The following is a 137,916-nucleotide window of genomic DNA, read 5'->3' as shown; positions in this document are numbered from 1 at the left end:
GGAGAGGAGGGAGATCAGAGAGAGGTAAGGAGGTCAGAAAAGGCCGAAAGCAACCAACCAATAGCTAGTCTGTGAACAAGAGGTGAGGGTCCTTGTGCCCACCCTACTGGAAATCCTGGGTAGAAGGGGCTGGCTAGCTTTGAGACACCATTTGGGAAGACATGAAGGCCCAAGACATGTAGTTTAATACCCTCACCATTCCCATTGCTCCAGGATACATAGATTTTTCAACATTTTACAAGAAGCAAAACCCAATACTGAAAGGTCATTGTTACTGACAGAGACAGAGGTCAAGAAATCAGGTATCTGAAAATCAGAGGGAGTTAGAGACCTACTGTTTGGTAGCAACACTTTGAGATGCCAAGGTCTAAGAGGAAATGCGTCCTCAGTCCAGGGAGAAAGTGTTCCCAGCTCACCAAACTTCGCCATGGCCCGAGTGTGGGATGGACACGAACTACTGCACCATTCAGGCTGGAATAGTTGATGTCTCACTAGTAATAAGTGTAGAAAGATGACAAATGACTAGAGGGGGCTTCTTTTCTTAAAAATTTAAATTAAAAAAAATTTTTTTAATATAATTTATTGTCAAATTGGTTAGCATACAGTGTGTACTGTGTGCTCTTGATTTTGGGGGTACATTCCCATGGTTCATCACTTACATACAACACCTAGTGCTCATCCCAACGTGTTAGAGGGGACTTCTTAATATTTGGGTCATGAACCCGTGAATGACCCGAGGGTAAACCAATAGCCAGTAGATTTCCTATCAACAAGGTAGCAGGGATCTAGTTAATTGGTGTTCTTTTAAGTGCTACAGAGGGGACAAGATATAGCCTGTGTGGGAAAATTTTCCTGGGTACACAATTCCCAAAAGGGAAACAGTAAAATCAAGGGGTGACGTCATCTAGTTCACCAATCAGTGAAGTTACCACGTAGCAAGATTGCAGAAAGTCTGACAATGAGAGGGGAATGATGGAAGATTAAACACAACTTTATAATAACTTACATACTTTTCCCCTCAACAAAACATATAACATTTATAGGTTGTTTCTAAGCAGGACTACCTTTTATGGTTGTTTGCATTCCTCATCCAGAAGAAGCAAACCATAGATTCAGCTGTTCATGTCTGAGCCAAGAAATCATGCAACTGGGACAAGCTATTTTTATTTCCCTTACACTAGCCAGGACAGCAGAGGTAGTCCTCGATTTGAAGTCAGAGAGCCTAGGTTTGAAACCCAGATTCAATAGTAACTAGTTACTGAACCTTGGATAAATTGTTCACCTTGGGTAAATTGATCCATGGTTTTCTGGTCTATAAAATACCACTTCTACTTTACCTTAGGAGGATGATTAAGAGGACATATGGAAAAACACATAGCATGGGAGCACCTGGGTGGCTTAGTTGGTTAAGCATATGACTTTGGCTCAGGCCATGATCGTACAGGTTGAGGGTTCAGGTCCCACATCAGGCTCCATACCAACAGTGTGCAGCCTGCTTGGGAGTCTCTTTTCCTTTCTCTCTGCCCCTACCCCATTTGTGCTTTCTCAAAACTAAATAAATAAACTTAAAAAAAAATAGCATGAATTTAATGTTAGTTTCTTTCTCCAAACTCTTAATTGAATGCCATTATCTCTTAAACACAATATTTAAAAATTTATGAACTGCCTTAATACAGTAGTTGATATGCTTCAGTTAGAATGTTAGTTATCATGATATTTGGGAAGTTTCTGTTACCTAAGACCTGAGTTCATAGCAGCATTATTTGTAATAGCAAAAAACTTGGAAACAACAATGAACATCAAAAAGGGAGGAAGTAAATCAACACACACACACACACACACACACAATACAGCCACTAAAAATGCATAAGATTTATATTTACTGAACAAAGATGTCCACCATAAGTTAAAAAAAGTAGTGACAGGTATGTATAATATGATCTTGTTTTTCTTAAAACAACTGAACAGGACATACCCATGACACACATGTATACAACATGCGTATAGACACACATGATATACATATATTGTAACTATAGCAAAATATCTGCAGGAATACCTAATAAACTGTTAACAGTGATAATCTCTGGAAGGTGGGTTGAGGAGGGACTTTAAATCTCTTACAGTTTTTTTTTTTAATTCTACAAATGTATTACTGTACAAAAAAAAAAAAAAATCCTTTGCCCCAGTTTAGGGTTATGGTAACTTTCGTCTCCACAACAGCATCTCAGACAAGAAAATGTTTCTGATGATGTAAAAATGAGGTGAAATGCTAGAGTGGCATGAGTGGGAGTGACACCACAATACGAGTTCACTTTGCTACTAATGACATTAGTAAAATATGAGGTAGTCAAAAGCTTTCTTAGATAAGTGGATGGATTATTTTCTCCTCAAGAACAATTTATCATCAATTTATCATAATAGAAAGGATTTTCTCTGGTTCTTCAACTGCATTTGCATTTTGCCATAGAGATTGAAGCGATGTAAAAGAATGAGGTTTTAAAAAAAATTTATTTAAGAAGGGTGCCTGCATGACCCAGTTGGTTAAGCATCTGACTCTTGGTTTTGACTCAGGTCATGATCTTAGGGTTCTTGAGTTTGAGCCCCATGTTGGGGTCCACGCTGACAGTGTGGAGCCTGTTTGGGATTCTCTCTCTCTTCCCTTCTCTCTGCCCCTCCCCCAGTCTCTCTTTCTCTCAAAATAAATAAACTTAAAATTTTTTATTTAATACTTGAATTGTCTAAGGGAGGTAAATTAAATATTTAAACAACATGAAAATAGTGCCAGACTGCATTTATTTTAGTGACTTGCCTTGACAGATAATAGAGATTGATTTAATGATGACCAAATACAATGGCAGTATTTACTAAAAGGCCATAAAATGGCCAGTTGGGGACAACTACATTTAAAGTGAGATCAAATCCTTGAGTCTATTCCTTTTAGCAGAAATAATTAAAACCATCTTGGCAGAACCAAGTCTTTGTGAAACATACCAAATCTGTGGCTTCTAGATAGCTGAGACCCAAAAGCTTGAAAGAAGCCTCCAGAGAGTTATCTCAGGATCAACAGGGTGCTTGCATCATCCTGGTCCTTTTTGCATTAGTGTCCACATGAGAGCACTGTGAATTCAGTAGTAAAGGGTCTTGAGTCCACAAAGGGTCTTGAGTAGTAATGGTCTTAGGTCTTACATCCTAAAGAAACTGGCGTATTACACGGTCAAATACTTACCAATAAAATAACCACACTTACTTATGAAAGGCTGATCTAGGAAAGCCTCTGCTTTTACGAAGGATTTCACTGAAATGATCCTGGCAGACAGGAGATTAAGTCTTTCAAATACAGTTTCATAATTTTTCTTTGTAACCTAGCCCCAAATTTAATTATGATAATTCAGTTCACATGTAAATCACTGTGCCAGGTCTCTAAGGAAAATGAGAAAGCCACATTCCTTGCATTCAAGAGTTTGTAATCCAGTGATCAAGTATTTATAAATAAGAATAGCAGCAATTAACATTTGAACGCTTACTATGTGCCCGGTGCTCTCCTTGTTTTCTCATTTGAACCGACAGTAACCCTACGACATTAGCCCCATTCTATAGGTGAAAAAAACCAAGGCTCACAGAGGCTAAGTGATTTATCAAGGGTCACACAGCTAGAATTTTGGAAGCAGGATTTGAATCCAGGCACTCTACTTGCCCCAAATAAGTTCTTTTACAGAGGTATAAACAAAGAGAGAAAGCACAAAAAACTTAAATATGTTGCAAATATGAGAGGTATTAGGGAAAACTGTGAGAAGGAGGTAGTGCAGCCACAACTAAGACAAAGAGCAGGTGTAGTGAAAGAATGGAGAATAGCTGGCTTGTCTGCGTAGGATAAAAAGATACAGTGGTAAGACTGTCTCCTCCTAGAACCACAAAGCCACTGTGGAAAGAGCAGCCCAACTGTCCATTAGAGTCACCAATCCTAATGCCAGGCTGCGCCAGCGAAGAAAATGAATGGACAAGCAGCTTATGTGCACATTGTATTTGTGTTAATAAAACAATAAAACTACAAAAAAAAAAAAAAAAGATACAGTGGTGGGGAAGAAACAAAACCGAAAGCCAGATCATGAAGCTATGTTAACAAAGATGGGACTGCATTCTGCAGATTAGGAATGACAGGAACTCAAAAGAAATGATATGCTTTCGTGTTAAGATTATTTTGGCAGAAGTTATTCGGGTGGATCGAAGTAGATCGAAGTTGAAGGAAGACTGGTTCAGACGGCTGTAGACCAGAACAGCTGTCCTAGGTCAACTGCCCAATGACTATTTGTCAAAGGCATTTTCTCCTGGGTTGAGGGCTCTGCTGGTTGTGTGATTTTGGGAAAGTCGGTATACTTTTCTGAGGCCTTGACCTTCATTTTCATCTCGAACAAGTTAACACTGGATATGCTCTATTAGATTTCATCCAGCTCTACAATCTTATGAGTCTCATGAGAAATCTCTTCTTGAAATTTAATCTTGGGTGGTCATAAGTCTGTGAGTGGAACTGGGACTGAATTGTAGAAAACTTGAATGTGCTTGAAAATGCCATCCCATTGTTTTCTCCTCCTGGGAAAAGAACCAAAACTCTAAAAAAAAGTAATACAGCATTATGCTTTCTATCTTTGATTCCATTTATAAATACCTACTTTTACTTTGTTGCTGGGTAACTGTGACCCAGAAGAGTTGACTTTGCATAAGAGGAACCCAGTCCTTTAGTCTTGGTATTTTTCCTAAAATCTTCTCATACGGTGGTTAGAACAAAGTTAGTGCAAGACTAAGTCAAAATGTGTTTTTGGACTCATGTTATTATGGTTTTTGTTGCTGTGTTTTTTAAGGAGGCTCTATGCCCAACATGGGGCTTGAACTCACAACCTTGAGATCAAGAATTGTATGCTTTACCGACTTAGCCAGTCAGGTGCCTTCATGTTACTGTTTTTAAAGCCAGTCTGTTTTTTTCCTAAATTATTACCAAAAAGAAGGAAAAGTGTTTTCTCCCACTATCTTATAAGTTCAGTGGAAGTCTACTATTACAATTTCCAATTGATCTATTGATTAATATTTACGGAACTCTTCAAATACCTCTCATGTGTTATACATCAGGATAGATTTGGATGGTATAAAGATAGGGTGATCAGCTCATCCCTTTTGCATGGAACTTTCCCAGTTATAGGCCTGAAAGTCTCATGTCCCAGGGAACCCCTCAGTCTCAGGCAAATGGGGATGACTGGCCACCCTAAGAAGATAAGATGCCTTCATGATCCAGAACTCAAGGATGTCCAAATCCTATCTTGTCTTTATCTTCATACTCCCCATGAGTCTCCTGTAAAGGCCATATAAAGGAGAAACAGCAGCAAAGAGTAAATGCAGTGCTTTATTTGATTATTAGCTATTACTCAGCTGGGCTAATCCCAAGACCCCTCGAGAAAGGTGCAGTAAAGCTGTGATGGAGCACATGGTTGAGTCTAGAGACTCTGTACTCTCCTTCAACCCCAATCTAAAAATCTTAGAAGTTAAGATCCTTTGGCCTGCAGTGAAGTAGAAACAGAAGCAAAGATGAATGGCTTAGGTCTATGTGTGAGGAAGAAACACAAGATGGCTGGCTTTGAGGGCCTTGGCTCAGTAGATCTCTCCCAGTCCATAAAAATATGATGCAGAAGAGAAAGCCACATACATGTGTATATGTGGTTTTTTTTTTTTTTTTTTTTTTTTTTTTTTTTACTGCTGAGTGACTCTTCTTATTGGTAAATATGGCTTCATCTACACTCTAGAATAATGGCATCTCTTGCCAAGGAAGGAGCTGGGAGCAGGAGTGTAAAAAGAGATGGAGACCTTCCCTCTGCCCGATGCTAAAACAAAACAAAGAGGCACGGCACTGTCACTGTGTGAATAGGTAAAACCTCTGTAAGAATTCAACTTCTGAAGTAAAATCTTAAAATCAAAGCTTATTTCAAAGCAATAGAAGCCTTTTTAGTTTCTTTAGTAGACAATTTATTTTGATAAACTTGCTCAATAACAAAAATACAAGTGAAGAAAATTATGTTCATTTTATACAGTTTGTATTAACAATTTGTTTTGAAATTATTAATTGAAAAATGTTATAACCAATTAGAAAACAATTCTTAATAAAATTTGGGGTAATATACAGACCTTGATCACAAACTCTAAAATCTCTTGAGGTGATACAACTAGTTAAGTCCTGTGTAGGGAATGCAACCTACACAGGCCATGTTTTTCCTTCATATATTTTTATCCTTCAAAAATTAGTTCTGAAAGACAGCTTACTGTTTTGAACTGTGAATGTAAATTTAATTTTTAAAAGAAGATCAAAGCAGGTTGATAAAACAGTTACTATAATCAGAGTAACTTGTGGCTAGTAGTCTTTTAATAAAGACAAAATAAATGCAACATGTTCTTCCCATGAAGCCCACGATGCGAAATGATAGCTAAGAGTATATCTAAAGTTAGTTTCCAATACTTTTTCAGGGCCTTTCCTCTAAATCAATAGATTGTATGTCACCAGGACTGTTTATTATTTTACTTAAGAGATTAAACAGTGAATTCACAGAACATCAAGCAGGGATATCAAAGCTTTAGGCAGAAGGGTAAAAACCAATGAAGTGTTTTGGTCATTTAGAACATTAAAAAAAAAAAAAAAAAAAAAAAAAGAGGAGCTATTCTTCAAAAACAAAACAAATGGAAGAGAAAATAGGATAAGAAGTATAAGAGTCAGAAAAGTTACGTACACACATTAACAACATAGAACATGGATTACCTTTGGGAAAAATCATACTGAAATGTTTGCTTTTAATGAATCCAAGATTTTTCATGTTTACAGATGTTTAGGCATGTTCAATAGGAGCTTCCAAAAATTTCAAACTAATTAAGTCTTGTGCAAATAAAACCTATAAACAGTTTTCAGCAGATTTTACAGTGATGTTCTTAGGTCTGAGAAGAATGCGCACACTCTAAAAACAATGTAACAGACAAAAGTTTGACAAATGATTGCACCATAAAACAGTGTTTTATATACAGTTTACAAGATATGATTTCCTGCTATAAATTAATATCGTACTATGTAGTACTTATTATAGTGATCTTTTTAAAAAGCAACTGCTGACAGTTGTCTATCTTTTCACTTACAGAATTTATAGAATTTTAAATGAATGAATCCATTTCATTGTTTGGTCTGGAAGAGTACAAAGATTTGACTTCACATACTACTTGATGGGACAATCTCAATCCTGGGTTAGAGTGCTGACTGGTTAGAGGGAGGGTTCCCCTATCAGCCCTTTGTGCACTGGACCTCCAAGACAATGAGGAAATTAAAGACATTTAATGGTTTGGGTAATAGATACAAATAAAACCTTACATTTTGTAATCTTATATGCAATACCACTGTAAGTGAAAGAAGTAAACAGTGGGGAAATTCTTAGCAGCTGAGAAACTTTCTCTCCCCATGCTTGTGATCCAGTTAAAAATATTTTGAGAAACTATTTACAATAAAATTCATCTTTTGGAAGAGAAAAGCTCTTGATCATATCATAAATTAATTTGAACCATACTTTGCTAACACTTTATCTCAGTGGTATTAATGGTGACAACCAAAACTTCCCTTCAAAGTGATCCATTTGACTGAGGACCAATCAAATCACAATGGGAAGTGCAATCCCAAATGTCCATAGAACACACCCAGTGGTTTTCTCAGAATTAACTAGACATGATAATACTTGGGGAAGAACGGTCTCCTTCAGTCATTTCCCAAGACGTTTCTTTAACCCTGGGAAGGAAAGGTGTGACATTCCCCCAGAATACTCAAGGAATGCACCAGAGTGGTGGTTCACCTCTTCTGACTCCTGAGTGAGCAGGGACACTGGGGTTTTCTTTCACAATAAAATACTGCTGAGTTAACAGTAAGATATATGAATGTCAAACAAGCCAGTGTGAAACACGTCAGGCTCCTCCATTTTCTTCTTTGAATATCTGAAGAGGCAGCCACATCTCGGAAGTAATCATCTTATAATTTATAATTGAGCTCTTTTGAAAAAACAGTGCATTCATTTCTGTTTGTGTGAAGCATGGACTACACGGGACTCTAACTCTACTGGATAGGGACATCTGGGTTGCTGTTTCACTAAAAAGAAGAAAAACTCAGCTCCATTGCCAAGAAAGAACCTCCTGCCCCACATCTCAAACAGGAGATCGTCATAGTGTTCACCTGGAATAACAACTAAGCACTGATATGAAAGCATGGAAACGTGGAGAAGAGAAATACTGTATTTTAAAACTATTATGGATTCAAGGGTTAGTGGCAATGCTTCTAGGAGAAAACGTAAAGCTGTGGGTTTAGTACAGCCCTTTAAAGTAAATACAAAAATGTTAGCTTCTAGCAAACAAAGGCATATAGCATATAAAGAAAACATTGTATTGCTCAGGTTTTTGGTAAAGGAGATGTGTTAATAATGCATACAGATGAACACAAATTTCACTTTTATAGCAGAGCGAAGTTAGTGTTGTAGATAGCCAAAATATTATGAACTGACATTAGCAGTGAACTTTGTATTTATGTAAAGTTGTGTGCTTGAACACAGAAAATGCATTATTCGTGTAACAGACTAAGCCAGTAGAAAAAGAGAGCCTTTGTACAACAGACAACAGTTGCCAATAATTTAAATAGTGTCAAGATTCCCCAAATTATAACATTTTACATGATCTTACCTTCTACAATCATATACAAATAAATTAATCCTACAAAGAATTTTAGCTTAACTTAAAATTGGACCTAGAAAGGTATGGGATTATTTGTACCTATTACAAAAACCTGTTAAAATCAAGGGCTGCTACAAAGAATGAGGTAAACTGAAGACTCTCTCCACTACGCAGCCTTCAGATAAATGGCTTTTTTTTCTATTGAGTTCTAGGTTTGCACACCACAGTGTTTTGCTAGCAAAGCATTCAGAGTTCTCTTCCAGGAACGGTTTGCATGTGTGTGTATATAAATTTACACACACACACACACACACACACACACACATATATACACACTGTATACTGCATCAGCAAAATATATATATTATATATATATTTATATAAATATAAGGAATATTTTCCCCACCCACCCACCCCCAACATGTTTCTTAGTGTTTGATTTTTTTTTGTTTTGTTTTGTACACAGAGAATAGGGAATTTCAGGAATTTTACATACATTTTAGCAAACAAGTTTTGATCTATTGGCTTCTTGGTGTAGTAATGCAACAGCAAATCATTCTGGCACCAAAGGCTCATACCATTACAAGGAAGCTGTGAATACTAATTTCTTAGGAGGTGAGGCCAGCCCCACGTGAACTTCTCTTGCAAGCCTCTGGTCCACCATGACTCATAAATACTTAGAGTTTGTTTTTTTTCCTCAATTAATCGTTAGACATTAAAAACGGAACAACAGAGTCACAAAGGGCCACATGCTTTTCATTATAAAGCATTCTCCTTCACTAGGTTGCTATCACAGTGCAGACCTGACTGCCTGAATATGCTCAGGAGATTTAGTCAATATTGTCTGTATTTGGTTATGGAAAAGGCTCTCCTTATTTGTTTGTTTGTTTGTTTGTTTGTTTTTTAAATCCAAAGTGCATAGTGAGAACAAATCAAAGCATTTTTTTTTTTCCTTTTCGGCATCAGTTTCATCTAAGCATCTTCCTATGAGAGGACTGCTCAGATGCCTTGCCTTTGTCCTCTCCCCTCCAAAAATAAAAAAATAAAATAAAATTAAAAATAATAAAAGAGTTGAGCAAATTAGACATTCATCAGCCTGGTAAACAAACTTTGCCAGCAAATAGAAGTCCTACTATAGTAAAGAAAATTGATAAGACAAAAAGTACGTATGATGACCCAACTACTGTGTTGTTGGGTAATTTATAAGGTTGACCTCCGACTTCATTGATGTAAAATCCTATTGGAAATATTAGGGCAGCCATACAGAAAAGGATCACTGTAAAACAAACCAAAACACAACATTAGTAACACGGTTTGGTGATGAAGAAAACAATGAAAATTTGGCACAAAGGAAGTTTAAAAGAAGAAGGGTTATGGGTTGATAACGTGGTCAAACCTGTTAAAACACGGCGCACTTGTCAAAGATTTACATATGCTATATATCACATAATATCCACAAAGCCTAACAATTAAATACAGTAAAAGCCTTTTATATAAGTGTTAGGACGATTTTGAATATCAGCATTAAGAAAGGCCTCCAAACCTACTAAGTGCTTACGTAGACTATTCTTTTTTTTAACTTTAATTTAAAAATATCTTAATTTCAGTATATTTAACATACAGTGTTACATTAGTTTCAGGTGTTTACATAAAGTATACTTGACCGTTTAATGTAGTGATTAAGGGCTCTGACTAGAATCAGATAGGGGCTATGTTCTGGCTCCACTATTTATAGCTTAGCAATCTTAGGCTTCTGGTTTCCTTTTAAAAATGGGGTAAATACCAGAAGGATAAACAAAACAATGTCAAGTCCCTGGCATGGTGCCAGGTTGACAGTATGTGATGAATAAATGTTGCATATGATGATCATCATAGTTATTATCCTGTTAATTCTCAGCTCCTCTCGGTATTAGAAATGGAGAAAAGGTACACACAAATATAGTACCATTTATCTTAATGATTTAAAATCATCTAGTGGAAAGAATCTCAGCCTTCTGAGATGATTAGCAAACTCTCTCATTATCTCTCATTATGGACAATATTAGAAAAAAATAAAATCTCTCTCAGGTTTCTGAGTACACAGGGGTTAAAGTGGGACAGGAGGACACTCTTTTGAGTTTTGTATACAAACACCATGAAATACTGTATATTAGTTGCTAAAATGTTTCTAGAAAGGTATCAGAAAACCCAGTATCTGGGTAGAGTTCCACAGCCCTCTATTTTAGCAAACAGCTTGCTCCCCTGGGCTACCAAAGAAACACTCTTCTTAGCGAACACAAATTACCTACTGATAGGCTAGCTTTTTCAAGGAAATATTTTATGCTTTTTGAAAGCACATTAGTCAAATATTCACAGTCATTCAAATTTCTTTGGAGGCAGAAACATTTTTTTCAGTGTAATGTGAACATAGGTTACTATACTCACTGCATGTGAAGGGTTTGAAGCTCTCCATCATTAACCAAATGAGAAACTTTTTCCAAGTTAAACACAACTTTTTTCTGTATCAGGAATACAGAGTCCTGGATAAACATACCAGCCAACACTTGTCCTAAATTATTTCTGTGTTAAGCAATCAACAAGTTTAATAGGTGAGTCCTTAAAAAACCAATTAGGAATCTTTTCCTGGAAGAAATACCTCTAAGGCAATATCCAAGGTATTAAGAAGTAACATTTTCTTAATTAATACACTAGTTTAAGGAACACCTCAGCATTCTGTTTGCTTTGCACCACTTAGGTGGATTATTTTATATTATATAGACAGACATAGAGACTATTTCTTTTTGGGCCAATGAACCACACCAAATAATGTTACATAAGTGAATTTGTATTCTTTCAGATGCCTACTACAGGACAAGTGAAAGAGTCAAGTATTAGGTTTTCTGGCCTTTCTGTTGTATAGTCAGCAGGAAAGACTATTAGTACTGTCAATGTCCAGTTATCAGTGTCATCTGTCACAAATTTCTAATGGTTCTTCTGCCTTAATATGGCTTGGTAAGTAAAATGAAATCACAATCTACATGTGTATACACAAACTAATAGAATAACAATGGGATAAAGTTATTGTTTTAAAAACAACTTGTTTCTTAATGTTGACTAATCTAATCTCAAGAAACAAATAATTTAGAAGTGCTTTAGAGATACACAGATATTACAATTGTTCATTCTGTTAATGTGCCAACTTCATTCTTATCCTTTTCTATTTTCTACTATAAAATAAAATCTATCTTTTACAATGGAGTAATCATTTAATGACTATATTTAAAGTAGAGTTTAATATTTTACAATAGTTAAATATTTTCCAAGTTAGTTACAAAAAGCTTAATGAGATGTTAAGGAAGCAATAAACTCCTATTCGATCTAATCTTGGTTTTTAATCCAGAGAATTAGGTTCTCTATACTTCTGGGAAGATTTAATGTAAGTGGATGAGTTTTCTTTTCTTTTCTTTTTCTTTTAACTTTTAACATTTATTTATATTTGAGAGAGAGACAGAACATGAGCAGGGGAGGGGCTGAGAGAGAGGGAGACACAGAATCCGAAGCAGGCTCCAGGCTGTGAGCTGTCAGCACAGAGCCCGATGTGGGGCTTGAACCCACGAACTGTGAGATCATGACCTGAGCCAAAGTCGGATGCTCAACTGACTGAGCCACCCAGGTGCTCCAGGATGAGTTTTCTTTTAAGCTATTGGGACCTGTGAAGTTACTTTAGATCTTAAAATATTATTAATGTAGGGGTGCCTGGGTGGCTCAGCTGGTTAAGTGTTTGGCTCTTGATTTTGGCTCAGGTCACGATCTCAGTTTCATGAGTTCAAGCCCTGCGTCAGGCTTTGAGTTGACAGCATGGGGCCTGCTTGGGATTCTCCCTCCATCTTTGCCTCTCTCTCTCAATCTCTCCCCCAAAATAAATAAACTTAAAAAAAATTATTAATGGGGCGCCTGGGTGGCTCAGTCGGTTGAGCGTCCGACTTCGGCTCAGGTCACGATCTCATGGTCCATGAGTTCGAGTCCCACATCGGGCTCTGGGCTGATGGCTCAGAGCCTGGAGCCTGCTTCCGATTCTGTGTCTCCCTCTCTCTCTGCCCCTCCCCATTCATGCTCTGTCTCTCTCTGTCTCAAAAATAAATAAAAACGTTAAAAAAATTAAAAAAAAATATTAATGCTGATAATACCTATCAACTTTTGACAATTAAATTTTGGGTTCTAAATAAGCCTGTAAAGACAATAGCTTCAAATCTTCCATGGCACAGATTTCTTGGTGGTGAGAGCTGGATATTGGGTGTATTGGGAGATGAGAATGTAAATTACAGTGGCAGAGGAAAGGATAAGGGGTCAGACTTGAAGAAAAAAACACACCTTTGTTACCCTTGCTCTCAGAGGCAAGCTGCATCACATGCGGCTCTCCTCTGACAGTTCCCCACTGTGTAAACCTGTCAGAAAATGTTACCCTGACATTCTGACCAAAACTGTAATTTAAGTGGAATAGAAATATATAAAATAGAGATAAAGTACGTTTTCAAAGGCTGAGTGGAAACACCAGGGGGAGCTCAATCTCTCTGAAGACTGCCACCCCAGCAGACTAGCTCTGTTAACAAAAACAACCTATTGAAGGAAGCACACAAGAGTAATGCAGCTCTGTGCTGGATTAGATGACGTTAACTAGGAGATATTGTTGAGCTGAAAAACCAAGGTACAGAACAGTATAAACAGAATATTATTTATAGAACATTCACACATATACGTTTCTATCCACAGGGCACCTCTGGTAGGCAATCCCAGAAACTGGTAACAATGGTTGCTTCCAGCAAAGAGGTATTGAGTAGCTAGGTGATGGAGCCACAAGTAAGACTTACTTTTCACCTAGTGACCCTTTCTTAGGCTTTGAATTATGTACCATATGCACATATTCTTTTTAAAAGTTAAAAATCCATAAACTAAATACTCCTTCTTTGATTTTATTTTACTTCTTAAAGAATGAATTCTACCTGATAAGTAATTGTATCTGTGAGTAACAATTCTCTTTAAATTCTTCATCAATACCCTTTAATTTAGCAGCACTGTCTCTACAGCTGCCTGTGGACCCTACTATACAGAAAAGAATGGTCTCAGGAGGTCTGTTTGACCTCAAACAGGTCTTCAACTTGTTTCACATTTCTTAACAAAAATGAAGACTTTTTTAGTCAAAGGCAACTTGATCTAAGTTTTAAAACTAAGGGAGATATGTAGACAAAAATAAAACAGAGCCAGAAACATACACATTAAAGCGCTTCACAGAGAGATGGGAAGAAATGGAGACTCATGAACTAATGTTCCTATCTTAGGGTCTTTAAGGATAAAATGAGTTCTAATCTAACACTAATGGGGAGACATGGGATTATGTTTTACTCCTACGATACAAGTTCTAAATGAAAATATCAAGTGAAAGTAAGCTGTATTATAATATTCATTTTTTAAAGCTTATGCAAACCTGAGATAATTATAAGGCATTGAATTAGATGTCAAACCCCATGGTATTTGGCATAAGTACCGTTAGTTATTCTGTTCTTTATATAACTTTAACTTTTATTAAAGTTAAAAAGCCTAAGAATATTACAATATAAGTACATTTCCATTGCCATTTTGGGCCAGATAAGTCTTTGTTGTGGGGAGTGTCCCTCACATTTGTAGGATGTTTTACCCTATCCCTGGCCTCTTATCAAGATATCAGTAGGATCCCCTTCACTGTGACAATCAAAAATGTTTCCAGACATTGACAAATGTCCTCTCCCTCTGGGGGAAGGGGAGCAAAATTACTTTACAGAGAAAGAAACAAGAAGGCAAAATTACAGAGATATCTTTCCTTTGTGCATTTTTGCTGCTTTTAATTTGGGAAAAGCCAGTGATGTGTTGGGAAATTAAACCAATCTTGCAAAGTACAAGAGAATGTATAATATATATCATACCATGGGGCATAGCTTAATGGAGTAAGAAATGTTGATGAATAATTATCAAACAACCATATGTGCTGATTTTTCAATGGTCCCACAACAACTCATAGCAGAAACTCAAATTAATGATACTGAAAAGTAAATCACCACCTTAATCTAATTTATACTTCTGTATATTCTCTTCTAGATTTATCTTTATTTGGTAGAGGATGCCAATACCTTTAAGAAGAGTAAAAGACTTGGGTTAGGGGTAGCTCTGAGCCACAGACCTGGAACACTTATGTTACAATGTGAGCAAAAATAAAATTCATTAAGATAGCATTTTATACAAAGCAATTAAGGTCTCGGACGTCTTGGTCTTGTGGTGAGAATCCTGAAGAACTGACGGGGCTGCGCAGAGTCTATGTGATGGCCAGAGTGGGGGTGCTCTTTGATGATTACGGAGTCCTTATTACTGATTCTGGATTATCTTCATTAAACTACCAGAGTGCGCGCCTTCTAGACAAATTTGGTGAGCACAGGTTACTTACTTCCAGTGAAGGCTATCCATCGAGCATATTTTGTAGCTTCTCTTCGCCAGTGGGAAGCCACCAGCAAACCACATGTGACAGTCAATGAAATGATTCCCATGATGATAAAAAACAGTGTGGTGACCCACTCTGGGGGAAGCCGAGGTGGGATGCACGTCCGGTCTCGTCCATGGATTGTCTGACACTGTCGCACAAGGCCCACAGTGAGTGCTCCTGGGGAGATGCAAAAAGGTGGGAACACTTGAGTGGGTTTGTCATTCCAGGGAATATTCCCCACCAACACCCCCTGAGTCATCTTATTTCTGTGTGGATCGCTCAGGCATTTATTTCACCGAGTCTTATTATTCAGCATTCTGCAATTCACAACGTAGTCATACTTAACATACAAAATGAACTTAAAAAAAAAAAATCACAAAACCACAAGAGGCAGTTCTTTCAGTCACTCATTGAACAAGTACTTTTCGGAGTACTTGTGTCAGGCAATGTTCTGGGCTCTAGCGAAATAACAAACAAGACAGATGAGGTTCCTGCTCTTGTGGAACTTACATACTAGCAGAAAGAAGTGGAACTTTTCTATTCTCAGATCCAAGACCCAATGTACATTATCTGATTTTGGATGAGGAGAAAAACACTTTTCAGGAAAATGAAGGCAAACTTGAAATATCTAATCATAATATAGAGATAAAATTAAATAATGGATTAAATATTAGAACATATTTTATTAAAGTTAAAAAGCCTAAGAATATTATAATATAAATACCTTTCCATTAAGTTCAAGGAAAAGTTGGGAAAACTGGTAGGTCTTCCCCCATTTGGTAAGTTCAACAATTTGTACAACGTACAACTGTTCAGATTGCTAAACCATTACCAGCATGCTTCAGCAGAGGAGCAAAGGCATTAGTGGAAACTTTTCAAAGGCCCCCTCTCTCATTTAAATAACATGAAAGTGATTTTTGTAAAACATCAGGTGCTATTTTTACATAAACATGTTCTTATGTCAAACCCAAGGAACCCCTCTATCAAATTTAGGGTGAACTGATTTATAGAAACCTAGATATGGAAGGCAAAAGTATTTATTTTATTCTCTTCCTCATTAAGAAGAACAATTAAAATGTTACTTTTGAGTGAAAACTGCTTGTTTCTCCCTTTAAGAGCATCTACAAATGGGAAAACTGTTGTCTAAAACACAAGAAAAGAAATTCCTGTAACTACTGAAAACATAATAGATTTCTGCATCTTTTTTTGGTCTTAATTACTTTCTCAATTTGAGCAAAAACATTAACACCACCACCACCAAAAACACATTAACCTCAAAATCACAGCACTTGCCACAAACAAGTGCCTTTTTTGAGGACAGTCAGTAAAATTCCTAGAGACATTATGGGAACCTGCCTTAGTGGGAAAGGTAGACCAGAGCTGGACATGAGGATATAGATGCACGTGTAGGTGGATGGGGCTACTGGAGGGGGGGCAAGGGGGAGATGGGGGGGGGAGGGAGGCGGGGAGGGAGGGAGGGGGGGAGAGAGAGAGGGGGAGAGAGGGAGAGAGGGAGAGAGAGAGAAGGACAGAGGGAGAGAGAGAGAAAGAGGGAGAGAGAGAGAGGCAGGCTATTAAGCAGGCTGCATGCTCAGTGTGGAGTCTGACTCGGGCTCAATCCCACGACCCTGGGTCACAACCTGAGCCAACTGGAGACGAAATCAAGAGTCAGACACTCAACTGACTGAGCCACCCGGCGCCCCTGCAACCTGTGTTTTGCCATTGATATATTTTTAGAAATAAACCAAGTGTTCAAAGAAAATGAAGTGAAAAATCAGTTTTCTGAAAACTGAGTTGTAGTCCCCCGTACCCTCAATGCTAATTCTGACTATAACTCTTTTGGTAGAGTGGAAGAAGAGCACTCAAAGAAGCTGTACCCTTTTCTGTCAAATCATCCAATAATTAGGCCCATCTTGTGATCTCCACATAGGTAAACAGCATTATAATTTGGGATTGTCTCTGGCAGAATGGAGACGTATGGGGGTTGGGAGGGGAATAGAAAGTGAGCAAACCTTTATAATAATTCCACACACTATCCTTTCTAGGTGCTGCTTGGAGCTCAGTGACTTAGTAGGTCTAAGAGAAGTAAATCAGTTAAAAGTTTTTGACACTTAATTGCTAACCTTGAAATTGCCTGAACCAGAAAAAGGGAGAGCATAGGGTGAGTAGGTACCAGGAAGTTGCGTAATTGTTTTTAAATTGAAACCGTAAAAAGTTTCGTTGAAAAGAAAACTTGGGGGATAGAGCTTGTCTTATGATAAAGCATTTTATTATAATTTTGGAAATAAAGAAGGGATTCACAGAATGCTCAAGAATGAACAGGAAACTACTCTTGATCATTCAGCAAAAGACTTCTAACAAATTACCCTTTATAGTCACTATCCCATTTATAAAACTGTAATTGCTCTAAGAATAGACAACAGGCAATGAAAAATCCTCTGACAAAATCCAATACTGTGGATTCTGATTACAGCAGTAACTTTCTTCACAACTTCATTTAAAATGCAAAGAAAGTTTTATTGGTAACACTATATAACTAATGAACTTAGATTTACATTTGATAATTACTTGTTGCTGACAAATATTTAAAATTGTAGGTCCAGTAACTAAACTGTCTTTCCTTCAAAATATTTCTGAGTATTCTTATGCTACCTCTTACCTCCCGTTTATAGATATGGCAAAGAGCGTTAGGGCTCAAATTCAATGTAACTTCCTGTGCCTGTAGATTGTTAAGCTTGCTAAGGGGGACTGCTCTTGCTGCTTCTACTGACTGGCATACCACATCAAATGACTACAAACAGAACAAGTAAGACAATGAAAATGAGAGCTGTCCCTGCTACAAACCAAATGGAAATAATCTGACACATGTTCAGTTTTAAAAGCAGAGTTATACTCCTATATTTACAAAGGTCCTTACTACCACACATCAAGACCAAATACTCAGCAGCTACATTCTGGAAGAAAAGAATGCTAAAGCTAGCTGAGATATGCTGTACGTAAGTACATCAATTCACAAAAATTTTATTGAATGTCTATGTGCCCAGCATTGCTGTATGGTCAGAGATTCTAAAAACCAATACTCTGTCACACTTTTAGTGAAAACAGACTTTCCTTAAATAAATTATAGGAGGGCTAGTACAAAGAGTCGACATTGCTGCTATAATTCTTTCTCTTGAGTAAGACTCTAGGTCAACATAACTTCTATCATAGTCACATATTTTCCATAAGCTGTCTGGGGAGAGGGATATGCAAAGGTTAACTGTGCTGCTGCTATTACATCTTGTAAATTCAGGTACTGTTGTGCCCAAACTCACACCAGGTCTTTAAATTTCATCTTTTACCTCAAAGAATTATCTCCTGTTTGTAGATTCAAATCCATCTCTCATGTTGACTAGCCAAGACCTTTTACATCCTCCAAATTCTCTGGGCACATTTAGTCTGTGTCACACAATCATGCACTTGATTTTAAGGTAGCTTCTTTTTTACCTCAAACAGAAAATGGGCCTTTCAGGAGAGAACTGAACCTTCTACTTCATTGGAAACCCCCTGGAATGGCCTGTAGCAGTGGGCACAAAGCAGGACTTAATAAGCATTTGGTGAGCTTGAAAGAATTAAAAACAAGCTAAAGTTAAAATCATGCAGGATTAAATAGGTTCTTCTGTAGACCTTGTCTTGCTCAATGTGACTTCCTAAGGCACACTAATTAATAATTAACCACAAGCTCAGCCATTCACTAATTTTTGTTTTATCCAATAGGTCCTTTGCTTCTTTAAGGGGCCTGTGATTCTATTTCCCAAACAGCCAATCCATCTTTACCCTGCAGCTGTTTCCTAGGTAACCAACCCAGCCAAATAAAAGACTTGCACACAATAGGAAAAAGGAAACCACATAAGAACTACAGCATCTCACATGCAGTTCAGTAGCTCACGTGTGTATCACTACATGCAAAAGGAAGTCATAATGAGTTTTACCCTGCTGCGTGGGGTATCTTAACTCAAGAGGCTTTTGACTCTCCAATATCTATAGATCCAGACACTGTTGAAATGATTTAGCACAGCCAGTCTGAGCATGTCTGTTGTCACAAAGAGGGTCATTATAAGGCATGTCATCCCTACAAGGAAAAGCTGTGTCACAGAAAACTGGACACACAGGCCTTGAAAAGCAGAGAGGCACACAAACCCAACAGAGTCTGTCAGAGCTAATCATGTCCAGCAAATGCTTGCCAACCTGGCCACAGAGAGCAGTGAGATGACATGGTTTCGGAGAGAAGTCAGGTGTTAATAGTATTGAGGATCCCTTGTATATGAAGATTCACTTTTCCCCTGCTGTTTTCATGATGTCTTTGGGTTTTGACTATGATGTGTCAGGGTTTGGATTACTTAGAGTCTATCCTACTTGGAATTCGCTGAGATTCTTCAACGTGCAGATTTAAATTTTTCATCAAATTTAGAGAGATGTCAGCCATTATTTCTTCACATATTCTTTCCGCCTGCTCCTTTCTTCTCCTTCTGGGACTCCCATTACGTGTATGCTGGAAGACCTGATAATGTCCCATTAGTCTCTCAATTGCTCAGTTCATTTTTTATTTTTTCCTTCTGCTTCTCGGATTAAATCATTTCAATTGACCCATCTTCAAATTTGCTGATGCAAATTTGCCAGTTTTTCATTTCAGTTATTGTACTTTTCAACTCCAGAATTTCTATTTTTTTTTATAATTTCCATCTTTTTGTTAGATATTCTCTATGAGACTTTTTTTTTTAGTTTTTTAAAAATCTTTATTTATTTTTGAGAGAGAGAGACAGAGTGTGAGCAGGGGAGGAGCAGAGAGAGGGAGACACATAATATGTATGAAGCAGGCTCCAGGCCCTGAGCTGTCAGCACAGAGCCCGATATGGGGCTCGAACTCATGAACTGTGAGATCGTGACCTGAGCCAAAGTCAGACGCTCAACTGACTGAGCCACCCAGGCGCCCGGAGACATTGTTTTCTTACTTTAAGTCTTTATACATGGGTTCCTTTATTTTTTGGAATATACTTAAAACAGCTGATTTAAACTTTTTGTCTAGTGAGCTTCCTCAGGGACAGGGTCCAATTCTTTGCTTTTATTTTTCTTGTGTATAGGCCATACCTCCCTGTTTGTGTGTCTTGTAATTTTTAGTTGAAAACTGAAAATTAAAAATATTACAATATGACAACTATAGAAATCAAATCCTCCCTCCCCTAGGGTTTGCTGTTGGTACTATTTGTTTACCAACTTTCCTGGAATAGTTCTGTAAAGTTTGGGTTCATTGTTGTGTGTGGCCTCTGAAGTCTTTTCCATTAGCTTAGTAGTCAACTAATGGTTGGAATTAGATTTCTTTAAATGCCTCAAATCAATGTATCTTTCAGCTTCAACTGTGTCTGTTGTGGAACATTTTCAAAGCTCCAACAGGCAATTTACAACTCTGCCTTAGTATTCCTTTCATGCTAGCATGGAGCCTCAAGATTAGCTAGAGGCAAGAGATTAATTAAGGTCTTCATAGGTCTTTCCTGTATATGTGAGAAGCTCTAAATATGTATATAGTCCAGATTCCTAGGAGTTTCTCAAAGACTTCTCTGGACATCCTGTTCCCTGGTTTTTCCTTCATGTTGTTCATTAGCCTTTAGTTAGTGTCAAAGATAATATCACCTCAGCTACCTGCAACTTTAAACAACTGCTGTTGATTGTTTTCAAGAAGTGCCCTGAGGGTAGGGCAGTGAGCTCTGAATCTGGTCAAATAAAGGCAAGCCCTGAGGAGATTCTCCTAGAGCTGGCAGTACATAGTATCAATTTCTGAGGATGGGGCTTTAAGGAGCACCAGACCCTCTGGCCATTTCAAGTGGTTGCTGAGCAGCTGGTTTATAGGCTACCAAACTTGCATGGCTATTGACTTTCCAGGGTACTGCATAGCAGGGAGAGGGGGGTGTGATTACCACAATTTAAACTGCCACAAAGCTTGCTCTTCTTACCAAGATTCAGGGGATTCTCTTAAATCAATTCTCCTTGGATTGTTGTAAGCCTATAGTTAAATTCTAGAGTTCTGAAAAAGTTGACCTGAGAATTTTTGCCAGTGTTTTCACTGCATTTATCGAGGAGCAGATTTTCTGAAGTCCCTACTCCACTATCACAGAAGTTAAAGCCACAGGTCATAATCTGAATCTCTGCTTTGACAAACTTGGGTAAATCCCTTAACTTTCCTAAGCTTGTTTCAGCAGCAAATTAATATGACTTAACATTTAGATTTCTGTCAGAAATAAATAAGATGATGAAATAATACTTGTAAAACAACTGGAACTGTAAACACTGAATAGCGATTGTTTTTCAGGGAAGTAAATTAGATATTTTTGTTTTAGTTAAAACATACACACACAGGGCGGTAGACACAATAATTTAACACAAGAGTACACTCATGAAACTCATATTCCAAAATAAAAGGGCTGACATCTGATGGTTGCTATGGCTGCTAGTCATAAAAAGTACTCAGGACAACACTCTCTAGTATATCATTCAGGTTGAAGATTAAGCACAAGGCAAGTTCAGACCTGCTGAATAAAAACTCTGGGGGCAGATTTTATAGGAGTAGCAAGCTGGGAACATTGGGATTGAGAAAGTGTTGCTAACAGAATGAAATTACAATATGTTGTGTTGGGTAGCAAATAAATAAAAAACAGTCATTAATCTTCCTTTTTAGTTTGACTTTCTTTTCTCTTAAACTCCACTGGCTATTCTATCTCTACTTAAATATATATGTTACCAGCTGTTTGTAAGTAGGACTGTGGTTCAGAGGTCATATCTCATTTTGAAATCGACTAAATCGGGGCACTGGGGTGGCTCATTCGGTTAAGCATCCAACTTCGGCCCAGGTCATGATCCCGTGCTTCGTGGGTTCGAGCCCTGCATTGGGCTCTGTGCTGACAGCCCAGAGATTGGTGCCTGCTTCAGATTCTATGTCTCCCTCTCTCTCTGCTTGTACTCTGTCTCCCAAAAACAAACATTAAAAAAATTTTTTAGATCAACTATATCATACCCTATGCCATTCTCTCATTGTAACTTATTCTATCAGCTCTTGCTCCATAAACTCGGCCTTGAGTCTAATCCTATAAATACATTAAACATAAACTAGCAGTTAAACTCTATTTTAAAATCTGCCTTACTGACAAGTACAATATGGTACCAGAATCTGTCCTATTACAATCTCAATCACTGAAGCTCTTAACATAATATGAAGTCATTAAAGAAAAGCCCACCACAATGTTTAAATTGTCTATACAATGTATAAAAAATACGTGGACTGGTATCTGTCACATGGCTAAGAGTGGCCTACTCTGAGTAGGATTAGAGGGTGGAGTAGGGTTGAGAACCGTCATACTTTTCACTCTTATCTGAGTGTACATTGATACAATTCTGTCCTTTAAAAAATATGCATTCATTTTATATTTTAAAATTCTAAAATGTGTAGAGTGTTACATATTAAATGTAAATAAAATGTACTAACTGCACATATACTGCACACTGTGAAATCTTTCAATCACTTATGATTTTAAGCACATGCTCTGGATCTAAAAGAAATTAGAGAATGCCAAAGAAATGAAAGTAAATCAGGTAGAGAACTAAAATGGGATTTAAATAACCGCATTTACATTTTCTCTTCCATTTCAACTAGACTATCATGACAAACTGCCATGGAGGAATGCAACAGATCATATTGTTTCCTTCCTGACTGATGTGGCAGAACAAACCCAAAACAAGTTTAACATTCATTTCACTTAATGAATAGTCTCCATGTTTTACATGTAGAAATGAACTGCTTTAAGGGAGATTATACTGGTAAAGGGAATACAATCAAACAAATTTGGTAGGCCAAATAGTTTTTGTGGGCAAAAAACTGCTGCAGAATTATTTACAAAAGCTTTTTTTAAAATGTTTTATTTATTTATTTATTTATTTATTTATTTATTTATTTATTTATTTATTTATTTTGAGAGAGGGACAGAGAGGATCCAAGAGGGCTCTGCGCTGGTAGCAGAAAGCCCGAGGCAGGGTTCCAACCTACGAACCATGAGATCATGACCTAAGCCGAAGTTGGATATATAACTCCACCCGGGCACCCCATATTTACAAAAGTATTTTAATCAAAGGGCTGAACGTTAAAAACTCTACAGCCTTCAATCACAGAAAGGTTAGTCTGTGGACAATGATCAAGAAGTAAACAAGCAATACAGCAGACAAGAATGGCTCTCAATCATGCAAGATTCCTGGCCAAAAAGAGCCATAAAATTAGGGAATTTAGAACTAGAAGGGCTCTCAGAGATCATGAATCCTAATCTCCCGAAGTTAGAGTTTGATGGATACGGAGGCCCAGAGGAATGAAGTGATAAGTCCAAGGGACACAAAGTGACTAGCAGTGCCAAAACTGAAACTCAGGTTTTCGTTTTTTTTTTTTTTTTAATGTTTATTTATTTTTGACAGAGAGAGAGAGCATGAGCGGGAGAGGGGCAGAGAGAGAGGGAGACAGAATCAGAACCAGGCTCCAGGCTCCAAGCTGTCAGCCCAGAGCCCGACGCGGGGCTCGAACTCACAAACTGCAAGATCATGACCTGAGCCAAAGTCGGACGCTCAACCGACTGAGCCACCCAGGCGCCCCTGAAACTCAGGTTTTTAATTAACCACTCCTCAACTATTCCTACCATGTGATGCTGACTTCCTGAACACTATTCACTAAGAAAAGAATGAATAGTATTCCTAAAAATACCATCAGAAACCTTTAGATTTATATCAGAGCAGACTTAATTACAACTTTGTAAGCACAATGACAGTGAGTCTAAGAGGAACCTTCACAGGAGGTCAATACAAAGCGGGAGACGATATTTTTGTCGGTTCATAGGAGTAACTCCCACACCCACATTTCTCATAAATGTTCAAGGAATATGCCAGTCCCAGCTCATCCTTAAAGATATACCCCAATTTCTTTGTCTCAACAAAAAGATTCCCTGCTTTAGGCCCTTATCCTATCGCCAAGGAAAGTTTTGGTTATTTAAAAAAGTTTTTTTAATGTTTAATTTGTGTGTGTGTGTGTGTGTGTGTGAGAGAGAGAGAGAGAGAGAGAGAGAGTGCGCGTGAGCGTGTGCAAGCGGGGGAGGGGTAGACAGAGAGGGAGACAGAGAATCTGATACAGGCTCCATGTGACAGCCGGACATGGGGCTTGAACCCATGAACCGTGAGATTATGACTGAGCCGAAGTCGGATGCTCAATCAATTGAGCCACCCAGGTGACCCAAACTTTTTGGTTAAATTCTACTCTCAAATATTACAATAAACACTGATATCACTGATATTTGTCTTATTTATTTGCATAATACAGAAAATGTGCACCACCATCTTCTTAGAAAGGAATTTGTAGGGTGCGTCACAATAAATAAATTTGTTGAGGGTATAGCAAAGGTTCCATTGTATGACTTCCAGGTCTGTCAAAATAACTTCTTTTTCCAACTAGTTGATATCTCAATATTAAATAATTCAGCATCATTTATTTAATAAATTATACTCCCTCAATTTACATAAGTAAAATAATTCTGATATTAAATCAAGTTCTAAACTATTTAATCATATTGTCCACTGACCTAACTAGGAGACGTCATATCACAGTGATTGGAATTCAGGCTCTGGATTGAGATTCCAGGCCCATCCCTTACTGGTCGTGAGATTTTAGCCAAGTTATTTAATCTCTGTGTGCCTCAGTTTCCTCAACTATTAATGAGGAAAACAACAAAATGACTTCATAGTGCTGTATCGCTTACAAGGGGGAATATGTGTAAAGCACTCAGAACAAATGCCTGATACAGAGTAAGAAGTTGGTAAATGTTAAATATTATTGATATATTGCTATTTCACTATAAGTATATACTTTAAGAAATGAAACAATCTGTGGGATTCCACATTCCTTCTAAATTTATTGTTCTCTCACAGTACCTTTCAGTTCCTTGCTTTCTTGGGTGTAAGATGAAGACATCATAAATAAGTGTTCAATTTATGTAGATCTATTGATCTACATAATTATTAAAAACAAATCACAGCTGAAAAAGTTTAGAGTCCTGAAAATGCAAAGAAAGTGAGTTTAACACAGAGATGATTTTTCTGTGTTTATTCTGTGCTGTTAGCATGGTCCCTCAATTATAAAAGAGGATGGATTTAAGAGTGGAGAGCTTTAGAAAAAGACAAAAGTTCCAATTCTGACGGCTGCTCTTCTATTTAATCTTTAAGAGGAGTTTGTGTTCTCACTGTAGTTATATTTGGCTTCAGATTGAAAATGTAAAATAGTATCTCCCTCAGTTTCACTACCTAAGCTTTCACAGAAATACATAAATAAAACATCAATCCCCCATTAATTAGCTTTGTGGTAGCTGTAAACTCCTAAGCAAAGACATGGTGGTCTACGGAAACCATACATTAGAGAAAGTCTCAGCTGAATTTGTGAGGCTTGGAACTACGCCATGAGATATTCCTGACTTTTCTGTCCAAGTCTGGGAGGCATGGTGCACTAGGCCAAGCTTTCATTAATTCAGCAAATAGTGAGCACATGCTCTGTGCAATACAATGTGGGAAGTATGAAGAGAAACACAGATATGAACCTTGTATTTCCAGAGGTTATAATATATACAGAGTTAAGACGAACACTTAAAGAAAATGAAAAAGCACAATTATGAGGTCATTGAACATATATATATTGGTCTCTACCTCTGAGCCCCTAAAATCCTTATAATTTCCAAAGTGATAAGAACACTAGGACCATCTCCCGTTTTTATATTGGCCTTTGTTCCTGACACAGGTCTCCTGAAACCTTTGTAATTTCCTGGGTGATGGGAGTGTCTTTTTTCTAATGAGGCAACTGGGGAGGGGGGGAGTGGGGTGCACTCCTGGAAGAGGCCTGGTCAAGGGAAACACAAAGCAGTGACTAGAAGATTGTAAATTTCAGTCCCGCCCCCCCATTCTCCTGAGAAAAGAGATGAAAATGGAGTTAGTGATCAATCATGTCTACAAGATGAAGCCTCCAAAAATCTCAGAGGTACAGGGTATGGAGAGCTTCCGGGTTGGTACTGGGAGACGAGCATTCCCAGAGAGATCATGGAAGCTCCGCAGCCCTTCCCACATTCCTTGCCCTATGCATCTCTACCATCTTATGTTCATCTATATCCTTCATCATATCTTTTTACCATAAACTGGTAAGTGAAAGTGTTTCCCTAAGTTCTGTGAGCCGCTCTAGCAAACTAACTGAGCCCAAGGAGGGGGTCATTGGAACCTCCAATTTATAGCCAAGCACAGGTGAGAAGCACAGGTGATAGCCGAGTTGGCAACTGGCATTTGAAGTGCGTGTCTTGGAGGCAGGTTGGGAGGGGCAGTCTTGCGGGAGTGAGCCCTTAACCTGTGGGGTCCAACACTGTCTTTGGATAGTGTCAGAACTGAGTACAATTGTAGGACACCCAGCTGGTGTCACAGAGAACTAGTTGCGTGTTTTGTGTGTGGGGGAACCTCCACACATTTGGTGACCAGAAGTGTCCGAGGTGAAGTGTGCTGTGTGAGTAGTAAAGGAGACTCACAGGAAAGAAAAACATGGTAGGGAAAAACTGGGTTTTTGCCTACACAGGAAGGAAAAACCTGAGTTTTACCTTTATAACAATAGATAGCAGGATGTGATCTAATGCCAAGAGAATTGTGCAGCCTAGAGAGATTAGGAATCTGAAGATATGTACTCTAACCACAGACACACTATTCATGGAATTTTGAGCAAGAAACTTCACTTTTTTAGATCTATGCCTGAATTTACAAATGAATTATTTCTTAAGGGGTTCCTGATAACTCTTCACAATTGTTTAAATTGAGGTTTATTGAGGTATACTTCATTTTTTTTTTTTTAACGTTTATTTATTTTTGAGACAGAGAGAGACAGAGCATGAACGGGGGGAGGGGCAGAGAGAGAGGGAGACACAGAATCAGAAACAGGCTCCAGGCTCTGAGCCATCAGCCCAGAGCCCGACGCGGGGCTCGAACCCACGGACCGCGAGATCGTGACCTGGCTGAAGTCGGACGCTTAACCAACTGCGCCACCCAGGCGCCCCTATTGAGGTATACTTCAGATACAATAAAATCCGCCACTTTTATGTGTACAATTCAGTGAGTTTCGGCAACTGTGCACAGCCATCTCAGTTATGACGTAGAAGATCACCACAAAAAACTCCCTCATATTTTGGGATGAGCACTGGGTGTTGTATGGAAACCAATTTGACAATAAATTTCATATATTAAAAAAAATAAATAAACCTTTACACACACACACACACACACACACACACACACACACACACACACACCTAAGCTAAGCTTAGGTCCCTCATAATCCTTTGCAGATGATCCCCTCCCCTAAGCCATCAGCCCAGAGCCTGATGCGGGGCTCGAACTCACGGACTGCTAGATTGTGACCTGAGCTGAAGTCAGACGCTCAACCGACTGAGCCACCCAGGCGCCCCTAAATATTTTAATGTTCACTCTTTCTAGTAATCAAAGAAATGCAGATCAAAATAATATTTTTATTTTTGACTACTAACTTGGCAAAAACTAAAAATACAAAAACTAAACAAAAAAATAGGTTGAGGGAGTGCAGTAAAGCATTCTCCAATAAGACAAAATTCTAAATGTATTTCTCAGGGGAATCTGGCAACATATACTAAAACCTTTAAAAATGTCTGTATCTTCCCATCTAATACATATAAGAATTTAGAATATGGTCAAAGTGCCATTTCAAAGCATCAGGACAAAAAAATGTGCTAGTCAATGAATAGTACTGGAGCAACTGTCTATAGCTGGGAAGAAAATAAAGCTAATTATTTTAAAGTATGGGTAAAAATAAATTCAAGATGCTTCACAAAGCAAAATATAGAAAACAAAAACAAAAACTACATTTGGAGTAGGAAAGTCCTTTCAAAGTAAGAACCCCAAACTCTAAACCCGTAAATTGATATACAAAATTCTAAACTTTTTCCTTTATGACAAAAGAAACAATAAACAATATTGGAAAATAAACTTGAAAAATAATATGAGATTGGGAGAAAATATTTACAACTATTTAACAGTTTAATATCTGGAATATTTGAATAGGTACTAGAAATCAATAAGAAAAAATTAAAAACTTCATGTATACAAACAGAAGATGAAATATAAGTGACCAATAATATGAAAAGATGTTCAATCTTATAATAAAGAAATGCAAATGAAGACAAAAATACCATTTTTTGCTCATCAAATTGGCAACAATTAGAAAGACTTATACCATCCAGTACTGGAAAAGGTACGGAGAAATGAATACCATGTCATACAATTTTGGGATGGTGGGAAAAAACTGGTATAGCCTCTAGGGAAAGCAATTTGGAATAATAATAATAATAATAATAGCAGTAGCAACACCCGTTAATGCTTATAGAGTACAAACAGGTCCCAAGTACTATTCTAAGTGCTTAAGATATGCTAGTTCGTTTTATCTCTTTACAATAAATGTGACGTAGCTATTATTATTTCTCCATATTGTAAATGAAGAAGCTGATGTCGAGTAACACCTTACACAAAGATGCTGAAGCTAGGGAGTTTGGCTCTAGCCACTGCTACTATCCACTAGGCTATACTATACCATAACTGCAGTGGAGGCCATGTTGGTAAACTGCTAAGATCTCCCTTGCAGACACCCTGCAGTTTAGCTCCAAAGGGTGCACTTAGCCTCCAGCTGTTAGTGCTTTTAGTCACCTCAGTTTTCGAGATCAGGCCACTTTCTTCCCAGGAATGCCTAGTTAATAACTGTGCATGAGGGAGTTCTAGGGCCTAGCTAATTCTTCCCATCAGCATACTACTCCTCTAAGAGGCAATCTTACTTGAGGGCCCCAGTGAGTTGGCAGAGACTCAGATCTGTGTTGGGACCTGACCACTTCCCTGTCCTTTAGCTTCCGCCCCCTTGTTCTTGACAAGCACTAATCCTCGAGCACTGTTTGCAGTTCTAACTCCATCTCCATGTCAACTTCCCAGAGGATCCAACAGACACAACTGCCTTTCTAACAAAATTTAAAGTGTATATACCCTTCTGCTCAGCAATTTCATTTTCACATATATAATCCAGAGAAAACCCTACATGTATGGACAAAGAAACAGGTGCAAAGACGTTCATTGCACATTATTTATTTTTAAAAAAAAATTTTTTTTTCTCTTTTTTTTTTTAATTTTTTTTTTTTAAATTTTTTTTTTCAACGTTTATTTATTTTTGGGACAGAGAGAGACAGAGCATGAACGGGGGAGGGGCAGAGAGAGAGGGAGACACAGAATCGGAAACAGGCTCCAGGCTCTGAGCCATCAGCCCAGAGCCTGACGCGGGGCTCGAACTCCCGGACCGCGAGATCGTGACCTGGCTGAAGTCGGACGCTTAACCGACTGCGCCACCCAGGCGCCCCCAAAATTTTTTTTTTTCAACGTTTATTTATTTTTGGGACAGAGAGAGACAGAGCATGAACGGGGGAGGGGCAGAGAGAGAGGGAGACACAGAATCGGAAACAGGCTCCAGGCTCTGAGCCATCAGCCCAGAGCCTGACGCGGGGCTCGAACTCACGGACCGCGAGATCGTGACCTGGCTGAAGTCGGACGCTTAACCGACTGCGCCACCCAGGCGCCCCATTGCACATTATTTATAATAGTAAAAAATATATATTTTTATGAATGGAGGAATGTTTAAATAAATTATGGTACATACACATCATAGAATGTTAAAGAAGAATGAGATAATTCTGTGTTTACTGATGGGGAAAGATCTCCAAGACATCCTGAAGAAAAAAAAAAAAATCAAACTATAGAACAGTATGTAACATGAGATCCATTTATTAAAAAATACATATTAATTCTGTAGGTGCACATATATGTAAATGCATAGGAAACTGGTTACTTCTGGAAAGAAGAAGTGGAGGTGGAAATGGTAAAGACGGGCAAGAAAGTCCTAGATCTTTACTTTTTGTTTTAAAGTTTAGAATGCATTCACAGACACTCAATCCTCACATTATTTGCAGATTCCATACTTCAAAGATGCCCACTCACTAAAATTTATTTGTAAACCCTAAATAAATATCTGTGGCACTTTTGTGGTCATTCATGGACATAATATGCATGTGCAGAATGGCAAAAATTTTGACACCCAACACACAGTTCTATCTGAAGTCAAACTAGGTAATTTTCTGCCTTATTTCAGCTCTCATACAGTAAAAAAGGATCCTTTCTGTGCCCTCTTAATGCCACATTTTTGTATTCTTGTGCTTTTTCTTGGTGACTTAGCTGTTTAAAATGACCCAGGTATATGGCTGACATGCTGTCTAGTGTTCCTAAGAGCAAGAATTCATTAACATTGAATCAACAATATATAGTAAATAAGGTGTCTTTAAATAGAAACACACATAAAAGAAGGTAATGTAGTGACTGGTTGACAAAATGTGACCAGAGACTCCTAGGAACCTAACCCTGTATTTCCTCTGGGGGCAATGACCCAGTATTTACTTACCCAGCATTCACTCTGACTTTTATAGAACATAACTACCACAAGAAAATATGTCTTAAGATTTATGTCAGCCAGAGTTCTTTAAAAATAGAGCAATAAAGTCATCAATAGGGGTTAAAGTGTCCTTTTAGCTCTCTCGTGTATTCTAATCCCACATCCCTCAGCTGCCTTTCATGGTGATGATGCAGCTGTTTCAACTTAACTCAACTTTTCTTCACAAGGGCCCCCAAAGGAATTAAATAAATCAAAATGAGTTACTACTGACACCCAGGTTCACCCAAGAACACTTAAAATTTTACTCCATGAATAAATGATCCTTTGGGCAGCTTGGACCTGCACTAATATGACAGCCACTAGTATTGAGTACTTGAAATATACCTATTGCAAAAAAAAGTTTTAAGCACTAATTAAAGTCTTTATATTTACTGCCACCCTTTTAACTTAGGAAATCTTTTTAAGAAATGTAAAAAACAGACACATTTTCAGGATCCAGTGACTAATCATTTTTATCAGTTTCCAAATATTTTTACTATGCACCAAGGCCCACAGCCAACATTAGAGAACTCAACATATTTTATTTATAAGGACTGCCCTTCTTATGCCTTTTTCACTCTGGTAAGGTGACAACAGAAAACATATTCATTTTTCTAAAATACTCAGACTTAACACTCTGAATTAACTATGAAACATGTCAGAATCTCGATTGTACATAAGAGACTACAGAGAAGAGCGGGTTCTTTCCCTTCGCTTAGTTATAACTAAGTATTACTATTAAACATAAGCTCATCAAGATAATGCAAAACAACTTGCCAAGCTGTCCTTAACACAAGGGCTGTGAAAAGTGGCACAGACCAGTGGTTAGGAGTATAGTAAGATACAGAACAAGTCGGCCTGGGGCTGTGCTACTCATACCTCTGTAACCTCATGCAAGTTACTGATCTCTGTGACTCACTTTCTTCCTACCTCACAGGATCTGGGGAAGTTATTAAATGAATTTATTCTTGCAAGAAGGTTACAACAATGCCTGGCACACAGATGTGCTTAATAAATTAGTTACTGTTCTAGCAACTTTTAAGTTGTAAGTCAGGTAAATTTTAGATACTTTATACCTTGTATAGTAAACATAGGAAGTTCATTATTCCATGAAGTGAGGCTAAAAGCATCAAAAAAGGCATAAATTTGCAGATAATGGCATCATGAGAAATACCCAAGAGAAGAAACATATTTTCAGGACGATTTCTCAATTTGAAAAATGTCAGGTAACTGCTGACTGGATCCACCAGTCATGCCACCTAGCTTGACAGCAGCCAGACAGTGCTCAGTACTGCTCATGTTCCTGCTTTGTCCACTCCGCTGCATCCCCTACGGCGGCTGTTTCCGACCTTACCACACTCCTCAAATTCTTTAATGCCTGCCGTGAGTAGATAACCTTTCATCCCACTTACAGGAAAAAATCAAGGTCATGCAAATGAAGCTACCTCATTTGCCTTCCTCGAAGCTCAGTGCATCATCCCAAAACTTCCCTGTACCATCTCTTCCTGTTTATTTTAAAATATTTTTTCAATTTTATTGAGATATAATTGACATAGCCACACCTAAAAAAAAAGGAAAACTAAAAAAAATTTTTTTTATGTTTATTTATTTTTGAGAGAAAGGGAGACAGAGCGTGAGCGGGTGAGGGGCAGAGAGAGAGGGAGGGAGACACAGATTCCGAAGCAGGCTCCAGGCTCCGAGCTGTCAGCACAGAACCCACCGCGGGGCCTGAACTCACAAACCGTGAGATTATGAACTGAGTCGAAATCAAGAGTGGGACACTTAACTTACTGAGCCACCCAGGTGCCTCTAAGATGTAACCTTCTGATTTCCTCTATTTTCTCTCATTCATTTTTGAAGGAATAAATAAATGAGTAAATATTTGATTTACTGCTCATCACTATATGCTAGGCACCGTTCTGAGTAACGGGTATAAAAGGTTTTTATAAAAGGAGATGAAAAACTTTCAATGATACTGCTTCAATCACCCAGTTTGGAAATCTTGGAATCTAGTTGCTTGCCTCCTTTTGTCCCTTCTACTGTGTAAGACAAATCACATATATTTTTTTATTTGTTCCTTCCTTCATTTGTTATCACCCCTGTCCAGATTTTCATATTCTAATATCAAAATTATTGTTCTAATTTCTTCAGCAGTTGCTCTCCTTCCAGTCCCTCCTTATATTTTATTTATTTGCTCTACATGAATTTACTGAACGAATGCTTTTTGTGTGCTAAGCCACTGTTCTGGGCACTGAAATACAGCAGTAAGAAACATCCTTTTTCACATAGAACATATATTTTAGTAGTAGGAGAAAGGGGAAAAAAAGTAAATCAATAAGGTAATTGAAGATAGTCACAAACGTCATGAGGAAAAAGATACAGGGTAAGGTGTTGGGGAAGCACTATCCTAGATTCTCACGGTGGTTAGGGTAGGCCTCTCTAAAGAGGTGGTAACTAGCTGAGACCATAAATCCTATCGTACTACTGATAAATTAATATTCCCAAAACACCACTTTTATGTTATCCCTCTGTTCTCATGAACTTTTAAAGCTATCTACTAATTATAAGGCAAAGGTCAAAATTTCCACCTAACTTTCCAATTTAATTTTCTAAAAATCTCCTACAGATTCTGCTTCAACTAACATAAGTGGTAAAAAGGATGTGCCAGGCAGAATGCTTAGTATTTTTTACCTCCAAAAGATAACCAACTGATACTCCCAATAAGTATTATAATTTTTTTTTACATATAAAAAGGAAAGAAACTTGCTTGAAGGTCATTCAGCTAACCTGTGACAGGACTGGGCCACAAGTAATAATAAAAGCTGCTATTTATTAACATTTATTATGCACCAAACTATATTTTAAGGGACTTATCTGTCTCATTTAATCCTCTTCACTGAAAGAACCAGGTATGATTATGATTAGGTCACTGATGTGATTACGTATGATTATTATCAGAGAGCTGAAGCTTAGAGATAGTTCAAGTGATCTGCCCAAGTTACTAAGGGCTCAAGATAGGATGAAAACAGACCTGTTCGACTTCAAAGTCTATATATTAGACCGCTCAGCTTAGTTCATTTGATGGCTCCTTCTATGTCATCTGGACAAATTTGAACCCTAGATCAACACAATGGTTCCCCTCTTCCCACATCTCCACCCAGGCTGGTGAACTCTGCTGGAAAAAAATATAGAACCATAAGACTGGGATTGTTAAAAAAAAAAAAAAAAAAAAAAAAAAGCCCTAAAGGCCCAACTAGGCCCTCATTATGACCTAGAAATCTTTGTTTTTTATCTAAAAATGACCCACCCTGGATCCCACATTCTTCTCTAGTTAATTAACCTCCCTCTCCCTTTCACAGGCAATCTTCCACCTCCATTGCTATCTTATTTCAACTACTAGTCACTTCTCAAGCCACTGTGAATAAGGCTCCTATCATATCACTTCACTAAAACTTCTCTCACCAGGGTTATTAACAAACTCTTTAAAACCAAAGTATTTTTCAATTTCATATTAATTGTTCTTTGGTAACACCACTGATTACATCTTTCTTCTTCTCCCCACAGCTTCTACAATGTCAAGTTTTTCATTTGGCTTTCCTCAAGTCAGGCTCTTCCTTAGTCTCCTGAAAATGTTGGTGATCTTCAGGGTTATGTCCAAGGTTCTATTCTCCACTCCTTGTGCTCCTGTTAGGAAACATCACCCCCACCCGCAGCTTCTACAATCAATCATACACTGCTAACTACTCTGCAGCTTCAGTCCATGTCTGATTTATGAGTTTCATATTCATACACTTACCTGCTCATTAAATGTATTCTCTGGTTTGACAATCAAGTTCAAATTCTTACTATATCTTAAAAGGTTAAAAAATACTTTGGCATTTTTTTAAGTTTATTTATTTATTTTGAGAGAGACAGCACGGAAGAGTTGGGGAGGCACAGAGAGAGTGGGAGAGAGAATCCCAAGCAGGCTCCACATTGTCAGTGAGGAGCCCAACACGGGGCTCGAACCCACAAACCATGAGATCGTGACCTGAGCCAAAATCAGGAGTCGGACGCTTAATGGATGGAGCTACCCAGGTGGCCCCATTTTGGCTGTTTCTTAAAACACTTAACAAGCAACTACTATATGACCCAGCAATTACACCTTGGGTATTTATCCCAGAGAAATGAAAATTTAGGTTCATACAGAAACCTGCACATGGATGTTCACAGCAGCTTATCTGAAACAGCCAAAAACTGGAATCAGCCCAGATGTACTTCAGCAGGTGAATGGTTAAAAATATTCTGGTATATTTATAGCACAGAATATTACTCAGCCATAAAAAGAAATGAACTATTGACATGCACAATTTGGGTGTGTGAACCTGACTGTGGCAGTGAACAAACAAAACTACACAGGTGATAAAAATGCATAGAAGTTATTAACACATAAATACAAGTGAGTACAAGTAAAAACAGGGAAATCTAAGATCTGCAGTCAATGTTAATACTCTAGTTGTGACATTATACTACAGTTTGGCAAAAATGTTACCATCGTGACTAGGAATGGAAGTGACCTTCCTCAACTGGGTAAATAATATATGCAAAAACTTCACAGCCACCATACTTAATGGAGAAAAATGGACAATGCTTTGCCCCTGCTAAGATCAGGAATAAGAAAAGGATGTCTGCTTTTGTCATTTGTATTCAACACTGTTCCAAAAGTTCTACCAAGGCAATTAGGCAGGAAAAATAAACCCACTAAAACACTACTAGAATAAATGACCTTTAAAAGGTTGCAGGATATCAATATATAAAATTAAGCATATTTCTACACACTAGTGATGAACAGTCTGAAAACTAAGATGGTAATACATTTACAATCATAGCAAAAAGAATAAAATATCCAAGCATAAATCTAACAAAATAAGTGGGAACTTCTAGTTTCTGATCCAGCAACGTAAGGAGCTAAGAAGTTGTTATTCTTGCCCACGAAACAAGAAAAATGCTGAACTGAATATCAACAACTCTTCCTAGATCCATCAAAGAGCTGAGGACACAGGGCAAACCACTGTCTCCAAAGTTGGAGGGACAAATGGGCAAATAGAGAGAATCACAACTTATTGGGGCAGAAACCAAGAAACCTCCATGGGAGGAACAAGTACCAGGGTGGGAAAACCTAAACTGTAAACAGATGAGTTCTTCAAGGCTCAGCGTGGTCAAGTTTGAGAGTTAAAAATTCCAAGGAGGGGAGGAGCAGTCTTAGGGGACCTCCCACACTTTGGTGAATTTTACGTATAGAAACCCTAGCAGGCACTCACAGTGAAGATAGGAGAAAAATTTCCTCGTGCTTCTCGCAGGAAAAATGGGAAAACAGTTATTTTGAAATAAGCCAAGAGCATCCTGTTCTCAATGAGGCTTGGTCTCAAAAGAAACTATTTCACCAGAGCCTGACTGGGGTTTTACCAGAGCCTAATAGAGCTGGAGAAAGAGAAATAGCCAATTCCAGCCTTTCTTAGCCTTCATGTCTCAACCAACAGCGGGGAGGAGGGGTGCTGAGAAACACTTGTGAAGGTCACAGCACAGGGGCACAGGTTCACTAAAGGACTGAGACCTAATCACAAAAGTATAGAATGCTTTCCCTCCCACAGACATATAGATAGATCAAGGGAACAGAATTGAGAATCCAAAAATAAACCCTCACATTTATGGTCAACTGATTTTCAGCCAGGGTGTCAAGACTATTTAATGGGGAAAGACGTGTCTTTTCAACAAGTAGTGGTGGGACAACTGGATATTCACATGTAAAATAATGAATTTGGACCTTTATTTCATACCATATACAAAAATTACCTCAAAATAGGCAAGAGATTTAAATGAAGAGCTAAAACTCCTAGAAGAAAATTTCTGAAAAAATCTTCATTGCATTGGATTAGGGAATCATTTCCTAGATACAATACCAAAAGCACAAACAAAAAAGGAAATAATAAATTGGACATCAGATTTTTAAAATTTTGTACATCAAATGATACCATAAAGAAAGTGAAAAGACTGTATGGGAGAAAATATTTGCAAATCATGTCTGAAAATGATTTCTCTTACAACTTAATAATAGAAAGACAAATAATTCAATTTAAAAATGGGCAGAGGATCAGCCAGACATTTCTCCAAAGAAGATATCAAAATGGCCAAAAACATAGGAAAGATACTCAACATTATTAGTCATCAGGGAAATGTAAACCAAAGCCACAATGAGAAATGACTTCATGTCCATTAGGATGGCTATTATGAAAAATAGATATAATGAGTGTTGGTGGGGATGCAGATAAACTGGAATCCTCATACACTGCTGGTGGGAATGTAAAATGGTGCAACCACGTTAGAAGACAGCCTGGCAATTCCGCAAAAAGTTGAAGATATGATCCAGCAATTTCACTCCTAGAAATGCAAGAGAAATGAAAACATATGTCCACACAAAAATGTGTACACGAATGTTCACAGTATTATTCATGAGTTACAAAAGGTAGAAACAACCCAAATGTCCATTAATTGATGAACAAAATAAAGTTTATCTACACAATGGATTATTTATCAATAAAAATAAATGAAGTATTGATATGTTGCTATAGCATGAACCTTGAAAACATTAAGCTAAGTGAAAGAGGCCAGTCACAAAAGACTACATATTATATGATTCCATTTATATGAAACCTGTAGAATAGATAAGTATACAGAGAAAGTAGATTATTAGTTCCTTAGTGCTGGGCAGTTCGGGGGTGATAGCTAAGGGGTACAGGGTTACTTTCTGAAGTGATGAAAATGTTCTAAAATTGACCATGGTGATGGCTGTTGAACAACATTAGGAATACACTATAAGCAAGTGAATTGTACACTTTAGGGATAAACTGTATAGCATGTGAATTATATACCAATAAATCTGTTAAAAAACAGGGGCGGGCTATTTTTTTGGGGGGAGGAGATGGAAAAATAAGCTCTTCATGATCTAGTCTGTTTGTTTCCCCATCCAGAGGCATCTAATGCCACTCTTACCTTCAAACTACTGTGATCAGGCACTATCAGGTTTCAGGTTCTTTTTTTCTTTTCTCTTCTTTCTCTCTCTCTCTCTCTCTTTTTAATATCTGAGGCTTTACACTTGCTTTTCCTTCTACCTGAACCATTTTTACAACCTTCCCTTCTTTGGCCAATTCCTATTTGTTCTTTATTTTTATTAATTAAAAAAAAAATTTTTTTTTATGTTTATTTACTTACTTTTGAGAGAGAAAGAGAACACAAGTTGGGGAGGGACACAGAAAGAGAGAGAGAGAGAGAGAGACAGAGAATCCAAAGCAGGCTCCAGGCTCTGAACTGTCCGCGCAGAGCCTGCGGCAGGGCTCAAACTCACAAACTGTGAGATCATGACCTGAGCTGAAGTCGGACTTAGCCGACTGAGCCACACAGGCACACCCCTATTTGTTCTTTAGATCTCAGCTTAGATGTCATTCCTCCCTGTGGTCCTTTCTAACCTTCCAAGCCTGAATTAAAGGCATTCCACCTGTGCTCACACAGCAACATGTGCTTATTACTATTTTAGGGTTCTTCTTACTGAATTCCAATGAACTGTTTAATTATCTGTAGCTCTGACTAAAACGAGGTTTTGTTTATGGCATCTTGCTTCAGAGTAGGTAAAAGATAAATGCTTTTCTTTTTTTAAGTTTATTTATTTGGAGCTAGAGAGCAGAAGACAGGCAGAGAGAGAGGGAGAGAGAATTCCAGGCAGGCTCCGTGCTATCAGCGTGGAGCTCAATGTGGGGCTCGAACTCACAACTGTGAGATCATAACCTGAGCTGAAACCAAGAGTCTGACACTTAACTGAGCAAGCCACCCAGGCGCCCCAAGATAAACGCTTTTCAAAGGGTGGGCTAAACTAACTTTAAGTCAGAATCACTTCTGTGATCATCTGTAGCTCAAAAGAAAACTTAAGAAAAAAAGCCCTAAGCTACTGGAAATGTTAATTGTAAAGAGAAAAGCATTGGTGCATAATTTGCCTAGAAATAAGCATGAAGCACTTAATGTTCAGGCACTCTAAACAGGTTTCAAATAGAAAAATAGTGACCTGCCTTATCTGGTTAAGCTTTGTGCTTAACCATAAAATATAGTTTTGATTTTTCAAATACTTTGTATTTGAAACCTTTCCTGCAGCAATGCATTACAGGTTCTGAATCCCAGTGAAAACATTTCTACAGGCAAGTCTGGAAAATAAGACCCAAGAGAGTACTAAGGCTCAGTGTATTCTTATCAGTTCTGAATCAAGATGAAGGTAGAATACATAGTATAAATTCTATCAAGAGTAGGAAATAACATGGTGATGCCCCTTGTTTAGATTACTTCTGACTTACAAATGAACTTCATAAGCAATTTTGCTAAAAACTTTTCAGAATCTGGGGGTAGGGTGAAGAAACATAGCTTTACAGGGAGAGGAATCCAAGAAAAGTGTTTTTAGACTATCATTAATTTTTGTCTGAAGTTGTTCAACAATCCGGTAATTTAGAAATGTTTCCTTTTTTAAGCAATTTCGACAAGAGGGGTGCCTGGGTGGCTGAGTCAGTGAAGCTTCTTGACTCTTGGTCTTGCCTCAAGGTCATGATCTCACGATTCATGAGTTTGAGCCCCGCATCCGGCTCTGCACCCAGTGCAGAGCCTGCTTGGGATTTTCTATCTGTCCCTACCCTGCATGCAAGCTCTCTCTCAAAATAAATAAACAAACTTAAAAAAAAAAAATTTCTGCAAGAGATCCAAATAGCTGCTGAAAAGCCGTTAAGAACGCAACAGCATTTTCTGTTCAGAAAATGTAACCGTCTGAAGTTCCAAGTCAACTGATTGCCAAACCATATTTTAGTGACACAATGAAAGGAGCTTTAAAAAGGAAAGGAGAATGAATAAAAGAGAATTTTCTCAAACCATAATAAGATCTATGATAATGTATATGACATTAGAGTATGTTAGATTTTCTCCCTAGAAAGATAAGGCCAGAAGACTATAAATGTCAACTCAATTAAGAAAGAACAAGAGGCAACCCTGTTTCATGTTATGAATCATACTATCTAACAGCTTAGAGAAAGAGTACTTTCGAACTTGAAATGTACTTTCGAATTTAAAATGCTAGGAATATACATTAAACAATCTGCCTTTTAGGACTTAAAAACATGAACACTGCAGAAATGGTAAAGGAAACAATGCTCTGATCATATGCACTCATTCACATATAGAGCAGTGAGGGAATGCTAAGTGGAGTATAAATGTAGAACATGAAATATGTAATTTACATCACCTTTAGGAAAATACATATTTAGAAAGAGAAAACTAAAGGAAATATGACTCAGTAGATTTTACATAATTCCTAAAAGAAAGAGGTTAAATATAGTAAAAGGTAAATTAAGAAAAGAAATGGCTATTTTAGTATGAGCAGGGGAGGGGCAACAAGAGAGGGAGACACAGAATCCCAAGCAGGCTCCAGGCTCCGAGCTGTCAGCACAGAGCCCGACATGGGGTTCGAACCCACAAATTGTGAGATCATGACTTGAGCTGAAGTTGGACACTAAACGGACTGAGCCACCCAGGTGCCCCAAGAAACGGCTATTTTAGAAATAAGTTTAAAACATCCTTAAAATATTCAGAGAGCACTAATTAATGTGCTTCTGATGTTACAATCCTCTCTTTTAATTCCAGGGTCCAGCAGCCTATCCATGATATTGCTGAAATGATTATAATCAAACAAATATCGTAACTCCTATTACTTTATACAACTGAGTAGTCACATAAAGGAAAATTTCACTTGTATGTATGGGTATATATGTACATGCATGGATATGTTTGGTAGAATAATTATATTCTGTGAACTTGAAAGTAAGGAAAACTGCAGTAGTTTAACTGATGATGATGATTTTTTTATTGATGTCAACTACATACTTTATACTTTCTGGATGAAAGACATACAGCTCTTAAAATGGACAGGCACGACGTAGGAAAAGAAATGAAACCAATAATTTAGAACTATAGGTACTTAATGACCTAAAAAATCATAGACCTTAAAGATTGAAACTGCATCCAGATGCTCTTCCAAAGGGCTATAGTCAACTAGCTGTAATAAAACTCCTGGAGATAGTTCACTGTTGTTTGAGTCTGGCAAGAATCTCCAAATACAGAAGTTTTCATACTGAGGCAGAGGAACTTAAGGCAAGGGCTAGGGGCAGGAAACAAATTAGAAATGCAACCTTCTCGCCACTGCAGAGTAGGTATTTGGCAGCTTTCTTTCTCACTTCCCAAACAGAATCGCAAGTGTTTGGGTCCAGAAAAATCTAGTTTTATCTTAAATTCTACTTCAAAACCTTGACATTAAAATGAAAGGCGCTTACAATAAATTTTCTTTCCCCATCACTCATAATTCTGGAGGTGATAAGATAAATAATAGTTGTGCTCACTTAGTATCCATCACGGTCTTAAGTGCTTTACATATGCTCATTTAATTGTCAAGACAATCCAATGAGGAAACTGAGTAACAGGTTTAATGACTAGGAGCCAGCTAGAAAAAGCTGCAGTTGGAACACGAACCAGGTCTGATTCGACAGGTGTGCTCAAAGTTTACTACTTAGGAATATTTCTGTAGAACAGTTTGATTTTTCTTAAGTGTTTGTCCAGAGAAATAAAACCTTAGAAACATCAATGGAGAGGTCTCAAAAACGTTGACACAAAGTGGCACATTTCCTCACAAATAGCTATTTTGGACAGAAAATACTAAAATAATTTGCTCCAGGTGTTAAGAAACTCAGTTAATCTAATAAAAGATTGTAACACTATTTTACATTCTTAATTCTGCTTAAAAAGCATGTTTTCAAATTAATCTGTCAACCATACTTTTAAAAAAAGTTATATTAAAATTCTGGTCCTTGATCTTCTGGACAATTTCACTGGTGTATTATATAAAATTACATTTTTAAAGTCACACACTAAAGAGAGTTCAGGAGCGATTTAAAAAAGAGAATTCCAGGGTCACCTGGGTGGCTCAGTTGGTTAAGCACCTGACTTCAGCTCAGGTCACGATCTCATGGTTTGTGAGTTTGAGCCCCACATCAGGCTCTCTGCCAACAGTGTGGGCCTGCTTCGGATCCCCTGTCCCCCTCTCTGTGCCCCTTGCTGCTTATGCTCACTCTTTCACAAAAATAAGTATTTAAAAAAATAATTAAAAAGATAATTCCATTTTGATTTTGCTAATTCAAGAAGAGGTTCTCCAAATGCTGCAATTTAAAAAATAAGTTTGGAGATTTACTATACAAAGTACTTTAAGGGAGATTCAACTAAATCTTTGTACAGTTTGATTCCTCTCATCATTTCCACTCAGCAAAATCTCAAATAGCAGCTTGTGTACTCAAGACATCTACATATTTTCCCCCTTAATCATGCCCTTTTCAAAGGACAGAGAGTTCATTTAACAGCCAGTTATGATGTCCTTGTTTCACTGCTATTTGTATTTGCCTTTCTTAATGAATGGATCATTACAAAACCATAATACTTGTTCTACTATCTCTCATGTAAACAATGCGGGTCCAACAATGGCATTCTTTACCACTCTCCTATTACATGTTTCACCACCAAATCACCATGTGATATCTTAAATTACAAACAGATTAATGTTTTTAGGAGTACAGCTCTCTCATGTACAACTTCCAGGCTTGGTTATCAATACAGACAGTATTTGTAAAGAATCATGACTTTGACACTACTATAATTCAAGAAACTAGTTACTGGTGAAGAGGAATGAGAATCAAAAGGGAAATCCATTATGTCATCTTAGAATTCATAAACAAAGGGTGGGAATATCACATACCCTTTAATTTAGGAAGGCAGATTTCAGAAAGGTAGGCATGATTGCATAGAATGGTTTTTTTAAAATTTGTTTATTTTGAGAGATAGTGTGAATGGGGGAGGGGGAGGGAAGGAGGGAGAGAGGGGGAGAGAGAGAGAGAGGGAGAGAGGGGGAGAGAGAGAGAGAGGGAGAGAGAATCCCAAGCAGGCTCTGCACTGACAGTGGGGCTCAAACTCAGGAACTGTGAGATCATGACTTGAGCTGAGACCAAGATGTGGGACACTCAACTGAGCCACCTGGGCACCTCTCATGGAACAAAATTCTTGAAAGAAAGGAGATTCAAGAGGCTAGGGAACTCTTCAAAATGTGGTTCTGACTAATAATTACAGATGAAGCCAATAAAAGAAAGTAAGGTAGGTACTGATGAAAGCAGGATGGGAGCACAGGAACTCATTTGAACAGCAAATTATAAACATAAAAAAAGCAGTGTGTTATAATGAATAGAGCACAGGCTTTTGAATCCAGCTCTACCACCTAATTAGACGATGCCAGGCAAATCATTTCCCTCTTTGAATATGCTTCTTCATCAGTAACATGGGAATACTAAATTCAGTATTTCTTTGTTCTTTTTGTCCTTAGGCTATATCCCATTAAGGGAGCACAGTCAGAATTCTAAGTTCAAAGGTTATTTCTTTCTTCGGGGGTGAGTTACATTATTAATTTGATATAGCAGGGCTCATTGGTTTCAATCTGTATTTGATATTAGGATTTGTTTTCTTTCCATCATTCTTAATTTTTTGAATACGTAAAACATAAGCATGGTTCAAACAGAGTACTCTTCCCACTTCATTACAGTAGCGGTACTATTCATTATCTGAGGTAGAAATTTTGGCCATTTGTCCATGGGCTAGACTGTATACTGCAGTATGGTAACATTTACATCTACAAGCTAAAACAACATAGCATTTATAATCAAGTTTAAGATAGCTGCCTATGGCTACTGCAACGATTACAGTGAAGACTCTTCAAAAGTTAGTTCCGTTAGGGCGCCTGGGTGGCTCAGTGGATTAAGCATCCAACTTTTGATTTTGGCTCAGGTCATGATATCACAGTTTGTTGGATCGAGCCCTGCCTCAGGTTCCGTGCTGACAGCAGGGAGCCTACTTGGGATTCCCTCTGTTTCTCTCTCTCTGCCCCTTCCCAGCTCACATTCTTTCTCTCAAAATATATAAATAAATTTTTAAAAAAGTCCCACTAATTTTAGTTGATGCTTACATTACTATGTGCCAAGCACTTTAAGTGTTTTATGTACATGATTACTTTAATCTTCAACAGACCTCTGAATCTTCAAACAGACTTCTGAAGCATGTTACCAAGATCATGCTGCTAGGAAGTGGCATAAATAGAACGTGAACCCGGACTCCAGAGTCTGTGCTGTTAGCCACTTAACTATGATGCCTCCTGCATTCTAACTGATCACACCTATGTTTCTACCATACAGGGACTACAGAATTTTAACCTTTTGCGGCTTACATAAAATATGTGACCTTAGAAAAATTACTGTATCATAATTTTCCCATTACTAATAAAAATTTAAAAGATAATAAGCCAATATGGACTAAATCTCTTATAAATATAAACATTTAGACCAATTCAACTGCACTAGCCATCCAGTGGTTTCTCTCATTCAATGAACACTTATTAAACACTGTTGAGAGGTAAAATGAGTCAATTTACTCTCCTTTCTCCTCCAAATCCCACTGAAAAGACAAGGTACTATATATATTTTTAAAAATTATCTAACAGCATGGGAAAAATGACAAATATATCAACAACGAAGCAGAATTACTAAAGAATTTCTGGAATTGGGGCAACTGGGTGGCTCAGTTAAGCGTCTGACTTCGGCTCCAGCTGTGATCTCACCGTTTGTGGGTTTGAGGTTTGAGCCCCGTGCAGGACTCTCTGCTGTCAGGCACAGCACACTTCAGATCCTCTGTCCTGCTCTCTGTCTGCCCCTCCCCACTGGTGCACACACTCTCTCTCTCAAAAATAAACATTAAAAAAAAGAATTTCTGGGATGTATAAAAGAACAGGTTCACAGAAAAGGAGTAAATGCCTCTATAGCCTATAACAATATAGTCAAAAGATAGACCTCTAAAAAGTGCTCCTAAAAAAATTCAAGAAAACCATATGCTCAGAGAAACAGGAGCTGAGCACAGTAATTGGGCTGTGTGGTATGTAAGTGGGATATTAAGAAAAGCAGTGGGAACTGCACCAGTTCCCTGACCATCTGGAAGAGCTGATGACATCTGCACCCCAGACTTTTTCATCTGGGTATGGACTGCTTGAATGGTCAAGTTGGGGATTTGCCACAACAAGCTCCTGAAGAGGGAGGGCAGAGGGCAACAGGAGGGAATATATAAGGGATACAACACTTTAGTTGACTCTAGGCTAATACAGAGAACAAAAGCACTGGCCAAAACCTTATAGAGGCAAAAAGCAAAATAAAAAAAAAAAAAAATAGCACAATAGGAAACCCCATAATGTATCCAACCTCCCTAATAACCATAAAGATATTCACAATAAAGGATAATCACATCTTAAATAGAGGGTGGTTTATTTAAAAATTTTTTAATGTTTGTTTTTGGGAGAGAGAGAGAGAGTGCCAGGGGGGTAAGGGGCAAAGAGAGATGGAGACACAGACTCTGAAGCAGGCTCCAGGCTGTGAGCTGTCAGCACAAAGCCCCATACAGGGCTCAAACTCATGAACTGCAAGATCATGACCTGAGCCGAAGTTGGATGCTTAACTGACTGAGCCACCCAGGTGCCCCCATTTATTTGTTTTTTAAAGTTTATTTATTTATTTTGAGAGAGAGGTAGAGAGTGAGTGGAGAAGGGACAGAGAGAGAGGGAGAGAGAGAATCCGAAGTAGGCTCTGTACTATCAGTGCAGAGCCCGTTGAGGGGCTAGATTCCAGGAACAGAGAGATCATGACCCGAGCCACCCAGAAGCCCTGAGGGTGGTCTATTTAGAGCAGACATCTTACTAGCTATTGTGGGATTCTAAATGGTTACTGGATGATAGTTACCTATTGGGTGGTACGTAGGTAGATACAGGCAATAGTCCTCTAAAGCCAGGAGCTATTCCCAGATCAGCGACACTTCAACATACAAGAGTTTGTCTTCTGATCCTAACCCACTAAATCTTAGAGCGGGAGTCCTACAGGTTATCTAAAATGCTGATATATGACTGTATACATCTGTTTAAAATATGATTTATTGCTATGGTTTTTAAGTGATTCATGAATGATTTTTTAAATTTTAAATTAAACTCTGAAAGTAATTATTTTATCTTCAGGATAATAAAATATAGTTTATGTTATATATATATTTTATATTTCATAATAAGCAAATGAACAGAACTTTAACAAATGACCTTATAGGCTACCCATGACATCAATCATGCTTTACTTTTAGAACTTTTTATCTAAACTTGGTTGCTGACTTCAACTAATGAGGTCAGGGTCATGCTTTATATACTTAGCCAGTGGGGAGAAATCTACTCTAGGACCCAGACTACAATCCATAACCCGCCCAGCAAATGTTAGCTAGAGTAAAAGGTTGGCGGAATGTTAATGGCTTAGTATAATCTGTCATCATTACTGGGAAATCTCCAAAAACATGTTACCTTTGATATGTAGAACAGCACTTTCATATACACATTTGGATAGGTTGCCTGGTACTCTTTTCTCTTAGTGGAAGAAGGTAGCAATCCAAATAAGTATCAGGGGCACAGTACAGTGTGTATGTTAAAAACAAATTGGGAACCAGGTCTAACACAGTCATATATCCTAAATTTTTAAAAAAATGAGACTACTTTTGGTGACTATATGATAGGTAAATAATGAATTGCATTATATTCTATGTATCCAATGTAATAAAAAATTAATCCATTTAGTTGCTTAACAATAACAATAGCTACTATAAATGCCTCTGCTGTGGTAGATGTTTCAGCTACATTAACTTTAATTCTTACAGCCACCTTGCAAAGTAAGAGGTATTATGCCCATTTATAGATGAGGCAACTAAAGCTTAAAGAGGCCAAGTAATAACAGAAAAAAAAAAAAAAAAAAAAAGAGGCCAGTGTGTCCAAAGCCACACAGCTGGTAAATGGCAGAGCCAGACCTTGAACTGAGTTCTGACTTCAATCCCTATTCCTTTTTTTTTTTTTTTTTTAATGTTTATTTATTTTGGGCCACCTGAGTGGCTCAGTCAGGCGACTGACTTCAGCTCAGGTTATGATCTCATGGTCGGTGAGTTTTGAGCCCCGCGTCGGGCTCTGTGCTGACAGCTGAGAGCCTGGAGCCTGCTTCATTCAGATTCTATGTCTCCCCCTCTCTCTGCCCCTCCCCTGCTAGCACTCTGTCTCTCTCTTTCTCAAAAATAAACATTTAAAAAGCAATTTTAATGTTTATTTATTTTGAGAGAGCAAGAGAGAGCACAAGTGAAAGTGCCCACGTGAGCAGGAGAGGGGCAGAGAGAGGAGGAGAGAATCCCAAGCAGGGCTTGATCCCATGAACTGAGATCATGACCAGCCAAAAGAGCCCAAATCAAGAGCAGATGCTCAACTGACTGAGTCACCCAGGCGCTCCTCAATCCCTACTCTATTTTCACTATGATTTTCTTAATAAAATAACTTTTAAAAAAATGTTTATTCATTTTTGAGAGACAGAGTGCAAGGGGAGGAGGGGCAGAAAGAGAGAGGGAGACACAGAATCCAAAGCAGGCTCCAGGCTCTGAGCTGTCAGCACAGAGCCTGACGTGGGGCCCGAACCTACAAACTATGAGATCATGACCTGAGTCAAAGTCGGACACTTAACTGACTGAACCACTTACAGGTGCCCCAGTAAAATAATCTTCTAAGAATGTATCATACATACCCAGATTTATTTTAAATCAAGAGATAGGATTCATGAGGATGAAGGGGGAACACAAACTAGTTTTCAATTGGTGAAAATAAAGAATAAGCATTTTATTTATTTGTTTGTTTAAATGTTTATTTAATTTTGAGAGAGAGTCACAGAGCAGGAGTTGGGGAGGAGCAGAGAGAGAGTCGGACACAGAATCTGAAGTAGGCTTTAGGCTCTGAGCTGTCAGCACAGAGCCCGATGTGGGGCTTGAACCCATGAAGGGCGAGTCATGACCTGAGCTGAAGTCGGACACTTAATCGACTGAGTCACCCAGGTGCCCCAAAGAATAAGCATTTAGGTAATTTTTCTTTTCTTTAAAAAAAAAACAAAACAAACAAACAAACAAAAATACACACACACACACACACACACAGTATTTAAAAACTTTTTTTAAATGTTTAAAATGTTTTTGAGAGAGAGAGAGAAAGAGCGCAAGTATGAGTAGGGAGGGGCAAAGAGAGAGGGAGGCAGAATTCGAAGCAGGCTCCAGGCTCTGAGCTGTCAGCACAGATCCCGACCTGGGGCTTGAACTCGTGAACTGTGAGTTCATGACCTGAGCCGAAGTCAGACACAACAACCAACTGAGCCACCCAGGCACCCCAATACATTTTTTATTTTAGAGAGAGACAGAGCACGAGCAGCGGAGAGGAGCACAGAAAGAGACAGAGAGAGAGACAGAGACAGAGAATCTTAAGCAGGCTCCACACTAAGTGTGGAGCCTGACATGGGGCTTGATCCCATGACCGTGGGATCATGACCTGAGCCAAAATCAAGAGGTGGATGCTCAGCCCACTGAGCCACCCCGGCACCCCACATTAGATAACTTTTCAAGCACAAGTAAAACATCTACAGCAAATCCTAAATTAGAAGCCAAGTTTCAACAGAGGTACTCAAGTTAAAAGCACTTATTTTGGAGGGGCGCCTGGGGCTCAGACGGTTAAGTGGCCGACTTCAGCTCAGGTCATGATCTTGCTGTTCCCAAGTTCAAGCCCTGTGTCAGGCTCTGTGCTGATGCTCAGAGCCTGGAGCCTGTTTACGATTCTGTCTCTCCCCCCGCTCCCCCCCCCATGCCCCTCTCCTGCTTGCTGTCTCTTTCTCTCTCTCAAAAATAATAAACATTAAAAAAATTTTTTTTAAAATACTTATTTTGGGGCACTTGGGTGGCTCAGTAGGTTAAGCATCTGACTTTTGATTTCGGCTCAGGTCATGATCTCACAGTTGGTGAGTTTGAGCCCTGAGTCGGGCTCTACACTGACAGTGTGGGGCCTGCTTGGGATTCTTTCTCTCCCCCTCTCTCTCTCTCTGCCCCTCCCGTGCTTGCACTCTCTCTCTCAAGATAAACAAAGTTTAAAAAAAAAAAAGACTTATTTTGTACCATCTGATACCCTAAATGGCATACAAAATATTGTTTTTCTCCTTTATCTATTATAGGTCCCCCTAAACAACCGGTAATCACACTAGGCCACACTAACAGCCCCTTCCATGGGCTTGAATGAGGAACACGGGATCCAATCTCTTCTGTAGCACCTTGTTTCCCCATGGCAGAGATCACTTACCCGTTACAAACTCATCTCCCCCATGTCCACTCACCACCATAACACACCCCACATATCACATGTACTTTCATGTACTCATACACACCTTCCTTATCTCCACTGATTTAACTCTATCTCAGGTTATTGCACCCGAGGGAATCCCTTAAACATACATTTCCTGCAAATTCTCTTGTCTTCCTCTGGTAGTCAAAAAATGACATAAAATATTGTTGACACATGTAAAAAGAATCTCCGTGAAACACCCACATCACATAGAAGGAATGTCATAAGCTTTTTTTTGTTTTTAACTGAAGTACAGTTGGCACAAAATGTTACAGTAGTTTCAGGTGCACAACACTGATTCAGCAAGCCTATATAGTATGCTGTGCTCACCACAAGTGCAGCTACCATCTGTCATCACACAACGCTATGACAATACCACTGACTATAGGAATGTCATAAGCTTTAAAGTCAAACTGGCAAATTAAAGGATCAGAGAAATAAACTTCCTTTTCTCAGCCCTTTTTATCTCTTTAAAAATGCTATTCACAATGCAACTGTACTGCTTTATACAATTTTGTTGTGGTTGCAGAAGTAAATATTTTAGGTACAATATGGTCTTATGGGCTAACCTAGGAATCTAACTCCTGTATAGATCCAGGGAACCACCCAGTCAACCTAAAAATTAACTTTCATCTTATAATATATTTTGTCAAAGTTGGGAATGACTATATGGTAGCTGGGCCTTACTTCCAAAATGAAAACCAACTGATAAATGGTAAAAAGAAAAAGAAAAAAAAAAAGAAAAAAACAAGCCTGCATTCTGAGGATATTCAGCTACTATACAATAATGTGATCTATGTAACAATGTAAGTATCATACTTGTAAAAATGAGGTAAGATTAGGAATGCCAAATATTACTTTCTCTTGAGTTCTAGTCCCTTTGTGCTTGGATATTCTACTCTCACTTCAAACATAACATGTCTAAACCAAACTCATCACCTTTACCCATAAATCAGCACACTCTCCAAAATTCCCAATTCTAGTCCCTACTCTAGGTTCAAAACCTTAGTGTCAACTGTAACACCTCCTCTTTCTTGCCACATGCAAGTTTGGACTGATTGCTACTTAAGGTACAGAGATCAATAAATCATACTCTGTTAGTAGGGAACTTTCAGGCTGAGAATAGATAACACAAGCAAAGATTTAGAGATGAGAATACAGATTATATTTAGGAAATAGAAAGTAATACAGAGGAGCTAGAATGTAGATCCGTGCAGGAAAAAAAAAAAAGTATGATCTAAGGTTGGAAACATAAACTACAGTCATATTGTGAAGATACTTGAATGCCTTTGTGCTGTGGAAGATGAAAAGTCACTGAAAGTTTTCTGGTACGAGCACATGAAGTGGTTAATAGCCAGGGTTCTGCAGCTAGACTTCCTGGGTTCAAATCTCAGCTCTTCCACCTATCAGTTTTGTGACCCTGGGCAAGTTACATGACTTTTCTGTATCTCTGTGGGGCTAATAACAGCATCTATATAAGGATGTTGTGAGGACTCAATTAGTAAATACATATAAAGTGCCTAGAAAAGTATCTGTCATAAAGTAAATGCTATGTAAGTATTTGTGATTCTTCTTACATTTATCCTTTAGGAAGATGAATTTAGCAGCAATGTATAGAAATGGACTAGAACAAAAATTTCCCTGCCTTTACTCACGCTATTTCACCCTCAAGGACAAGCACTGCCCAAGTTTTCGTAATTATTTAAATATTCATTAAGGGGCGCCTGGGTGGCGCAGTCGGTTAAGCGTCCGACTTCAGCCAGGTCACGATCTCGCGGTCCGTGAGTTCGAGCCCCGCGTCGGGCTCTGGGCGGATGGCTCGGAGCCTGGAGCCTGTTTCCGGTTCTGTGTCTCCCTCTCTCTCTGCCCCTCCCCCGTTCATGCTCTGTCTCTCTCTGTCCCAAAAATAAATAAACGTTGAAAAAAAAAATTAAAAAAAAAATTAATAAATATTCATTAAGTGTATCATCTATTAACCTCAAATGCCATCTCCTCCTCGACCACCTGGACAGAAAGTAGCTACATCATATATTTGACACTTATTTCTTATGTATATAAATTTATTTCTCCAAAGAGAGCACAGGTTTCTTGAGAATAAAATATTTTTTCATTTACTTAAATGCAATCTCTCAAAATATTTAGTACAGTTCCTTACAGACCATACATACTTCAATAAGCATTTGTTGCGAGACTGTGTGGAATAAAGTCCAGTGGTATAAGAAATATTTATGGGAAGATCTAAGGACTACTTAGAGTAAATTAAAGATTTATTTTATTAAAATGAATGGTACTTTTAAAATGAAATAGTCATAAATGAAATAGCCTTAGAAATCTGTGGGCTGGTCAGCAAAACTAATCTGAAGATGGTCTGTTTTTGAAAAAAACCTGTTTTATTACAGCTGAAAGTAGACCCAATGATGTTCCTGGGGGAATAACTTAATGTGAATACACCACTAAAGGGGAGACCTAGTGAAATTTTGCTCTCCCATTTTCTTACTTGACCCAACCAACTGCATTTATCTTTACCCCTGTTTAATCTCTAATGATAGTATACAGTCCCTAGTTGAACAGATCTATATTAAAAGTCAACAGCTGCCTTTTTGCTCAATATATACAACAGCCAAGTGTCAAAATGCCAAATGTGACCTTTTATTTATAGCAAAGCTAGTATAAAGAGACACACAAAAAAAGTGCAGCCTTTTCCTCCCAATTAAGAAAAAAAATACAGTTCAAACAAATGTCTCTTTGCTTTAAAACTGGAATCATACACTGTAATGTCATATAAGTAAATTACACGATTTTGGTATACACTCATAAATACACGTATCATTGATCGTAACACCCAAATCCATATGCTTCTCTATTTTGTCAACTCTAAAGCAATAAATCTCAAAGGAACATCACATTTTGCTTGCTCATGCCATATCTGGTAAGGATTCTCCTCCCTGTAATTTACAGCTAATGAGAGAATACATAGTAATGTTCGCATAGGTGTGTTTTTGAAGAGTGACTTTGATCCAGATACTTATTTTTAGGCACCTGATATTCAAAGATCCTTAGGTTCCTTCATGGCTCTTATTTAACCTCTCTTGTTGAAATGCAATAGCTTTGCTAAATATTACTTTTTCATCAGTCTGTAGCCAACAAAGAATGAAACAATGCAGCCATGATATCCAATCAGTTGTTATCAACTGGATCAGGTGTTGCATGTAATCAACTTTTTAGCAGCCAGCTGCTAGTTGGCCAAAGAACTAAAGAAAACTCGGGAAAAATTGTGTAGCTCCAGAGCTTGAAAATAAAACATTCTGACAACCAAAAAGATATGAATGTCATGTTTGCATAAATCATCATAGACAGGTAAGGCTGTAACTATGAAATTTATACCTATATATTGTCACCGCTGTCACTGTACAACCTAATCTCCTGGGTTATGTAGGGTGTATAAAATAAACTCACTATGTAAATCATTATCCATTCAAGTTGCGTGATTAAGCTCTTATTTACAATTCAACAATAACAATTTCATAAACAGCAATATTTCATTATGTGACTAAATTTCCCCTATAAGATTATGTAATATGGTCCACTGCTTACATACACATTAAAATGAAGTATGGGGGCGCCTGGGTAGCTCAGTCAGTTGAGCGACCCACTCTCTGATTTCGGCTTGCGTCATAACCCCAGGGTCGTAGGATGGAGCCCCACGTCAGGTTCTGCACTGAGTGTGGAGCCTGCATAAGATTCTCTTGCTCCCTCGGCCCCTCTCCCCAGCTTGTGCATGCTCTCAAATTTAAAAAAAAAAAAAAAAATGCAGTATGGAAAAAACACAAAAACTCACAGTTGCATTACAGAAACTAATAACAACTAGAAGAAATTTTATTCTATAAACAAAAACTAAATCCTCAGTTATACTACTTGTCAGGTTTCTATAAAGAAACAACTATCTCATATATTTCAAACATATTTCCAGCCTTTCAGGTGAAGCTAACTGACTCTATACTCAACTGTAAAGTTTACACACCACTAGGTCTTAGATATATTCCTTTAAAAATAACTTCCGAGGGCACCTGGGTGGCGTCCGACTTTGGCTCAGGTCATGATCTCACGGTTCGTGGGTTCGAGCCCCACATCAGGCTCTGTGCTGGCAGTCTGGAGCCTGGAGCCTGCTTCAGATTCTGTGTCTCTCTCTCTCTGCCCAACCGCTGCTCACTCTGTCTCTCTCTCTCTCTCTCTCTCAAAAATAAAATAAAACAAAAAAAAAAAGTTAAGAAAACAACTTCTGAACTAAATGATTTTCACAGTACACTGCAGTTGTTACCCTTTAACCTACAGGAGAACATAAAGTTGGAGTCTGAATGTGCATAGCAATTAGAAGGGATGAAAAAAAGCATTAATCAAATCTGAATGATATAATTTTTATTAATAAAAAACTCTAAAACTACAACTTGTCTAAAATTACATAGCTAGTAAATAGCAGGACTGGGATTTGACTATGTCAGTTTTGGTTTGACCCCAAAATCTGTGTGCCCTTTCTACGATGCTAGGCTGCCTTTCATTTAGAAATCTGTTTTCTTCTTCAGTCTGTTCCAGAAACCTATGAACCCAATGCAGGCCTTGCTTTTTGTACTTGTATGTGTGGCTTACATTACCACTACCACGGACTTCAGAGTCTCTCTTCCTAGATTGGGTTCGGCTGGGTTTCAGTTATATTCAAATTCAGACACAACATGTTGCCTTAAGTTTCTGTTTAGAACAAGGCAAGCTCTAAGTAAATAAGATAGGTAATAAAAAGGGAAATGTTAAAAAATTCAAATGTTATGACTTTTTATATAATAATTATGATTAATACTTGAGCATTTTGCTATGTACTAGACCATGTGCTGATTCCTTATATGCCATATTATATTTCCTCATAACCTTCATTTGAAATAAATATACAGTCCCTATTTTATAGCTGAGAAATCAAATTACATGCCCCAGATCATAAAACTCATAAAAAGGGAATCCAAGAATCAAATGTAGATATGGCTGACTCGAAATCCCACAGGACCATTTTAAGTTTATTGTGTTGCAACTCCAGTATAAACCTAGTATTTGTCAAGAAAGGGGTTAAACAACCCCTGTTCCAGGTCAGACTCTGCTGAACAGTGGAGGATTGCTATACTGACTACACTGTGCCAGCTCTGAAAGCCTTGGCTCTAGCAGCCAAATGACAGAATTTAAGAAGTCTGGTCAGTCTAATAAAGGCAACAGCATCATCACTCTGTAATTTCTTTATCACAATTTCCTTCCTTTTAGTGATCTCCATTTACTTATGGCTTCTGTCCATGTTCTTGGTCCCAAACTTCCCTTCTCCACAACTTTTAGGCCTACTGGCCTATATCCTTCATCCCAAAGGGCCTATATCCCTGTTGGTAATGGTAAAAAGAGAGGACTTCTGGAACCAAGGTTGTAAACGAAATAAATGCTTTGTTCAGGAAATTTAATCTTCTATTGGAAAACTGGCCTACACTGTAAAATTTACAGCAACATAAGTGATTTCAAGCTTCAAGTACATCCTGTGAACACTATAAAAAAGACTGGTCTCAGAATTTTTATTCAAAGTTATTATTTGCTAAGTATTATTTATACTGATAATGTCACTTAAAGAATTTTAATGGTTATTATTTTTGAGAGATGGAACACACGTGGGGGAGGGGCAGAGAGAGAGACAGACAGACAGACAGACACAGAATCCGAAGAGGGGTCCAGGCTCTGAGCTGTTAGCACAGAGCCCCATATGGGGCTTGAACACATGAACTGTGAGATCATGACCTGAGCTGAAGTTGGATGCTTAACTGACTGAGCCACTAAGATGCCCTTAATGTCGCTTCTTAAAAATGTTCATTTATTTTTGAGACAGAGTGAGCACAAGCAGGGGAGGGGCAGGGACAGGACAGAAGATCTGAAACAGGCTCTGTGCTGACAGCAATGAGCCTGATGCAGGGCTTGAACTCATGAACTGCGAGATCATGACCTGAGACCAAGTCAGATGCTCAGCCGACTGAGCCACCCAGGTGCCCCAATAATGTCACTTTTTAAAAAACAAAATAGGGATGCCTGGGTGGCTCAGGTGCTTAAGTGTTCCACTCTTGATTTCAGCTCAGGTCATGATCTCACAGTTTGTGAAATCGAGCCCTATGTCAGGCTCTGCGCTGACAGTGCAGAGCCTGCTTGTGATTCTCTTCCTCCCAATCTCTGTCTCTCTCTGCTCTTCCCTTGTTCACATGCATGCACTCTCTCTTTCTCAAAATAAATAAACTTTAAAAATAAAATAAAAAGCCAAAAAAATGTTTGTACCACTTTACCATTTTGAAGTATTATTGTTTGAAGTAAAAGAAATTTACTGGCCCAAATATTTAACTGATGAATAGATAATGGATAAATATATCTGGCAATAAAAAGACTAATTACTAAAGTACTAATATTTACTATAATATGGATGAACCTTGAAAACATTACACTAAGTGAAATAAGCCAGTCATAAAAGACCACATGTTGTATGATTCCACTTACATGAAATGTCCAGAACAGGCAAATCCTTAGAGACAGAAAGTAGATTGGTCCCCTTGCCTAAGAACAGGATGTTGGGGGGTGATGGCTAAGGGATGGGAGTTTCTCTCTGGGGTACTGAAAATGTTGTAAAATTTTCAAAAAAAAAAAAATTAAATAAAAAAAAATTTTTTTAAAGCAGTGTACTGGCAAAAGACTCAAAAGACCATTGAAGAAATTGTTAGTGCTTTTTAAATTAAAGGAGAACATAATTTCAAGATCTTTGCCCTTAGGTAGAACCAAATTCTGTCCTTCACTATGTCAGGTCCAAAGTGATTGCCAAAATGAAGTTCTAGACAGACTGCTTTGTTCAAACTGATGTTACAAAGCTCCTTCATGCGAAAGTACCTCTGTAATGACTTAAATTGTTACCATTCAGGGGAGAGGGCTTATTGTTTAATAATTTTTTATTATTTAATAAATGGTGTTTAATAAATATCTGCTTGGGCAGCTTATAATTTTAATGTTTTAAACCAACGACCCCAATCTGTAGGCCAGGATTTACTTGTGATGTTGAACTCTAACATGAGAGATGTCAAGCACCACAGTCCCTTATCTGAGGTTTCCAGGATTTCCTGTGGAGAGGGTAGTGGGTAGCAGAATGGGAAATGATACTCTTTCAAAGTCTTTCACTTCCCCAAGCACCTGCCAGTTTTTATACTTGAGCGAAAAGAAATCTCTTCCTCACAAAACGTCAGCCGTCTCCTAGGTGTCAAGTGGTTTTCTCCCCCCATGAGGGATAGGGGTGTGTGTGTGGGGGGGAGGCTATTAGAATAATGTTCTTAGCTTATCTGTGTCCCCTCACTTATTCCTTCCCAGGTCAGAGGAATGACTTCGACTGGCAGTTATGAAAAAATTGGGTATATGTGGTCCAACTTTTTGTCCTTGGGAGCAAGTCGCCCATAAGGAGCCCTCATTTCCTCTGTTCTTTCATGCTGGAAGTCTTATAGGGCAGGTGCCTCAGTCCTGTTTGGGACTGGATGGTTAAGTTTGTTCAATCGTGAGATCCAGTAAGAAGAGGAAGTTGCTTGCCCACAGATAAAAGCCATGTTCTCCAATATTCTCTTTAGCAGCAATAAAATAATATCATGGATCCTAATTATTCTTTCTTTCCCTCAGTTCAGAATAACAAGCAGGAAAGAGTGTGTCGGTTATTGTGACTCCTTACACACTCTAAACAATTTTAAAAAGAATGAAAATCTTAGGAATAAATACACTCTGACAGACTACAAAGTGAATGTGATAACCAACTGTATAAAAGGAAATTTTGATTAGACATAAAGGAGGAATTCCTCTATGTACTGGAAGAGACTTTTGGAAAACATTTGGAAATCTTCGTTAAGAACACTAAGAAAATTCATCTAGGATGATTTAGGATGGTATAACCCTAAATGGTCACTACAATCTTTGCTGCAAAGGATGCCTCAAAAAAGGAATCTCTAGATCATTTTTTTCTAGATCTTTTTTAGTTTATTTGAGAGCGAGAGCGAGAGCGAGAGCGAGAGAGAGAGAGAGAGAGAGAGCGCGCGAGCGCGTACACATGAGAGGGGGAGGGGCAGAGAGACAGGAGAGAGAGAATCCCAAGCAGGCGCAGCACTGGCAGTGCAGAGACCTATGTGGGGCTTCAACCCGTGAACTGTGAGATCATGACCTGAGCCGAAATCAAGAATCAGACGCTTAACCAGCTGAGCCACCCAGGAGCACCGAGATCATTTTATTCATCAGAAGCAGCTTTGCTTAATTGTTGACCTTGTTAGAATTAACTCAATAATAAAACTCCCCCCACCCCTCCCAAAAAATTTGTCTCTTTAGAGATGAGAAAACAGTGACAGTGAAGTTAAGGGACTTGTACAAAGCAAAGGACATCACTTTAAGACTAAAACCCAAATCTCCCTCTTCTGTAATCTGGCAAGAACTTCAGCCACTTAAGAATTTTAATCTTGGGGCGCCTGGGTGGCGCAGTCGGTTAAGCGTCCGACTTCAGCCAGGTCACGATCTCGCGGTCCGGGAGTTCGAGCCCCGCGTCAGGCTCTGGGCTGATGGCTCGGAGCCTGGAGCCTGTTTCCGATTCTGTGTCTCCCTCTCTCTCTGCCCCTCCCCCGTTCACGCTCTGTCTCTCTCTGTCTTAAAAAAAAAAATAAACGTTGGAAAAAAATTAAAAAAAAAAAAAGAATTTTAATCTTGTTGGGGCACCTGGGTGGCTCAGTCAGTTGAACATCCAACTTCAGCTCAGGTCATGATCTTGCATTTTGTGAGTTCGAGCCCTGTGTTGGGCTCTGTGCTGACAGCTCAGAGCCTGGAGCCTGCTTCAGATTTTGTGTCTTCCTCTCTCTCTCTGCCCCTCTCCTTCTCATGCTAACTCTCAAGAATAACATTAAAAAAAAAAGAATTTTAATCTTGTTAAGTAAAAAAAGGTATGCATAAGTAAGATATAGGTAATACTTCAATGAAGGGTTTTCTTCAAGGGAATATGCAACACTGAAACTCAAATCTCATGTGCAAAGCATTGACATGTGGGAAAAGATGTAGAAATGGCTATTCTGCATTGGCTAAATATAAAAAGCCTAAGAAATCAAACCAAGTCATGGATGTTAAGTTGCTTCAAAACCTATAAAGCACTATATAAAATGAAAGATACTGCTATGAGTTCCAGTAACGAGAAGAAATTTGATCGTGGCACAGCAGAATTATGCAATTTTGCCATGATATTCAACTGCCATTCAGTATTTTTTATTAACAGAAAACACTAAGGGTCCTTACTGAAGTGCCCCCCCCACCCCCATGTACTTCCTTCATACCTATCTCATTAGGTCTTCAAAAGTTTGTGCAGAACCTACAGGATATCAGAACAAGCTCAGGACATGTTACCACATACAGACGAGAAAAGAAGGAATGTACTTTCTCTGTATTTGCACCAATACAATAAAAACAAACTAACAATTCTGCCAGTATGAAGCATGGCCCATAAACTTATGAGAGTACAGTTTATTAGTCAAGATTTTAGGAAATTATCCTATTCAGTTATTTATTGTTTTTGGATTATTTCATTTCCTTCTGTGGTACTTCAAGCAGAAACTGAGGAGTAGAGAAACTAGAATATGGTGATGAAAGACTAAATGAAGAAGAACAGTATAGGAGTAATGCAGAAATGCCAAGAGAGAAGACGAATTTCACTTGTGATAAGCCTGGCCATATTTTTTTTAACGTTTATTATAAAAAAAATTTTTTTTAATGTTTATTTTTGAGAGAGAGAGAGAGGCAGACAGACAGGCAGAGAGAGACGGAGACACAGAATCCAAAGCAGGCTCCAGGCGCTGAGCTGTCAGCACAGAGCGCAATGCGGGGCTTGAACCCACCAACTGTGAGATCATGACATGAGCTGAAGTCGGACACTTAACGGACTGAACCACCCAGGTGCCCCTGGCCATTTTATTCTTGATACTGCCTTATACCCAAGAACACCCAATAAAGAAAATGTGTCAGTTCTCACAGTAACAAGTTCTGAGCTTTAATTTCAAAAAATCAACATGTTATTATAAATGAGAACAGCAATACAACAATATCTAACCTTTAATGAGCACTTATTGTGTGTTAGGCACTTTCTAAATGTTTTACATGGATTAAATCAATCATCATAATAATCCAATGAGGCAGGTACTACTAATATCCCTATTTTACAGAGGAAGAACTGTAAAGAGAGGCTAAGTAACTTGCCCCAAATCAAACAGCTAGTAAATGATGAAGTCTGGATTTGAATCCTGAAACTTTCTGTACTAGTTCATGGCAGTGGTTTTCAAATTATATCTGCAGAACCTTTCGGCTCTAGGATTCAACTTTCAAAATATATTTTGTTCACTTAAAAAACTGCAGTAAAAACATCACAGTCAAAATATGCTGTATTTAATGCACTGAGGGAATCAACACAATAACCTTTTGCTGCTAGGCTGTCACTTCTGTACAGATCTTAGAATAAAGCTGGTCCTGTCACCTCTGCGATCTTATTCGAACTTCCTGTAAATGTTTCATTGATTTGGAAGGTGGAATTCTGTCCAGATTAAAAAAAAAAAAATTTCGAGTAGATCTGTCTGCTCAAATAAAAGTGTACATTGAGTGTACAAACTCTCTATCAAACTTCAAGTGTATCTTACCACAACGCAAGAGCTCAAGAGTCAACAAAGGAACATCACATTTAAGTTCTGGGGGGCTTACCGTCTGATATATTTAAGGTGATAAACAGGGGTTAGATATGATTTTGAAAAAATTTCCTACCGTTCCTACTATCTCCTGTTCCAAGCTACAAAGTTTTTAATTGAAGGGTGAGATGGCGAGGGAAACTGTTAGGAGAAAGATCACCTCTCCCACCTGTTTTAGCCACACATCCCCACTGACACTCCGGACCTCGTGCCCACAATTTCCTGCCCTTCCACTTTGCCGTATCAATCACTCCCAGCCAGTCCTTCAATTCTGTTGGGTTCGCGATGCCACTGACCATATACCATCAACTGTTTCCTTTATTAACTTTTACTTTTTATCCAGCTAAGAATCCATGAACCAGCATTACAGGGACATTTTGGCTAATAGTTAAACACCTTTGTTCCTTTGTGATTTTGTTGCATTTCACTGGCAAACTCCAATCACGAAGGAAACGTTCTATTGGTTTTCACCACTGACTGGTATCAAAGCAGCCGAGCACTACCAGAGGTCAACAAGGCAGTTGGCTGATCGCACTGTATGTTCTTCACCACTGACTTCAGTGAGGCTTCCACAATGCTAGACAATCCTACTATGCCACTGGTTGGCATGCTTTCTCTGCAATTATTTACCTAGTTCACACATTTTCTACTTCCTTCGATCAGCGGACTTCTGTCCCTCCCATCTCTGCAGCAACTCACAGCTGAAGACTTTGTCTACTGTTATGAAGGAGTTATTCCCATCCTGCACAGTTGAAAATCCATGCATAATTTTTTACTCCCCCAAAACTTAACTACTAATAGCCTGTCGACTGGAAGCCTTGCCAATAGCATAAATAGCTGATCAACACATGTTTTGTAGGTTATATGCATTATATACTGTATTCTTAGAATGAAGGAGGCTAGGGAAAAGAAAATGTTAAGATAATCATAAGACAAAATATTTGCAGTACTGTATTTATTTAAAAAAAAAAAAAAAAAAGTCCACGTATAAGTGGACCAGAGCAGCTCAAACCCATGTTGTTCAATGGCCAACTGTGTATCTTTCCCACGGACATTTAGTCTATTTTTTACATTGGGATTCACCTAAAAGCACGTTGCAGAAAGCATCTTCTCTGCTAGAACAGTGAAACCTCTTTGCCCCTAAGTATAAAAAGCCCCAAAGCCTCATAAACGGAGTCACTGCACATATAATTAGGATTAAAAAAACAGGTCATGAAGTGGATGTCACACATATAACTGTACAAACTGACACTAACATTTTCAGAAACAGGATATGTAGTTTCATCAAATTCCAAACCATCCTATCCTTTCTTACACACCTCACAAGTTTAAAAAAACTGAGATATAATCGATGTATAACATCTTGTACATAAGGAGTAGAACGTGCTGCTTTGATACATTTATATATTGCGAATTTAGCACAGTAGCATTAGCTAACAGCTCAGTCACATCATAATCATCATGCATGTTGTACCATTAAGAGCTCTGCTAGAACTGTAGAGGCAAGAAAAGGAGAATTTTTTAGTGTGTTATTTTAATAACCCGTAAATCTGACAGCATGATTTTGTGTTACTAGATCTAGATGGAGGAGAGGAGGCAGGGAGGAGGGAGCAACAAATGTCCCAGCTACAGCTTTCTTTTTTTTTAAGAGCTAAATATACTGCAGGATAAATACAGACCCGTAAGTAATACTTAAGAAGTAACTTTGACAGCACAGTGATACATTTTTATAACAAATTATTCACGGAGGGAGTCTGACAGTCCCAACCCCCCTATATTCCCTTCACCTGCACTGAACGAGCAGTTAGAAAACAGGCTCATTTCTTCATTCCAGTCAGCTCTCCTGACAGCTGTTACGTTAATTACAGGGCTGGTCTCACAGGTCTGGGTGAGTGTGAGTGTGTACAGGTACGTATGTGCGATGAGGGCCCAAGCTGAGAAAAATCCTGCACCCGGGATCCCCTTCAGAAAGATGCCTACTTCTCTCCGGAGGGCACCACCTTGTCGCTGCTGCCTCCAGCTCGGTGGTTTTCCAGCGGGCACCGCTGCTGCTGCTGGGCTGCCTGCAACTCTAATGTGTTATTTAATTTTGTAACTACTATTAAGATCTCTAAAGCGTTTTTGTGATGCGCTGGAATGAAAGATGCTCCATAAAATGAAGTTTATTATTAGTATTATTATAGCTCCCGGGCCTAAAATAAAGCAAAATTATAACCACACAGACTTCAAAGGGAAAATCGGAAGCCACATGCGTCTTAAACACAGCCGAGCGGGCAGGGGATGGGCGAGGGCGCGGGGAGGGGGACCCGCACGCAGCACACCAGCTCCTCCAGCACATTAACCCTGCCTGGTCGGGCCACCGGGCACCCGGCCGCAGCTCCCTCCCTCGGGGGACCGGGGCCGGACTTGACTCCCGTCGCAGCTCTCTGGTGGTCCTCGCACTGCCCCACGGGCTACCTCGCTCCCAGCCCCGGCTCCCCGCCTCGTTTCTAATTCCTGCCCAGGCGCCTCAGTTTTCTCCAGAGCGGTTTCTTCCCGTCTCGCACCTGGACTCCCCTACCCCCGCCCCCAATCCAGAACGAAGCTCGTTCCTCCTTGGTCCCTCAGGTCCGGCGACCGTCTCCCCGCCACCCCCCTTCTCCGTCCGGGACCCGCCAGCCCAGCCCAGGTCTCCTCGCCCTTCGGCCACTTTTCGCTCAGCCCGGGGCGCCGCTCCCCTCAGCCCCGGGGTCCCGCTCGCGCCCGCGCGTCCTCCTCTCCATTCCCTCTCCCCTCCGGCCCCCGGGGCGCTCGGCCCCGCCGCCCCGGACGCCTCTCCGCCCCCTCCCTCCTCAGGCCGCCCCCCTCCTCGCAGCCGCCGGCCCCGTCTTCCCCCCGGCCGGGTCTCCCCTCCCCGCCCTCAGCCCTCAGCCAATCCCCCGCCCGGCCCCGCGCCCGCCGCTCACCCGCGGACTCCCCGGTGTTGATCCAGTCCGGGTTGGCGATGCTGGCGATGGCGAAGATATCGGCGGCCAGAAAGAGACATCCTGAGATGATGGTCAGTTTATCCATCTCCCCGCCCCGCTCCCCCCACCCCCCGAGCCCCGGGCAGGCCGCGGCCTCACGCCTCCCGCCCCATGGGCCGCCGCCGGGGCCCGGAGTCCCCGCGCCGCCGCCTCGCGCCCCCTCGGCCCCCGCGCGCCACTCGCGCCCTCCGCGCGCCCGGGACCAGCAGCCGCGGCGCGGCCCGCACAGCCGGAACCGCCGCCCGCCCCGGAACTGCTCGGCTCGCCCGCCCCTCACCCGGAAGCGAAGCCTCGGCGCTGTTGAGGCCAGACCGGGTCCCGGGCTGTGGCGTCCCTGCTCTGTTCTCCCGGCTGTGCCGCCCGCCTCGCAGCCCCGGCCCGCGGCCCCCGACCCTCCCCACCGTCCCGGGCTCGGCTGCCCCGGCCTCTAGTGGGCCTCACGTCTCGCTGCCCTGGAGCCGGACCTGGCACCGGCCCAGCCCCATTGCCCCGCGCCTACCGGCAGGCTACCCCGCCTTTGAGCTTTCTTGCCAATAATAATGTTATCGTTGTTAATGACTGGTGACAAAATGCCCCTCAGTCTTTAGCCTTTCAAAACGGGCACTGGATTGATGGGTGGGAGACTCTGCCAAGTGACCCGGGGCCCCGTACAGCTCTTGTCACCTTGTGTTAGCATTGCCCCTTCCGCGTCGTTCAGCTCCGGGCATTTAGGAAATAACTGTCGACACCTAGTGGGGTTACTGGGCTGGACTTGCGAGACAAGGTTCCCAATCTCCGGAAGCTTACATACTTGTGGGGAAGAGGCAAACATGTTAAAAATTTATCTTTAAAAATGGGTCATTTCAGGTGTTGCTTTATGAACTAAATGGGGGTCGGTCTGATGGCGGGGGAGGAGGAGGGCTGTGGTGATGCTTAGGATGGTCAGGGAAGGTTCACTGAGACCACCACTATCGTAAACGCCTAACGTGTGAAGATTTGGGCAGGACTACTCCAGACGGACGGAGAAGCAAGTGCAAAGAGGATTAGGGGAAGGGACAAGGAAGAGGTTGGCTTGTTCAAGGAACTGTGGAATAGCCTGTTTGGCTGGACGGTAGTATGAAAAGACAGAGAGGTAGGCGGAGACCAGATGTAGGGTTTGGGGAGCCATGGTAAAGGGTCTGGATTTTGTTCTAAGTGCAAGCGAAAGGCACAGGAGATTTTCAGCAGGAGACTGACAAGGTCTTATTTAATCTGTAAAGATAGTGTAGTTGGGGAAGGGGGTGGGGGGACAGGAATGAAAGGGATACCAGTTAACAGGCAAAGTACTCCAGGAGAGAAAGAAATGTAGCTTTAGCTAGGATGCGAACAGTGAAGATGGAAAAAATGGCTAGCTTTGGGTGTTTTATAGGCAAGGAAAACGACTGACCATGGGGGAGGAGTTGAAACAAAGAAAGGCCTCAGGAATGACTCTTAAGGTTTTGGCCTGAGTAACCAGGTGTTTGGAGATAGTATTTACTGAGTTGAGGCCTGAGGAGAAGCTTAGTTTGGATGGATAAACAGAAACAAGACATTGGCGTAGTTTGTTGGCAATACAGATGATTTCTCCATCTATAATTTTACTATCTAGTGGAGGTTGCTTTTTCTTTTGTGACTGACTCTTGGACCAAGTCACCATTAACCTTAACTTTGGATCCAGCTCTTTCTTTCCTGGATAGTCCCCCACGCAGCAAACAAGAGATGGGACAGTCATCTTCTCCTTAAATGCCACATAGGTCATCTCAAGAAAGACCTAGAAGGTTGACATCTGTCTCTATTTTGGGAATGCCTACATGTTCCCAAAACTCAGCAAGTTTCAAATTCCATCAAATCCAACAGCCTTGCAGAAACTTGCAGAGTTATCAGTGTCACCACATAGATTGGGTAAGGAGGGATTTAATTGCTAGTCTATAGACTTTCCTGTCCAAACATTGGTCTCCTGGGGGGAAGGATTTTTTTTTTAAATTATTATGACACCGTTTAGTTTTCCTCTGCCACAGAAATAGGCACAAGCTGATTGATATATTCCAGGGACTCAGATATGCATATCACATTACTGCAGCAGGGTTTCACTTTTTTTTTTTTTTTTTTTTTTAAAGTACTGGAGAAGTTTGATGGAGTCATATTCTTGGCTTCTCGTCCAGAGTTTCTATTGCCCGGGCATAGAAGAAACTCCCAGCTTTATAGTTCTGAATTCTCAAATAATGTCCGCCAATGTTCACTACTAGGCATTGATGAGAATCCTGAGGTGAACTGTTGGGACAGTTTGCCTGTGAGTGGTATGGTGATCACTTGATCATTGCGTTTAAAAAATACGAGTGTAAATTCCCCCTTCTACCTGGGCAGCACTTCCCAGTCCCTCCTACCTCTGCCCCTCTACAAAAGGTTCTGGATCTAAGATTAAAGGATAAAAACAAGCTGTATAATGGGAACTAGACTTATTGTAGTGATCATTTCATGACATCTATGAATGTCGAATAGCTATGTTGTACACCCAAAACTAATATGTCAACTATATTTAAATTTAAAGAAAAAAAACCAATTTGGAGTTAAAAAAAAAAAAAAACATTGAGAAAATTTTCACCAGATTAATGGCCACAAGTCACTTCAGAAAGTCACCTTCCCATTCCTTCTTTACCACCCAGCATGGGGGTGGGAGGGGTAGGCAGGGACTAAATACTCTGATTACATATTTTCCATTAATCCTGATTTTAGTCCCATATCTCATTCTCTACTTCCAACATACCCGGTATTGCAGAGTCCTGGATCTGTCCGAGATCTACAGGACAGATCAGTTCCCTTCTCCTCTATATCCCAGTCTACATTTTATTTTTTATTAAATGTTTTTATTTGTTTTTAGGAGAGAGAGAGAGTGAGCACATGCATACATGAGTGTGGTAGGGGCAGAGAGAGAGGGAGGCTGAGGATCCGAAGTGGGCTCTGTGCTGACAGCAGAGAGCCCACTGCAGGGCTCAAATTCACAAACCATGAGATCATGACCTGAGCCAAAGTCAGATGCTTAACTGACTGAGCCCCCACCCCCACCCCCAGTCTAGATTTTAGTAGAGGCAAACCCTAGGGTTCATGAGAGGTGGTGTGGTGGAGCAAAAAGGATACAGAACTATATTCTAGTCCCCTCCCTTCTACTGACTTGAACTTGGGAAAGTCAGACATTCTGCTTCAGTGGGAGAAGCTCCCCATCTCCTCACTCTCCCTTAAGCAAAGCAGCTGGGGCTATTTCATTCAGAGAGATGAGCCACAGGGATCCTTAAGGCAGAAAATCCTTGGGGACCCAGAAGGCCCCCCGAAGGGATCTATGCTGGCAGCCTAAAGTCATAAATAGCCATTCTGGGGCTGTTAAGGGGCTGTGAACACAGTGTGCTTTATCATGATGGATGGTAGGCCTTGGCCCAACAGAGGCTGAATCCAGATGGGACCTTGGTGAAAGCTGTGGAGGGGACTATATAATCACTCTTCTCTTTAAGGAGTATCTTTGGCCTGACAGGATAAAGAACACACTGCTTCCCCAGGGGGTCAAGTTCACCATGAAGGCCAAGAGTTTGGTGGCTGCACCATATACATGCACCTGGGGGTTCTGGAATTAGATAAGACCAAAGAGCTAAATCCAGAGGTTAACAGTTTGTGCCTTGGGCTCAAATCTCCTTTTGTCTCATGGATTGGGTTCCACTGGAGCTGACTCCAACCAGAGATTATGGATTAGCGTGCGGTCTTTATTAGGGAGTGCACTAAGGAGCAACTCCTTTGGGGGGAGGGAAGGCAGAGGGAGCAGTTTGGCTGTGATTCGGTTATTGGAGGCTTTGGCAGACCCCGTGAGCAACTCTGAAGTTGGGGTGGCCACTCAGAGTTGGGGAAAAGGGGCCAAGCCTTTATATCCCCACATGGACCAGTCATTGGAGTTGAGCTACCTCAGGAATGACCTTGGGTGTGGCTGCTCTTCAGCCAAAGACAATTCCTTGAGAGGGCCGACAGCTGAGATCCATGAACCTACAACCTTCCCAGGAGCTGGGGACTAAGTCCTTCAGTCTTCAGGAGGACTGGGTAGCACGGGGCAACATTTGTCACAGTGCACCCATTGCACGCTTCTTTTCAGTTCTGAGAGCAGGACCCGGTGAGCATCTTTTCCTGTGGGAATCTTATGAAAGGAAGGTTAGCAGGACAAACCCCAGCTCCCCGTGTTGCTGCAGCTCATCTCCAGGCATAAGCGACATGCTCATCACCCCCCTCCTCTCCTGCCCATCCTAGATTCCTCTCACCTTTTGCTAGCACCTCTGGTGGTCTAGGTGGCTTATGTGGTGGGGTGGTTCGGACCTCCATCCCTGAGGAGTCTGAGCCACTTGTTGCCATGTATTTCTCGGGCTGTGGCTGCTTTTTTTGTCTGTTCACTGTCAAAATAGGGCAAGGGAGCACTAAGAGATACTCAGGTGGATCATGTGGGTGACAAACTGTTTCAATTTTCTCTGGTGAAAAATGGAACAATCTTAGTGCTTCCTTGTGCCCAAGGTGATGTATACACCTCCTCTACTGGGTATGGGGTCCTCATTATCACCTGAACAGCGGGGTCACCCAGCTCCGAAATTCCATCTTGGCATCTACTCTTGCAGACCATCCCTGGTGCTAGCTGCTGCAGGTTGGGTGGGCTTTCCAGGAAACACTCTTGAGCTGCAAGGAGTTTATTGGGGAGTGCTCTTGGAAGCCACACCCATGAGGGGAGGAAGGGGAAGCAGCATTAGGCAAAGGGAGAAGTCAGGTGGCAGTGCAGCCACAGAAGGACCTCAGTAGACCCCACAGGAGCTCTGGAGCTGGGATTGCCCTCCAGGGTTGCTCGAGCTGGACTGAGGGAGCCAGATTTTTACCCCACAGTGACCAGTCACTGGATGTTAGCTGCCCTGGGAAGGTGTAATCTTGGGCAGGGAGCTCAGCTGGAAGCAGGGGTGGGGTGGAGGAGCAGGAATAAATCCTTCAGTCCTGAAGCGGGATCTGGGCAGCACAGGATGGCATCCACAACCGTTTGTATCCTGCAGTTCCACCCATTGGTGTGATCTTGGCATCTGCCCTGAAGAGAGTTTTCAGCCTGGAATGGAGGGAAGGCAGATGGACACCCTATGTGCCAGGCGCCGATAGGCTCCCCTCCCTGAACCTCCGATGCTGACATGCTTTAGTTCCACAAACTCTCACTGTCCCCCTACTAATAGGAAAACAGAGGAAAAGGATGCATTTTATGACGGTTAATTTGGTGTCTGCATAGACACCTTGCCAGACTGTTTGGAGGAGGAAACTGGTGATCGATCACAAGAAGCCACCTGCTGGAGACTCCTTGAGGTTGAGAGTAAGAAAATGGATGACTGTTCTTTCCCTTTGTCCCAGCCTCTGCAAGGTGGGATTTATTGAATGAAAATCTGCCCTGGTTTACTGTCTGGGTAGAGCCACAGAAACAGCCCGGTAAACTGGGTTTACCATGGAAATCTTTGCACAGTGTCTGACATCTAATAAGTGCTTGATAACTATTGAAGGCATGAATGTAAGGTGCATAGCTTCTCTGTTTTATCGGAGTGGGAATGAGGACAGGACCTACCTACCTCATCACATTGCTTTCTGTTTCTTCTAGAATATATTTTTGATAATTTACAGTTTTCTTAAATCATCCACTTGATCTGCTCGTTAAATCTAAGTTCCAAAAGGATAGGGCCCTTGTTTGTCTTGCCGACTGTTGTGTCCCCAGCATCAGCACAAACCACAGAGCGGGCTTCCAGTAAATATTTGTCCTATGAGCGAATGTGTGTGTGGGAGGAAAGAATTATTTTGGAAAAAAGAAGGAAGAATTAATTTCTCTCCTAATCGTGACTCATTTTTTTTTTTCCCCGAGCCACCCTTGGCCCCTCTTCTCGTGCAAAACATTGATGAAAACAGTGCAGTTCCAAAACAGTTGGGACTATTGATGCAGCAATATTTAAAAACATCATTACTGGGAGTGCAGCAGGGGATTGTGTGATCTTATATGGGCTTCTAGTTAGGGTCTGCCTGGGTCCCACAATTTCACAGCTTTGCCACACCCGCCTCTGTGCTTCCTCCATCCTCCCCACTTCGGTTGTTTTCCAAGAATGGATGATGAACCCACTGTGAGCCAGACACTGTGCTGCTCCCTGAACGAGTTTGTTCTCCGCCAAAACTTTCACTCACTCCTTTTTCCAAGTCCGCTGAGGCCTTGTGACCCCACGGATGCCCCACGTCTGCCCCCTGGCGGCCATCCCGAGGGGCAGCGCCGGAAATCTCCTTGCCGCCTGGGGTCCCCCGGTCGCCAGTGGCCAGCCCGCTGTGCACCCCCTCCTCGCGGGTTCGAAACAGTTGGGAGTTGGACCCACTCCAGCTTCGGCTCCAGGAGCGGTCTGCCCTCCTGGGGCCATGGAGAAGGCCGCCCATAAAAGCAAAAAAGGTAACTGGGGAGTGGGGAGAGGGAGACGCCCTGGAGACAAAGCCTTCATTACTTTGCCTCCCCTGTAAAATGGGAACGTCACCCTCTTGGCCTGGGAGGTAGACCCTCGCCATCATTTGTTTACCAAACTATAATTTACATACAGTAAGAGCCTGCCCCTCCCCCCCCCCGCCCATTTTTAGTGTATAGCTCTGAGTTTTGACCAATGAATACCCGCATATAACCACCACCACCATCAAGATGTGGAAGTTTCCCTCCCACACACGCTCCCTCCCCCGTCCCCAAATTACTTTGCTCCTCTTTGCCACCAGCCTGCACTTCAGTGCCTGACACTCCTGATCTGTTTCTATAGTTTTGCCCTTTCCACGGAGAGTGTCATAAAAGTGGAATCGTGTGGTATGGAGTCTTTTGAGTCTGCCTTCTTTCCCTTAACCCTGCTGTCTTTTGAGACTGGGTCTCCTATAGATTATTTTATCCTAAGCACAATGAAGTAGCAAGCTGAGGTTGGAACTCAGACCTTGTCTGAGATGCCACTTCTCTGTATGCTCAGGAGCTAGAGGCTGAAGGAGGGTCTGAGCTGCTCCAAATGGCTCCCAGAATCCTGAAAAATCTCCGAATGTGGTACCTTCTTTATACTGGGTTACTTTACTTTCTATAGAGTCTCTGCGGTTTGGGGGAAGGTGAGGTTGGAGACAGCAAGGACACTTGCTTACAGGGAAGGGTCATGAACCTGGGGGTGGGGGGACAGGGGGCACCCCTCCCTCAGCAGGCCTCTTGGGCCCCCCCCAAAACACCACAGTCACATGGATTTTGCAAAGGCCTATCACTTGTCCTTCAGGAAGAGCTGCTGAAAACAAATGTCCCCAGAAACTTCCTGTGTACTGAAAATGAGTCTTCTGAGAAGCTTCCTCTTAGGAAAGTAACTTGTTTTAAATCACTCCATAGTCTTTGAAACTTTTCTTGTGAGAATCAGTTCTGGAGAAAACATACTTCGGCACCCTTCCACCACCACCCATTTTCCCGGATTTTCCTCCCAAATGATCTTTCGCTATCATTTCTACTGACATCGCCATGGCATGCTTGGGTGACGCCAGTAACACTTTGATTTCCCACATCCACTCTGGATCCGGCAGTCTGTGCCCCGCACAGCAGCCAGCCGGGTTCATTTGTTTGTTTTGTTTAAGAAAATACAAATGTTACAGGGTCCCGCTTAAATTGCTCCTAAGCTTTTCTAGTGAGGTAAGCCTGTGAGGCCGCGCCAGTCGGCTGTGACTTTGCTCCTCACGAGTGCTCCAGTGCATCTCTGTTCCTTCCTCACAGCCTCAATCCAGTTTGCTCCCTCCCACCCTCCTTTGTCTCAAGATTTCCTGTTGGTCTTTTTGACCTCGATTCAAATTTTGCCTCCTGTATGAAGCCTGAACTGCCTTCCCCGCAGGATACCTTGGCCTCCTGGCAGTCCTCCTCAGAGCTCTCTGTATTTTTCCTTCATAGCATGTGTTACAGTTTGTTATTCAACATCTATTTATGTGACTGATTAGTATCTGTCTCTTCCACTAAGCTGGAGGATCCATAAGGGCAAGAAACTGCTATTTCTTAGCACACTGCCTGCATCAAGAAACATTTGTCAAGTGAATACATAATAACTGACATTAATTAAGCACTCAGCAGGTGCCAGGCACTGTGCAAAGCCCTGTCTCATTTATTCTCGTAACAAGTCTCCAAGCTAGACACGTACTGTCCTCACTTTACTGATGAGGAAACTGAGAAATAAATAGGTTGAGGAACTGCCCCAGGGATCTGGCTTTAGAACCCCAGTGATACTGTCATGCTGCTGTCCAGGTGAAGGACTAAAAAATCTCCCCTCTTTATATTAGGCAAAAACGTTGGCTTCAATGTCAAGTCATCCATACACAACTTGAGCAAAACTCAGCAGACCAAACTCACTGTGGGCAACCTGGGCTTAGGCCTGATCATCATCCAGAATGGGCCCTACCTCCAGATCACCCACCTCATCAGGACGGGGGCTGCAGCCACGGATGGAAAACTCCAGCCAGGTGACTGTGGTTCCCCGCCCCCCCCTCCCTCCCATCTGCCTTCGGGGAGACCCTGGTTAATAGGTTTTAGTGTAACCATAATAATGATGATGACATTGTTTGAGAGCTTTTTGTGGGCCAGCCAGTTGCTAGCACTTTAATAACCCTCGCTGTTTTATTTTTTCACTGAATTCTTACAGTAAGTCTCTAGGTAGGAACTATTGTCATCCCCCTTTCACAGGGGAGGAAACTGAGGCACAGAGATTGAGTTCCTTGTCTAGGTTCACCCGCTCTGGCAAGTGGGATGGTGTCATTCCAGAGTTTATGCCTCTCTGTGGACAAACTTTTCTTCTTCTAGGTAGGCAGTATTAATCATTGTTAATGTTTAGAAGCATGATCTCATTTCATCCTCCTGACAATCCCTGAGGTAGATTCTGCATTAAACCACCGTATAGATAAGGAGTCAGATATTTAGTAAATTGCCCATTGTCACACCAGGGATCAGGGATTTGAACCCTCTCTGTTAGACTTCAGAGCCCAAGGCCTTTGATCAACACTGCCCTGCTTCTCTTGTCTTTGGGAGAATGAATTTTCCATCCAGTTCAAGATGTGTTTTCCAGTGTCTGCTCCAGTTCTAGGGCTGTGCTCAGGAGTCAGGGAGGCACAATGGGATGGTAAGGTGGTGAGAAACAAGAATCATCCGGTTTTAGCTGGGCCTGAATTCAGTCAGGCCCAGGCTCTGTCACTTTCTAGTTCTGTGACCTTGGGCAGTCATTTAACCTTCTAGGCCTCAGTCACCTCATCTCTAAATTGGGATAAGAGCTACCTTCCTCAGAGGTTGCTAGGATTTGGAGAGATAAATTTTATGAAAGTGCTTTGAAAACGACAGTTCTATGGAAATACTGGCAATCATTTCTCTTAGGCTGTTCTTAGAGAGTTTCCTGACTTGTGGCTTTTCTTTCTTTTTTTCTTTAAATAAAAAATGATTGTGGTACAGGAGCCCCAGTGGATTAAATTACTGATTTATAATGCTACTTCCTAGAATCACCTTGGGAGCTTTTAAAACTGAGATGCTTAGGCCCCATCTCCTCAGAGGTTCTGATTCAATTGATAGGGGGCTGGGGACAGGGCAGTTCATGATTTAAAAGCTCCTCAGGGGGCGCCTGGGTGGCGCAGTCGGTTAAGCGTCCGACTTCAGCCAGGTCACGATCTTGCGGTCCGTGAGTTCGAGCCCCGCGTCAGGCTCTGGGCTGATGGCTCAGAGCCTGGAGCCTGTTTCCGATTCTGTGTCTCTCTCTCTCTCTGCCCCTCCCCCATTCATGCTCTGTCTCTCTCTGTCCCAAAAATAAATGAACGTTGAAAAAAAAAAAATTAAAAAAAAAAAAAAAAAAAGCTCCTCAGGTGATTCTAACTGCAGCTTGTGTTAGAAGCAGGGGATTAAAGAAGAAAATAGATAAATGATGCCATTATGAAAGTTTGCCCCCACCTTATAATCCAAAACATTCTCTCCAAATGTCAGTGCTTGGTGCTGGGGAAAAAAAGCACCAGGGAGACAGTTCCAGACCAAAAGAAGTCCAGCACAGGTTCCCATGAGCTTTTCCTCAGTTTCTCTGGGGTCAGGCAACAGAAGCTGATTCATAACCAGAGCACACACTCGCTGGAGTGGGACAGGAGTGTGCTTTTATGCACAGGAAACAGAACCTCATGGTGTGGCTATGGTTAGTGGGCTCCTGGAGGTCAGAGGCAGTCTTGAATTAATCTTTTGCTTAATCTTTGAATTAATATGCTGGCACATATTATGTCTGTGCATTAGTAAATGAATAATAAACGTTTGTCACTGGCATTGTGCAAGGTGTTTCCACATCTATTATCTAATTTAGTCTTTACAAACTCCTGGAAGGTCGATAACACAATGTAGAGGGTTGAAGATGTAGTAACTTGGTCAATACACGGAGCTAAGTGGGGGGGGGCAGAGCTGGGACTTGAACCCATGTCTAGAGAGCCCACACTTTTGACCGGAAGTGGGATTTCAGTACCGGAGAGAGTCCAGAGTCCCAAATCTCTTCATGATGGGTCAGTCACTTCTCTTCAGGCTCTTGGTTTCAAAGACCAGAATTCAGTCCTTTTAACAATGAATGAGATTTTCAGAGGTGATAGACCCACAGACCTGCTATTTCTTCGACCCTGTTACCTCCCAGCCCCATTATTTCTCATCCACGTGTTTTACATTTTTCTCTTCTGGTGTTTCAAATTGGGTTTCATTTCCTATTGAGTTTGCTAGTTTAGTTTAGTGTTTGTTTATTCTGGCTGAATTAAAATTCCTTTTGGCCAATATGGCTTTAAATAGACTGATATCTAGAGTCTTAAGAAACAGTATAGCTTTGAAGGTAAATACAAGTCATATACTGGTCACATTCATTCAATAAGCGTTTCCTGAATGCCTACTGTGTGCAGGTGTCCTGCTAGGCATGAGGGCATAATGGTAAGCCAAACAGATGTGGTCTCTAGCCACCTGGAGCTTGTGGAACTCAGAGCCTTGTCGGGAGAGATGGAGAAAAATAAATAAAAATCTATTTTTCAGTAGTGGCTTGGCTGCTGCAAAGTTGATTTAATATAGGTAATCGAGACAAGGTTAATAATAATGTGGTTCCTACAGCCCATTAAAACAGAAAAAAAAAAGTGTAATGGGGTTGGTATTCATACATACCAGATTGATGTTTCTTTATGAAGGGCAATGTTAATATCTATTGCCAGAGTAATCACACTCATACAATGACACCTTTGGTTTACAGTCAGGATGGTCAGGGAATTAAGCTGTTTATTTTCTGCCCTCTTGATAAAAAAACATCCTTCAACAACGTAATTAAGCAGAATGCCAAGCCATAGCTTTCAGCTATAAACGTTCCTTTTAACATCAGGCACGTAAACTCATCCAGTGAGGTGTTTGGTTTTGTTTTGCCATTGTAATTAACCTCTGTACGATGAACAGCTGTTTCAGATGGCACACTCTGCAGGTGGCTGGGAGAAGCTTGTTTCATTCTGAAGTTAGCTGCAGATCCTAGGCTGGTTTTATCATCAGCTACTTTGTAAGACCAAAGCAGATTTTTCTTCACCCTTCCAAGTATTCATTTTCTTCAGTACTTTTAAACTTAAGTTCTTTTTAAACTGAAGTTTCTGATAGGATCTAGCACCATGAAAGTTTGTCCTTGGAGCCTTCCTTTGAGATCAGCATTAATTCCCAACTACAGCACAGTGGGGTGTAGTATCACAGAAGGTACTGCATCCTCTCTCCTCCTTGGAGGTTAGGCTTCTGCTGTCTGGGAATGAAGGTAACTGAGGGGTCCCTAGCTTCTCACGCACAGAGAAATGAACACATCCTTTGGGACTTGATTGGAGTCCCTTTATCCAGTGTTAGTGATAAAGTCTCCATTACCATTTGGCAGGCTGTTAGTTCTAGTAAGATCTGAAGACTAAGATTTTACCTGATGTGAGCCCTTAAGAAGTAATTTCTTTGTATTCCTTCCTCTCTTGCTGAATATCCTTGCAGTAGTCAGGATTCTTCACTGCAAGCAATCAAAAACAGTGCCTGTGAAGGCACTGAACTTAGAACCTTGAGTCTGACAGAACTGCCAGAAAGGCTGGAGAACCAGGCTTGGAAAATGATGACAGAACGCGGGGCCATATAGAACTACCCCTGGAAACCGGGTGCTTCCATCACCCAGCTGCATCTCCTGCCCAGGTTCAGTGACCCAGGTGGGAGTGCCCAGTGGCTGGATCTAGTTTACATGTCCATGCCCTAGGTGCTGGCGGCAGGGAGGTGGGCAAAGATATGCACTTAGGGGGTCCAGGGACTTGCTGTCAAGATGTGGTTTTCTTCCCACTTGCCAGGAGATCAGAAGCTCTATGGTTGACCATCACACTTCCCTTCCTGTCCAGCAATGCCCTAAAGTAGGAAGTCTAGCTTTCAAATCCTTTATCCAACATACTCTCTATATACACATCTTAAGCTTAAAGCATGCTAAATGTCCATTGTTTCATGCAGAATTACTTGCTCAACTAATACCGCACAAGGCAGAAAATTAAAATGAAGGGCTTTATGTTTTTTTTTTTTTTAACGTTTATTTATTTTTGAGACAGAGGGAGACAGAGCATGAACGGGGGAGGGTCAGAGGGAGAGGGAGACACAGAATCTGAAACAGGCTCCAGGCTCTGAGCCATCAGCACAGAGCCTGACGTGGGGCTTGAACTCACGAACTGCAAGATCATGACCTGAGCCGAAGTTGGACACTTAACCGACTGAGCCACCCAGGCGCCCCAGAAGGGCTTTATGTTAATAGAGTGGAGGGCACTGGAAACTGCCAGGCAGGTACAATAGCAAGTAGGTCATTTACTCACTTAGTGTAAGTGGTTTTTTTTTAATAATAATGACTATTCATTTTACTCGAAACAAACATTTTTAGAATCCTAAAGGATGGTTCAGATTATAAACGATTTTTAGCCTCTTTCACACCAAGGACTAAAGAAATACCATAAAAACATGATATAATATCTTCTACACCGCTATTAAGAAACATCTTGCATGCATTCATTATGTGAAGGACACTCATGTCACCTAGTTGGTCACTTTTATTAAATAAAGGCTGGAGTCTGGTTGAACTCGTAAAATGGAATACCTCACAGTGCAGCCAGAAGTGGTATGAGCCCAATGACCCATTATCTTAATTTTACTGATAATTTCTTTCCTTCTTCAGGTGATGTTCTGATTAGTGTTGGCCATGCCAATGTGTTAGGATATACTCTTCGAGAATTTTTAAAACTTTTGCAACACATCACCATAGGAACAGTGCTACAAATCAAGATTTACCGAGATTTTATTGACATACCCCAAGAATGGCAAGAAATATATGATTTAATCCCTGAGACCAAATTCCCGGTAACACGGTAAGTCGTTTATTTTAGGAAAACTTTGTTGTGCTACTGTTCCCCAGAGCCTGTGAAGCACGTGGTCTTGGTGAAACCGCTGCAGTAATTTAGTGGGTTTTTAAATCCTTCTGGAGAAGTACAATCTGCAGGACCTAATGTGAGGCAGATTGATAGAGGCAAGAGCCTTGAATCTGGAGCTAAAAAAAAAAAAAAAAAAGAAAGAGAGAGAGAGAGAGAGAGAGAGAGAGAGAGAGAGAGAAAGAGAGAGAACCATCTAATGGGAGCTCGGCCTCCAAATCTACCTGCAGTGTGTCCCTTTGTCCAGAGTCAGCCTCAAACGTGCTGTGGATCCCACGCCCTCATTTGTCTGCTGCACATTCAGCTTTTCTGTGGATCCTTCTCAATAACATGTAAGGCTTTTGGGGCCTCTGCCTCTTTACAAACCCCACCTTGACTCGGCTGCCCTCTCCCTGCCCCCGGCCACAGTCCTATCCCTTTGGCTCCAAACGTGCGTGAAGAGCTGTATCAGATGTGGCCATTTCCCCAGATGATTTCCCAGGCGCTCTCCCCCAATCTCAGTCCAGGCTTTGCTGTCTTCACTTGTCCAAGAGGCCTCTTTGCAGGGCCACTCACAGCCCTCAGGTTGATTCCAGCAGACTCTTCTCAAGTCGTCACTGTGTGTGGCTCCTGAGCAACATTCGACACTGTACAATTCCCACCCTCTCTTCTGCTGAAACGTCTTCCCCAGGCTTCAGCCTTGGAGTTCCCCAGCGCTCAATCTTTGGCTTCCTTCTCTCAATTTCCTGGGCACCCTCACTGATGCCTGTGGTTTCCGTCCCTCTCCCTACAGGACTGATTTTCAAATTGTACGACCTTCAAACTTGTATATTTAAACCCTTTCTCTCTCCCACTTGGTGGCTTCATTTGGATGTATCACAAACCCCTCACACTCGTTATGCCTAAAGATCAAGAGCCAGCTAACTGCTTATCTCCTTGGGGTGGTCCTATCTTACTGGGGGAGCATTTGCCTAGTTGAACAAGTCAGAAATTTAGAGGCTATGCTAGATTTCTCCATCTCCCTTGTTTCCACCCCATATAATCACAAAACTTGTCATTTTATCTTCCGACTCTCTCTCACATTTGTCCATCTCTCTCTCTGGCCACTATCATCACCCCAGTCAGAACCACCGTCTACTCTCTTCCCCTATTCATTTGCTACACAGAACAATCCTTTTACAGTGCAAATCTGAATGTGGCGTGTTCCCTGCTGAAAATCCTTTTAGACCTCCTGTTCTCAGGATAAATGCCCAAACCCTTACACTGGTCTATGCTACTGCAATGTGGCTGGGGTCTGTATCCCGCAGCCTCACCACATACTGCTGTCCTCTTCCCTCTCTAGTCCACTTTGCCTCTCAGCTTCTTTGTCTTACGTTTCTTTGCCTCGGACTTTACACTTGCCCTTCTCTGTGTACAACATGCCTAGGACTCTGTCATTACTCACCGTTGAAGGCTCATGGTGCAAAATTTTTCCAAGGGGCCTTCAAGTTAGGAACTGTTAAAACACTGTCTGGTCCATCTGTCATATGCTTTCAGAGAAACCTGTGTATCTCCTTCACAGCATTTATCCTAATTTCAATGAAGTAATCTGTACAATCTATTGTTTACTATGTTGCCCTGGGAGAACGTAAACTGAAGGCAAGGACTAAGTCTGCGTTGTTAGGCTAAATCTACCACAGGACTTTCACATGGCTGAGGGCTCATTTATTCAGAGTGAATGAAAATTAAAATCCAGCTTTGAAGCTCAGGCAAATCGCTTAATCTCTGAGAGCTTGTTTATCTGTAACACAGGAGTACCAGAGACTCCTCTGAGGATCAGATATGTGAGGAAGTTCTGTAGAACATGAAGACATGTAGAACATGAGATCCTTCTCCTTCAGTGACAAGTTCAGTGCTCTGATGCAAGAGTGGTCCTTATTAATTTGACAGATTTCTGAGCACTAGTTGTTACAGCTGTGTATCTTTGGTTATTGGGATGGGCTCAGGGAAAGCTGGCTAGGAACTTTACTAAGGACTAAAAAATGGTCCACACTGGATAGACATTACTTCAGATATTCCAACTTTTGGTCCAAGGGACTGATATGGCCAACAGATGTGCTTTGCTAGTCTCCCACAGCATTTTAAAAAGCCGGAATAGCAGTGACTGTAGAGAGAAGGAAGGATACGGAGGGGCTTTTCCAAGGGCTAGCAAAGTGTTTGTAAGTTTTTTCATTTAACTAGGTTTCTTTTTTTCATTTTTCTGTATATTTCAAAATTTTTAAATAAAAAATATTTGCATTAGTTGCCAAATTTACATATCTAAGATTCCATGGAAATTATCTGCATCTCTGGTTTCTCCTAAGAAATTAGAAGATGGGCTTGTGTCCTCACATGGTGACAGTGGACCAGAGCTGGTACCAGCTGTCCCCTTAGATCAGACACAAATTAGGGACAAGTTTTTCCCCCAATAACCAAACCAATCATGACAGTTAAAAATCATTAATGATAACAGTGAACACTTATTCATTGCTTACTATGTGGTGGACACTGCTTTACAAGTATTTTGCCATTTAATCCTCAGGTTAATTCTTTTTATTATCATGGTTACATAAGAAAACTGAGGCCAAGAAAGGTGTGTGTAAACTTGCCAGTGGTCACAGGACTAAGTGTGACTAGATCTGTCTCTAGAGCAACAATATCCAAGAACTTACTGCAATGGTGTAAATGTTCTTGATCTGTTCTGATGTGGTGGCCACGGGCTACATGTGGCTATTAAGAGCCTCAAATGTGAGGATTTGCAACTGAAGAATTTTAGGTTTTATTCAAGTTTAATCAATTCAAATTTAGCTGCCATACCTAGCTGGTGGGCCCTGTACTGGGGAGTGCAGCTCTCAAGGCTGAGTTCTTAATTACTTATTTATAGAACGACTATGTTGTTCACATTTTAATTGTTCAGAGTTTGAGATACAGAATTTTAAAATCTAAGAATGACAGACCGACCATTCAAAAGTAAGGAGGAAACACAGAAATAGCACAACTCAAGTATGAGACTAAAGCCCACAGGACTTAAGAACAATACCAACCACTTTCTAAATCCCTTTCTTAATTTGAAACAAAGTGCTTATATCTAAGGCACTTTAGTAATTTATGTGGAAAGGACAGAGAAGGAGCACAAAGGGAAAGAAAAGGCATCTTACACAAAGCTGGTATGATCTTTTTCAGGAGTAAATGGTACTGTGTGCCCATTGGAGAATATTCCACATAATGCTCTGGGCAGGTCCAGTGATAGAAAACTGTTTGTAATTAACTCTGACTTCTGCTCGTTTGTGGCTTTATAATCTTACTTCAGTTTAATAAGAATCTGACCCTACTACCTGTCCTTTATAGTTACCTAATACAGAGTTACAAAAGATATTCTTTGCAGTCTGAAAAAAAAAAAAAAAAAAGTAACCTGGATTTTGTTTTCATTCACATGCTGTTCAGGAAGTCCTAGGCATGTCTGAAGGCAACCTGTTCTAGTCCTGAGGTCTTCTGAATCTCCTTGCACAGCACTAAATCAAGGATGAAGGAAAATCACACACTAAGACTAGTGGCTCAGTTACTGCTGTTCGAAGTTTTGGGAGCAAGTACAACGGTCACACCTGCAAGAATATTAGTGATCATGCAAGCCAAGTCTAAAAGATTGGGGGGTGGCGAAGAAAACAATTTCATATTTCCTATTAGCAGGACAGATGTACCAAAGGTCTATAATCACAAAGATCTTTGTTAAATGAATGTTAAAATCTAAGAACGAATCTGCTGGGCAACAGCACCAGGATGAGGGGGAGCAGGTAACAGCATTTGTTCAGGAAAGTAATGGCAGGCTCAGGTATGCAGACATTAGAAAGGTTCAAGAGAACTGTAGATGATAGCAGGCAAGCATTGGGCAAGTTTCAACAACCAAGAAAGCTAATAGTCGGGGATGTGAGGGTGATCTGGCTGCAACATCTGTCACTCCATTGATCACCAGGTGTCCCCTTCCTCCCTCACCCCTCCACATGCATCCCTTCTGAAGCCGCATGCTCAGTTGAAGACGACCGGTTCTTCAGTCAAGGGTATATGAGTAGCTGCTTTCCTCTGCTAAAAACCTCCATACAACCTCTCAAGAAAGCCAATAGTTGGGGCAGGTAACAAAAAAAATCTTTAAAAGCTTTTGGACAGCAACAGGGAAGTGGAATAGTGAATGAGACACATCTGGATGTAGAGGGTGTTGTATAAATACACATTTGTAAACCCAAAAGAGAGGCAAATGATGGTTCTCAGGAGAACAAAAGAAGGCTCAAAAATTTCCCGATGACTAGTGTACTTAGAGGTCCACTAGTTCCTGAATACCTTGGAAATCGGTAAGACACTGTTATTACTGACCCCATTTGACCCATGAGAAGAGTTCTGTGGAGGAGATGGCCAAGTTGACCTGTCATTCTGGAATGAAATTAACCCACACCTTAAAACCTGCTAATATTCTGGTCAGTAGTCTGACTTAAGTTATTTTCAAACTTTTGAAAGTGATGTGAAATAACTTAAGGCAGAATCTGATTTACATTTAGGAGTGGAAACAAATTTAAAGACAGTTTTGGAGAGAAAAACTTCAATGACACAGAAAGTGCTAAAGCTAAATTATATCCTTTCTTTGATGAACCAAAGCAGGTTACAAGACATCTTGTTAGGGGACAATGAATATGCAGACATGAAGAATACATGTCTTTCACTAATTTTTTTTTTTTTTTCATTTCAGCACAACAAAGAAAACTGAGCAGGCAAAAGACCCTTTGGCAAGCAGTGATGACAGTGAAGATGTAGTTTCAGATAAAAAACTTAAGTATTATAAATATTCAAGGTCCAGTGGGCATCACTCTGCAAGGAGACCAATGTCTATCTCCAGAGAATGGCATGGCTACAAAAAGAAGAACCGTACTATTAGTGTAGGAAAAGGCATTAATGCTGATGTGGTGATTCACAGAGATCCCAAGAGAGAAGTGAGGCCCCCTTCTCCATACTGGACAATGGTGAAGCGAGACAACCAAAGCTCTTCCTCATCCACAGCCTCCTCTACCTCAGATGCATTTTGGCTAGAAGACTTTGCCCAAGTTGAAAAGGGCAGGGGTCAACCTGTATCAAAAGTTGCTTAGGCAGCAGTATGCAAACTGGTGATCACATGAGCATCTAATTTTTGTGCATTGCTATGCACAGGTTTGCTATACTTACAGGAGGAGTATGTGCAGACTTACCCATTCTTTCACAAGTGCATTCTGATGCCGTCAGAGACATTCTTCAATGTGATAATCCAAAGACTTCCCTGGGGTCAGACAGGCCTCACCACCTTATTCTCAAAATAGCAACATCATTAACACACTCCCTTCTGAGAAGAACATCTCATCTTTTACAAAATGCGGCAGAGGAACCCAGGACCAGAATGTATGAACATAGAGAGAATTTCAATTTTTAAGGTAAGTGCCACATTTTTATTCAGACAGTTAGCTTCTCTTGTTTTGCAAACTTCAAATGCCCTACTTAAAATAAGTAAGAGATATATTTTCTGGCTAGTTGTGCACATAAAGTTCCACCCCCCTCCCCCGCTTCAGCCCTAAGAAACAGAATGGGAACAGATGAGGAAGAGGGAAAAGATGAGAAACAAAACTCTGTCACACAGTGAAGATAAATCAGACATAAAATGATGCAGTGGGAATATAAGATATGACTAACAGGGAATTTAGATTTTTCAGAAATAACTATACTGCAAGAAAGGCAGTAAAGAAAGGGGATAAAACTCAGACCATTTAATTGTTTTGACCCAAAAGGACAGATTTTTAAACTGGTTTTATCTTTAAAAGCCATCGAGAAAAGGAGTGCCTGAGTGGCTCAGCTGGTTAGGCGTCCGACTTCAGCTCAGGTTATGATCTCATGGTTCGTGAGTTCAAGCCCCGAATCGGGCTCTGGGCTGACAGCTCAGAGCCTGGAGCCCGCTTCGGATTCTGTGTCTCCCTCTGTCTGCCCCTCCGCTGCTTGCACTTGGTCTCTTGCATTGTCTCAAAAATAAACACTAAAAAAAAAATTTTTAAAGCCATCGATAATAATCTTACTAGTTTCTGAGCTTCTGTACTTTTAGATTCCTGTTCTCCTTTGCAGCATCTAAAACAAAGACCTCAGCATATAATAAATACTTGATTAACTGATGGCCAAGACATGAGAAAAACATTTCAACAGAATGTTTTATTGACTTTAAGTCAGCTGGGAACAATTTATGTATTTATGCTTTAAGACATTTCACCTTATTGGGGAAAAAAAAAAAAGATATATGTTTTATTAGAGATTTTTGACTTTCACGTGTTTGCTGCTCTGGGCTGAGAAAATGTTCAGCTCTTTCCTGTTTCAGAATTTACAACTCATCAACGAAAGGTGTGTGCCCCAGATTTCCACTTGCTGCCATTGACTTCCGGCCAGAAACAAACTTCTTTGCAGCCTTGAAGTAAACAAACAAACAAATGACAGAAAAAATTAACAGAAATAAGAAAATGTATTATGCAGTAGATAAACTTATCTATTTTGTTATTTCAAGAGTTTATGGACAGGGCATCCTGAGCCAGCAATTCTGTACTAGCCTGTTGTGAGATTAACTACAGGAGAGGGCTGGTATGTTATTTTAATTTGTGACAATGTAGGAAGCAAAGCTCCGCTGTCCCTTTGAATGTTCCCTCATTACACGTGACTGAGCAAGTGTGGTGCTCCAGACATGAGGGTAGCTGGTAAAAAGGGGGATAGGGAAAACCTCACTGACATTGCAAAATAGGGCAGAGTCGGCCTCAGGCAGGGCAGTACTTTACTGTTTCTGTATTGCGATGGCAAATAGTCTGAGTCGATAAAAATACACCAACTGTCAACATAAAAGTCAAACTTTTATCTGTTTCCTTTATGCCACTATTTGAAGCAAAAAGGCTGGCCGATGAGGTCAGATGTACTACCGTGAGTAGCAGTCCCCCATGCTGTCTCAGGCACAGAGAGATCATGAAGAGGCAGCTGGGCTGGGACTCCCACAACAACAGTATTGTAAAGGAGAGCCATTTGGAAGGGTATGGAATGATGAACTTCGGGGCGAAGTGAAATCAAGTCAAAGTTACGACCTTAAAATACCCTGTTTCTTTTTTTTCTATCCTCATTGTCCCTACATTAAGGTGGAGCTGTTGGGGAGAAGATGGTGGAGACCTCTACAATGCAAGAGGAGTTGACATTTTTCATGTGGAAAAAACTGGGAAAACCCACTGATTGTGGATTTGTTCTGTAGTTCATATATTTGTTAGGCATAGTAGAGAGTACAAAAAGGTATAAGATATGGTCCTGGCCCTTAAAACAATTCAGTCTCACAATAATATATGTGAAAAAAAAAAAAAAAAAGCAATAGCAGAATGTCTCCTGCTGAGAAGATGAACAAAAATCCTGAGATCCTGGATCGTGCGGGATTGGCACGACAGTTTATTTCTCAGGAGGAGAACAAACACCGAACTCAACTATTAGGTTGAATCACATGAAATTACCAATAATTCAACTCTTCTTGACCTCTAAGAATTTAAAATGGTTTAACCTATTGGTAATTTAGTTGAATGAGGAAGATACATACACCCCAAGTTGATGAGCCATTTACAGACGTGATGGTAATGAGCCCTCCTACCTCCACACCAGGTGGACAGGCACCAAACAGCAGGACAGTGACATATATAGCCCAAGGGAACTTATGCATTCCTTCTGAAATTGGGTCGAGGTCAAATTGTTTGATGTTAAATCATAAGTTTTCATTTGCTTACATTTACAACATCTGTGTCTGCTACGGAGTCAATCTGCTGAAGGACTGTGGCTGGTGGTGTGTATGAACCAGCAACCAGAGCCTGGGACCCGACTTCATCCAGGAACTCCTCAGAAGACTCCACTGACATTAGGTAGCCAGCTTTCAGCTTGTTCCTGTCCAGTAAAAAATATGTAACTATGCAGAAGCCAGTCTTATAAGAGCGAGACAATTTTAAACTCAAACATGTTTTGGTAAGTACACAAATTAAAAGCTTTGAAATCTTACAGTGCTAAACAGCTGCATTCTATTTCTTTAGTTCATCAATTATGTTATTATTTACATTACTATTTAGAAAGCTGTCAATACAAGATTATACTGAAAACCTAACAGACTGCCTTTTGAGACTAGAGCTTGTATCTCATTAAGACTATTTTATTTCTTAAAGTAGACTCCATGCCCCATGTAGGGCTGAAACTCATGACCCTGAGATCTGGAGTCGCAGGCTCCACCGAGTGAGCCAGCCAGGCACCCCTCATTAAGACTACTTTATTAAGACTACTTTATTTATTTTTTAAAAGTTTATTTTGAGAGAGAAAGGAGTGCAAGTGGGGGAGGAGCAGAGAGAGAGGGAGACAGAATCCCAAGCAGACTCCGCATGGTCAGTGCAGAGCTCAATGCAGGGTTCAAACTCACCAACCACGAGATCATGACTTGCTGAAGTCAGACACTTAACTGACTGAGCCACCCGGGGGGCCCCAAGACTAATTTTAATGTGAAGTTTTGATTAGTGAAGTAACTCTTGCCTCCTAATACTTTTCTGGTGATGATTTTAGGCACTTCTATTAAGGGAGAATATCTATGTGAGGTCTTAAGACACTGTTCACTTAGCAGAATACTGTGTGCTGATTCTCTATCTTCCCCCCGCCCCCCAGGACCATTTCTACACTGAGATTTGTCTCAGTGAGGGTAGGGCATAATTGAGAAGGCAGGTGGGAAAGGTCATTATAGGTCCTACAGTCCTTGCAGCTTAAATATGGGCACAAAGTGTCAATACAAAATAAAACAAAATCCAATTCATAATTCTCTCAAAGAAACTGGTGTTCAATTAAGACACTTAATTTAACTCTCAAACTATCCTCCTTTGGCACTCAGTACACGACTACCATTTAAACATAATTACAATTTAATTCAGCAGTTTTACCACAATGTCAGCTTAATTAAAGATTTTAACAGGGGTGCCTGGATGGCTCAGTTGGTTAAATAAGTGTCCAACATGCAGCTCAGGTCATGATCTCACGGTTCATGGGTTCGAGCTCCACGTTGGGCTCTGTGCTGACAGCTCAGAGCCTGGAGCCTGCTTCAGAGTCTGTGTCTCCCTCTCTCTCTCCCCCACTCACACTCTGTCTCTCAAAAATAAACATTAAAAAAAATAAAAAAAAAATTAACAAACTGATGGTTACTGAATGGGCAGGGGGATGGGTGAAACAGTTGATGGGGATTAAGGAGGGCACCTGTTGAATCACTAAATTATACTCCTGAAACTAACATTATACTGCATGTTAACTGGAGTTTAAATAAAAACTTTAAAAAAAATTAGCTACAATAAACTTTACCAAGAGATTATCAGTTTGTCCCTTCAGCAATGCCTTACTTTCTCTCTTTCACTACAGAAAGACTAAGAACCTTACAAGAAAAATATCAACTCTATCAAAATGGCAGAAAACAAACACATTGACATTAAAAACTGAAATTCCCTTTTCTACATGTTGCTGTACCTTATAAAAACTGTGGGGCACTTAAGGAAATACATTTTCTGAAATAAATAAGATTTGAAAACAATTTTTCTTCTGTAAATCCAGTGTTTCAGTTTATTCTCCTCATGTTTTGTTTCTAGTACAATCATGTAGAATTGCATCCTATCAATCAATCCCTGGTTCCATGTTTGTAATATTTAATAAACTGTACTTATTCAAGAGATGCAATTTTTTAGTGTTCTCAGTGTAACAGAAATACTACTACTAATGGGAACAGAAATGACCGAGAAGTTGTTCCCTCCTGGGTTGTAATTTGCCCTGTCATACTTCCTTGGTGGGTCATATTAAATGACCATGAAGACAGTTTGAGTTTTACGAGTCCCATTTTGAACTGTCCTAAATGGGTGGAATCAAATAAATGTTTTAAACTGCTGTATGAAAACACAAGCTGATTTGTTCGAGACTCTCCCTGAAGATATTGAGGGGTGTTGCTGGCACTTTCAATAGGAATTTAAAAATCACCAAATAGGAGACAGGTATTTCCATCTTTTAATCAGATCCTCCTTTATCCGTGGGGCATTACCTTCCAAGACCCCCAGTGGATGCCTAAAACCACAGTACCAAACCCTACATATCCTATGCTTTTCTTATACTTACACATGTATATTTTTTTAGAAGGTGTTTTTTTAAAGTTTGTTTATTTTGAGAGAGTGCGAGTAGAGGAGGGGCAGAGAGAGAAGACAATCCCAAGTAGACTCTGTGCTATTAGTGTGGAGCCTGATGTGAGGCTCGAACTCATGAACTGTGAGATCATGACCTGAGCCAAAACCAAGAGTCATACACTTAACCAAATGAGCCACTCAGGTGCCCCTTAATTTATAAATCAGGCACACTGAGGGATTAACAGTAACTACTAATAAAAGAGAACAATTATAAAATATGCTATAATAAAAGTTATGTGAATATGGTCCGTCCCTCTCATTTAAAAATATTTTATTGTCCTGTACTCTCCTTTCTTCTTGTGATGATGTGAGATGACAAAATGCCTGTGTGATGGGATGAAGTGAGGTGAGTGCCGTAGGTGTTGTGACATAATGTTCAACTACTTGTGATTTTCTGACAATAAGTCAGGAGGGGGATTATCTGGTTCTAGATGGTGGCTGACTGCAGGTAACTGGAAAGCTAAACCACGGATAAGGGGGCACTATTGTATTTTCTGGTCTATCAAATCAGTAAAGAGGTAAAAAAAAAAAAAAAAAAAAAAAAAGAAATTGCTAATGGTTATGGTAGAATAGGCACTCTAATATACTGATAGTGTAATTATAAACGGGTATGACCTCTTTACATTGTGACTTTGAAATATACAAATAAAAATACTTAAACACACATGTACTTTAACACAGACTTCGGTTATAGTATTTTTAGCTCTCGACCCAGTTGGGAATCCATACCAAGAAAGTAATATGAAATAAAAATGTTTCAAACCCAAAGATATCTTTTATAGTTTATAATTTCCAACTGTAGGAAATGTCCAACAAGTATATTTTGATGCCCCAGTTAATACTTTTTGTAACACATTTTTAGTAATCTGAATGGAAACATTATAATGTTAAGAAAAGGAGGGGGGGGCCTGGGTGGTTCAGTGGGTTAAGCGTCCGACTTCGGCTCAGTCGATCTCGCAGTTTGTGAGCTAGAGCCCTGCATCGGGCTCTGTGCTGACAGCTCAGAGCCTGAAGCCTGCTTCGGATTCTGTGTCTCCTCCTCTCTCTACCTCTGCCATGCTCATGCTCTGTCTCTCTCTGTCTCTCAATAATAAATAAACATTAAAAAAAATTAAAAAAAAAAAAAGGAGGAATCACTGGTAAAGAATTGAGAGATTGTTTTCAATGTTTTTGTTTCTTATTTTAAAATTTCTACAATAAACATGCTATTATATAAGTATATATACAACAATAACAATTATGTTTAAAAATGTATAAAAATGGGCAAGAAAATAAGCAAAACGTTAATAATTACATCTTTGGGTGGTAGATGTGGGTTGTTTCCCTTTCCTTTTAAATACTTTACCTTTCATTTCTTTTGTGCATGTCACAATATTGTTATAACTCAAAAAAATACAACTTTCAAATAACTGAAACACAAAACACACATTTAATATTGAAACTTACTTGGCAGCTAGGACATCTGTATTGGAAAGGCTTCCTTGAGCAATCATTTTTACTTGGTTATAGGCAGCCTTGATAACCTAGGACAGACAAGAAAAAGCTGGTCATTTTTGATCAGTGCCAAAGTGTCTTGAGCAGTCAAATGTTCCTCTACTGAGGCAGAAACACAAGATGAAACGTTAGTTCCAGGGAACTAGCACAGTGTCTATTTGGAATTCTTGTCACCATGTGATCCTCATTCTTCTAGTGTTCCATAAAGCAGCTGTTTGTATAATTTATAGTATAGCCAAGTAGCCAAGCTTCTTAAAAAAGTGGCAGAGTGCAGAGGATGCCAGTGTGGTTCAGGAAAAGCAAACACAGAGATTTATAATTGCCTGTAGAGAATAAACACCTTTCAAATTTCCCTAGACTCTTATTAAAGTGTCATGCAATTAATACTGCTATTCCTTACTATTCACTAAGAAGAAAGTAGTAATCCATGTACAGCTGATCTGTAAAGCCTGTCCATGCCTGGGATGCTGGAGTCAAGAAGGAATCAAGTTCCAGTGATGTGAGTGCATGTTCGGCAAATATTTGTTGGGTAAGTTCATAAACCTGGCCCATGATTTTCTCCATCCTAACCTTGGCACCATTCTGGGTTACTGACCTATCCCTAATCACCTACACTAGGACCTTCATTTCCCCTGTGTTTTAGCTATCCATTTCTACAGCCACACCCAGCATTTGGACATGACCTAAATTTGCTCTGTGAAATCCCCAGTTACAAGTCCCATGGCCTAAGCCTTTAATCACACTATCCCTTTCTTTCACTTTATCAAGATCTTTAGTTCCCTGATTTGTCCACTTTCAATCTATGAGGTCCTTTTGCTTCACTTCTCTGTCACAGTTACTCTTGCCTGTGTGCCCCACTCTCTTGCCATCTGCCCAGACTTCTAACCTGCCTCCTTTGCAGGCTCCCAATCTTGGATCACCCCTACTACCTGCCTCCTCCATTTCTCCATTAGGAATACTACTGAAGAAAGATTATGAAGTGACTGTAATATGCAACATATGTGTAATAAGGGAAATGCGTGACTACAGTATGAATTTGTGGTCTCCTATCTCAAGGAGCCATCTACACGACCAGTGAGGCCCATTCCATGCATCTAGCCATTCATTTGTCCCAAATCTCATTCTTTTCTCTTTAAACTCTCCTCCCTTATTCTTTTTAATTTTTTTTTTAATGTATGTTTATCTTTGAGAGCGAGCGAGCGAGCAGAAAAGGGGCCAGAGGATCCAAAGTGGGCTCTGTGTGGGGTGTCTGGGTGGCTCAGTCAGTTAAGCGGCCAACTTCAGCTCAGGTCATGATCTCATGGTTCATGGGTTTCAGCCCTGCATGAGGCTCTGTCCTGACAGCTCAGAGCCTGGAGCCTGCTTCAGATTCTGTGTCTCCCTCTCTCTCTGCCCCTCTCCTGCCTGTGTGTGCGCTCTCACGCTCTCTCAAAAATAAACAAACATTAAAAAAAATTTTTTTTTTTTTTTTAAAAACAAAGTGGGCTGTGTGCTGAGAGACGTGGGGCTCGAACTCATGAGCCATGAGATCATGACCTGAGCCAAAGTTGGACGCTTAAGTGACTGAGTGCCCAGGCGCCCTCTCCGTTCTTGTAAGACATGATGTCGCCTCCTACCTCATCAGGAATGAACTTCTGCATTTTCTTGATATCCTCTTCTCCCAACATCAGTCTTTGTGTCCAAGGCTAAAATGTCCACTTGTACTCTACATCCCATCTGCTCCTGCTTTTTCAGATCCGATCCATTTATAATTTCCTATCTCCTATATACCTATATATGCTCCAATCTTTCTTTGCTTTCAGTTGTAAACTCTTCCAAAACTACAACCTACTTCCCTGCAAGTCTGAGCTCCACTTGCCTATGCCTCTCATTTATTCTCATTTATTCTTTAACACTATAAATTTTAGCTCACTTCCAACACTCTGGTGAAAACTGATAATATTGCCAAATGATGTCCTAGTTTGCTATAACTACTAGAGCTCCCTGTGGCAACTAAATGGATGTTAACCCACAGTGGATCAAAATTATATTAATCATTCTCTCTTTTCTGGCCTCCAAAAATACCAGGTTCTCTTCTTTTTCTTCCTGTTTTCTTGGCCATTTTCCTTAGGTACTTGGTGGCACTTCCCTGAACTTGAGCTTCAGCTTTCTTTTCCTACAGTCTTTTACACACAACCCTCACTTCAATACAATCTCTATACTGAGGACTCCCAAATGTACATCTTGGCCTTGACCTCACCTGAGTTCTCAATACAGATGTCCAAGAGACAACTCAATGTCATTTGTCCAAACAGAGCCAAGAAAGAGGCACTTCTTCCCACTTTCCTGCTAGCACGAGTATACATTTTTAAGTTCCTTCCACTGCAGACACACTTCAAGGGTACTACACTATATGGAGCTCTGATAAGTCATGGCATTCACTCACTCACTATTTTTACTAAAAACATGTTAATGGAGGAGAAAAAAACTTGAGAGTTAGTGAGTCTGCAACTTACATCTCCAGCTGCAGCAGCCTGTGAAATGGTATAAATCCCAAAGAGTCCAGAATCCGAGTAACTGGCATTAAAAGCGGAAACCTGAAATATAATGAAATTTTACTGTATGTCCTTTTACCAGATAATCAGGGCAAAATTTCCCAAATAGACAAAAACTTGGACCTTCACAGTATAAGCAAAATATATTAATATTTCATGTAACCAGGTCTGTTTTGTATACAGGTTACTTCTTTCAAAACTATAATGGTTTTAACTTTTTTCACTTAAATCTAAAATGGATTATTCCTTTACTTTTTACTGGGTACTTTCTAACCTTCTTTTGATGATTAAAGGTTAAACATTCATGTGTGAACATTATTATTACAGATGCGGTATGGCTGAGGGGTACAGACTGTAGGCTCTGGCATTAGACAAACTTGCTTTCTTCCTTCTGCTATTGTGACTTCTTTTTCATCAATTCACTTACACTTCTCCTACAGACTAAAGTCAAAGGACTGGGGGAAAATGTTTGCTTAGTGGATGTTATTTAGCTGTCCAAGGTAGCCAAAAGTTGAGCCTCTAGATAACAGGGGTATTGCTATCTGCACTCTGAGCAGAGGAGTAAGCTCCTTAAGGTGAACAAGAGTGCTCAGTATAGTGTTTCCCAGTGTTTATGCAGACAAATTACGTAAGGATCACCTGAGCTGTTATTAAAAATACAGACTTTGAGGATAGAGGAAGACGGCGGCATAGGAGGACACTGGGCTCACCTCGTCCTGCTGATCGCTTAGATTCCACCCACATCTGCCTAAATAACCCAGAAAACCGCCGGAAGACTAGCAGAAGGGACTCTCCGGAGCTAAGTGTAGACAAGTGGCTCACAGAAGAGGGTAGGAAGGGTGGAGAGGCGGTGTGTGCTACACGGACTAGTGGGAGGGAGCTGGGGCGGTGGAGGGGCAGCCCATTGGGCAAGGCAGAGCCCCTGAAGTCTGGCTTGCAAAAGCAGAGGGGCAGGACTCCGTGAGTTCTGACAGCCAGTGAGACTTAACATTTGGAACGTTAAAAGTCAACAGCTCTGCTCTCAGAGAACGGGAATGGCGAGAAGACACTGGGAGGGAGAGTTGTTGAGCCCCGGAAGGACAGAGCTTGGGGGGGAACAAAGGCTCTGGCAAGCGCCATTTCCCTGTCCCATCCCCCAGCCAAAATTCCAAAGGGAACCAGTTCCCATCACCAAACTTGCTTGCACCACGCAAATGCCCAACGCTGTGCTTCTGTGTATCCATCCCTCTGATGGGCCTGCCTCCCTCCTGGTGCTGCAGGGCCCCTCCCGCAGGGGGCCACAGACAGCAGAGCTAAGTCTGCCCCTCCCGCCCCTGTACACCTTGCGGATCCACCCTAATACATCCTTGGCCAGATCCCATCAAAGCAGCACCAGAAGCCTGGCAGTGTGCAAGCAGCCCAGACAGGGACCACACCACTCCACAGAGAGGCCTGCCCCTGGAAGAGGGGAAGATAAGGTACACGCTGATCTGACTGTGGCCCCAGTGGTGGAATGGGGGCAGACATCTGGTCTGACTATGGCCCCACCACCAACACAAGTTACTCCGGACAGCACAGGGGAAGTGCCCTGCAGTTTGAAGCCACCGCAGGGACTACCCAAAATGACAAAACAGAAGAATTCTCCTCAAAAGAAACTCCAGGAAGTAGTGACAGCTAACGAATTGATCAAAAACGATTTAAGCAATATAACGGAACAAGAATTTAGAATAATGGTCATAAAATTAATCGCTGTGCTTGAAAAAAAAGCATACAGGACAGCAGAGAACCTATTGCTACAGAGACCAAGGGACTAAAAAAGAGTTATGAGGAACTAAAAAATGCTATATATGAGGTGCAAAATAAAACAGAGGCAGCCATAGCACGGACTGAGGAGGCAAAGGAGAGAATAGGTGAATTAGAAGATAAAATTATGGAAAAAGAGGAAGCTGAGAAAAAGAGATAAAAAAATCCAGGACTGTGAGGGGAGAATTAGAGAACTAAGTGATGCAATTAAACAGAACAATTATCTGTACCATAGGAATTCCAGAAGAAGAAAAGAGAAAGGGGCTGAAGGTGTACTTGAACAAATCATAGCTGAGAACTTCCCTGATCTGGGGAAGGAAACAGACATTGAAATCCAAGAGGCACAGAGAACTCCCTTCAGACGTAACTTGAATTGATCTTCTGCATGACATAGCATAGTGAAACTGGCAAAATACAAGGATAAATAGAGAATTCTGAAAGCAGCTAGGGATACAAAAGCCCTAACTTACAAAGGCAGACACGTAAGGGTAGTATCAGACCTATCTACTGAAACTCGGCAGGTCAGAAAGGAATGGCAGGAAATCTTCAATGTGATGAACAGAAAAAAATATGCAGCCAAGAATCCTTTATCCAGCAAGTCTGTCATTCAGAATAGAAGGAGAGATAAAGATTTTCCCAAACAAACAAAAACTGAAGGAATTCATCACCACTAAACCAGCCCTACAAGAGATCCTAAGGGGGATTCTGTGAGTGAAATGTTGCAAGGACCACAAAGTACCAGAGACCTCACTACAAGCATGAAACCTACAGACATCACAATGACTCTAAACCCATATCTTTCAATAATAACACTGAATGTAAATGTACTAAATGTGCCAACCAAAAGACACAGGGTATCAGAATGGATAAAAAAACAAGACCCATCTATTTGCTGTCTACAAGAGACTCATTTTAGACTTGAGGACACCTTCAGATTGAAAGTGAGGGGATGGAGAACTATCTGTCATGCTACTGGAAGTCAAAAGAAAGCTGGAGTAGACATACTTATATCAAACAAACTAGATTTTAAATTTAAGGCTGTAACAAGAGATGAAGAAGGGCATTATATAATAATTACTGGGTCTTTCCATCAGGAAGAGCTAACAATTAGAAATGTCTATGCACTGAATACAGGAGCCCCCAAATATATAAAACAATTAATCACAAACATAAGCAACCTTATTGATAAGAATGTGGTAATTGCAGGGGACTTTAATACCCCACTTACAACAATGGATAGATCATCTAGACACAGGATCAATAAAGAAACAAGGACCCTAAATGATACATTGGATCAGATGAACTTGACAGATATATTTAGAACTCTGCATCCCAAAGCAACAGAATATACTTTCTTCTTGAGTGCACATGGAACACTCTCCAAGATAGATCACATACTGGGTCATAAAACAGCCTTTAAGTATAAAAGACTTGACATCATACCATGCACACTTTCAGACCACAATGCTATGAAACTTGAAGTCAACCACAGGAAAAAGTCTGGAAAACTTCCAAAAGCATGGAGATTAAAGAACACCCTACTAAAGAATCAATGGGTCAACCAGGCAATTAGAGAAGACATCAAAAAATATATGGAAACAAATGAAAATGAAAATACAACAATCCAAACGCTTTGGGATGCAGCGAAGGCAGTCCTGAGAGGAAAATACATTGCAATCCAGGCCTATCTCAAGAAACAAGAAAAATCCCAAATACAAAATCTAATAGCACACCTAAAGGAAATAAAAGCAGAACAGCAAAGATACCCCAAACCCAGCACAAGAAGAGAAATAATAAAGATCAGAGCAGAAATAGATAATACAGAATCTAAAAAAAACTGTAGAGCAGATCAATGAAACCAAGAGTTGGTTTTTTGAAAAAATAAACACAATTGATAAACCTCTAGCCAGGCTTCTCAAAAAGAAAAGGGAGATGACCCAAATAGATAAAATCATGAATGAAAAAGGAATTATTACAACCAATCCCTCATAGATACAAGCAATTATCAGGGAATACTAGGAAAAATTATATGCCAACAAATTGGACAACCTGGAAGAAATGGACAAATTCCTAAGCACCCACACACTTCCAAAACTCAAACAGGAAGAAATAGAAAACTTGAACAGATCCACAACCAGCAAAGAAATTGAATCAGTTATCAAAAATCTCCCAACAAATAAGAGTCCTGGACCAGATGGCTTCCCTGTGGAATTCTACCAGACATTTAAAGCAGAGAGAATACCTATCCTTCTCAAGCTGTTCCAAAAAATAGAAAGGGAAGGAAAACTTCCAGACTCATTCTATGAAGCCAGCAGTACTTTGATTCCCAAACCAGACAGAGACCCAGCAAAAAAAGAGAACTATAGACCAATATCCCTAATGAATATGGATGCAAAGATTCTCAATAAGCTACTAGCAAATCTAATTCAACAGCACATAAAAAGAATTATTCACCATGATCAACTGGGATTCATTCCTGGGATGCAGGGCTGGTTCAACATTGGCAAATCAATGTGATACATCACATTAATAAAAGAAAAGGACCATATGATCCTGTCAATCGATGCAGAAAAAGCATTTGACAAAATTCAGCATCCGTTCTTAATAAAACCCCTTGAGAAAGTTGGGATAGAAGGAACATACTTAAAGATCATAAAAACCATTTATGAAAAGCCCACAGCTAATATCTTCCTCAATGGGGAAAAACTGAGAGCTTTCCCCCTGAGATGAGGAACACGACAGGGATGTCCACTGTCACCATGGTGTTTAACATAGTGTTGGAAGTTCTAGCATCAGCAATCAGATGACAAAAGGAAATCAAAGGCATCAAAATTGGCAAAGATAAAGAAGTCAAGCTTTCACTTTTTGCAGATGACATGATATTATACATGGAAAACCCGATAGACTCCACCAAAAGTCTGCTAGAACTGACACATGAATTCAGCAAAGTCGCAGGGTACAAAATTAATGTAAAGAAATCAGTTGCATTCTTGTACACTAATAATGGAGCAACAGAAACACAAATAAAGAACCTGATCCCATTCACAATTGCACCAAGCAGCATAAAATACCTAGGAATAAACCTAACCAAAGATGTAAAAGATCTGTATGCTGAAAAATATAGAAAGCTTATGAAGGAAACTGAAGAAGATACAAAGAAATGGAAAAACATTCCATGCTCATGGATTGGAAGAATAAATATTGTTAAAATGTCAATACTACCCAAAGCAATCTACACATTCAATGCAATCCCAATAAAAAATGCACCAGCATTCTTCTCGAAGCTAGAACAAGCAATCCTAAAATTTGTATGGAACCACAAAAGACCCCGAATAGCCAAAGTAATACTGAAGAAGACCAAAGCTGGAGGCATCACAATTCCAGACTTTAGCCTCCACTATAAAGCTGTAATCATCAAATCAGCACGGTATTGGCACAAAAACAGACACATAGACCAATGGAATAGAGACTCCAGAATTGGACCCACAAAAGTATGGCCAACTCATCTTTGACAAAGCAGGAAAGAATATCCAATGGAAAAAAGACAGTCTCTTTAACAAATGGTGCTGGGAGAATTGGACAGCCACATGCAGAAGAATGAAACCAGACCACTTTCTTACACCATTCACAAAAATAAACTCAAAATGGATGAAGGACCTGAATATGAGACAGGAAACCATCAAAACCCTAGAGGAGAAAGCAGGAAAAAACCTTTCTGATCTCAGCTGTAGCAATTTCTTACTTGACACATCCCCAAAGGCAAGGGATTAAAAGGAAAAATGAACTATTGGGACCTCATGAAGATAAAAAGCTTCTGCACAGCAAAGGAAACAATCAACAAAATTAAAAGGCAACCAACACAATGGGAAAAGATATTTGCAAATGACATACTGGACAAAGGGCTAGTAAAATCTGTAAAGAACTCACCAAACTCTACACCCGAAAAACAAATAATCCAGTGAAGAAATGGGCAGAAAACATGAATAGACACTTCTCTAAAGAAGACCTCCAGATGGCCAACAGGCACATGAAAAGATGCTCAACGTCGCTCCTCATCAGGGAAATACAAATCAAAACAACACTGAGATATCACCTCATGCAGTCAGAGTGGCTAAAATGAACAAATCAGGGGACTACAGTTGCTGGTGAGGATGTGGAGAAACAGGAACCCTCTTGCACTGTTGGTGGGAATGCAAACTAGTGCAGCCGCTCTGGAAAATAGTGTGGAGGTTCCTAAAAATAGATCTACCCTATGACCCAGCAATAGCACTGCTAGGAATTTACCCAAGGGATACAGGAGTGCTGATGCATAGGGGCACTTGTACCCCAATGTTTATAGCAGCACTTTCAACAATAGCCAAATTATGGAAAGAGCCTAAATGTCCATCAACTGATGAATGGATAAAGAAGTTGTGGCTTATAAATACAATGGAATACTACCTGGCAATGAGAAAGAATAAAATATGGCCTTTTGTAGCAATGTGGATGGAATTGGACAGTGTTATGCTAAGTGAAATAAGTCATACAGAGAAAGACAGATACCATATGGTTTCACTCGTATGTGGATCCTGAGAAACTTAACAGAAGACCATGGGGGAGGGGAAGGGGAAAAAAAAAGTTAGGGAGGGAGCCAAACCATAAGAGACTCTTAAAAACTGAGAATAAACTGAGGGTTGATGGGGGGTAGGAGGGAGGGGAAAGTGGGTGATGGGCATTGAGGAGGGCATCTGTTGGGATGAGCACTGGGTGTTATAAGGAAGCCAATTTGACAATAAATTTCATATTAAAAAAAAAAAAAGACTTTCAGGTTTCTACAACAGATTCACTCACCCAGATCCCTGTAGATGCAATCTGGAAAGCCACATTTTAAAAATAATTCCAGATGACTCTTATGTATGTTAAAATTTGAGAACCACTGACTTGGCCAATATAAAGCATAAGAAGAGATGATTTTTTTTTGTAATTTAAAGTTTATTTTTGAAAGAGAGAGAGCATGGGTGCAAGTGGGGGAAAGGCAGACAGAGAGGTGGGCAGAGAAAATCCCAAGCAGGCTTCACACAAATGGCACAGGCTCAAACACTGGGTTCAAACCCACAAACTGTGAGATCATGACCTGAGCCAAAATCAAGAGTCGGACACCCAAGTACTAAGTCACCCAGGCACCACAAGAAGAAATGCTCTTTAATTACCTGAAGTTTAATTACAATTTTGAGATTATCTTATTCATACCCCAAATTTCTGGCCAAATGCTGAAGTAGGAATTTCTGTTAAATTATGTCACTGGATTAGAATTAAACTCCAGCCACCCAAAAGCATCATTAACATTCAATGGTGAAGAGTAAGTATGAAGAAAAAAACCCAGAATAGACCATGAATGAGGAGAGATGACATGTAGAAGAAATTTAAAAAGTAGCAGCTATAATTTAATTTAGAACTAATTTAAGATAATGGTTTTCAAACTGTGCTCCAGGGAACACCAACGGCTTTGTACAGAAGATTCCAAGGCTTTCAATGTCAAGTGGGCATTCAAAAATTTTTTTAAAAGTGAAAATTTTTGTGTTGGGCATTGCAGTTGGGGAACTATATGGGATTAAAAAAAAAAAGGTTTAAAAACTATCACTTAAGAGAGAAAAACGCTCTGAAGGCCTGATATACAGGGAAATCATTTTAGATTTCTTTCTGAGTCAACAGGACTGCATATCATAAACTTTGTTCAAATCAAAAGCGTGGTTTATGGCCCACCACACACGCACTTTATATCTGCTTTGTGAATGAGTAGCCTAAAGGAAAACCATGTTGTCCAGGAGATAACAATCAGTGCTCAGATTCCTGCGTTTCTTTACAGTAAAATTGTGATTCCTGCCTGAATGAGAATCTATAATCTTTAGACCTTTCACAGGACGTAAAAAGTATATAACCCTGTAAAAACTGTTCATTCTCTGGAGCACTTTCTTCCCTGTGAAGAGCATGTTTCCTGGGCAGCTGTCCTAACTTGGAGCTCCAATAAAACTCTTTCTTACTTTTGGACTCTAAAAGGTTGGTTCATTTCGTGTTGACACCACTGATTTTAATTCCACTCTTAAGTGTCATATGGCCAAAGATTATCTACTTGTGCCATATACTGTTGTAAAATCACGACCAATATTTAGTCCTAAAATTCAATACATTTTCTGCTTTTGTTGAAGGTCATGTGGGGTATTGCACCGGGCAAACAAGGGGTGCTCATTACATAACAGTTTGTTGGCCGACATTTTACATTCTCTTGATTTGAAGTATCATTATTTTGAAAGCTTTAGCACTTTCCTCACTGTTATAAAAGGTGTGTTTGAGAGGAACATGGCTTTTCGTTAAAATTAAATGTCATAATTTTTCTATTTTAACTTAATCTCAATCTGGAGCGGTGGGTCCATGAACTGTTTCTTAGTGTTTATGTTGTACCTTTGGTTGGAAAGTGCAGTGAAATTCACAAAGTAGCCATAAGAACACAAGCGGACAGAAGAAAATCTAGAAAAAAGACTAATTAGAATCTAGGAAAATGTTTAATATCTAGAACTTCAAAGAACTGGGGCACCGGGGTGGCTCAGTCGGTTAAGCATCAGACTTCATTCAGCTCAGGTCATGAACTCATGGTCTGTGAGTTTGAGTCCCCCATTGGGCTCTGTGCTGACTGCTCAGAGCCTGCAGCCTGCTTCGGATTCTGTGTCTCCCTCTGTCTCTGCCCCTCCCCTGTGCGCTCGCGCGCTCTCTCTCTCTCTCTCTCTCTCTCAAAAAATAAACATTAAAAAAAAATAAAGGAAAAAAAAAAAAAAAAAAAAAAAAAAAAATAAAAAAAAAAAAAAAAAAAATAAAAAAAAAAAAAAAAAAAAATAAAAAAAAAAAAAAAAAAAAAAAAATAAAGGGAACTGAAGTGTGAATCTCTCACTTTTTAAGCATTTACTTCTTTCTACACTAGAATATAATTGAAAAGACAGTAAGTTTTTAGTTAGATCCTCTAAGGAACTAAACTCAAGCCTGGCTATCTCTTCAACTTTACAAAGATTTTATTTGAAGAGCAGATTAACAGGACTACATCATACACACTGACCCTTTAAAAACAAAAGGAGAGATACTGACTATTCAGACTCACATCAAATGGCTGGTGAACTCCCTTGGCAACGGCCTGGTACAGAGAGCTGGTAGCATTGCTGCCCCTCTTGACGTGTGGTCCAGCACCAAGGACATACTGGAGAACACTAAATGCATTTGCTTCTGCACTTCCTATTGTAGCACTTTCTGCTACAAGGGCAGCATGGACGAGGCTGTCTCCGCTCTGCTCTCGGATTTCACCTGGTGCCATGTAAGGAGAGAGTGACGAAGAAAGGGGCTTGTTTCCCACAGGTTTTACTCTGTATTCTCTACAACACAGTATTAACTCACTGAAATTAAACTTTCCTGTGGCCTGGTGCTCTTAGCATGTCATTCTGCTCTCCCCACAGCGCGCACGCACACATACACAACACGTTTAATACACAACTCCCAACCAATCTATTCTCTTCCTTCCACACGGAGTCTGTTTGGTGGTAAGTAATCAGGCCTATCCCACACCAATATGCTATTCTGATGTAGAACATCCTTCTGATAAATTAGTCCTAACAGAACAAAATGCTTACTTACCTCCACGATATCTGGCCTTTGTACTAGGTAAACCAAGCCCACCCCTCATGTTGAGAAACTGTTCAGCAACTTGCTTTAGAACAGGATGACTCACACCTATTTCAACAGAAACAAAACCAAGATAGAACCATCATTTCTAAAACACAATTGTAAAATACCTCTTTTAAATACATGATTGTACAATTCAAGTTTTTATAGAAAAAAACAGTAAAGAAAACAAGAGTACGCTCCCAAAATGCTACCCTCCCTGAGATGCCACTTATACTTTACTATATACTCATCTAGAACTTTTTACTACACATATATGAATATTATCATTTTCCTTTTTTTTAAAATGGTGTTACTCTATTTATATTATTTCTAACTTGTCTTTTGTAATTTAGATCTCAGTGAGTGGTTTACAGCAAACATTTAATGGTTATAAAGAATTCCATTTTATGGATGTACCACCATTTATTTAATCAATCCCTTTTTGATGGACTGTTTCCAATAGTTGGCTATTAAAACAATATTGCAGGGGCGCCTGTGTGGCTCAGTCGGTTGGGCGTCCAACTTCAGCTCAGGTCATGATCTCCTGGCTTGTGAGTTCGAGCCCCGTGTTGGGCTCTGTGCTGACAGCTCAGAGCCTGGAGCCTACTTCTGATTCTGTCTCCCTCTCTCTCTGCTCCTCCCCTGTTCACTTTCTCCCTCTCTCAAAAATGAATAAACATTAAAAAAAAACTTTTTAAAAACAATATTGCATTGTGCATCAAAGAACACTTTCAAGAGAGTGAAAAGAACCCACAGAATGGGGAAGAATGTTTGCAAATCACATATCTGATAAGGATTTAGTATCCAGAATATACAAAGACTCTTACAACTCAACGATAAAAAAACCAAACAGCCCAACTAAAAAATGGGCAGAGGACCTGAATATGTATTTCCCCAAAGAAGATATGCAAATGGCCCAAAAGCACAAAAACAGATGTTCAATGTGCTTGGTCATTAGGGAGATGCAAACCAAAACCACAATGAGACACCACTTCACACGCACAAGTATGGTCATAATCAAAAAGACAGATAATAATAAGTGTTGGTGAGCAAGTGTAGTTATTGGAACCCTTGTGCACTTGTTGGTGGAAACACTAAAATGGTTCAACTGCCACAGAAAACAGTCTGGCAGTTCCTCAGACGGTTAAACACTTACCATATGTCTTGGCAATTTTACTTCTAATAATATACCCCAAAGAATTAAAAACAGGCATATAACAAAAACTTATACATGAATATTTATATTTACAATAGCCAAAAGGTGAAAACAACTCAATGTCCAAGTGATGAATGGATGAACAAAAAGTGATAATAGAATATTTTTTAGCTAGAAGAGGGAATGGAACATTGGTACATTACAATAGGGATGGACTTTGAGAACACTATGTTAACTGAAAAAAAGCCAGCTACAAAAGGCTACATATTATGAGATTTTATTTATATGAAATGTCCAGACAAGTCAATTCTACAGAGACAGGAAGTAGATTAGCAGTTGTCAAAGGCAAGGAAGTAGAACAGGGGAGTGACTGCTAATAAATATAGCCTCTCTTGGGGATAATGACAGTGTTCTGAAATTATGCAGTGTTAATAGTCATAGTACTCTCTGAATATAATAAACCCCATGGAATCATACGCTTTAAAAAGGTGGATTTTATGGTATGTGAATGATACCTCTATTAAAGTGTTATTTATAAAACAAATGAACAAAAAACCCAATATTGCAAATAATATCCTTGTGCAACTGTTTTGTAAACTTGACCAACTGTTTTTGTATGATAAATGCTTAAAAATAAAATTGTTGGGTCTAAAGCTGTCAACATTTAGAATTTTAATATATTTAAAGAGACCTCCAAAAATGGACCAGTTTATGCTTCCACCAACAGTTTTTAAGAGTGCCTATTTCTCCATACCTTGGTTAATACTGGGTGGTGTCAATCTTTTAATTTTTGCCAATGTCACGGGTTAGAAGCTTTTAACTACTAGTGAGGCTATTTTTTTTTTTTTACAATAATTGGCCATATACACATATATACAAACATTTTCCCCATGACTTGTTTGTTCGTGCCCTTTGCCTATTTTCAATTATATTATACATCTTTAAAAACAAAAACAAAAATACTTTTATTTTTTATTTTTTTAATTTTTTTTTTTTCAACGTTTATTTATTTTTGGGACAGAGAGAGACAGAGCATGAACGGGGGAGGGGCAGAGAGAGAGGGAGACACAGAATCGGAAACAGGCTCCAGGCTCTGAGCAGTCAGCACAGAGCCCGACGCGGGGCTCGAACTCACGGACCGCGAGATCGTGACCTGGCTGAAGTCGGACGCTTAACCGACTGCGCCACCCAGGCGCCCCACAAAAATACTTTTAAAGCTCTTTGCTCAGAGACATTTGTCCTTTGTCAAAGATTTTTCAAATACTGTAATTTTTTTTACATAAATGTTGAATTCTGCTTTCTAAAACAAAACAACCTGAGAATTAAAATCCCATCACATAGTGCCTGAGGACTGTAAACATAAACAGAGGACTGAGTTATCAAATTTCATTCAATCATGTGCTCACATAATTACTGTTCTTTTAAAAAAAATTTTGTTTTAATATTTATTTATTTTTGAGAAAGAGAGACAGAGTGCGAGTGGGGGAGAAATAGAAAGAGAGACACAGAATCTGAAGCAGGCTCCAGGGTCCGAGCTATGAGCACAAAGCCCGATGCGGGGCTGGAACTCACGAACCACGAGATCATGACCTGAACTGAAGTCAGACGCTCAACCGACTGAGCCACCCAGGCGCCCCAATTAGTTACTGTTCTTAAGGAAACAAACTGACCTGCAAGCAATTCCCAACTTACCAAGTCCGATCAAAGCCATTCTCGCACTTGTAAAATGGTTCTGCACATAGTTATGTAACTGAGGAAGTTAAAAACATTTATGAGGTTATATAGGTAGAAATACAAAACACTAACAATTAAAACTGCAGCGCAAGAGAAAATAAAAACTCAGGCTTAAAGGCTGCTGTAGTGAACTAGACTACCTAGTGCTGAATTATACAGATTTAATTTTTTTTTAATACGGATTTAATTTTTAAAACTATTGCTGAAATTCAGAACTAGAACTTAATGTGATGATGGTTACAGAACTATGAACATAATGAAAACCACTGAACTGTGCACTTTAAGTAGGTGAACTATACAGTACATGAATTATATCTCAATAAATCTGTACTGAAAAAAAGGAATTAAAAAAGGCCTGAAAAAAATCAGAGCACACACTGGCTTGAACTTGAAAAAAAATGAGACTAAGTTTATGATTTTTATTATAAGATGATTTTAGCAGATGTGCATCAGATTTCTTTTGTCTCTTTATAGACATTAATAAGGTACCACTAACATTCTACCGTAGGGCTAACAGTTATGTCACCATATCCCTCCTATATCCTTCACACTCATCTTTGAAGGGTTCCTTGTCAGGAGATTACAGTGTATATCAGGGTTTCCAACCTGGATAACAAAATTAGCTGGAGCTTAAAAAACAAAAACAAACACTGTCACTGTCTCTGACCCCCACCCCATTCCTAGGCCCACTCTACAAACTGATATACTAGATTCAATGTGGAATCAGAATCTTGATTTAAAACCAACCAACCATCTGCCCATCCAATGAATCCCCAGGTGATCTGAGATCAGTGAGATTTGCGAATCACTGGTTTATATTATTTAGACCTAACATACAAAAGTAGGGCTAAAACATACTCTCAACAGGCCCACTATTTCTCCCAAGGGACTGAAAATTGGCTCCTGGGGGCAAGAAAAACATTTTACTCCTTTCATATATAGAATACAAATATATATATGTATACATATATAAACACAGAGTGTATCTATGATATTAAAAATTCTGGGTATAAGAAATTGGCTAAAAAAAGTTCCCTGGGAATGGGTCATAATGTTAAAAATCACTAGGCTAAGGTAATGAGACTGAATCAAGTTACCACAATTTATGCCCTAAAGCCAATGGTGCTTAAATCTCTGGAATCACCCTGGAAAGTCATATTTTTATATTTTTTCTACTGAATGCTGCCATTGCTCAAGGTAGTCTACCACCAATTTCTTTAGGATTTCCTTTAAGGACACAATTAAAAATGCTAATAATTTTGAGATAACCATGGTTAACATCTTGCCCAGGAGACAGACAGACAGACAGACACAGACACACACACACACACACACACACACAAACACACACATACTTTATTTTCTAAAATTGGGACCCTATGGTATATCCTATTTGTAAATTGTGTTTTCTTCACTTGATAATATGCTATGGAACTTTTCCATATCAATATTTTTGGATGACTGAATAAGTCCATTCTACAGATAACTAAGTGAGTTATTCAGTCCCAGAAAGTTGGGTATTTAACTTGTGTCTCATTTTTCACAATTATAAGCAATCTTACAGTTGACATTCTTGTAGATGTTTTGCTCTATATATTCTTTTAGTTATCTTAATAATATATTTTCACATGGGTGAAATTGATTTCTGAAAAATTTCAAAACTCACTGACGGCCAGTCTTATGAAAAATGCTTAGCATTTAAGTTGGATCATATCAGTTATAATTTTTTTTTAAAGTGCCATATGAATGGGAGGCATTAAACTGTTGATTGATAAGTGGATGGTTTTCTAACCAGGAAATAAAAGAGTAAAGGGATAGAATATACAATTCAGTTTGCTCTAGTGGCTAACCAGAAATGAAAGAATAAAACCTTAATTTCCAAGTTATATATACTTTGCGAGTATTAATAGTTCCCAATTCTTCTCTTTCTTTTGCAAATTTTTCTCTTAATATCTTTTGATAAAAAAAATTTGGGGGGGGGATGGAATAGGAAATTAAGATTATATATGCATATCTACACTTGCAGGTTTGATACTCAAGGTTTCAGTTTCACATTTTAGAAGTGAAGTTTTAGGTTATACATACGGCTGTGACATGTGGCAAGTCTGTACTGCCAGTAAAGTGAGGCCAGTGTGCTGGAGGAGACGAATGAGCTAGTAAGCAGGCTAACGAGGGATGGGAAGTGATTCGGGTTCATTCCTATCTGCCTATTCAGAGGAGTTAAAGAAGACTTTTGGTCACAAGATTACTAAATTTAACATTTAAATACTGCTTTAAAAAGACACATATAAACAGAGAAAGGTCTAGAGGAAAATATATCTAGGCAGTAACATTCAGTGACTTTAGGTATGTGAAATGTTTTCTTTTTTACTTGTTCTGGATTTTTCTGAAATTCATATATTCCTTTTGTGATTCAAAACTTTAAGTTAAAAGCTGTAAAAATTGTTCAGATAGAATTTTAGTTAAAAAGCCAAGCTGATGGAAAAAAAAAAAAAAAAGCCAGGAGGTGATTTTAAATTTGAAGATGAAAAGAAAAATTAACAAACCTGAAATGGCAGTGAAAAGCAGCACACTGTAAAAGGTAATGTGTTTTATCAGTACCTCATCTGGTGTCACTTTTCCAATCCTATAATCAGGGCAATACAGGGAATTAGCCAAGGCATTTCGGTAAGCTGCAGCATGCAAATTTTCAATGACACCTGTAAAATAAGTAAAGAAGCACTTGTGGAAACACAATTCAAATAAAGTCAACATTTTCAGAACATGGAAAGCAATGAGACTACAATTTTGGTCACCTTATGGCATTCAAGTGTTAAGATTAAGGCTTGAATTTTAAAATTCTGCCAGTTGAATGTGCTGAGAAAAGCAAGAAATTATGTGAAAGCAGCTTCTACATCACGGGGTCCACCTGATCACTTCTCTCATCTACCTGGTATCGTCTGGAAACTATAATGGTCTGGGTTTCAGCAAGTCTGAATTGAGTTATAGCTCTGCTACCAACATGCCATGTGATCTTGGATAAGTCATTTACCTGAATTTGACTCCGAGGCTCTCTAAGTAATGAGGAGTTGTCAGGTTAAAAAGAGGTATGAAAGTGCCAGTGTTAAGTCATCTTACTAGCTCTCGGAGGTCAAACTGCACTCCTCACTGGTGACTGGCACTGTTCTTGCTTTCCTGCTTCAGTCAGTGTCTTTGAGGTATGTCCCTTTCATTTGCTCATTATTTGGGCAATTTCTCTATGCCAGGCACTGTGTTAGGTGCTGGAAATAGAGACATGAGTAAGACACAATGCCTGCCCTCAAAATGTTGAGAGGAAAAACTGTGAAAGCATGATGAAGCTGATGTCAGCAGGATGTGAAAAAAGCAGCAGGGGCACAAGGGAAGGGCAGTGGGAATCAGGAAGGAGCACCAGAAGTAAAATCCAGGATGAGTCTTACATAAGGAGTAGGTGTTTCCCAGGAGAATGATTAGGGAGTGGCATTTCAGGCAGAGAAAACAGACAAAAGCATCCAGTAGGATAACAGATTCAAAGGGGAAATGCAGTTGGGAGGGGAAGAAGATAGAACAAAAAGCGATGGAGGTAGGCAGGGGTCAGATGGTGAAAGTTATCACACATGCTAAGGTGAAGAGTTTGAACTTTATGCAACAGAGACTGAGAAGCCTTTAAACGGTTTTCATGAAGGATCGCTTGATGGCAATGTGGGAGATGGACGAAGATGCAGACCTGGGGGCAGACACCAGCCAGGAGACAGCAATAACTGTTCAGATAGAAAGGATGAAGGCTGGAACCTCACTGCTAACAGCAGGGAAGAAATAGAAAATTGTAGAAAAGATGACTTACAGGCCATCTATTTCTTTGGTGGAGGTCCAGAGTAATGAAGACCATACTCCTTTGTAAAACAGTATCACTAACATAATATTAGCTAACATAAACCAAGCTCTCATACGTTCCAGACACTGACAGGCCTGCGTTCTGAGTGAAGCGCATCCCATGCTGAGCCCCTGCAGCTGGTCACCTGCTTAGACCCGAGTGGTCCACCTGCACGCTTCTGCTCCTGCCAAAGCTGTGTGACTTCCAAGAGTCGGTGCTGCTTGTTTACGTATTTGTTTTGCTAGTCACACTTGTCGACAGTTATCATATAAACACAAAATACGAACACCAAAAAAGTTAAAAAAAAAAAAAAAAAGTTGCTTCCTTTGGAAACATCTAGTAAAGGTGAGTTGGCTAAACAATAATAGCAGCACCAATTACGAACTGTTGCTCGGTTTGGTGTAAGCAAACTACTGAAAAAACACTGGATTCTAAATACTAAAACAGGGATTCTATAATTAATTTACCTACCATCAAAGATGAAAAATAATCAACAACATAAATGTTTAGAAACAAAAGAACACAGTTAAGAAACTAGACAAATTTTGGAAAAGTTATTTATAAACTCAAGCAGAAGAAAATTTCAACAGCAATTTTTTTCCTCAAAAACCCAGTATCTTACAAGCAACTGAATGTGATCTGAAAATATACTTACGAGCCTGTGGATTCTGAAAAGCCACAGCTTTGTCAATCCTTAGCTGAGACTGAAGGTCAGCTACTTCCCAACGACGAAATTCTGGGGCTGTGGTGACATTGAGCAGGAACTCCATTAGAATATCACTATAGAAGACATCAAGAGTTTCACGTCAAAAATTTAAAACCAAAGTCCATTCTACATAAATGTAATGCTCTCTATATTAAGTTTTAGGCCTTGTGGTAAGCATAGTGTTCTATAGTTTGTGACCAAAATCAGAGGTCATAACGCCACATTAAAAAGGACAAGAACTGAGCAGCTTAGGATTTCTTTAAAAGCAGATGTCCTCAGCACGTGCAGATACTTACACATCATCTCGCAGACATTCCACAGTGTAGGCCATGTTTTCCCTGGTTGAAGTCACACTGAATCAGAAATAAATTACAATGAATTATCTAAATCAGAAAAATAAGGCTTCCTTATATCTTTGTTAAATCAACAAATTCCTTTGGAAAACTTATTCTGAAGTTTAAAAGCACACATATTCGTCAACTAAAGCTTGAAATATTTTAAAAAGTCTTTAAAGGAAGGAAATCTTGACATGTTACACATGGATGCACCTTGAAGACATTAAACTACGTGAAATTAGAAATCAGAAAGAATATCATGATTCTGCTTTCAGGAGGAACCTAGAGAACTCTAAACCATACAACATAGAATGGTCACTGTAAGGGGTGGCCAAAGACAGAAGGAGAGTTAGTGTTTAATAGCTAGAGTGTTTCAGTTGGGGAACAAAAAAAACATCCTGGAGATGTATAGTAGTGATGGTTTCCTAAAGCCACTTCATGCCAAAGACCTGTACACTTAAAGCAGTAAATTTTATGTATATTTTACCCTAATTAAAAAAAAAAATGGCAATTAAAGTTGAAGATCTCTTTGTACCCTTCTCTGGCTAACTCTTTCACTCCCTCTTTCCCACTCTAGAGACAAACACAATGGTAAGCACTATGTATTGTTTTTAAAATGATACCTTAAAAATATCTGTTGTTTCTCCGCAAAATATTTAACTAGAATAATCTAGTTCATTCCTTAACTGCTGTATACTAGTCCCATATCACTAGACTATACTTTATTTATCCATTTCCCTGAAGATGGCATTTAGATTGTTTCCAGTCTTTGTGCATGTGGATTAAAAACTTAGACTGTAAGATATCTCATTTTCAGTATTACTAGATATTTGTTGATTCTTTCCTAAGTACTTGTATCAGTTTATTCCACTAACTGTAGAAGAGATTCTCCCTCTTAACACTGCCAACACCTTTTATAAATCTGACAGGTAACGGCATGACACAGTCGATTATAAGTAAAGATCAGTGTTTCTGGCTTCCTACTCTGGGAATAGACTGTTCCTATCCTTTGTCTGTCCATTTCCTATTTTGCTTGTCCTCTCCTAATTTGTAGTTCTTTATTTTTCCAAATAATCATTTCCGTGTTTATGTTGCAAATATTTACTGCCAGTTACTTGAATTTTTACTTTAAGTCATAAAGATGTTTTACATTTTGATGTTGTCAAATTGATTAGCCTTCTTCTTGTGTCTTCACAAATCCTTAATCACCTTGATAAGATAGAAAAGTTCTCTTACAGTTGAGTATTTTCTGGTGTTCTCATAGTTTCTTACTACTTATTTAAAAAAAAAATTTTTTTTTTTAACATTTATTTATTTTTGAGACAGAGAGAGACAGAGCATGAACAGGGGAGGGGCAGAGAGAGAGGGAGACACAGAATCTGAAACAGGCTCCAGGCTCTGAGCTGTCAGCACAAAGCCTGACGCGGGGCTCAAACTCATGGACTGTGAGTCATGACCTGAGCCGAAGTCGGACGCTTAACTGACCAAGCCACCAGGCGCCCCTCTTATTACTTATTTTTAACATACCTTAATTTACCACCAACTGCTTCAATTCCACGGGTTATCTTGAAAGATGAAGCTCCTTTTGTAGTCTGGAAAAAGAAACAACAACCGTATTTAGTAATTTTTTACTGCCAAACATCACACTGTATCACAATCTAATGTCTGATTGTCATTAGACTCAAAAAGAACTTTACCTAAATAGCAGATCCTTTTAAAGTTTGCCAAAAGTACACTATAGTGTTTCTTTTCTTTTTTGTTTTACTTATGTATTTTTTTAAGTAGGCTTCACACCTAGCACAGAGCCCAACGTGGGGCTTGAACTCACAACTGAGATGAAGACCTGAGCTGAGATCAAGGGTTGGATGCTTAATCAACTGAGCCACCCAGGTGCTACCACTATACTTCTTTTCTGTAAGACCATGATACTATAGCATTTCTGAACAAAGTGAGGCAATAAAGACGCTTACCAAACTGGATGCAAGACGAAGCAAATGAGAGGTTCCTAAGTTGTTGGAGTCCTCATATCTACTGCCTGCTTTAATGAACAAACCAATTCTTGATGCAGGAGCATAGTTTTCCAGAGAAGCAATCACTAAGCCATTTGGTAACTTGGTAAACTGTATTTAAAATAAAGTAAGATGTGATCAATGTTTTCATATTACCAAAGACAGTAAGGCATGTATGGGTTTCAGTGAGCAACTCAGTGGGACTAACCTCAAGGTCCTGAGGAAGTGGAGGCACTCCTGCAGGGGCAGCTGTGGTCTTCACTTTGGGAGCAACTTTCAGGGAATAAAACCTCTAAACACAAAAAAGACAGGTTACCCAGATTTCTTTCAAGAACAATGTCTTATATTCTGGTGTGCCCAAGGAAGGTGTCCAGTGATAAAATAACTTCATGGGAGGATTTGGCTGATTAACTTAGTATTACTAAGTTACTTAAATCTCTTTTTGTGTAGAGCCTGAAGGAATACCTAATCCTACGTGCTCATTTTTTTTTAATAATTTTTTTCACATTTATTTATTTTTGAGAGCGACAGAGCATAAGCAGGGGAGGGGCAGAGATAGAGGGAGACACAGAATCCAAAGCAGGCTCCAGGCTCTGCACTGTCAGCACAAAGCCTGATGCGGGGCTCGAACCCACTAGCTGTGAGATCATGACCGGAGCCAAACTTGGATGCTTAACTGAATGAGCTACCCAGGCACCCCAATGCTCATTTTTTAAAATGTAAAGAACTACTGTATTTTCTTTTCCCTTTTAGCCATCTTTTTTCTTATAACCATCCTATTAAAGCTTCAGGTGGTTCTTCCTGGCTCTAATGCTTTGGAATTTTTTTGAAAAGGTGTGGGACTGCCACATCCATACCCTTTTATTGATGTCAGCATTACTGTTTTCCTTATCTGCTCAGAGAATCTCATTTTAGCCTACTTCCCAAGGGAAGTGACTTCATCTCCATGATCATTTTAGTAACCTTTAAAAAAGAGAGTATACCAAGGAAAATTCTTCCAAGCCCCCGATATTTTCCACAGTATCTTCACTGTCTTGCGTGCTACAGTAGGACCACACAACCAAGGGTTTTATTTCTTCGCCTAATATAAATTTTGATCATCCTGCAATTAACAATAGCTTCAGCTACAGCAGATTGTCAGTTTATTATATGCAGCCACTGGAAAGGTAAAAGGGTCCTCTTAAATGCTGGATAATGGATCCAAAATGCATAACTTTATTGTTTGTTTGTTTTTTTTTGTCAAATGATATACACTGCTATAATATTCATCCTTAGGTTCCTGAGGTTATCAGCAGAGATGTTATCCCAAAACCAAATCCACATACTGCTGGAGTTTCCTGAGGACTCCCATCAGAGGCTGCAATGCCCCTCCTCTATGATGTCCTGAAGGGCTGTTATATATTCAACATCAGTGCTGTACTAAGTTGGTTCCTAGTTTTCACTTGTTATTAGTACTTTTTAATTATAAATTACAATGAGCTTTGTTTTACTATCAATTTCGTTTGCTGGGTGTGGTACGTTTAATTCTACTTGTGATTTTGGTTTTCGATTTTCATAGCTGTTCAAGTATGAATAATCTATAGTTCCACTGTTAAGGGAGATTTAGGTGCTTTTCCCTCAAGAAACAGCTTTGTTGATTATGTACTGTCCTTAATTGGTCCCATTCAAATCAGTTGCAAAGAATTATCCTCGTAATTGTCATGCAATTACTAGATTACGTTAATAACCAAATATGTATAAACTTATTCTTCTGTAAAGTAAGTGATATAATTGGGAACATTAATTGTTTTCAAGTTTACTGCAATTTGTTTACATTAGTCCTCTCCAGTTCAGCTACCTTTGAGTACTTTCATCTACTGGAAAGTGGGGATGGATGGAATGGAGATTTTGGGGTGTTTTGCTAGTTTAACTAGGCTGCTCTCAGAGTTGTTAATTACTGGTTTGTCTAGGTGTGCCAGGAAGGGTAATTTAGGCGATATTGTACTGTAAATGGCAGCCCTTTATATATCCACAGTATATCTATCTAAACATTAGGCACAGGGAAACTCCATTCCCTGTTCTTCTTCACCACTCTCTAGCAGGTTTCTAGGTTATCTAGTAACCAGATTCTACCGGCATCTTGGGCTAATTTTTTGTTGTGGGGGAATGTGTTTGCGGACTGTAGGAATTTAGCAGCACTTCTGGCCTCTAGATGCCAGGTACGTTCCCCCAAAGGGTATTATAACCAAAAATGTATGCAGATACTACCAACTATTCCCTGGCAGCAAACCTTGCCCGCCTGAGTTTTTTTTTTTTTTTTTTTTTTAACGTTTATTATTGAGAGACAGAGAGACACAGAGCATGAGCAGGGGAGGGGCCGAGAGATGGAGAGACACAGAATCTGAAGCAGGCTCCAGGCTCTGAGCTGTCAGCACAGAGCCCTACGCGGGGCTCCAACTCACGAACCAAGAAATCATGACCTGAGCCAAACTTAACCGACTTAGCCACCCTGGCTTAACCGACTGAGCCACCCAGGGGCCCCGCCCACCTGAAATTTTTAAAAGTGTTCCTCATTTCCCCTGATGATAACCTCCACTCCACAGTGATAGCACGCTGACATTTGAGGAGTCTTCCCCAAGTGACGGCTCTGTTTTGTCTGGGTTGAATGAGAAGTCTTAAGCGGCTCCCGAGGGCTGACCCTGAGCCCCTCCTAGAATTCTCTAACATCAAGAAAAACACGTTATACTGCTGGGGCACCGTAAAAGTTTCAGGCACAGTGATAAGCACTGTACGGCAATTTGCTTATTTCTTCCTTAACATTTTACTCATAAGCTCAGCTTAACCGTTGGGGAAACTGATGCTCCGTGATACACTAAGAAGCAGGGGCCGGGGCTGACAGGGTAAGTAAGGGTGGAGGGCTAGGTACTCGCCGGCCTCCTTGTCCCCCAGGACTCGCTGTCTCCTCCCGCACGCCAAGTGCAGCAGTGACCTTCAGAGGTCTCTCCACTGAGTCACTTCACCTCCACTCTCAAGCTCTTTCCCTCTCCTTTTCAGGTTTTCCGGCGTTAGGTCTCTTCTGCTCGTAGCACGAGCTGGGCCTCCAATGCGCGACCCACTCAGTTTGCAGCCCACTTGGCCCGCAGAATTCGGCTGAAGGGCAGACGGAAGCCCAAGGCCCCGAAACTCCAAACCAAGCACCACCGGTCCGTATCAGCTGACATGCCGACAAACTGCTCCCCAACCTTTCCCCAAGCCCACCGGCTGTGCTCACCGAAAAAGACCCGGCTCTGCTTAGCAGCTTCATGGCTCAAGATTGCTCTAATCCACGGTCACAGCCGGTTAAAGGAAAGCAAGATGGTGGCCGACGACGGAGTTTCCCAGCTTCCCCCGCGACAATCTTTCCCACGCCTTCTACGTAAGAGGACTCTCTATGCGGACAGCACTCTACTGCTCCCCGGAGGAGGTTGGGCCAGTCCAATTACTCTAAGACGCAGGATAGGCAGACGCATAATTTTGTAAGTAAATAAGCAGAAGATTACTTATGTTACCACTTTTTGGATTCTAGTCCTGGCCCGGATATCCACTCTGTAATCCTGCTCTACGTCTACGACATCCCATCAGAACCCCCCCCCGCACTTTGGATTCTCCCGATCCGGATTGTCCAATGAGAGAGCCCCCTTTCCCGGGATCCCACCCGTGGTCTCTGGATTTACCCTTGCTCTTGAGCTCACGCACTTTTCTGCTGTCTTTCGGCCGGCGCTTTCGGAGAGACTTCCGTTATCTATTTGCTTTTTTGCAGGACGGGCTTCGAGTCCGGACGTGACTGTCCCTTGCTTGGTAAAGTCCTCATTAGATCATTAGCTTTCTGAGAATGGAGGTCTTGTCCAATGAACTTGCTGCTTTAACTCCCAGAACAGGCGGGGAATACAAATGGGCTGAGTCCTGAAACCGAGGCTGTCCTCACAATTAAGGCCTCTGCTTTCATGAAATTTATATTCTAGGCCGAGGCTACGTAGAAAACAAAAACTTAACTACACTTTTCGTATGCGAAAAATTAAAATGTTTTGAATAGCAGGGCTGTGTGTTGGGGGTACTTCTGAGCTGAAACCTGCATACTAGGAGTCTTGTGACTATCCAGGGGAAGAAAGTTCACCCCTCTTCAATGAGTATTAACTCATGACTCATGAAGTCACCTTCCATGGCTATGCTAAAGATTGAGACGTGGTCCCCTGTCCTTCAGGAACTTACAGTCTCGTATTGTGCTATCGTAGCATGGTTGGGGGAAAACAACATTAACACCATTTAGAGTCAGAAATGCAGAATCTACATACTGAATCAGAATCTGCATTTTACAAGAATTGCACATTGAAATTTCAGAAGGGCTGGTGGTGCTTTATACATTTACAAGGCATAGACGAACTTATGTCTAACTCTTTGGTCTGTAGCTAAGTGGCTTCACGCCTACAATTGTCTAACAGGATTTCAAGTGACACCTGGTCATTAAGAATCTGATGCAGGGGGGCGCCTGGGTGGCGCAGTCGGTTAAGCGTCCGACTTCAGCCAGGTCACGATCTCGCGGTCCGTGAGTTCGAGCCCCGCGTCGGGCTCTGGGCTGATGGCTCGGAGCCTGGAGCCTGTTTCCGATTCTGTGTCTCCCTCTCTCTCTGCCCCTCCCCCGTTCATGCTCTGTCTCTCTCTGTCCCAAAAATAAATAAACGTTGAAAAAAAAAAATTAAAAAAAAAAAAAAAAAAAAAAAAAAAATCTGATGCAGGAGTGGAGGGATGCCATGTGGAAGGAACTTTCATCACTCATAGCTTTGTCTTTCCCTGGTTACAGTTATTAGTAACCCGTTTATTTGTTCAGAGGTCCAGTTCCTTGTCTGGAGCCCAAGAATGATTTGAGAGAACCTAGGTTATATTTCTGCTCAACTCCAGTTTAACATTAAGAGGTCCGAAGAGAGAGAAAAGCATATATACTGGCATCCAGCTCTTTAAGGATATCAAAAGGGAATTTTCAAGTCATTTTTTGTACAATGTAGCTGTTCAAATTAGCATACAATCATTTTCTTTATAAATAAACATTTTTAACTTTCAAAAAATTAATCTAAGTCAAGGGTGAATGGGCATCTATTGTACTATTCCCTCAGCTTTTCTTTACATTTGAAGTTTTTCAAAAAGTGGAAAATTATTTTTGGAATATTTATGTCAAACATTCTAATTTCTTCTATGTGCAGTGGCAATAAAATTTACTTGGGGACAAAAAAAAAGTATCTGATGCAAACCCAATTTCTGTGCTTTCAGGGGGCACCCCTAACTCAGTCCATACCACACAGGAGAGTGACCCAAAGTGTGGGAGACTTAACACTATAGCGGTGCATGAGATAATTTTAAGTTTATAAATGAATATTGTTCCATTTCAACAGTTGTACATTTATTTTGGAAATTGATTATGCCAAGCAATACTAGTAATGAGTTTCCTCTTTACATTATAAGAGAGTAAAAGTAGGTTTAAACAACATTGAGTAAATTAACTACTGGTAATAGTTATGGCAGAAATCATGAAGGTGCTATACCAGTGAGTGAAATTGGGGAAACATTGCTCTGATCAAGTCACCCACCTGCTTAAAATTTTTCAATGATTCCCCATGTTTTTCAAGATAAAGTTCAAATTCATTAACATGGAATATAAACCTCTATTTCCAGTGCTTTTTAAGCATTACCCCCCAAATTAGCTGCACCCCTGAGAGTCCAGTCATTGGAATTTCATCCAACAGTTCAGGTTAGGTGGGATACACACACACACACACACACGCATACACACACCTATTTAGAATGTTCCCTTGTAATAAATATCACCCACACCTCAAAATTTAACTGTGACCCAAACAAAAAATTGTTAATATGTGGTAGGAATTGAAATATAATTCATGATATCACCTATATAAATAACATAATTCTAAGTTTATTCATATTTTGTACCACCGCAAATTTCCTATTGTTATACACTACAAAGTAGGACTGCCATCTTGTGGACAGATCTACCACTTCCACATCATATCAGTGTCCTACCCAATTCATTGACTGTTGCTTATGAGGGGAGGAAGGGTGTGTGTAACTGAGATGGGATGCCATTGTTAACATGTGTGGTATTGGTAGGTAGTGTACATTTTCCACCTCATGCTTTTCTTCAGCTCCCAACCAGTTGTATAGCTAATTACATAATTATAGTGCTGGGGGAGGCTGGATCCTTGAGCTCCAATTCTCATTTTGCGTTGTCACTCCCTATACCTTTTGAATAATTAATGCTTGGAGGAGTAAGCCCCCAAATGGAGGGAAGTAGTAAAAGAGTTGAGAATTGAAGACACAGAAAGAGAAAGCGGGTGACCAAGAGGATAAGAAATAAAGGAGAAAAAAGGGAGGGAAGAAGAGTGTTCTTTATCTAGATGAGGCTCCAGATTGCCTACATCTCCTTACTCATTACTTTTTAAATGTATTTTTAAAACCTCTTTTCCTCTTTTATAATGCCCATGGCCCAGACTAGCATAAAAACAAGGGTGTAGGTGACAGAAGACCTTGAAATTTCTCCAGGTTGCCTTACCAGCTCATGTCAGATTTCTGCCACAACTCTCGAATTTTACTGCAGAAGAAAATGAGGTCCTTGAAATTGTTTCTGCATAGGAGACACTGCAAGCCCTGGGAGAGGAAAGGAATAAGAAGATGGAAAACCAGAGGAGTACATTGCTGGAAAGCTTTGTTAGTTTTCTTAATATGGAGTCAAATCTGACCCGTGGAGCCCAACTTCCTGCCTTGAGCTGGAGTTGGGCGGGTGGGGAGGAACATCATAAGGAAGGAGGCTATGGGGAGGCAAAATAGACTCTAGGAACGTGGTTTGATCTTGTACTTGGGAACATCATCTTGCCATATTAAAGCCAGAGGCATTAATCATGGCTCCTCCTAATCCATAATTTTGATTGTTGGCATTTCCTTCCCTGTTCCTCTCAGAATCCTACCCAAGCAAATAGCACTATAGCCTGGAGTTTATTCTCCCTTCTGGGAACTTTACTGCCTTGTATTGATAATTGGTTGTTTATTCATGTTTCATTTTCCTTAACTAGATTAAAGAAAAAACATTATTGGCATTTTCAGACAAATAGAAGTTAAAGGGATAGCACAATGAACTCCCATTTACCTATTGCCCAGTTTCAACCAGAATCAACATTTTACCTTTCTTTGATTTTAAGCTCCTTAATGGAGAGAACTATGACTCATAAATGTTTAAGGTAGCTACCAATCATAATTGGGGAGGGGGATGGTTATGTAAAAAATTTTTAAATATGGAATGCTTCACTAATTTGTATATCATCCCTGAGCAGGGGCCAAGGGCATGGTTATTTTTGACACCTCACTTTAGTGGTCAAGATCTGAAGTCAAAGCTGCTCTAGGTAATGTTTAATTCTCCCACTTTCTCTTGGATCCATACATTTTATTAAACAGAAACATACAGCCCTTTTGTCTTAAAAACTCTGCTTTTCACATTTCTCTTAGTTGTATGTGGGATCCACGTAAGTGCTACGCGCCTTCTTGGTTGATGTCAGATGTGAAAGGGAGAATCCAAGGGAGATCACTTGTGTCATAAGATTGCAAAGACAAGGAAGGAAGGGACCTCAGGATTCACACCTTACTGAGAAAGAATATTCTGGAGTCAGCCTAGATGCCAGTGCTGTATTCTTATGATGTCCAGTTTCGACCTCATGATATCAAAAAACGTGAAATTCTGCAAGCAAGGTAGGCTGATCTATCTTCTCTGAAATTATTTTATGACTCGGGTAGCCAAAACTACTTTAGCAAGGAGGCCTTGACACTGGTAAGTTTGGGAAAGGAGAATGTGTTTGTCATCTCTTCGGTATGGCTTTAGTGGAAGTCTTATTTGAGTGGTGACATCACTAAAGATATGTTGTTACCTGCTACTAATTCCCAAGAATAAAAATGACTTCTTAGGTGTTAAAATTGCAAGCCTTAACTTGTGAATCCCTTGGAAGCCTGCCCATTTTTTGCCCAGAGCCAAATACGTATCAGAATTAGGTGGAGTACTAGTTAAAATGCAGATTCCTGGGTTCTCCACCACTCTGACTGAATCAGACTCTACAGGGTTTGGAATCTAGGAGTTTTCATTTAAAATTTTTTTGAAAATGTTTTTATTTATTTTTGAGACATAGAGAGAGACAGAGCATTAGCAGGGGAGGGGCAGTGAGGGGGAGACACAGAATCTGAAGCTGGCTCCAGGCTCTGAGCTGTCAGCACAGAGCCCAATGTGGGGCTCGAACTCACGAAGTGTGAGATCATGACCTGAGCTGAAGTCAGACGTTTAAACGACTGAGCCATCCAGGGGCCCCAAGGAATCTTCATTTTAAAGAAAAGCCCCCCAGGTGAATCTAGTGCCTAGTCATAAAGTCTGGGAACAGCTGGCTTAGCCTCTCTGCCCCTGTGTAGTAATTAGCATATAGCAGGAGTGCATGCCTTTAATGTTTATTTATTTTTGAAAGAGAGAAAGATAGAGTGTGAGCAGGTGAGGGGCAGAGAGAGAGGGAGACGCAAAATCTGAAGCAGGCTCCAGGCTCTGAGCTGTCAGCACAGAGCCCACTGCGGGGCTTGAACCCACGCACTGTGAGATCATGACCTGAGCCAAAGTCAGTTGCTTAACTGACTGACTTACCCAGGTGCTCCAGGAGTATATGCCTTTAAATTTTTACTGTTTACACACAAAACACAAGGAGAGAAAACTTGCTGTCACTTAAAAAATTTATTATTATTTTTTACTTTAAAGAGAGAGAGGGCACAAACAGTGGAGAAAGGCAGAGGGAGAGAAAGAGAGAATCTCAAGCAGGCTCCATGCTCAGCACAGCCCATTGTGGGGCTCGTGGGGCTTGATCCCATGACCTGGGATCATGATCTGAGCTGAAATCAAGAGTTGGACGCTCAATCGACTGAGCCACCCACACGCCCCTTGAGGTCATTTTAAACTCAGAAATTACAATCCTTTTGCTTTTACTGAATTCCTAGATTGCTAGATTCTCCTTGTTTAATTGTATTTATCTGTTCTTCCCTACCCATTGCTGTCCTTCTATCTCTTGATGTGGAGATTTCACAGATGTCTGGGGATTCAAGTACCAAACTTAGACTCCTGGTTACTTTCCCTTCCTTTCCTGCCCTCCATCCTTCAACATTTCTGGTTTTTGTGTTTGTTTGATTTTCATTTAGTTTCAAAATATCTCCACATTTAGAAAGCTCTGAGATAAGAACTAGAGTTACTACCTATGTTTCTATATCAAGTTTATAATTAATGTTACTCTTTCCACCTGTAAAACATTCTGGGCCAGGAGGCAGGACTACATTGATTGCAATACGTTCTGGTCTATAAGCTACTATAATTAGGGTTACTACACAAACCGAGATAATTTTGAGAGTAAAAGGGAGAACTATAAATGTTTATATAATTTTGAGAGGAGAGAGTGAGCACGTGAGCAGGGGAGGGGCAGAGAGACTGGGAGAGAGAGAATCCCAAGCAGGCTCAGCACTGTCAGCACAGAGCCCGACACAGGGCTTGAACCCACGGACTGAGATCATGAACTATGCCCAAATCAAGAATCAGATGCTTACTGACTGAGCCACCCAGCTGCCCCAGGGAGAACTATTAGTAAGTAAACCAGGACAAAATAAATCTGGGACCATATGACCAGCAATTTCACTCTTAGACATACACTGAAGACAAATGAAAACATGTCCACAGACAGACTTGTGTGTGAATGTCCACAGCAGCATTAGTCACAATAGCCAAAAAGTGAAAACAACTCAAATATCCTTTAACTGGTGAATGAATAAATACAGGGTATATCCATACACTAGAGCAATAAAAAAATAACAAAATACTGATACTACATGTATACAACATGGATGAACCTTGTGTAGGTAGAACACTAGTTTCTGGAATCTGAATACATTACATGGCAAAAGTGATTTTACAGATGTGATTAACTTAGGGATCTTGAGATGAGCTTATCATAGTGGACCCAATGCAATCACATGGGTACTTATAACAGGGCAATGGAAGCAAAGGTCAGAGTGAGAGTGGTGCTAAGAACCAAGGAATGCAGGTGGCCTCTACAAGCTGGACACACAAGGAATGGTTTCACCCCCAGAGTGTCCAGAAGGAACACAGCTTTGCTGATACTTGGATTTTAGCCCCACTAAGACCCATTTTGGACTTTTGGCCTCTAGTACTTTAAGATAATTTGCACTGTTTTAAGCCACTAAGTGTGTGGCAATTTGCAGCAATTAGAAACTAGTATAAACCTCAAAAACATACTAAATGAGGGGTGTCTGGGTGGCTCAGTTGGTTAAGCGTCTGCCTCTTGATTTCAGCTCAGGTCATGATCTCACGGTTTGTGAGATCCAGCCCTGTGTCCAGCTCTACACTGATAGTGCGGAGCCTGCTTGGAATTCTTTCTGTCCCTCTCTCTTTGCCCCTTCCCTGCTCGTGCATTCTCTCTAAATAAATTAAATAGATAAACATTTTAAAAAGCCATACTAAATGAAAGAAATCTGGCATACAAGATATTTATATGAAATGTCCAGAGAAGAGAAATCTATAGAAACAGAAAGTCCTAGGGGTTGCCTAGGACTGGGGGTGGGAACAGGGATCTTATCAGTGAGATCTTATTAGTGTGATGAGAACAGCAAAGTGTTCTAAAACTGGATTGTAGTGATGGCTGAATTGACTAAGAATTATTAATTTGTACACTTAAAAGAAGTGAATTATAGGATATGTGAATTACAACTAAAAAGTGGGCAGATAGTCACCCTAACAATAAGACAAAGGTTCATCACAGTCTCCCAGAAAACCTGTTAAAAAGATGCCTTGGTCCCACTCCTCTAGATGCTTATTCGTTGGGTTTGAGAAGGCCAGGGCACCTGCATGTTTAATAAGATCCCTAGATATAGCCTGACGCATACCATGGAATACTTCTCAACATATGATTCGTATCATCTGCATCATAATCACCCCAGGTGCTTTGAGAAGCACAGAGGCCTGGTCCCAGTGCGGTTTTACTGAACTGGAATCTTTGGGAGTGGGGTCCATTATCTGCTGTTTTAATGAATTTGGTAACTGGTGCTCTCTGCAGCCAGCAATGTCCTTGTTTTTATCTTGTAGTAAACTTCCAAATGCTGTCCCACATGATAGAGACTTTGCTGATGTATTTGTCCCTCAGAAGTCAGAGGTTTCTTTTTTTTCTCCCTGTTGTATGAGCTGGGATAAAAATTATAGAGATGTTGCTCAATGATCTAAGCTCAAAACATGTGTTTGTCTTGTTAAGTCTCCCATACGTCTGAAGTGCTATTTGTACACTGCTGTCCTTGCTTTAGAAGATAACTCATTAGGGAGCTTCTTTAAAAGTGATTATTTAATGTCCAAGGAACACTTTTTAAGAACTTTTTTCAATGCTTATTTATTTTTGAGAGAGAGAGAGAGAGACAGAACGTGAGCGGGGGAGGGGCAGAGAGAGAGGGAAACACAGAATGTGAAGCAGGCTCCAGGCTCTGAGCTGTCAGCACAGAGCCCACTGCGGGGCTTGAACCCACGCACTGTGAGATCATGACCTGAGCCAAAGTCAGACCCTCAACCGACTTGAGCCACCAGGGTGGCTGCAGATTGGTTGCACAACAATATGAATACACTTAACACTACTGAATTCTACACTTAGAAATGGTTAAGATGGTATATTTATGTTACGTGTTTTTTCTTTTACCACAATGAGGATAAGATAACATAATTCTTTTCTAGCACAGTGTTTTTACCATATGCACATCAAAGCTAAGTTAAAAAAAAAAACCCTGGGATCCTTGCATTCTAGAAGGAACAATCCTTGAAAAAAAATCAGAATTAACTTCTTACTGAAAATATGCACAGAACTCATATTTTTGATTCACAAGGATGAGGTGAGAAACCACTTTATGTTCATTTAAATATTATTTTTTGATTAGTTGTATTTTTAAAATATTTATTTACTTTTAACATTTATTTTTGAGAGAGAGAGAGAGAGAGAGAGAGAGAGAGAGAGAGAGAATCCCAAGCAGGCTCCACAATTTCAGTGCAGAACCTGATGCAGAGCTCAAACTCACGAACCATGAACCATGAGATCATGACCTGAGCCAAAATCAAGAGTTGGACGTTTAACTGACTGAGCTCCCCAGGTGCCCCATTTTTAAAATATTTAAACAAAAACACTTGATCCCTTTAAGTGGAGAAACAGCCTAAGAGAGTGACCCTAAGTGTGAAAGAGTGAAGGCACAGATGGGGTATTCGTTTGCCATAAGATTTTAGAGCTAATCAAAGAGAAATATTACTCTGATACAGAGCAAGAGTGGTCACAAGCAGCCAAAGAGGGTTGAGAATGATTCCCAAGTGGGTGTTGAAATTAGAATTTAGAAAACAACTTAAAGAAATATAATTGTATTGAAATTATTAAGCAAATGTTAACTATTGGAAATTAATATATTTTTAAATATTTTTAAAGTTTATGTATTTTGAGAGAGAGAAAGAGAGAGAGTCGGGAGGGGCAGAAAGAGAGGGAGAGCGAGAGAATCCCAAGCAGGCTCTGCATTGTCAGCACAGAGTCTGATGTGGGGCTCAAACTCACGAACTGTGAGACCGTGACCTGAGCTGAAGTCGGATGCTCAACCAACTGAGCCACCCAGATGCCCTGAAATAAATATTTTCTAAGTTGAAAATAGTATGGAGATGGATAGTTATGTGTGATACACATTACAAGTGTATGAATTGTACACACATTATGAATGTATTGATAATACTGAATTGTACACTTAAAGTGGTTAAGACAGTACATTTTATGATATGTGTATCTTGCCATCATAAAATAACCTGGAAAAAGTATCAGTAGCAGAAAAATTAATTTTGCTTAAAAAATATCCATTAATGGTATACCAACCATGCTTGAAGCAGTATACTATATAATGTGAAGTGTGGAAAGATGAGTAAGACTTTATATTTTAGTGGGACAGACAGAAATAACCAAGAGAATTAGGAGGTTCAAGAGAAGAGAAATTTAACTTTACAGTTTTAATATTTGCCACTTAAATCCACCTGGATATTTTGTCATCACTTTAAAGCCAGGGATCTATACCATCAAAGAAAAAAATCAGACTAGAGCATTAAGTACACATGAAGTAAGATTGGCTAGCACAAACAGAAAGTATGTGACCCCAGGGCACTACATTAGAGGAAGTAGTTCATACTTGAAAATATAATGTGAATTAAAACAAAAAGGAAAATATAAAGTGAATAGGGATGGCAATAAAAATGCTTTTAAAAGACATATTCCTTTTTTTAAAAGCTAGTTGAGTAAAATGACTACACTTACTCTTTTATTTTTATCCTTATCTATTATTTAATTCTGCAAAATCTGGCTCTTATCCCTGCCAGTGTATTAAACGTCCTCTCAGATATTAGTAAGGACCAACTGATAGTCTAACATGAGACTACCAAATTAAATTTGGCACAACTAACAACAAATTCCCATTAAATGTTTGCTGTAGGTATTATATGCTTGGTGTTAAAAAAATAAATGCTCTTCTGGTAAGTCTCTTCTAATGACTTTTGATTGTACTTGGAATAAAATCCAAACTCTTATCAAGGCCTAAAATGCCTCTGCACACCTTTCCAATGTTCCTTTTGCTTCAGCCCTAGATGTCAGATGATCTAATCACATCAATCTTTTTTTCCAGCCTCAGGGGCTCAACAAGTGTTATTCTCTCCAGCTGGAAGGTACTCCTGAGCCTGACCTCTGCTAGCTGGCTGGTATCTTCTTACCTTTTACCTCTCAGTTTAAATGTCACTTTTCCAGAGTCATTTTTTGATAGTCTTCCTCACAGCACAATGGTTTCTCCCTGTTCATAGCACTTATCTTAACTATTAACACAGAATAATTAGTAATCACAATTGCTAGTATTAGTTACTAGAAGGTACTAGTAATAATAGCTTGTGTATCCATTCTGTCTTCACTAGAATGACAGCCGTGAGATATGCTTGTTTTGTTCATCACTGAATAAGGACATTCATCCCTGAATACCTACTGTGTCTTATATGACATATGCAAATTAGAAAAAAGACACTCCATGCCACAATTTATAAAACTGTATGTGGTAGCCCTTGGAGAACTGATCTTTTCTCACCCTAGACATGGGATCCTTTGTTTTTATTTTTTTAATGTTATTTATTTTTGAGAGAGAGAGAGAGAGAGACAGACAGAGCATGAGTGGTGGTAGGGCAGAGAGAGGGAGACACAGAATCTGAAGCAGGCTCCAGGCTCTGAGCTGTCAGCACAGAGCCTGACACGGGGTTCAAACTCATGGACCATGAGATCATGACCAGAGCCAGAGTCAGATGCTTAACTGACAGCCACCCAGGCATCCCTAGACATGAGATCTAAATGGAAGTTGAGGGGCACCTGGGTGGCTCAATCAGTTAAGTGTCCAACTCTTGATTTTGGTTCAGGTCATGATCTCATGGTTTCTGAGACTGAGCCCCAAGTTGGGCTCTGAACTGACAGCATGGAACCTGCTTGGGCTTCTCTCTCTCCCTCTCTTTCTGCTCCCTTACCCCCTGACCCCATCTCTCAAAATAAAGAAACATTAAAAAAAAATAAATGGAAGTTGAGATCTTTTTTTGTGCATCAAAATGACAGGCATACAAGATCTTGGCAAATCAGTTTGAATCCTTCAAGGCATTTTCTAATTTGAGTGAGGTAAAGTCTCTCTGATGATAAAATGTAATGAGGTAAGTCTGTAAGCCAGCAGTGGCAACATCCCACTGTGGGAGAAAAGACTAATGTAGCAGAAGAAATTAAATTGACATGCAGAGAGCCCTTGAGAAAGGCTGGCCATGCTTTTAGTGCACAAACCCCTCACTGCCACCCTAGTTCTTGAAGATTGGTTGTACAATTCTGGTGGTACATCCTTGAGATCTGTTTCTTTGAGATGGATCCTTATGTTGGCTGTGCATAAAGAACACCTGGCTGGTTAAAATACAGTTTCTGAGATCCCACTGCTGATCTCATGAAGGACAAGCTCCTGGGGTGGGATTTGGTTAGGTTTATTAAAAGATAATGCTCTAGGCAAGTCTGTCAACTAAAGGTTCTAAAGATGTGTGAAGATAATAGAGTGGGCATAATGGGTTTAAATGCTTTCATGTAACAGGTCTGTCCATTTAAAAAATGGCATTCTTCCATTCTCCATTCAATGCAAACATTTGTTAAATGTCTATAATGTGCCAGACACATGCTAGGTTCTATAAGTACAAAGACAACAAGGTCTCTGAAATAGATGTTTTATTCTCTATTTGACACTTAAGAAGATGATTAGTTCAGAAACTATTAAAATTTTATGTTCCGAAACCAAAAATTATGACGTCTGTTAAAACTGTTGGTTTTCAAAAAGCATCTAAAAAAACCAAAGGCTGCCAGATTCCTTAAAGTCTTAAACCACTTTAAAATTTCATTTTAGGGGCAGCTGAGTGGCTCAGTCAGTTAAGCATCCCACTCTTGATTTCAGCTCAGGTCATGATCTCCAGGTCATGGGATGGGGCCCCACAATGGGCTCCATGCTGAGTGTGGAGCCTGTGTGGGATTCTGTCTCCCTCTCTCTCTCTGTCCCTTCCCCCCCATTAACATTTTTTAAAATTCCATTTTAAATATAAGCTGTTTAAAATAAAATTACACACAAACTATATTTTAACACTGAAACAACACATACACAGGACATTTTCAAGTAGAAATCAAATTAGATGATTCACAGTGACTTCAGTCCTGTACTGGATAAAGAGAAAAAAGTCATTTCAAATTTTTCTCAGAATTTCCGGAATCAACCTAAGTTTTCCAGAACTTTACAAAGCCAGGGCACACTTTTATCCATCACTTTGGACGTCAGGCCTTCAGCAAGGTGGGGTCGGGGGCCCCGTGTGCGCCAGATTTGACGGGTGGGAGGGAGCTGCATGCAAGGAGCTTGCGGGCGCTCGCGGGACGGCTCCGAGTCTCCGTGGCGGCTGGCACCACAGCTGCCTCACCCACGGAACTTGGCGAGGGGCTCGCGCCTCCCTCCGTCCCACAACCGTCACCACCCCAGAGCGGCGCAGGACACTCCCGGACAGCAGCGCCCCAGCCAATGGGGATACTCACCCAAGACACGTCGCTGCCAGCGCTCTCTGGCTGCGCTCAATAAGCAGCGCGCAGCCCGCTTTCTCCGAAACCGCCATGCTTGCGGCCCTCCCCTGACCCACCTGCGCGTGCGCCGCGCTCCCTCATTCTCAGCAGGTGTATCCCCACACCCTGAACCCCCTGCGCGTGCATCCCCACTCCTTGACTCCTCAGTGCGTGCGCGGGGCTCCGTCAGCCTCAGCAGGTGTATCCCCACACCTTGAACCCTCAGCGCGTGCATCCCCACTTCCTGATCCCCCGGCGCGTGCGCCCCGCCCCCTTAGTCCCAGCGCGTGTATCCCCACACCCTGACTCCCCCTACGCGGGCGCTCCCCACTTCTCCGCGTTTGGCCGGCTTCTTCAGGCCCGGGTTTTGAGGTCCGACCGCCCTCAGCCCCTCCAAGTGCGTGCAGACCTCTCAGCCTTTATCCTCCATAACCCTACTTCCTCCTGCTTTCCTTCAGCTAGTCCTATTCCTAGCCTTGCACCCTACATCCTGGGTCTCCTGCTGTTTTTGTCCGCCTTTCTACTTGTTCTCTATTTCTTTCCTGATTTTTTCGTTTGTTTTATCTTTTAATGTTTATTTTTGAGAGAGAGAGATCATAAACGCGTGTGAGAGAGGGGGAGGGGCAGAGGGAGCAGAGGACTGAGGATCCGAAGCAGGCCCTGTACTGAAGCAGAGAGCCTGAAGCGGTGCTGGAACTCACCAATGAACAGTGAGATCATGACCTGAGTGGAAGTGGGGTGCTCAACAAAGTGAGCCACCCAGGCACCCCCGTGTTATTTCCTGCAACAGGTCTCCTTCTCATCCGGCCTTCTGCGCCATGCCTTCTTTATCCCTTTACACTGGTTAGCTCTTAAGTTTATTACCTATATACGCTTCGGTGATTGAATATGTTTTGTGTGTGTCTGTTTTCGTCTCTAACTTAAATCTTTAGTCTTTGGATTTTGGAGGACATGGTGCTTCTCCTCCCTAAAATGAATGGAATAGAAATAAACCTCCAACAAAAGAGGAAAACAAAAGGCAAGGGTCATGAGTGGGTTAACAATATAAAAGATTTCAAGTTAGAAAGCAGATGGAAGTGTGTTGACAAATGAAAGGAAGAGAATTTGTCACCAAGCGAGCAAGAGGGGATACACTAGATCTAGGTGCAGATTTTCTCAGGGGAGTCCTGGAGAGACCCAGGGCTTGGAGTTGACATGTGATTTGGAGATCTTAAAAATATAGGGAAAATTAAAAAAATATATACATATATGAAAATTTTAAAGTTTAAAAATTTAAAAAATTTTAAAATTTAAAAACTAGCATAGTTGTTCCAGTCAGGTAGGGTATAGCACCCAGATGGCTCCAAGTGTAGAATCCTAGGTACTAGAAAAGGCTGCAATGCATAAAACCAGAAGGTGCTTTTTTAAAAAGCAGCCATTAGTGGGGCAAGAACCCTTTGAAATGAAAAATTCCATTGCTTAAAAGAAACAAGGTAAGGGCTGGGAGACAAAATGTAGGCACTCTCTGAGAATACAGAAAAAACAAAAGAAATATGGGAGAAAACATAAGGGACTTAAATCACTAATGTGGGAGATCTCACATTTGCATAATAGTAAAGACAGAAAAAGAGAACAGGGGAAGATAGAGGGGAGCAACTACTAAATAACTGAAAACATTTCCTCAAAGCTCAAGAAAGACTTGAGCTTGAAGGAGTCTGTTGTGTAACAGGATGAATGCAACACGACCTACACCAAGACTCTTCTTCATGAAATGTTTGAACCCCAAGCATAAAGGGAAAAAAGTCTTGGGGTGATGGAAGAGCTGGGTGTGTTCATGTTTGGGGTGGTACCTGTTTAACTACAAAGGAATGCTAATCAGCAACCCTGGATGTTAGGAGACTGGCATAATGTCTTCAATGTTCTGAGAAAATACACTATTTAGAGTAGAATTGTATACCCAGACATTCTGTCCCAGCAGTGTGAAGTACAAAGAAACAGCCAGGCAATTACTCAGAAACTTTACTCCCTCCTCTTGCCTAGAAAGTTACTTGTGGTTTCACTCCAGCAAAAAGAGGACAAAAATCAAGAAAGAGGAAGATACAGTATACCAAAAAAAGTAGAACCAACCCAGGAGTGCAAGAAAATGAAATACCAGGATAATGATGTACAGAAGGTTTAGAAAGCTATCTGCCCAAACCTATGTTCATAAGTGAAATAGAATTAAAATAGTTTTCTTGATTTATGCTTATCCAGTGTTGGTATCAAGTTTATATAATTGTTAATATCAAGGTGATATGATCTCATAATATGATATCAATTTTGCAGTTCTTACATTTTCAGGAAGCACTTATAAAAAACAGAGATTCCTTGAAAGTAGTTAAACTCATCTGGGCCTTTTTTTGGAGAGTCAGATGGGATGAGTTCTGATTAACATTTTCTTTCTTTTTAAAAAAAAATTTTTTTAAACATTTTTATTTATTTTTGAGACAGGGAGAGACAGAGCATGAACAGGGGAGGGTCAGAGAGAGGGAGACACAGAATCCGAAACAGGCTCCAGGCTCTGAGCCGTCAGCACAGAGCCCGACACGGGGCTCGAACTCACGGACTGTGAGATCATGACCTGAGCCGAAGTCGGCCGCTTAACCGACTGAGCCACCCAGGCGCCCCTTAAATTTTTTAATGTTAATTTATTTTTGAAGGAGAGAGAGAGTGTGAATAGGGGAGGGGCAGAGAGAGAGGGAGACACAGAATCTGAAGCAGGCTCCAGGTTCTGAGCTGTCTGCACAGAACCCGACATGGGGCTCCAACTCACGAGCCATAGATCATGACCTGAGCATGACCTGAGACCATAAGTCTGATGCTTAACCAACTGAGCCACCCAGGTGCCCCTGATTAACATTTTTATTAAAAAATAGTTATTAATCAGCTTAAGTTTTCTATTTTTTCTTGGGCCTATCTATTTACTTATGTCTATACATAATTGAAAATTATATGAGACAAATTAAATTTGGTTCCAATCTCACATTAACCAGAATGGCTGATAGGTGGCACACTCAAGAAGAAATGTGCCAGAAGCCAAGATGGCGTGGAAATAAGGGGCAGATATTTATTGGGAGACAATTCTTCATGGGTCTCTTGCATTTCTGCATGACTTGCAAACAGAAGCACTAACTGCCCTTTTGCTTTGGACTATTTTTGCAAGGATGAATATAGAGCAAACAGCCTTGAAGAGAGATCATATTTCCCTCTGGACCAGAGGAAACATTTACTTAATGTTTAGTATACTAAGAATGTTTCCTTCCAGAGCAAAGGTAGGGCCCTTTACAAAAGATTTGGATTCCATAAGCCCAAAGTTCCTCTTCTGTCACACAACCCACTGAATGTACAGGCATTACATGGCTCTTTTTATGTTGCCTTATAAAAATTAAGGATTGGGGTGCCTCGGTGGCTCAGTCAGTTAAACATCTGACTTTGGCTCAGATCATGATCTGGTAGTCTGTGAGTTCAAGCCCCGTGTTGGGTTCTGTGCTCACAGCTTGGAGCCGGGAGCCTGCTTAGGATTCTGTGTCTCCCTCTCTCTGTGCCCCTCCCCTGCTCACACTCTGTGTCTCTCTCTCAAAAATAAACTTAAAAAAATAAATTAAAATTAGGGATTAAAGAATTGGCACAAATATAATCTCTGACTACTGCTATTGCTATAATAAATTCCTGTCTTTGACCTAGGATTCCAGAGTCTTCTGCCAGTATTCATGAAACTGTGGTAAGCCAACTTGATAGCTTTCAAGTAGGGTAACATCTCAGTTCTTTACAACAGGTCACTTACTGTAATCTTAATCTTAAATCTACACATTTTCTTCTTTGGGGGTTCAATTTGTGTATACACATGGACACACACAAAGACACAAACGGAGAGGGAGAAGTCCCTCTGTGTGTCTAATAGTAATTAGTATCTAATTGCAGACAGCAATCTAAGAAAGACGTAATGGTCACTTACTGGAACTGAATCTCATAGCAGGTTTATTTGAGTATTTTGTTTTATCAATATTAGCAATGGTCAGGAATATTTATTCCAGTGTTATCTGACAGAATAGTCTTCTAGATTGAATAGTGCTTTAGCTTCTTCCAAAATCCTAAACACCTTTAATAGAAAAAAATGATGTATTACCATTGTAATATCCCCAGATGACCCTTTCCTCCACCCAATCGTTCCCCAACTCCTGCCAGGTTTATGCTTAGTGACAAAAAGACACAGAAGGGGGAAGATAGAAAGTAGAAGGAAAGATAGTTGAAAAATAGAGAGAAGGCAGTTTTCCATCCTTATTCTCTTGATACGATAGAATGATAGAATTAATTAGGGTTAGAAGTCTCAGTCAAACTACAGGGGCCTTTGAAAAGTAACAAAGTTTCTTCTCTTGTGCCAGTGTCAGGCTCCCATTCCACATGCTTAATCCCAATGCCTCCTTCTAAGAGTCCTCTCTTACACACAATGCTAGAAGAATATGATTTCTACAATCACCTTTTCCCAGCAGATTTCCTTTTTTGGAATGTGGTAGCCAATAATCCCTTGATTCTCCTGGTGTATGTCGTTACCTAAGAAAGGTAAGATTTCACAGGTGAGTAACAGAAAGGGCCCCGTATTTGATAAGGTAAATAAATCCTATTCTAATTGTCCATACCACTGGAAGAGAGAATATATATTAATACAAAAGACAACATAATCCCAAAGCCCTTTCTCTTTTAGTATATGTCACTTTGTTAAATATTTTAATAGATTTACTTCCACATGAACTATGGTCTTATTGCCTATAGTTTGTAAAAATTATAGAGGGACAGATAATCACAGCAAGGTCATAGACTTATTTTGCCAAACCTGACTTATATGAATCCTAATGTTCCACTGTCCTGAAACTATGCTCATAAATTTGGGTGTCATTTCCTTCTCCAGGTGTGTGTGTGTGTGTGTGTGTGTGTGTGTGTGTGTACACGCGTGTTTAGGGTAGCATCTCTATAACTATTCTCATGACTAGGGAATCTTCATCCTAAAGGAAAGAAAAAATTCATATATATAAAACATAAATGTGAAGTCATTCATTGGAGAAATGGGATATTACAGCTTTTGAAAATATGGTAGTAATATTGTAGCCATTCCTAATTGATAGGATGCACTTATACATATTATCACACAATTGGAGATTATTGCAAATGGAATTGAGGTTAAAGTAATTTTTAAAAAAATTTTTAATGTTTGTTTATTTTTGAGAGTGAGAGAGCATGAGTGGGGGAGGGACAGAGAGAGAGGGAGACACAGAATCTGAAACAGGCTCCAGGCTCTGAGCTGTCAGCACAGAGCCCGATGTGGGACTCAAACCCACGAACCGTGAGATCATGACCTGAGCCAAAGTCGGACACTTAACTGACTGAGCCATGCAGGCGCCCCTGGGTTAAAGTATTTTTTAAAAAGTATAATCAGTAATACTGATTTTAATTTTGTAATGAGTCCCAAAATAACCTCCATGGAATAAAATTTTAAAAAACTTTTCAGGGCGCCTGGGTGGCTCGGTTGAGCATCTGACTTCAGCTCAGGTCATGATCTCATGGTTTGTGGGTTTGAGCCCTGCGTCGGGCTCTGTGCTGAAGGCTCGGGGCCTGGAACCTACTTCGGATTCTGTGTCTCCCTCTCTCTCTGCTCCTCCCCTTCTCACACTCTGTTTCTCTCTCAAAAATGAATAAAGATGAAAAAAATTAAAAAAAAACTTTTCCAATTGTGAAATACATCAAACATATATAAAATGTATATATGTATTTTATACATATGGAACATGTATGTATAGAACATAAATGTATGGAACATAATGTACAGCTCAGCGAATTATAATATGGAACATAAATGTACAGCTCAGCGATTTATAATAAAGTTAACAAATGTGTAACCGAAATCCAGCACTCCAGATATTAGCTTTGTGCCACTACCAAAACTCATGTCCTCCCTAAGGTAAGCATTTATTTTCCTATTCTTTATGGTTTTATTACCTAAGTGTGGAATCCTAAGTACTAGAGTTTAATTTTGGCTTTTTTAAACTTCATATGAGTGCAGTAATACAGTCTGTATTATTTTTATCTGGCTTCTGTCACTGATTATATTTTTAAGATTCATCAACGTTGCTCTGTAAACTGTACTTCATTTGTTTTCATTACTATAAAGTTTCCAGTGTATGACTACACTTTTATTGTTGGTGGATATATGGTGTGGTATCCAGCCTCCTAAGTAGCCCCAAATGATCCCTACCTCCTAGTAATCACAAAATTGTCTAGTCCCCTCCCACAGTGAATAGGGCTGACCTATTCACTGTGGAAACAACAGAGTGTGACTTCTGAGGCTAATTCATGAGAGACACTGTGGTTTCTATTTTGCTCTTTCTAGGGTCATTTGATGTAGGGGAAGCCAGACATTATGTTCTAAGGAGGACACTTACGAAGTCCTGTGGAGAGAACCATGTAGTGAGGAACTGTCAATAGCCATATGAATGAGTCATCTTGGAAGCAGATCCTCCAGCTCCAGAGAGCCTTCAGATGATTGAAGCCCCAGTCAACAGCTTTATTTTAACTTCATGAAAGACTGAGCCAGAACTACCCAGCTAAGCCACTCCTAAATTTCTAACTCCCGGAAAGTCTGGTAAGTATTTATTGTTGTTGTAGACCACTGTTGTTTTTGTTTTTTTTGCTCTTTTGTTTTTGTGTTTTTTTTTTTTTTTTTTTTTTTGGTAATTTGTTATGCAGCAAGAGATAACTGATATAGCTTCCACTTTGGGGCTGTTACACATGATTTAAAAAATACTCTCTACCTACTTTCTCTCTTTAAAAATTTTTTTAATATTTATTTATGGGGGGGGAAGGGTAGAGAGAGAGGGAGGGAGACACTGAATAGAAGCAGGTTCTAGGCTCTGAGCTGTCAGCACAGAACCCGATGAGGAGCTCAAACTCACAAATGGTGAGATCATGACCTGAGCCGAAGTTGGATGATCAACCAACTGAGCCACCCAGGCACCCCCTCTCCACCTACTTTGTGGTGCTTATATGAAATAATTTTCCTAGGAGTGGAACTGTTGGGGCAGAGATTTGAGTTTCATTACATTTGTAGATACTGCCAAAATTTTCCGAGTACTTTTTACTCCAACCAGCCATGTATGAGAGTCTCCTTTGTACACATCTGTACCAACTCTTGGTATGGTCAATTTTTAAATTTTAGCTGTTATTATGGGTGTGCAGTGGTAACTCACTGCAAGTTAAATTTGTATTTCCCAGATGACTAATGATGTTGAGCACCTTTCTATATGTTTGCTGCTTGTTTTGCTTATTTTTTTGAAATAGAAAATTGCTCTCTCCAAAACATAACAATTTCTAGAGTCCCTAGCTGTTAAGAATATCAAAACTACCCTTTCTCTTCCCTTGGGTATGTCCAGCATAACCGATGATTGTACATAAGTCATGTTGCTATAGTGATTTTGGCCTATTTGTTTGTATTTCAGGGTTCTTGGAAGATACTCCATCACTTAGTTTTTGTTATAGATGTTTTCCATGAATTATATACGATTATATAAAAGAGCCAAAATATGGAAGGAACCCAAGTGTCCACTGGTAGATAAATGGTTGAAGAAGATGTGGTATCTATATATCTACATCTGTACACACACAGTGTAATATTACACAACCATAAAAAATGATGAGATCTTGCCATTTGCAACAACATGGCTAAACCCAGAGGATATTATGATAAGTGAGATAAGGTGGACAGAGAAAGACAAATAACATATGATTTCACTTGTATGTGGAATCTAAAAAACAAAACGAATGAACAAACAAAAAGCAGAATCAGACCTATAAATACAGAGAAGAAACTGATGGCTGACAGAAGAGAGAGGGGGTGGAGGCATGGGCAAAATGGGTAGAGGGGAGAGGCAGATACAGGCTTCCAGTTATGGAATGAGTAAGTCACATGAATAAAAGGTCTAGACAGAAAAAAAAAAGGCACACCATAGGGATTATAGTCTGTGATACTGTAATAGATGGTAACTATGCCTGTGGTGAGCATAGCAAAAGGTACAGAGATGAATCACTATGTTGTATACCTAATACCAATGATGTAACATTTTGTGTCAAATAAGAAAATTAGACACACACACACACAAGTGAATAATGATGAAAATATAACATATAAAAACTTCTGGGATGCAGCTAAAACTAAGAGGAAACTTTATGCTCTATCTATATTATAAAAAAGGAAAGATTAAAAATTAATAAGTTAGTTATCTAAGAATTTGGAAAGGGAATAACAGAATAAATCCAAATAAAATAGAAGGAAGGAAATCATAAAGAGGAGTTGAAAACCCTAATATGAATAGAGCTTTTATTTTTTTATTTTTTAACATTTATTCATTTTTAAGAGACAGAGAGACAGAGTGCAAGTAGGGGAGGGCAAAGAGAGAGGGAGACACAGAATCTGAAACAGGCTCCAGGCTCTGAGCTGTCAGCACAGAGCCTGACGTGGGGCTCAAACCCACCAGCTGTGAGATTATATCCTGAGCTGAAGTCGGATGATTAACCAACTGAGCCACTCAGGTGCCTCTGAATAGAGCTTTTAATAAACAACTTTGTACGTATTTTTTTAGTGAACATATGTACTCATTCCTACTATGGATTTCAGGAGTAGAGAGAGTGCACTTCAAATTTCATTTTATAAGACGAGTATAAACTTCATCCTAAAATTAGATACCACAAATTGTAAGGGAAAATTATAGAACGATATATCTTCTGAGCATAAATGAAAATATATTTATCAAATACTAGCATATTAAATCTAGCAGTATGTAAAAAGGAGAGTACATTAGAACTAAGTGAGATTTATTCTGGGAATACAAGAATGCCTTACATTGAAAAATCAACAAAAACCTCAACAATAAGAAAGCAAACAACCCAACTAAAAATGGGTAAAAAAATCTAAACAGACACCTCACCAAAAAAATATATATACAGACGAGAAGCCTACAAAAGATGCTCAAAATCATTTGTCATTAGGGAATCAAATTAAACAATTAAAACGACGAGATATCACTACACAGCCATTAGAACAGCTAAAATCCAAAACAATGATAACAACAAATACTGGCAAGTGTGGATCACTCTCATTCATTAGTGATCAGAATGTAAAACTGTACAGCTATTTTAAATTTTTGGTATTTTAAGTTTATTTATTTGTTTTGAGAGAGAGAGCGAGAGAGAGCACACATTCATGTGCACAAGTGGGGGAGGGCAGACAGCAGGAGAGACAGAATTCCAAGTAGGCTCCATGCCATCAGCGCATGGCCTGATGTGGGGCTCAAACCCACAAACCCATGAGGTCATGATCTCAGCCAAGATCCAGAGTGGGAGGCTTAACCAAGGTGCCCCTACAGCTATTGTATGTATGTGTGTATACACACACACACACACATATATATGTTTATATATATATATATATGTTTTTTAAGTTTTTATTTTAATTTCATGTACAGCTATTTTAGAAGACATTTGGCAGTTTCTTATAAAACCAAACATACTCTTACATTTAACCTAGCCATCATAGCCTAGGTATTTACCCAAATGAGATGAAAACTTATGTTCAAAAGTCTGCAGATGAGTGTTTATAGTAGCTTATCATCAAAAAGTGGAAGTAACCAAGGTGTCCTTTGCTAGGTGACTAGATAAACAAACTGTGGGACATCTATACAATGCAATGGTATTCAGTGATAAAAAGAAATGAGCTATCAACTCATAAAAGACATGGAAGAACCTTAATACACAGCATTAAGTGAGAGAAGCTGGTCTGTAAAATCTACATGTGTAGATTCCAACTGCAGGACACTCTTGAAAAGGCAAAAGTATAGAGACAGTAAAAAGATCAGTGGCTGCCATAGGTTAGTGAGGTGGAAAGGAAGGATGAATAAGTGGAACACTGGGTCTTCTAGAGCAGTGAAGATATTCTGTAGGATACTGCAGTAGTGGATTCATGACATGCATTTGTTAAAACCCATAGGAGTGTATGACACAAAGAATGAACTCTAATGTAAACTATGGGCTTAAGTTAAAACTGTATCAATATTTCTAACTTTATCACTTAAAATACAAAGTCCATTAACAAGTTATCAGTTCTGGTCTCACTGGAAATTCTTTTTCTTTTATTTATTTATTTTGAGGAATAGAGAGAGCGCGCGAGCAAGGGAAGGGCAGAGAGAGAGAATACCAAGCAGACTCCATGCTGAGTGTGGAGCCCGACTTGGGGCTTGATCCCACTAACCATGAGATCATGGCCTGAGCCGAAATCAAGAGTTGAATGCTTAACCAACTGAGCCACCCAGGCGCCCCTGGAAATTCTTAACCATATATTTGTCTCAACCAGTTTTTTTTTTGTATTTATTTTTTTATTTGAGAAAGAGAGCACACATGCACTATCATTATTTTAACTGTACTTTTAAATGTAATTTTTAATGGAGGTTAACCATTAACTAAGCATCTTTTCTTTATGGTAGGGTCTACCTTCTGCTTCCCTAGAAAGGATGAATTTACATCATTTGACAAGCCTATTTCAATTTTTTTGTTGTTTCTCTGCTTGTTTTTGTATTTGCAGTCTAAAATAAAAACATCAAATATAAAAAAAAATGTATCAATGTAGGTTTATCACTTGTAACCAATGTATCACACTAATGCAAGAATGCAAGGGGAAATTGTGTGAAGGGAACACGGTGCATGTGAAAACCCATTTATTGATTCATCTGTAAACCTCAACTGTTCTAAAAAATAATGTCTATCAAGGAGAAGAAAAGGATGTGCCACCCTCAAAAAAAATCAACCAATATAATTCACCACATTAACAGAAAAAAGCAAAGATTATAAAATCATTTTCATAGATGTGTGCAAGTCATGAGATAGAATTCAACATCCATTAATAATTAAGATTCATAGTAAACTTAAAAAGAAAGGAATTTCCTCAATCTACTTTATTCATTTTTGATAGTCTCTAATTTCTTGATCTTTTTTCATTGTGGTAAAATATGCATGATAATTTATTATTTAAGCCATTTTTAACTGTATAATTCAGTGGCATTAGTTACATTCACAATACTGTGTACTCAACATCACCTATACCAAAATCTTTTTTTTTTTTTTTCAACGTTTTTATTTATTTTTGGGACAGAGAGAGACAGAGCATGAACGGGGGAGGGGCAGAGAGAGAGGGAGACACAGAATCGGAAACAGGCTCCAGGCTCCGAGCCATCAGCCCAGAGCCTGACGCGGGGCTCGAACTCACAGACCGTGAGATCGTGACCTGGCTGAAGTCGGACGCTTAACCAACTGCGCCACCCAGGCGCCCCCCAAAATCTTTTTCATTATCGCCAATATAATTTCTGTACTCATTAAACAATTTCCCATCACTCCTCCCTTCAATTCCTGGTAATCTCTGTTCTGCTTTCTGCTTCTATGAATTTGCCTATTCTAGGTACATCATACAAGTGGAATCATACAATATTTGTCCTTCTGTGTCTGGCTTATTTCCCCCTAAGCATAA

The 137,916-nt window shown here is 40.0% G+C and overlaps 3 protein-coding genes across 4 annotated transcripts; 1 reads left to right on the top strand and 2 right to left on the bottom strand.

The window, feature by feature from the left end:
* Positions 1-4,009: 4,009 nt before the first annotated feature.
* MOSMO (modulator of smoothened) lies at positions 4,010-63,123 on the bottom strand. Of its 2 annotated transcripts, none has more exons than XM_030300250.1 (3): positions 62,975-63,123; positions 15,182-15,394; positions 4,010-4,590 (listed from the first exon to the last, which is right to left on the bottom strand). In XM_030300250.1, exons 1-3 carry the CDS (start codon positions 63,078-63,080, stop codon positions 4,454-4,456), a joined length of 456 nt encoding a protein of 151 aa, XP_030156110.1. In that variant the 5' UTR covers positions 63,081-63,123; the 3' UTR covers positions 4,010-4,453. The 2 variants fall into 2 exon arrangements, with proteins under 2 accessions (XP_030156110.1, XP_030156109.1); XM_030300249.1 differs by lacking the exon at positions 4,010-4,590 and adding an exon at positions 9,190-10,006 and having other exon boundaries at positions 62,975-63,121.
* A 6,346-nt stretch (positions 63,124-69,469) lies between these two features.
* PDZD9 (PDZ domain containing 9) lies at positions 69,470-84,329 on the top strand. Its single transcript, XM_030300828.1, has 5 exons — positions 69,470-69,500; positions 71,375-71,554; positions 76,285-76,474; positions 81,267-81,978; positions 83,701-84,329. Exons 1-4 carry the CDS (start codon positions 69,470-69,472, stop codon positions 81,658-81,660), a joined length of 795 nt encoding a protein of 264 aa, XP_030156688.1. The 3' UTR covers positions 81,661-81,978; positions 83,701-84,329.
* On the bottom strand, positions 82,723-113,462 carry LOC115504121 (cytochrome b-c1 complex subunit 2, mitochondrial). Its single transcript, XM_030300827.1, has 14 exons — positions 113,339-113,462; positions 110,297-110,380; positions 110,050-110,199; positions 109,607-109,671; positions 108,041-108,097; positions 107,694-107,818; positions 105,769-105,866; positions 103,126-103,183; positions 100,248-100,343; positions 99,721-99,920; positions 90,774-90,854; positions 88,231-88,307; positions 84,328-84,481; positions 82,723-82,991 (listed from the first exon to the last, which is right to left on the bottom strand). Exons 1-14 carry the CDS (start codon positions 113,369-113,371, stop codon positions 82,908-82,910), a joined length of 1,362 nt encoding a protein of 453 aa, XP_030156687.1. The 5' UTR covers positions 113,372-113,462; the 3' UTR covers positions 82,723-82,907.
* Between the last annotated feature and the right edge of the window lie 24,454 nt (positions 113,463-137,916).

The sequence above is a fragment of the Lynx canadensis genome, chromosome E3, assembly GCF_007474595.2.
Source record: "Lynx canadensis isolate LIC74 chromosome E3, mLynCan4.pri.v2, whole genome shotgun sequence".
Taxonomy (NCBI): domain Eukaryota; kingdom Metazoa; phylum Chordata; class Mammalia; order Carnivora; family Felidae; genus Lynx; species Lynx canadensis.
Note: the sequence above shows the minus strand (reverse complement) of the source record. Positions and strands in the feature narration are given on the sequence as shown.

Coding starts and splice junctions, on each gene's coding strand:
- PDZD9 (XM_030300828.1), top strand. CDS start 69,470: ATGGAGAAGGCCGCCCATAAAAGCAAAAAAG. Junction 71,555..76,284: donor GGATGGAAAACTCCAGCCAG/GTGACTGTGGTT, acceptor TTCCTTCTTCAG/GTGATGTTCTGATTAGTGTT. Junction 76,475..81,266: donor ACCAAATTCCCGGTAACACG/GTAAGTCGTTTA, acceptor TTTTCATTTCAG/CACAACAAAGAAAACTGAGC.
- MOSMO (XM_030300249.1), bottom strand. CDS start 63,080: ATGGATAAACTGACCATCATCTCAGGATGTCTCTTTCTGGCCGCCGAT. Junction 15,395..62,974: donor CAACACCGGGGAGTCCGCGG/GTGAGCGGCGGG, acceptor GCATCTCCCCAG/GAGCACTCACTGTGGGCCTT. Junction 10,007..15,181: donor ATGGATAGCCTTCACTGGAA/GTAAGTAACCTG, acceptor TTTGTTTTACAG/TGATCCTTTTCTGTATGGCT.
- LOC115504121 (XM_030300827.1), bottom strand. CDS start 113,371: ATGAAGCTGCTAAGCAGAGCCGGGTCTTTTTCG. Junction 103,184..105,768: donor GAAAAGTGACACCAGATGAG/GTACTGATAAAA, acceptor TAACTTCCTCAG/TTACATAACTATGTGCAGAA. Junction 99,921..100,247: donor AAAGGCCAGATATCGTGGAG/GTAAGTAAGCAT, acceptor ACATGGCACCAG/GTGAAATCCGAGAGCAGAGC.